Source organism: Thalassophryne amazonica, chromosome 13 (genome assembly GCF_902500255.1).
Source record: "Thalassophryne amazonica chromosome 13, fThaAma1.1, whole genome shotgun sequence".
Taxonomy (NCBI): domain Eukaryota; kingdom Metazoa; phylum Chordata; class Actinopteri; order Batrachoidiformes; family Batrachoididae; genus Thalassophryne; species Thalassophryne amazonica.
Window position 1 is genome coordinate 61334248 of NC_047115.1, and position 144179 is coordinate 61478426.

The following is a 144179-nucleotide window of genomic DNA, read 5'->3' on the forward strand; positions in this document are numbered from 1 at the left end:
AATTATCCAGAAAAGTGTACATAGTATTTAGTAGTCCTGAGCCCAGATCTCTTGGTAGTTAGTTCTGTTGCCTCACAGTGAGAAGGTCCGAGGTTGGCTTCTGTCCTGGTCCTGTTCCGTAGGTGTGCATGCGAGGGTAGATATCACAGGGCCACATATAGACAGAAAAACACAGACTGGTGGTCTATCCAGAGTGCACCCCACCTCTCACCCTGTGACTGCTGGAATGAGCTCCAGCACCCTTGATTGGAGTACGTGGGTATATAGAAAATAAATGAATGAATGTAATATTTACATACTGAGCCATGTCTCTTTGTGGTTCACATTGTTGCCTCATGGAGAGAAGGTCCCAGGTTCATTTCTGACCTGGTCCATTCTGTGTCATGTCTATCTTGGCTTTCAATGCTTACCAGTCCAGTAAGTATCAATGAAATTGTAGAGAGCTGGACATGTCCAAACTTGTCCTCTGACACGCCGAAACAGAGGTGCTCCTTTGTCTCGCTTCCAAAGCGAATCGGTCGTGACGCGCGAAGCCTCCGCGCGGCTTTCCATGACAAAATCTCTTGTTAAAAGTGAAATCTGACAGAAAATGGCTGATGTCCAGCTCTTGTGATAACCAGAGAAAGAGCACACAACGGTCTCGTATCCACAGAGCCATCCGTTTAGAAATGGTCCGGTGGCTTGTGCTGCGTCATCGCAGCTTGGAGCGCTGCGCGCCCAGTGTCCTTAAAGGGGTCCTTAAAGCTGTACTAACAGACATTATTCTCTGTGAAGCCCGTAAAAGTTTGCACCAAAAGCCAGATAAATTTTTCGAATGGTTTCCAGGTGCCAGTCTCTAACAGCTTCTGAAAAAATTCTGATGGAAAAAAGTCCTTTTCATTCAGCCATTTCCAGACAATGAAAATCCGACGAGGGGGCGGGACCACTCCTTCCGAAGGCGTGCTCACAGGCGAATGACGTCACCGACAGGCGTGGAAAAACTCATGCATGCGCACGAGGGTTCAAGCATGTCTGACGTAAAAACATATGAATGAAATCCATATAGTTTTTGAAAAAAATAAAAAGGACCGTTACTTTATTGACAGACCTCGTAGTAGTATGGAATTCAGTCAGTGAGTTCATCAATTTTGTGGAAGAAACAAGTGTGAATCAGGTGTCCCCTATTTAAGGATGAAGCCAGCACCTGAACAGGTAGTTTGATTAAAAACAGAACAGCGTAGTTTGATTAAAAAGTTGATTGGAGAGGGGAAAACTTATACGCAGGTGCAAAAAATTATAGGCTGTTCATCTACAATGATCTCCAATGCTTTGAAATGGACCAAAAAACAGAGACGCGTGGAAGAAAATGGAAACCAACCATCAAAATGGATAGAAGAATAACCAGAATGGCAAAGGCTCACCCACTGATCAGCTCCAGGATGATCAAAGACAGTCTGGAGTTACCTGTAAGTGCTGTGACAGTCAGAAGACGCCTGTGTGAAGCTAATTTATTTGCAAGAATCCCCCGCAAAGTCCCTCTGTTAAATAAAAGACGTGCAGAAGAGGTTACAATTTGCCAAAGAACACATCAACTGGTCTAAAGAGAAATGGAGGAATATTTTGTGGACTGATCAGAGTAAAATTGTTCTTTTTGGGTCCAAGGGCCGCAGACAGTTTGTGAGACGACCCCCAAACTCTGAATTCAAGCCACAGTTCACAGTGAAGACAGTGAAGCATGGTGGTGCAAGAATCATGATATGGGCATGTTTCTCCTACTATGGTGTTGGGCCTATATATCGCATACCACGTATCATGGATCAGTTTGGATATGTCAAAATACTTGAAGAGGTCATGTTGCCTTATGCTGAAGAAGACATTGAAATGGGTGTTTCAACAAGACAATGACCCCAAGCACACTCGTAAACCAGCAAAATCTTGGTTCCAAACCAACAAAATTAATGCCTCGCAGATGTAAAGAAATCATGAAAAACTGTGGTTATACAACTAAATACTAGTTTAGTGATTCACAGGATTGCTAAATAAGCAGTTTGAACATAATAGTTTTGAGTTTGTAGCGTCAACAGCAGATGCTACTATTATTGTGAACACCCCCTTTTCTACTTTTTTTTACTAATAGCCCAATTTCATAGCCTTAAGTGTGCATATCATGAATGCTTGGTCTTGTTGGATTTGTGAGAATCTATTGAATCTACTGGTACCTTGTTTCCCATGTAACAATAAGAAATATACTCAAAACCTGGATTAATCTTTTTAGTCACATAGCACTACTATTATTCTGAACACTACTGTAAATAAATGCACATTATTTTATTACATCCTTGGGGGATGTAAAAATTGAGACAAGACCATTTTAGGGTTAGGACTTGGGTAGTCAATAAATAAATAAATAATGATGATATTTCAAACAGGTGATATTAACAGGTGATCATAATCATGATTTGGTACAAAAGTAATATCCATGAAAGGCTGAGGCTTTGATAACCATCTCCATCCCAATTTTTCAACAAATATAAGAGAAAATTGAAGTTTTAAAACAATGTTCCTCAAAGAAATACTGGAAAGGATTTTCATATGCATAATATCATTCAACATTTCAGAGAATCTGGAGGAATTCCAGTGCATCCAGAGCAAGAGTGCGAGCCTAAGCTGAGCACTCGTGATTTCCGATCCCTCAGACGGCAGTGCATCAAGAACAGTCATTCATTAATATCTGTTATAACCGCATGGGCAAAGGATTACTTTGGAAAACCTTTATCAAACACTACAATACTAATTTACATTCACAAATGCCACTTAAAACTTTACTGTGTATAAAAGAAGCCTTATGTTAACCTTGTTGACTTGTCTGGGTTTGGATGCATCTGGCTTGGACCATCACACAGTTGAAACATGTACTGTTGTCAGATGAATCACTATTCCTTTTGTGAAAGCAATTCAATCCAGTGCTTTATTATGTCCCTGAAGGGCAAATAATGTGCAGTCAGCAGCTAAAATAGACACACCCTCACATCCATCCAGTTTCCTGCTGGAGCTGTTGCCTCCGCGACCTGATCCTACATTAAATCTACTAATTAGAAAAATACAGTTTAAAAGGACTTTGTGAGTAATACATTAATTAATCTTGTGTAAAAGGTCTATTACAGCTGGGATTTAAAAGCTCCTATGCTTATTTGTTCTGCGTCTTGGCATTCTGTATCTCCTGCCCAAAAAAAACACCTAAAATTCTCTGAATAGTGGCTGGCTTGAATCTGCCAACATTTTCCTTGCCAATGGATGCCACATGCTCCAACCCTTAGCAAAAGTAGTATACTTAAAGTTCATTTTATTAAGTATGCTTCAGTATAAGTATAAGTATAGCAAGGATAGTAGTAGTATACTAGAAAGTACACAAATTTAATACTTTTTCGGACTAAATTGGAACATTTCAAGTTTATAAATGTATATTTTAAAGTTCATTTTAAGTTTGCAAAAGTACACTTTAAAGTATACAACAAGTACATTAATCTATATACTATCAATGTACTTGGTATATCCCTCTTGTATGCTTAAAGTATGCCACACGTACACGTATCAGTGTACTTGATATATCCCACTCCTATGCTTAAAGTATACCACAAGTGCACTTATCGATATACTGCCATTGTACTAGTTGTATACTTTGAGTCCCTATTTTTATTTTATTATCATAGACTTAAAGTATACCTTAGTATTTCTGCTGCTTTCCTGTTGCTTAATGCTGAGGAATTAGTTTTTCTGGCCAACTGATTCTGTTTTCTTTTTCTCTTTATCTGAGATGCAGCTGGATCCACGTGCTGGATTGGGTGATTCCTGTGGCGAATGCAGGACGGACTCTGCTGTTGGAACATTTCCAACGAGTGGCATAATGACAGCCCCCCGCCCAAGGTGGACGCCTGCATGGACTTTTGCCCATTTTACCTTTTTGGTAATATGGCCTAAGCAGTGGGTCACCCAGTTGAGTTAGGTCTGCTTGAGGTTTCTTCCTCAGTATCATCAGAGGGAGTTTATCTTACCACTGTCTCTTGGTTTTTCATTTATCTTTGATGTCTTTTTAGTAGAATGCAATGGGCCCCAAACCTGGGGTCTAAAGTTGCACCCTAGGCTCTATAGTTATCCTAACCAGATCTGGCATTGTATCCGAGGGCTCTCTTCAAGATGGTGATTGTTCCCTTAATCGCAGACAACTGCACCTCATGTGCACTTGGGTGACCGGGGATTGCCTCAAGGTATTTCTTCAGGTTCTTCTTCATCAGGCCTGTTGCTCCCACCACAACTGGGATGATATCGATGTCTTTCAATGACCATGTTGTTCGTAGGTCATTTTTCAGGTCTTGGTATTTAGAGATCTTTCCCCTTTCAGCTCGATTCAGGCCGTAGTCATTGGGGACTGTCACATCAATGATTTTGGCTTTTTTCTCTTGCCTGTTCCAGATGACAATATCAGGTTTGATTGCACCTCCTTCAATGTGTCTTCCTGCTGGGATCTCTTTGTCGTAGAAGATCGTTACTTTTCCGTTGGATGAGACTGGTGCTGGCTCGTGCTCCCAGACATGTTCTTTGACTTCCATCTCCAGTTCCTTGCAGATCTTCCAGTGGAGATATTGACAGATCTTGTTGTGTCTGGATGTATAATGCCCATCTGCCATGAGGATCTGGCATGCTGAAGTTAGATGGTTTACACTCTCAACAGCTGTATGACAGAATCGGCATTTATCATTCTGTGAGATCCCTGCCATTTTTTTGAAGCCATTTGTTAGAAGTCCCTGATCTTGTGCTCCAATCAGAATTCTTTCTCCATCAAAACCAAGTTTTCCATTTTTTAGCCACTGCATTGATCCAACTTTGTCGACGTATTCCTTTTCGAGTTCTTCTTGGAAACGTCCGGCTCTTTTGTGCTGTTTCCATCTTTCCACTCGATGTTTTCCTTCTCTTTTGCTGTATTGTTCTCTGGTTTGTCTTGCAAGTTTTGTTGCAGGCATGAGACTGTTGCTTTTTCTCTCTTGTAGAAGTTCTCCGCCAAAGTTTTTTGCCAGTTTAGTGATTGAGGTCCGTTCAGTTATGGCCTTGTGGTGTTGTGTGACCGTTTTTACGATTTCTTCTTCAGAGCTCTTTAAGTACTGTCCAATACTTATTATCGATGCTCTGTAGGCCTGGTTGATTTCAGTGAGACCCATACCGCCTTCTCTGCGAGGGAGATATATTCTGTCCATGCACTGATTTCTGTATGTGATTTTGTGGAGGGTGAGCATTTTCCTGGTTTTTGTGTCCAACGTATTAAGCTTACATTGTGGCCAGTTCACTATGCCAAACCCATAGGTCACCACTGGTATTGCAAACTGGTTTATGGCTGTGATCTTATTTTTTGGTGTCAGCTGTGTTTTGCAGATCTTTTTTAAGCGGTTTAGATATTCTTTTGTTGTTCTTGTTCTCATTTTCTTGTGCTCAATTGTATTACTTTGTTCAATTCCCAAGTATTTGTATGTGGAGTCTGCAGCCAGATCGTCAATGTAGCTCCCTTCATCCAATTGTATGTTTTTGGTTTTTGTCTTTTTTCCTTTTGTCATTGTGCATTTTGAGCATTTATCCAGTCCAAATTCCATGCCAATGTCTTTTGAGAACTTATGGACAGTTTCCACGAGCTGAGTGAGTCCGTTTTTTGTGTTGGCATAGATTTTCAAATCGTCCATGAGCAACAGATGGTTCACAAGTTTTTGGTTTTCCTTTCCTTTGTCTTAAACTTAAGTCATATCCGATGTCTTGCTCCTTCAGGATCTTGCTGAGCGGGTCCATGATTAAACAGAATAAGAGAGGCGAAAGGCTGTCTCTGTGAACTATCCCTCTCTGAACTCGTATGTCTGGGATTGTTATTTGTCCCTCTGTGTGATTGAGGGTGATGGTGGTGTTCCACTTGTTCATTTGTGCTCTCAGGAAAGATCTTATTTCCTCATTGATGTTGTAGAGTTCTAAGCACCTCATGATCCAGGAGTGTGGTACACTGTCAAATTCCTTTTTGTAGTCAATCCAAGCCATGCTGAGGTTCCTCTGCCTTGTTTTACAGTCCTCCAGGATAATTTTGTCAGTAACTGGTCTTTAGCTCCTAATCTTCTTTTGGAACATCCTTTCTGTTCATTTTCCAGGTAGCCACCAGTGTCAAGATGTTCATAAATGGCATCAGTTATGATTCCTGTCAGTCATTTGTACGTTGTTGTTAGGCAGCAGATGGGTCTGTACTTGTTGGGAAGCTGTGTATCCTTGGTCTTTGGAATTAGGCTTGTGTTCCCTGTCGTTAGCCAGTCTGGTGTGTCCTCTTCTCCGTTCAATATTTTTGTGAAAGCCACAGTATAATGTTGGTGTAATGCTGTCAGTCTTTTCAACCAAAAATGTGGGATTTTGTCGATGCCAGGTGCCTTGAAGTTACTGTATTCACTCATTTTCTTTCTGATCTCCTCTTCATTGATTACAGTTGCTTGCATTTGTTGTTTGTCTTTGTTTTTCTGTTGTATTTTTTCAATCCACTCAGCCTCTTGGTGTTGTTTTGCGTCTTCAAAGAGTGGTCTCCAGAATTTTTCAATTTCCTCTCTCTCAGGTGGCTGTTGTACGTCTATTGTGTCATTTGCCAGCTTTCTGTACACTAGTCTGGGATTTTTTTGCAAATAGTTTATCTGTTTTGCTTGTATTTTCTTGTCTTTGTTCCTGATTTGTGCTGCGAAAGCTTTTACTAAGGCTTGATGTTCAGCCAGCCTTCCACCTAGCAGTTTGTCTTCAACATTGTATTTTCTTTTAATGCGATTAATTTTTTTAAGAAGATTCTTTTTGTGGTTCTTGTTTCCCAAAAATGTGGCCATTTGGGAGATCTCTGCTCTTAGGCGGCTGATTTTTTGTTGTAATTTCTTTTTCCATCGTGGCATGGTATTCTTTTTCTTATTTGTGGTGCCGTTTCTCTCCAAATCTTGTGGGGCTAATTTACTTTGTATGTACCATGCCGCTCCATAATTTACAGAGTTTAACTCTGTCAATGTGGCTCCTTTTGGGACCAGTTTGGTCAGTCCTATGTTAACTTTTTGAAGGATATTTTTGAATTTTTTATTCTCCTTTAGTTTAGTCAGCTTTGGGCGCTCTTTCATGTCCATTTTTCTTGTTTCTTCAATCTTATTTGCCAATTCCTCTTCTAGTTCCTGCTGTTCTGGGTCTGTGTGCACCTGTATATTATTTTGTAGATGAGCTGGTGAGTTGCTCGTTTTTCGGGGAGCAGTGAGTTGCTCGTTTTTTCGGGGGACAGTGAGAAAAAACGATCTTTATCTTACCACTGTCTCCTGTGTGTTTGCTCTGGGGATTGGTAAGGTTAGACCTTCCTTGTGTGAAGCGCCAGGAGGCAGCTTTGTTGTGATTTTGCTCTATATAAACTAAATAAATTGAACTGAAATTGAATTCCAGAGATTTTAGAGCAACATGTACTGCCTTCAAGATGCCATCATTTCCAGGTACATCCATGCAATTTTCAATAAAACAATGCAAAACAACATTCTGCACACATTGCAAAGACATGGCTGTGGAGAAGGTTGCTCAAAGATGTGTGGAGAATTTTGAATGCAAGATCCATAACGCCATACTATTGCACACCTTTAAGGCCCCTTCACGCATATTGCAAAATTTGGATGACAGTTGGACAAATACAGTGAAACAGTGCGAAACACTTCAAATTTGCGCACCACGAAGCATCGCGCCGATGGGCAGTCGTGCACAACACCGGCACAATGGTTCGTGCACACGACGGTGTCTGTCGAGCAGTAAACACAGTATGGGCTGCTGCAGCTGCTCGCATTGTGTTCCACATCGAGCTGCTGATTTGGAGGAAAATTAAATAAAAACCACCTGTATAATTAGTGAATATCACTGGGTTGATATAAATAATACATAAAGGGGGACGCAATACAGAACCCCGTGGTTAAACAACCCTGGTTGTTTGGTGAATGGAGGAATAGCAAAGTAAGAATTTCATTGTATAGTGTAACTGCCTGTTTCTGCTGTACATATGACAATAAAACTCTTGAATCTTGAATGTATTTTCTAATAAAAGAAGAAAAGCACTGTGATAACTGCTATGCTCTGGTGTATTTCTGCTGATATGTGACTGAAAGTGGTGTATTTGTCGTACTGTTGCCCTGGTATATGGTCCTGCAGTGCGCAGCTCACTGTCCTGTCAGACAGATGTGACGTTCAGATCGCCTGCTGCATGTCCACATAAACTGACGGTCCGGTCCAGCTGGACCTGTCAGTGTGCATGCTATCCAGACCATCACAAGTGATAGTTTTTATGTTTTCGATATGAGTACAGCAAACGCGCACACACGTTTGTCAAAACGTGGTGTGTGTTCTGCAGCTCTGATGTCCAGGACCACCTATGTCAAACAACTGCCACGCCCCTGTCCATTCAGAGCATAGACCAAAGTGTCACTCTCTGATCAGATGAGATGTGCCTCGCACTGTGGGGGGGGGAATTGAACCACACACATGCCCGTGTTGGAGGAGTGGGGGAGCCCACGACACACACACACACACGTTGTGGGAGAAGCCGACAACACGCCACATTTTGGGAACTCCACAGTCGTGGGGAACTTAGACAAATTTCACAGCGAGTATGAAAGTAGACAATCTGCAGTTTGTTGTCGTGCCAACAGTGCGACTGGCCACACATTTTCTAAGTGCCATGCGAGCGGTGTTAGATGTTCGTGTGTGTCACCTGAAATTTGGCCAACACCTGCCGCGAGAGGGTGTGATACGCATACTGCACATGTGTGTGTGTGTGGTTGTGAGTGAAATGTGTCAGAGAGAGAAATATAAATTCATGTATCAATATGTTAGTTTTTACTGCACATTGTGTGTGTGTGTGTGTGTGTGTGTGTGTGTGTGTGTGTGTGTGTGTGTGTGTGTGTGTGTGTGTGTGTGTGTGTGTGTGTGTGTGTGTGTGTGTGTGTGTGTGTTTATTGTCAATGTCTTATCTATATGTTTAGTTTAACTGCACATTGGAAACGCAATTTCAATCTTCTGTTACATAGATTTTTGACAATAAAGTACACTTTGACTTTGACTTTGATGGGTTCGCGCAGTGCACACTTTGTCTTTCAGGCGCTTGTGTGCACAAATAGTTGTAGCAACAGGTGTACGAGGCGTTGGAGGCAGGAACGACTACACTAAGTGCGCACTTCGCCTAAACTTCACACTATGTGTGAAGGGGCCCTTAGACATGTTTGTAAGAAGAATGGGACAAAATAACACCTGACATGCTTCATCACTTGGTAACCTCGATGCCAAAACATCTTGTTGTGACAAGGAATGGCAACATCACAAAGTGGGAAATGCTTTAGCAAGCCAACAAATGACATGAAGTTAACCACACAAAATGTGAAATATCTTGGGTTCATACTGTCTGCAATGAAACAGATATTGAAGGACAGGTATGGATCACTATTTTGTTTTTGTTTGTTTGTTTAATTTGCATTTTTCATATCATCACAACTTTTTTTTCTGATTTGGGGTTGTAACAATTGCTCCAAACCTCACAGATTAGAATAAGCAAAGATGAGACACAATCATCTCTGGTTGCTGTGTCGCAGAGTTTGTAACAAAGCTTAACTCCTCTTGCTCCAAGTTTTACAACCCCTGGCAAAAATTATGGAATCACCGGCCTCGGAGGATGTTCATTCTGTTGTTTAATTTTGTAGAAAATAAGCAGATCACAGACATAACACAAAACTAAAGTCATTTCAAATGGCAACTTTCTGGCTTTAAGAAACACTATAAGAAATCAAGAAAAAAAGATTGTGACAGTCAGTAACGGTTACTTTTTTAGACCAAGCAGAGGAAAAAAATATGGACTCACTCAATTCTGAGGAATAAATTATGGAATCACCCTGTAAATTTCCATCCCCAAAACTAACACCTGCATCAAATCACATCTGCTCGTTGACATTAACCCTATGTCATGAAATTGACCCTATGTGTCTTTTTGCAAGGAATGTTTTCACAGTTTTTGCTCTATGGCAAGATGCATTATCATCTTGAAAAATGATTTCATCATCCTTAAACATCAGAAAACTGTCCAAAATATCAACGTAAACTTGTGCATTTATTGATGATGTAATGACAGCCATCTCCCCAGTGCCTTTACATGACATGCAGCCCCATATCATCAATGACTGTGGAAATTTACATGTTGTCTTCAGGCAGTCATCTTTATAAATCTCATTGGAACGGCACCAAACAAAGGTTCCAGCATCATCACCTTGCCCAATGCAGATTCGAGATTCATCACTGAATATGACTTTCATCCAGTCATCCACAGTCCACAATTGCTTTTCTTTAGCCCATTGTAACCTTGTTTTTTTCTGTTTAGGTGTTAATGATGGCTTTCGTTTAGCTTTTCTGTATGTAAATCCCATTTCCTTTAGGCGGTTTCTTACAGTTCGGTCACAGACGTTGACTCCAGTTTCCTCCCATTCGTTCCTCATTTGTTTTGTTGTGCATTTTCGATTTTTGAGACATATTGCTTTAAGTTTTCTGTCTTGACGCTTTGATGTCTTCCTTGGTCTACCAGTATGTTTGCCTTTAACAACCTTCCCATGTTGTTTGTATTTGGTCCAGAGTTTAGACACAGCTGACTGTGAACAACCAACATCTTTTGCAACATTGCGTGATGATTTACCCTCTTTTAAGAGTTTGATAATCCTCTCCTTTGTTTCAACTGACATCTCTCGTGTTGGAGCCATGATTCATGTCAGTCCACTTGATGCAACAGCTCTCCAAGGTGTGATCACTCCTTTTTAGATGCAGACTAACAAGCAGATGTGATTTGATGCAGGTGTTAGTTTTGGGGATGAAAATTTACAGGGTGATTCCATAATTTATTCCTCAGAATTGAGTGAGTCCATATTTTTTTCCTCTGCTTGGTCTAAAAAAGTAACCGTTACTGACTGCCACAATCTTTTTTCTTGATTTCTTATAGTGTTTCTTAAAGCCAGAAAGTTGCCATTTGAAATGATTTTAGTTTTGTGTCATGTCTGTGATCTGCTTTTTTTCTACAAAATTAAACAACTGAATGAACATCCTCCGAGGCCGGTGATTCCATAATTTTTGCCAGGGGTTGCATATTTCTCAGTGAACAAACTCTGAGGATCACTTAGGTCTTAAATGTAGTGTAAAATGAAACAAAATGGGTCGTCTGGGACAGAATGAACTGCAAATAAGGGAAGAATGAAAGTGCAGTGACACAGAACAGAGAGGAGCAAACAAGAACCGAATAGTGTGACAGAAATAAGTGGGTTTTTTTGTCATTGTTGATTTCCTCACAATCAGATTTAATCTAATTCCTCCTGATTACACTGGCTGCAGTAAACATGAACTAATCAATATTCTGGATGAATTTACATTTGTCCAACTATGTCTGGTTTGGTGTGCGAACAAAACGCTAGTGTTTCATATCACCATATACACACCACTGCCCGAGGGTCCTGGTTGGCAACCACGCAGACAGATCACTGGTTGACATTGTGGAATTTGCAAATCATGAAAGTGCAACAAAGGTGTCAACTACATGACCTCAAAGACAAAGGCTTAGGCCTATAATGCTCATAAACACCTTCATTGTTATTTTATTGGTTGTATGTAGGTGTTGTTGTGTCTCTGGTGATTATATCTTGCCCAGGTCTCACTTGCAAATGATTCTCAATGTGATTTTAACCTGGTTAAATAAAGAAATCCAAAACATTTCACCATGAAGTTGTTGGAGACAAAGACCTATAAACCGATGACCTTATCACCCTTTTTGCTCAACAGTAAGTAAAAGGGGGTGTTGAGATAAAGCAGAAAGAGACCAAATGCTATGATTAATCAAAATACTCAATCTCCCACAAACCCTTTGCGACAAGGCAAACTCAACAACATACAAAAGTGGACGTTGGACAGACATCAATCACCCTTATCTTATGACCTCACTGTGGGCCGAATAACCGGTCACTGGGAGTCCCTCCTGCTTCAACCTACTGTATGTCTTAGTCATAGCCGCACCCAGACCAAGCCATAACCACAAATGCTCAAAACGTCACTCACTGCCAAGGAGACCAATTGAAGCTATAAGCACTGCGCCATGAGAAAATGGCCAGTCTCACTTTCCAACGCAGCCCAGCACACCGAGGACACACAGCAACCAAACCACATCTCTCTAGTAGAGCAGTGGTTCCCAAACTTTTTAGAACACTCCCTGCTGAGTACATCTGGACTAACTTAGTGCACCCCTTGTTGCCGTTGGACCCCAAAAATAATAACCAGTGTTGTGCAAAACAGCCCGTTTTAAAGGTGTGTTGTACCACAGTCCAGACCAAAGGCCAAAATGTGACCCAACCAAAAGGGGTAGATTCAGTCCAGATCAAAATTAATAGACCATTGTTTCATTCTCAACGTACAACCTCAGTGGTGTGATAATCCTGCACAACAAAGCATGAACTCTCAGCTCCGCTGTCGGCACAGGGGGAACAACGGTAAGTCCAGGTTCATCCAAAACATGTCCAAGGAGCGGCTCTCGGGGACAAACAGGCTAAAAAATACATTTATCAACTGTTTCAGAAGACCATAACAGGTCGGTTTAACATAAAAATATTAAATATTACACAGACATATGCTCTTCAGGGTTTTAGCGGGGACAAATTAGGATAAAGCAACAATGATCCACGAATCGCTCTGCAAATCACTGCTTCGATTGGTTCAAGGTTCAAAGCAAAGCCGCGCTGCAGAAAAGTTGATTACAGACCCGCTGCAGGTCTGTAATCAATGTAGAGAAATGATCATTTTCCTGACAAATGAGTGCACAACTGCAAAAAAAGCCTATCGGACATGCCTCATGACAAATCGGCCTGACTTCGTTGCAGTCAGTAGTAATCAGTGGTGTCTCTGGGTGAAAACACAACTTTTTTCGTGTGTGTGTGTTTTGTAACGAGTAACGGAATGGCGCATAGAAAATGTATCGGAGTAGAAGTATGCAATTAAGGTTGGAAATGTAGTGAAGTAAAAGTGAAAGTAAGCTGAATTTAAAGAACTAAAGTACAACGTCTCCCAAAACATACTTAAGTACAGTAGTGAAGTATTTTTACTTCGTTACTATACAACACTGACCAGATAAGAAAACCCACTGAGATCCAGACCTCTTTCGCAGGGGGGATCTGGCCAAGAAGGCAACATCACACACCAACATTGCAAAGAAATAATAAAACAATAATAAAAGAACACATCCACCATAAAAGACAAATGCAAGCAGCTAACCTATAGACACAAATAAATTCTTTGCTCTAAATTCAAGCTCTAACACAATAAAGCTCATGGTCTAAAACAGGGTTTAAGACAGACACATTGTCCAAAAGATTTCCGTTGTCGGTTTTCTAATAACGATCAGAAAGCTGTCAGTGAAACCAGCCCAGGCAGTTTCAGCTCCATTTGGAGGGCTTTCCAAGAAAAGGGGGAGGCAAAACTAAAAGCTTTCTTTCCCTTTTCCATTTGAACACGGGGAAAAGAAAAACACAAAATGTCATTTGAACGTAAGGCCTACCAGCTTACAGTTCTCAGGAGAAAAGTGGACAGATAGGTAGGAACAGGAAAAGTCATCCAGTGCGTGAGCTGCCTGGATGACTATATCCGAGAGGTGAGGTCAAGTTCAAATGCTTACAGTGCGCCTTTTACTGTTTCTAAACACCTTAAAATATGGAGTTGGTGTTTTCTTTTCATGACGATTGGAGCAGTAGGCTTGAATGTTTTTGATGAAATGGAACATTGTATTTTGCAGCACTCTGCAACCTGCCTGAGAATGCTCCATATTGGGAAAACTCCACTGTTTTTCCATACCTTCCAACACCTTCCCTATGATTTGTGCCAAACATGTTTGAATCAAGACATTAAATGTAGTCTCACACAAGCTATTTTTGTTGTTGTATTTTTGAATGATTTTCATGAATAAAGCTGTGAAAACAAAAAAATTGCACACAGTGCGTACAGTATTACAGCTGCAGGCGCCATTGTTCTCTTCTAAATATTGCTCTACTGTTCCAATTGTCACATCTGGGACATGTGTAAGGGACTCCATACACCCTTCTTTGGACAAGTTACAGATATTTGCCGCAGTGTTATCCATAGATTCAGCCACATCTGTGTAGTTACGTGACATAGGCATTTCTGCATTAAAACAATTTGCTCCCCACAGCGTTCCACATGAGCGACTGGCGGAGTACTCAGTGCCTGTGCCAAAAGTGCTGGGCTTCAGTCCTCTGGTCTGAAGCCCAAAGCTTAACCACTAGACCATCACCTCCACTGGTGATGTGACTTTATGTGGTACCATGACAAATAACTGGAAAAACGTGCAGGATCAAGCCACCTGCAGTCTGTCTATGAGCATGAACACCTAACATCTTACATAAGCTGAAAGTGAACTTGTGGCCTTGGATTCAACGGGCAGACCTCACTCTCTCCGGCATTGCTGCATAAATATAGTATAAATTATACGCCTGACCCAGTGCTCTGGTTGATTTCCTGGTTAAATTAGTGCAGGTGCAACATTTGTTTATGTTGTGTATGTGTCCAAGTTGGAGGATGGGGGGTGTCTATGTTTCTATGTTTTTACAGTGCATCTGGAAAGTATTCACGGTGCTTCACTTTTTCCACATTTTGTTATGTTACAGCCTTATTCCAAAATGGAGTAAACTCATTTTTCCCTCAAAATTCTACTCACAACACCCCTTAATGACAGCATGAATTTCATATATACGAGGTCTATTAGAAAAGTATCCGACCTTATTATTTTTTTCAAAAACCATATGGATTTGAATCACGTGTGATTACATCAGACGTGCTTGAACCCTCGTGGGCATGCGAGAGTTTTTTCACGCCTGTCGGTTACGTCATTCGCCTGTGGGCAGTCTTTGAGTGAGGAGTGGCCCACCCTCTCGTCGATTTTTTCATTGTTTAGGAATGGCTCAGAGACTGCTGCTTTGTTTGATCAAAATTTTTTCAAAACTGTAAGGCACAACTGAGTGGACACCATTCGATAAATTCAGCTGGTTTTCGGTAAAAATTTTAATGGCTGATGAGAGATTTTGGTCTGGTAGTGTCGCCGTAAGGATGGCCCACGGCGCCTGACGGCGATCTGCACTTCGAGGCGGCAGCGTCTCACCGTTTCAAGTTGAAAACTTCCACATTTCAGACTCTGTTGATCCAGTAAGTCATCAGAGAACAGAGAACTTTCAGAAGAAGTCGGCATGAGGAGTTTATTCGGACATTCCATTGTTAACAGACATTTTGTAATGAAAGAACGTGCGGGCAGAGTCGCATGTCGGGCCGGACCCGACCGTGGGGGGTCGCGACAGGAAAAACACCTCCGTTGGAAACCTTAACGGGCAAGTTGGAACATGCCCAAGCTGTTAAACAATTTCTCAGTTACTCACTTGTTGAAAGCCATCAAAAGCCGCCTGAATTTTACAAATGGTTTTCAACACGGAGGTGTTTTTCCTGTCGTGGCGCACACAGAATTTGCGCACACGTCTTTCATTAAAAAATGTCCTTAAACAGTGGAATGTCCGCATAAAGTCCTCATGCCGGCCTCTTCTGAATCTTCTCTGTTCTCTCACGACGTCCTGGGTGAATTAAGTCTTAAATTAGGAAGTTTTCAGGTCGAAACAGGCCGACGACGGCGCCTGGAAGCGCTGCGCGACGTCCCGCTCCGTGGGAAGTCCTTACACCGACAGAAACACCCCATAATCTCTCATCAGCCGTTAAACTTTTCACCGAAAACCAGCTTAATTTCTCGAATAGTGTCCACTCGGATATTCCTCACAGGTCCAGAAAAATTTTTGATAAAGCAACGTGCGCCGTCTCGAGCAGCGTGTGAAACAAAGGAATTCAGCTGAGAGGGCTGGACCACATCTCACTCAAGGCCTGCCCACTGGGAAATGACGTCACTGGCACGCGTGAAAAAACTCACGCATGCGCACGAGGGTTCAAGCATGATTGGTGTAATTGCATGTCATTCAAATCCATATAGTTAAAAAAAATAAATAAAAGTGTCAGTTTCTTATCTAATAGACCTCGTATATATATATATATATATATATATATATATATATATATATATATATATATATATATATGAACTCTTTGTTGATGCATCTTTGGCAGCAATTACAGCCTCAAGTCTTTTTGAATATGATGCCACTATCTTTGGACAGTTTTTCTCATTCTTCTTTGCAGCATCTCTCAGCCTCCATCAGGTTGGATGGGGAGCATCAGTGTACAGCCACTGTCAGCTCTCTCCAGAGATGTTCAATTGGATTCAGGTCTGGGATCTGGCTGGGTCACTCGTGGACATTCACAGAGTTGTCCTGAAGCCACTCCTATCTTATCAGAGGATATCTGATAGTAGGCCACAATACATGGCCATCTAAAGGATTCAAGGATTCAAGGATTCAAAAGAATTTTATTGTCATATGCACATAGGAACATGTTCCCTGCACAATGAAATGTATCTACTGCATTTAACCCATCCTAATTGCCAGTTAGGAACAGAAGTCGCCTTTAGGCGCCCGGGGACCAGCTCCAGATGTACTTCCCTGCCTAGGTCAACAGCAGGGCTGAGCAAACCATGACCGGCTCTTTACAGACAACACACACATAACACACACACCTGGAGGCAGCCTTTAGGCGCCGTCAACGGCCTTGTTCATCCATCTGGAAGGAGGAGGGGCTCAGCCCTGAACAGTTCACTGTCCCCAGTCAACGTCAGAGCAGGAGAAGCTGAGGGAGGGAGAGACCGGGAGCGAGGCATAAGTGTTGTCCTTCCTTCAGGAGGTTTTTATCGCAGCGGCCTTGAAGTGCAGCTGTGTTTTTGGGAAGCCAAATGAATATCCAGATTAGCAGACGCCTGAAAGATTCCACAGTCTGAGAACAGAGTGGCTCTCAATACATCTGAATGTAGAAAGGATGCGGTCTTACTGACATTCAAAGCAGTTTTCCAGCGCCGCTATCCTCCCGGAGATGGTATCCAATGCACGGTTAACACCCGCCGATTGAGCTGACACTGCCCTTCCAATCAAATCAATCATGTGGGGCAGCCTGGACGGGCCAATTATGGATGCTTTCACCTTCTTGAGTTTCCGGTAAACCAGCGCTATGCCCGCTCCACACAGCAGAAAGCCGGTCACGACTGAGCCAAATATATACACATCTTCGACGTCCTCCACAGAAAGCGTGTAAAGGCACATGACCTGCCATCTCCTCCACGAGTCCATCACATAACCCATCACATGCGTCCCGGCAGGACAGGTCGGGTCCTCCGCCCCCGAATGTCTTGTAGAAAAAATAGTGTCAATTGCGTTCAGAGACCACTTTAACAGATCCATTTTTGTCGTTTTCCAGAAGAGCAAAGCTGCAGCCTCACAGACAACACGCCACAGAAGCAGGAAAGATAAGGAGGGAGGGAGAAGAGAAAAATGCGTCCGTCTCGGCCGAGTGCAAGCTGGCAAAAAAAAACCTCTGTTTCGTGCAACACACCGGGGGCTACTTTGTTCTTGAACAGAAATTTTAAAAATATTGTTGTTGTTCAGAAAATGTATATCCCCTATCAAAAAGCTACTCACAAAAGCATAAAAACGAATAATTTCAGCAATTATTTTCACTATAACATCCGCGGCCAAGCCTATCACCCAACCAATCAGCGATATTGTTTGAGACACGATGGCGTAGTAGACCAATCACAATCGTCGTACTATTGCTCTGAGGTCCAAATCTATAAAACATTCTTTTTTAGCGTTTCATGTTCGCCGTTGGAGTACAATAATCTGTTTTTTGTCCATTTGCATTTTACATAAAATTTTAATTAAATTTATAGAATGTCAAAACATTTTGTCTAACATGGAAATCTTTTTTGTCATAAAGGCTAAAATACCTTTGCTCATTGTCCAGGATCATGAGAAACAATGGGCAGGAAACATGCTTGATATCAAATTTTTAAATTAACTTATCTCAAATTTCACCAAACAAGTGTCAGTTGTCAAGTATCTGTACATGTACTTATTATCTGTGCAATATTTATTGTCACTCAGTAAAATATAATACTGCGCAATTGATAATACTTTACAATTGATTATATGGCTTGTGATACAGTGGAAACGTGTTATAATGAAATCTATTACAATAATGAATTGCTCAGAAAATAAAGTAATTTTTACGTGTTGATTTTTTATTCTTTATTGTTCATTATTTTTATCCTGATATTATAAAAATTTGAATATCAAGTAATTTATTTGTCCTATGGATGTTTTGTAATTAGGTTCCATTGTAATGTGGATGTTGTTCGTGGACTTCAGTTCTGCTTTTAACACACTTGTTCCAAGCAGACTGTTGTCCAAACTGTGCAGTCTGGGCACTGGCGAGCACACCTGCAGATGGATCAGAGACTTTCTCACCAACCATCTGCAGTCAGTCAGGATGGGGTCCTACCACTCCTCAGTGCTGACAGTAAGCACTGGGGCCCCTCAGGGCTGTGTGCTCAGCCCCATGCTGTACACTTTGTACACCCATTACTGTACACCAACCCACAGCAGCAACATCTTTGTCAAATTTGCGGATGACACTACTGTGGTTGGGCTGATTCACAACAATGAGACGGCCTACAGAGAGGAGGTCCTGACCCTCACTACTTGGTGCTCCCTAACCTGGCACTTAACTCCTCAAAGACAAAGGAGTTGGTGCTAGATTTTAGGCGGAAGAGGGAGGACCCCCCCACCACCACCTCTTCTCAGTGACTTCAAGTTCCTGGGAACATACATTTCTCAGGACCTTACATGGGGCACCAACACCCATGCCCTTGTGAAAAAGGCACAGCAGCATCTGTACTTTTTAAGGTCACTGAGGAAGGCCATCCTGTCCCAGGAACTTCTGCTGTCCTTCTATAGGTGTTCTGTAGAGAGCGTCCTCACAAACAACATCTTGGTGTGGTACAGGAGCTGCTCTCAGGCTGACAAGAAAGCTCTGGAGAGAGTCAGGAAGTCAGCACAGAACATAATAGGAGCGCAGCTGTCCTCTCTGTCAGACATCTATAACACCATATGTCTGCGCAGGGCCAGAAGCATCAGCTTCGATGGTTCACAGCCCGGGCACAGCCTGTTCTCACTGCTGCCCTCAGGAAAGAGGTACCGGTCCATCAAGGCCCGCACATCCAGACTCAACATGTTCTACCCAAGTGCAATACGGGTACTGAATGCAAATTAGCCTACAGTTGCATTTGTTTTTTCATAAAGGTGAATGCAATGAATAGTACAGACTTCTATTTATATATACGAACCTACTGGATCCTTTGTAAATACATATATATATTCTTATTTGTCTTTTTATATTTACTTTTTACGCCTTTGCACTACAGGAGTTGTCTTTTAATTTCGTTGTACCTTGTGTATAATGACAATAAAAAGCATTCTATTCTATTCTAATGGAATAGATTAAACAGTATAAAATACTGTAGAATTGCACCATTTGGCATATCAGAAAATATTTTTTGCAAAGCTTTTTCTAATTCTTTAATAATTTGGTTTTGTAAAATGTATAATTGATTGTTTTATGAACCATCCATATCCACCAAATTACTGAAGTTGCTTAAAGAATTAGGAAAATATATGATTCAAAAACATGTTTCGATGTGCCAAATGGTTCGAAGCTACGGTACCTCATTGTATATTGATGAAAAAGTGAGAATTAGAAACTATAAAACAATATCACTTGTCTGTGTTGATTATTAGAGTTATATTGTGTTTTTGTTTACATGATGTACAATGCAAATAATAGGACAGATTATACAGTTTCAATCCTTTGCATTTTTATTTTTCAGTAGCAACTGCATAAAAGCAAAGATCTAGTGTGCAGGAAAAATTGGCATTTTGTGTTTATGTGCATTGTAAGATCTTGTTCAATCTAGGGTCTTGTCCATTCCCTTGGGTCCTGGGGTACAGCCCTGGGATCTTGCCCTATCCTTGGGGTCCTTACTCTTGTATCAAAGAGAAGTCAAGTGATAATTTCAAATAGGTAAAACATAGATCAGTCTTGTCAGACATAATACTGCAAAAATTGTGGACTTCATATTTCATACAAAGGAGGTATATGACAATAACTGACTACAAAGCAGCAACATTGTGGCTTTTTTAAAGTAATACCATTGAGGTTTTGTTTTGTTTTGTTTTGTTTTTTTTTAAATATTACTACATCGTAATCTAGAATTATTTTCCAACATGATCTGCTTCACTTTGCCCCTCCAAAAATGTAATATGAGAATCATTAGATTACCTGCTAATAATAATTTTCCATCATATACGTGATTTAAATTTGCCCCCTTTCCCCACCCCACTCCTGCAGATCCAAGAAAAGACCTTGCAGTACTTCACAATCATTTGGATAATGTTCTCAATCAGTTTTAATTATCAATCTGATGATTTGTGGAAAACATATATTTTTACTTTACTTACGAACATTACAACATAATTGTACATACAGTATGTAGTCTGAAATTGTCTTTTTGATTTTTTTATTTGGTTTTGGGTTTTTGTTTGTTTGTTTTGCATTTGTCAGCCGCATTCAAAGGAGCCTTTGAAATGAGACAACCTAGTCATGCAATGATGACACATGTGGTCATTGACCCTGAATTGAGGTTGTGACTTGAGGAGTGGGGAAGTGGTCAGTCTGTGAGCACTACCTATTCTTGTCATCTAAGAGACAGCAAGTAAGAAATAAAACATCATCTGTTACAGTGGTGGTCAGATCTGCCCTTTTTCTTAGCTCAAGAATGGTCTCTTATCAATAATTTTAAAAAATGCCCATGACAATTTTGAGATGATGTCCAAAGAACAACTTTTCACTGCTTACCTTTAGTCATAAGCCAGGATGACTCCTAATGGTTAGATTCAAGATTATTTCAAGATTCAAGTAGTATGATGCCAGTTCATCCATTTATAAGCAACTGTGCAAAGTAACCAACGAATACAAATGGAAATAAAATTAACCTCCTTGGAAATAATTCTCTCTCTCTCTCTCTCTCTCTCTCTCTCTCTCTCTCTCTCTCTCTCTCTCTCTCTCTCTCTCTCTCTCTCTCTCTATATATATATATATATATATATACTCAACAAAAATATAAACGCAACACTTTTGGTTTTGCTCCCATTTCATATGAGATGAACTCAAAGATCTAAAACTTTTTCCACATACATGATATCACCATTTCCCTCAAATATTGTTCACAAACCAGTCTAAATCTGTGATAGTGAGCACTTTTCCTTTGCTGAGATAATCCATCCCACCTCACAGGTGTGCCATATCAAGATGCTGATTAGACACCATGATTAGTGCACAGGTGTGCCTTAGACTGCCCACAATAAAAGGCCACTCTGAAAGGTGCAGTTTTATCACACAGCACAATGCCACAGATGTCGCAAGATTTGAGGGAGCGTGCAATTGGCATGCTGACAGCAGGAATGTCAACCAGAGCTGTTGCTCGTGTATTGAATGTTCATTTCTCTACCATAAGCCGTCTCCAAAGGCGTTTTAGAGAATTTGGCAGTACATCCAACCAGCCTCACAACCGCAGACCACGTGTAACCACACCAGCCCAGGACCTCCACATCCAGCATGTTCACCTCCAAGATCGTCTGAGACCAGCCACTCGGACAGCTGCTGAAACAATCGGTTTGCATAACCAAAGAATTTCTGCACAAACTGTCAGAAACCGTCTCAGGGAAGCTCATCTGCATGCTCGTTGTCCTCATCAGGGTCTCGACTTGACTCCAGTTCATCGTCGTAACCGACTTGAGTGGGCAAATGCTCACATTCGCTGGCGTTTGGCACGTTGGAGACGTGTTCTCTTCACGGATGAATCCCGGTTCACACTGTTCAGGGCAGATGGCAGACAGCGTGTGTGGCGTCATGTGGGTGAGCGGTTTTCTGATGTCAATGTTGTGGATCGAGTGGCCCATGGTGGCGGTGGGGTTATGGTATGGGCAGGCGTCTGTTATGGACGAAGAACACAGGTGCATTTTAGTGATGGCATTTTGAATGCACAGAGATACCGTGACGAGATCCTGAGGCCCATTGTTGTGCCATACATCCAAGAACATCACCTCATGTTGCAGCAGGATAATGCATGGCCCCATGTTGCAAGGATCTGTACACAATTCTTGGAAGCTGAAAATGTCCCAGTTCTTGCATGGCCGGCATACTCACCGGACACATGTCACCCATTGAGCATGTTTGGGGTTCTCTGGACCGGCGTATACGACAGCGTGTACCAGTTCCTGCCAGTATCCAGCAACTTCGCACAGCCAGTGAAGAGGAGTGGACCAACATTCCACAGGGCACAGTTGACAACCTGATCAACTCTATGCGAAGGAGATGTGTTGCACTGCATGAGGCAAATGGTGGTCACACCAGATACTGACTGGTATCCCCCCCCCCCCCCCCAGTAAAACAAAACTGCACCTTTCAGAGAGGCCTTTTATTGTGGGCAGTCTAAGGCACACCTATGCACTAATCATGGTGTCTAATCAGCATCTTGATATGGCACACCTGTGAGGTGAGATGGGTTGTCTCAGCAAAGGAGAAGTGCTCACTATCACAGATTTAGACTGGTTTGTGAACAATATTTGAGGGAGATGGTGATATTGTGTATGTGGAAAAAGTTTTAGATCTTTGAGTTCATCTCATACAAAATGGGAGCAAAACCAAAAGTGTTGCGTTTATATTTTTGTCGAATGTATATATATATATATATATATATATATATATATATATATATATGATTGTAGTCAGTCCAATGGCAACATGCAGAGATCTGTGTGATAACAGAAGGTTGCCGGCCTCACTGCAGCAATTTCTGTTGGGAAGGTGTCGTAGCACGGACCCACAACAGGGGGCGCAAATGAACGGACAATGAATAAGCCAAAAAGGTAACAATTTAATGTTGCGATAATACACAACGAAACGTACTGTAATCTGCACAGTCAATTTAACACCAGGTGACGTGTGGGCAGGCTCGAAGATAGAAGACCCCCGACGAGAGAGAAGCTGCGTCCCACACGGCTTCCACCACCAACGGTCTGAAGAACACCGGAGCCGCCAAGTCCCGAGTCCCCAGGTGGCCTCTGTCTTCGGCTGTCGACCCTGGTACTGCTGGCAGAAAGCAGAAATATGATGAGTGAGTGTGAGTCCGCACACTCAGTAAATCCACAGTTAACGAGGGAGGAAGCGCCTCCACCTCCAAGCACACACTCGTGCAGCTCCTGTTTGAGCACTTATCTGGGTGGGAGGTGTTGCGAAGCCGTCGCTGAACACCTCAAACGCCACCTCCACAGACGAGTCTCACCGACAGGAAAACGGCTGCAAAGAAGAGTTTAGACAGATACACAGTCTTAAGTTCACAGAGAAATTACCTTGGTAATGGTAGTCGATTTCTCAGCGGGGAGGTGGAGTTGCAGTCCGGCTTTTATGGTGGTGATGATGAACGAGTGACAGCTGGTGCAGAGGATGAGTGACAGCTGTCACTTATTCTGGGTCTGGCGCCCTCTCGTGCTTGGAGCCCGCACTCCAAGCAGGGCGCCCTCTGGTGGTGGTGGGCCAGCAGTACCTCCTCTTCAGTGGCCCACACAACAGGACCCCCCCCTCAACGGGCGCCTCCTGGTGTCCGACCAGGCTTGTCCGGATGTCTTGCGTAGAACTCGGCCAGGAGGGCCGGGTCCAGGATGAAGCTCCTCTTCACCCAGGAGCGTTCTTCAGGTCCATACCCCTCCCAGTCCACCAGATATTGGAAACCCCGGCCCTTACGACGGACGTCCAGGAGGGGCGACGGAGTTGGAGGAGATGATGAACCCCAGGAAGGACAAAGAAGTGCGGTGGAACTCGCACTTCTTGCCCTTCACAAACAGCCGGTTCTCCAACAACCGCTGTAGGACCTGACGTACATGCTGGACATGGGTCTCAGGGTCCGGGGAAAAGATGAGTATATCGTCCAGATATACGAAGACGAACCGATGCAGGAAGTCCCGCAAGACGTCATTTACCAAAGCTTGGAACGTCGCGGGGGCGTTAGTGAGGCCGAACGGCATGACCAGGTACTCAAAATGACCTAACGGGGTGTTGAATGCCGTCTTCCATTTGTCTCCCTTCCGGATCCGAACCAGGTGGTACGCGTTTCTAAGATCCAATTTAGTGAAAATTTGGGCTCCATGCAGGGGCGTGAACACTGAATCCAACAGAGGTAACGGGTATCGGTTGCAAACCGTGATCTCGTTCAGCCCTCTGTAATCAATGCATGGACGGAGTCCGCCGTCTTTTTTACCCACAAAAAACAAACCAGCACCCATCGGGGAGGTGGAGTTCCGGATCAGCCCGGCAGCTAAGGAGTCCCGGATGTAGGTCTCCATTGATTCGCGTTCCGGACGTGAGAGGTTGTACAACCTACTGGACGGGTACTCAGCGCCCGGGACCAAATCGATGGCACAATCATACGGTCGGTGCGGGGGAAGAGTGAGCGCCAGATCTTTGCTGAAAACGTCAGCAAGATCATGGTACTCCTTTGGCACCGCCGATAGATTGGGGGGAACTTTGACCTCCTCATTAGCCGTAGTGCCGGGAGGGACCGAGGATCCTAAACACTCCCGGTGGCAGGTTTCGCTCCACTGCGTGACTACCCCGGATGGCCAATCTATCCGGGGATTGTGCTTCACCATCCATGGAAAGCCCAAAATCACTCGGGAGGTAGAAGGTGTTACATGGAACACTATCTCCTCCCTGTGATTTCCAGACACAACCAAAGTCACTGGTTGTGTCTGATGTGTGATTAATGGAAGCAGGGTGCCATCTAGTGCTCACACCCGCAATGGTGTCGGCAGAGCCACCAGAGGGAGCCCTACCTCCTTTACCCATCTGCTGTCCAGCAGATTCCCTTCAGACCCCGTGTCTACCAGTGCTGGGGCGTGAAGGGTTAAATCCCCACAAAGGATTGTTACTGGGATTCGTGCAGATTTGCGGGGTTTTCCTGCGTGCGTGTTATGGCCCACCCTTAGCCCAGTTTCTAAGGACGGGCGTTGTAGTTTGACCGTTTGGGGGCAGTCCCTCTGCATGTGCTCGCAAGAGCCGCAGACAAAACACTCCCCGCGGGCCAGCCTCCTTTGTCTGATGTTTGATCTTAATTTGGCCCTGCTCGTGTCCCTAGTCTCCTCAGCAGGGGGAGCTGTAGCCACACGGAGCTCTCTGGCAGTGAAGCGTGGGGACGACGTCACCTTGTTGGAACCGTAAGGGGGAGGGACGGCTCATGCCCGGTCACGCCCCCCGGCCTGCTCCCGACGATGCTCGTTTAAACGGTTGTCTAAGCGTATAACTAAATCGACAAGCCTGTCAAAATCCCGCGGTTCCTCCCCAGCCAGTAGGTGCTCCTTAAGGACCGGGGACAGTCCATTTACAAAGGCGGCGCGGAGCGCAACGTTATTCCAGCCGGACCTCGCCGCAGCGATGCGGAAGTCGACTGCATACTCGGCTGCGCTACGGCGCCCCTGTCTCATCGACAGCAGCACAGTCGAAGCAGTCTCGTCTCTGTTGGGATGATCAAACACTTGTTTGAACTCCCGTACAAACCCAGTATAAGACGTTAGGAGCCGTGAATTCTGCTCCCAAAGCGCCGTAGCCCATGCGCGTGCCTCTCCTCGAAGCAAATTAATAACATAAGCCACCCGGCTAGCATCTGATGCGTACATGACAGGGCGCTGTGAAAAGACGAGCAAACACTGCATGAGGAAGTCCGCGCACATCTCGACACAGCCCCCGTACGGTTCCGGAGGGCTTATGTATGCTTCAGGGGACGGTGGGGGGGTTCGTTGAACGACCAGTGGAACGTCTGATACAGGCCCAGGACCAGCCAGAGGAGTGGCTGCAGCAGCACCCTGATCGCGCGCTTCCACCCTGGCGGTGAGAGCCTCCACCCTCCGATTAAGGAGGACACTCTGCTCGGTCACTAAATCTAACCGAGCCGTGAAGGCGGTTAAGATATGCTGCAGCTCACTCAACACGCCTCCCGCTGACGCCTGCGCTCCTGGCTCTTCCATTGGCCGTTCAAGCTCGGGTTGACGCCCCTCGGAATCCATGACGATGGCCGAGAAATCCTGTTGGGAAGGTGTCGTAGCACGGACCCACAACAGGGGACGCAAATGAACGGACAATGAATAAGCCAAAAAGGTAACAATTTAATGTTGTGATAATACACAACGAAACGTACTGTAATCTGCACAGTCAATTTAACACCAGGTGACGTGTGGGCAGGCTCGAAGATAGAAGACCCCCGACGAGAGAGAAGCTGCGTCCCACACGGCTTCCACCACCAACGGTCTGAAGAACACCGGAGCCGCCATGTCCCGAGTCCCCAGGTGGCCTCTGTCTTCGGCTGTCGACCCTGGTACTGCTGGCAGAAAGTAGAAATATGATGAGTGAGTGTGAGTCCGCACACTCAGTAAATCCACAGTTAACGAGGGAGGAAGCGCCTCCACCTCCAAGCACACACTCGTGCAGCTCCTGTTTGAGCACTTATCTGGGTGGGAGGTGTTGCGAAGCCGTCGCTGAACACCTCAAACGCCACCTCCACAGACGAGTCTCACCGACAGGAAAACAGCTGCAAAGAAGAGTTTAGACAGATACACAGTCTTAAGTTCACAGAGAAATTACCTTGGTAATGGTAGTCGATTTCTCGGCGGGGAGGTGGAGTTGCAGTCCGGCTTTTATGGTGGTGATGATGAACGAGTGACAGCTGGTGCAGAGGATGAGTGACAGCTGTCACTTCTTCTGGGTCTGGCGCCCTCTCGTGCTTGGAGCCCGCACTCCAAGCAGGGCGCCCTCTGGTGGTGGTGGGCCAGCAGTACCTCCTCTTCAGTGGCCCACACAACAAATTTCTATTTTTTTTCCCAGGATTTCAAAGACATATTGGCTGGCATCAATCATGAAGCTCCTGATATTGTTCCAGAAGAACCGCGTTCTTTTGCTGAATAACAAAACTCATTAAGAACATTTCATATTTTATTTTCAGTCATAAATTATTTTGATATCACTGAGGCATCACACAGTCAATATGATGAAATATACATCATTTATTTCAGTCCACACAAATCAAAGAAAATAGGAGAGGCAACATGAAGGACCTGACACTTGTCTTCAGTTTCTATCAAACTGCCAAAACTGTGGAAAAATCACCAGCAAGGTTTTATGATTTAAATTGACATAAACATTTTGCAGTTTCAGAACTGTGCACATTGCTAGAGAAGCATCCGAGTCGTTGCATCATCAAGACATCCAGGATATCTGGGATCAACCGTGAGGCCCCACAAGCGACATTCTACCAGACGGCAGCTGACAGGATGACGCAGGTGACCGCTGTCACCGGAGGCCACCAGCTGACCATATGACTGGCACTGTGGGTGTTCACCAAACTGTCAGATGCTTAGTCGTGCAGTTCTCATTCTGGTAATGTGGACCGCCTTGTTCCCTCAGATACAATAGTATTTAGAGTAAAACAAAAATCATCAGTATTTACACAATTGATTGAGTTAATTTTGTAAAATCAGTATAATCACAGAAAGGTGAATATATCAATGATACACAGATGAAACAATAAAACAAAAACTTATTTCCATTGTGGTCCATGTGAGGCTGAAACTTGACAAAACTGAGGAGCTTGATTAAAGATGTAAAGATTGCAAAGACATTATAAACTCATCAATTAATGTAAGTGGCAATAAGTATATAGTTTATAAATATATATATATAAATACAATTTACACTGGGATATCAATAAAACAAAAGTATAAATTGAACAGAGAACAAAAAGATCTCAATAAATTAAATAATCTGCAACTGTATCAATGTAGACGTTTCGACAACAACTTAGCACCACAAGACAAGAAAATAATGGACTAGAAGATAAACTGGACCAGAAATCACATTAAAAAAATAAAAAATAAATAAAAAGGTGGCATAATCCTCTTCCCTTAGCTGAGAACCTGTATATGCCATCGATGGGAAATTTCACTTTTTATTTGTGAGCAGTGTTGTGAAAGTAACTTTGACAAGTTACTTTTTTAGTTACTTTATACAGTTACTTTGTGCAGTAACTTCATTACCAGCTTTATGCAATTACTTTATTAGAATCTGCGGAAAACTTGCAACTAATAAGTAATGTAACTAATGAGGTAACTAGTAATCTAACTTGGTTACTTTTAAGATTGAGCAATCAGCAAAGTAACTCATCAGCATAGTAAGTAACAGTTGCTTTTCTGAAAGTACTAAATCTTAAAAATAACCATATTAGTTTGAGTTATTTTATTAATTACATTCAGCAGCTGCCGACAAGTTTTCCGCAGCTATATATAAAATATAACTGTATCAAGTAACTAATGAAGTAACTTTCCAAAGTTACTTTGCCAACACTGTTTGTGAGATACTGACAAGCCAAAATGCGGCGGGTGGTAGGGGGTTAACTGTCTTTTAAAATGTGACTTGTTGCTTATCGACTTCAAGATCTTATATGAGATATATTTTAGCTGAATAATTCCTGACGTGTGGGATATGTGGGTTGTATCTTGAGCTTTGAACCTAAGCAGTTGTTTCCAAATTTCTGCAGCAATAACAACGCGGTACCGATGACACATTTTTATTTTGTTTGCAGAGTGACTTTGTGAGCGATAATTGGGGCAGCTCCAAAATGTCAGGCTCGGTAAATTATTCAGATTAATTGATCAAAACCTTTAACCTTATTTTGTGATGTTTGATATTGTCGATTCCCAGCAGAATATTGGAGTTTATAATACCTGTGAATGAAGCACTGGCTGCAGAGCAAAAGACCGGAAGTGAAGAACCCAAACTTCTCTTGTGCATGCGCGGCACAACCTCAGCCCCCGAGATCAGAAGTTGGTATTCCATCTCTCTACTTCTATGGTGAAAACCAAAGCTGGACTGTGTTGTTTTCACACTATAATAACTCTGTACAACCAGTTCTGTTTGTTAAACTTTTAACCCACATCCAGTGGAGGTGCTTCACTTAGTACTGTGCTCTTGTAAAGCTCGGTTAGGTGGTAAATGGACTGCATTTCTACAGCACTTTTCCATCCGATGGAGATGCGTAAAGCACTTTATACTAATGCCTCACATTCACATGCCTGCTGCCAGTAAAACACAGCCGAGTACACACAGCGAGTAAGTTAGGGATGAGGGAGCTTCCGGCACTAGAAGACCGTGGAACATTAAAAATAAATAAATAAATAAAGGAGTGTGTGTGTGTGTGTGTGTGTGTGTGTGTGTGTGTGTGTGTGTGTGTGTGTGTGTGTGTGTGTGTGTGTGTGTGTGTGTGTGTGTTACATTATCAGTGGTGACCAGAGCCAGCTGGCTCTGGTCACCACTGATCACACACAAGGTCACAAGCTTTTTTATGCGCTCTCCACACTGAATCTGTGATATCATCCGACCTTGAACCTCACGCGTGCTCTTGCTTTGAATGAGTCACAAATGGGTTCAGTATTATCTTGTGCTCTTTATTATTTTCAGTTCTTTTCTTTTATCAGTCACACCACTATTCTTTCAAATGTTACTTCATAGCTTTGTCACGCTTATGTTCATGTTCTAATTCCACAGTTGTCAAAAAAAGGAATAAAAGCTTCATGTTTGGTAAAATACGAGGTCTATTAGATAATAAACTGACCCTTTTATTTTTTTTTAACTATATGGATTTGAATGACGTGCGATTACACCAATCATGCTTGAACCCTCGTGCGCATGCGTGAGTTTTTTCACGCGTGTCGGTGACGTCATTTCCCTGTGGGCAGGCCTTGAGTGAGATGTGGTCCCGCCCTCTCGGCGGCATGCGTTCCTTTATCAACATTTTTTCTGGACCTGTGAGGAATATCCGAGTGGACACTATTCGAGAAATTAAGTTGGTTTTCGGTGAAATGTTTAACGGCTGATGAGAGGTTATGGGGTGTTTCTGTCGGTGTAAGGACTTCCCACAGAGCAGGACGTCGTGCAGCGCTTCCAGGCGCCGTTGTCGGCCTGTTTCGACCTGAAAACATCCTAATTTAAGGCTTAATTCACCCAGGACGTCGTGAGAGAACAGACAAGATTCAGAAGAGGCCGGCATGAGGACTTTATGCGGACATTCCACTGTTTAAGGACATTTTTTAATGAAAGACGTGCGCGCAAATTCGCCGAGTCGTTTCCGTGACGACTCGGCAAATCTGTGTGCACCGCGACAGGAAAAACACCTCCGTGTTGAAAACCATTTGTAAAATTCAGGCGGCTTTTGATGGCTTTCAACAAGTGAGTAACTGAGAAATTGTTTAACAGTTTGGGCATGTTCCAACTTGCCCGTTAAGGTTTCCAACGGAGGTGTTTTTCCTGTCGCGACCCCCCGCGGTCGGGTCCGGCCCGACATGCGACTCTGCTCGCACGTTCTTTCATTACAAAATGTCCGTTAACAATGGAATGTCCGAATAAACTCCTCATGCCAACTTCTTCTGAAAGTTCTCTGTTCTCTGACGACTTCCTGGATCAACAGAGCCTGAAATGTGGAAGTTTTCAACTTGAAACGGTGAGACGCTGCCGCCTCGAAGCGCAGATCGCCGTCAGGCGCCGTGGGCCATCCTTATGGCGACACTACCAGACCAAAATCTCTCATCAGCCGTTAAAATTTTTACCGAAAACCAGCTGAATTTATTGAATGGTGTCCACTCAGTTGTGCCTTACAGTTTTGAAAAATTTTGATCAAACAAAGCAGCAGTCTCTGAGCCATTCCTAAACAATGAAAAAACGACGAGAGGGTGGGCCACTCCTCACTCAAAGACTGCCCAGAGGCGAATGACGTAACCGACAGGCGTGAAAAAACTCTTGCATGCCCACGAGGGTTCAAGCATGTCTGATGTAATCACACATGATTCAAATCCATATGGTTTTTAAAAAAAATTATAAGGTTGGATACTTTTCTAAAAGACCTCATACATGCGTACAAAGCTCTCCCACACACCACCACCACCACCAGAAACATTTTTTAATGGCTTTTCTCTGCCTGTCACTTTTTAATATATTTATTTATCATGTTTCCATCAAAACACAAAACAAAACCCCTGCACATCACTTACAAAAGTGCAAGCATAATTAAAGTCCAATCAAATATGTATATGTGCTGCAACCTGAACCTTCACAAATATCCAACACCAATATACTAACCACAGACCCTCCAAAATAATAATTAAAATAAAATAAATAAATCCATCCATTGTCTAACCCTAACCCTTTTCAAGTTATAAGAAATCTTTCAACCATAGAGAAATGGATGGGGGGGCGTACAGAGTAATTGGTCAGGTTTTCCTCCAGGGGCCAGTTTAGGGGCGAAGCTCCGATGCGCCCTGTCCAATTCCAGCAGTGAAGCAAGTGCCTCTGTTCCAAAAACATAGACGAGGAGTTGGGAAAAAAAAACAGGATACAGAACCTCAATACCTTCAGGTAACCTGAACATTCTGGCGTCTGCTGCGTTCCTCCTGCATTTCTCCCATCTTGGATTTTAACCGCTCTTGCCCTTTTGAAGTGCAGAGTATTCGGTCTTGAGGTGGTCCAAATGTTTATCAAACTGGTGTGCGCAAATTCAAGAGAATTATTGCATAAACTGTGGTTATGCACTGCAGATTGGACACTGTCCATCTTTGACAAGCTTTCAAAAGAAGGCTTAATGTCCACAGACAGTGCAGCTCTGTGGTCTTCCAGCAGAAGGCTAAACTCCACCATAGCTACAGGTGCTGCAAGTGGTGAAGTTTCACGTTCATTCAGACTTATTCTTTGACTTGGACATTTTCCAGGTCTTCAAAAAGCAGTAAATATGAAAAATAAAAATAAAACTAGGAATCTAAACCAAAAAATGCAAGGTTTGCAAGGCAAGAAACTGAATTGTGCAACAGAGTGAGCTGAATGCAGGTCTACTAGTAGACTGGTGTCTCAGTGTCTCTTATTCCATGGATTGCTAAAGCTTTTCTGGAGGAACAAATTGGGTTTGTCTCACTGAGCAAAGTAGGACTCTGGATTTGGCCTTCTTTGACTTATATCTCTGAAGTGGAAAAATGAGCCATTTCATGCTTAAATGTTACTTCTACCAGGGTAGATTCTAAATAAACTCTTCAAAAACAAAGAAATGCTGGGCTGTGAGCACATTTAACATGAAATATCAAATACAGTTAGATATATATACAGTTGCAGACGTAATATCACAAAGAAGCTGTCAAAAAGCTTTCAAATCAGTTTTAAAATACAGTTAAAGAGTTAAGTTTTTTCAGTTGAGCACCACTGGGACATAGGCACTGAAAGCTCAAGTAGAAGAGCGCATGGAAGATGGCAGCTACGTACAATGTTTTGGTAAAACATTTGAAAACAGCACTCAGGATTTTTTCCCCAATCATTTATGACATAGGAAGACATGGTATAACCATTGAAAGTCAGTAAGTCCATTCAGCTTCTCCCTTTTGTCACTTGTGGACGCTACAGCAGATCCAAGATGGATCTGGCACATGTTTTACACCAGATGTCCTTCCTACTGTATGTCCTTCCTGATGTAACTCCACATTACATGGAGAATGGACATGGTAAAAATGGGTATGGTAAACAATATTGGCAATATAGAATTTTGAAAATGGACATAGTAAGTGCATGGGCATGGTAAAAATGCTCACAATATGGGCAATAAAAATGAGAATGGTAAATGTTAAGTGACAGGTATCACTTGCATTGTGAGGGTACATCAGCTATTTTTGGCAGCATTTTTAGCCATGTGGCCCATTTCTCTGTGCATAATCCAGCATGCAGGTACCTGAGTGTTGATGACCCCAAAAGCTGATGAAGGCCAAGGGGACATCTGCATTTAACCTGGCTGCCTGCAGCAGATATAGATGGTTATTTTACATTTATATCATATTATGGTGTACATATTATGGTGTGCCCCTCTATCCACACAATGAAGGGTCATCTGAACTGAGAGAGCGCTAAATGTGTATACAGGACAGATACTACAATCTGTACAAATGATTTTTCGTTATTGCCCATGTTTAATTAGTTCCTGCTCACATGACAAACATCTGTACTGTGTCAAATTGCCAAGTTCACACAAAGAACTGACATACAAAAAACACACTGCATTACAAGTGTCATCATGGCATGTTTATGTGGATAACAACAAACACACAAATACTTTTCTTGAGCACAGGATAGATTTTGATTGGAAATGTCAAGGTGCTGGCTCATGTGACATGTTTCTCTATGACCAAAGGCCCATGTGCTATCAAAATGATTTAAGTACTTACCTCATATTAGATTAGATGAGATAGAAATTTATAGATCCCTTGAGAAGGCTCCCTCAGGGAAATTGAGATTCCAGCAGCATTATAGAGCAGCACACTGGGTAAGAAGCACACAGAGTATCAAATGGGAACATAAAAAAAAGAGTTTGCAAATATGAATAGACAAATATCAATACCAGACATTCTGATCAATACTGGTTTACGTATGTACAAATTAATTAATTAACTAATTCATTAATTATTAAAAATCAGATGGATTGATGGACTTATGGCTTGGCTAACAGCATTTCAGGTCATGGTGATGGAGTGCTTGTTGACCCCCAAAATGTGAATCTGCTGCAAATTGTGAATTTTACACAAACTGTGAATATCTGCAAACAATTAATAATTTTGCTGCAAATCATGAATAAAATATCACACAAAACATGAATGCAGGTCTCGCAAAATGTAAGTCACAAAATGTGAATATTATTCATGATATGTATTTTCTTTCAGTTTAAGTACTTCATGGATTTTAGTTTACAGATAAATTATTTCAAGAAATCTTGACCACAAACCCTATCTCAGCAAAAATATTTTTTAGGTGGTGGTGGGGGGGGGTTACTACACCCGATGAGGTGGGGAGGCGAGCCCCATGAAGGCTCTTGCTTCTGGTGACAAGTGTCCGGCCCTGCAGGGCATAGCCCACTCCAGGGACAGTGGCAGGTGGGGAGTTTGACTGGGGCGGTACACCTCATATGGTAATGCAGGTGTCCGATGGCCCAAATAGCCTGCGAATCAAGAGCACAAAAGGGACGAAGGAGGAACAAAACAAAACCGAAGCTAACGTTGATTTCGACGCTTTAAACGAAACACACCTGGAGCCACTGCTGGGGCAGTGTGTGTCTGCATCTCTGCGTTCCAGGATTCAGTGCTGGGACAGAGCTCAGCTGCAAACAGAAGCACGTAATCCGACCCACTGTGGAGATCTGTGCACATGTCGGTGGATCCACCTGCTCTGGTTCCTCATCCAGAACAAAAGAGGGATCATCTCCTTCATCATCAGAATCCTCACTGTCTAGTTCAGACTCTGACGACACGCTCCGTGCTCTGTCTTGGTCCAATTTAAAAAAACTGAAGCACTTGCTCACACCATCAACACCACCACACTAACCACACACACAAAATGCTCCACCAAAAAAATACACACTGCAAACACACAAAATATTTCTCAAATCTGTCAAATAACAAAACTCTAATCATTGTCTGTACACCCGAAATGCACACGTATGAGCCAGAGAGAGCGAGAGAGATAGCTAGCTAACGCTGTCTCTCTTTGCCTTTTTTTCAAAACCCTGCTGTTTCTCATCACCTCACGCACACACAGGTTCTGTGTACGTGGCTCAGACACACACATGCGCTTCACCTTCACTCCAGCTGATCAGACTGGGTTTTCTGTTTTCATATGTAACACCTCTGTGGATCAAAGTTGTTCACACATGAATGTCCACTGCTGCTGGAACTTTTTCCACACTTGATGCTCAAAGTCACGCTTCTGTAAACTGCTGCCTGCTTTGCACAAACCGAGGCGCAGTTCACTCTGAGAGATCACCACAGATGACACAAATTTTTATTATGTTGTGTCGGCCCTCAGTGCCACAAAAACAAATTAGGCTGATCGCGCTCCTGCAAAGCCCCCCCTGCGCTGTGAACAAATACACAGTGATGAAGGATCACTTCCTCAAAACTTCTGAACTGTCAGACTGAAAGGGCCAGCAGGCTCTTGTCTCTGTACAGGCTGGAGGACAGCAAGCCCTTCAGAGTTCATGGACAGACTGCTGCAGCTCCGGCCGGATGTTTTGTGCAGTTTTGAATTGAGGTTTTTGGTGGCATTTGTTCAAATTTTTCAACAGTTTAAAAATCCTGACGAAGCGCCAGCTGCAGGAACGAAGCTGCACGAAGGTTAAATGATGCCAACGAAAGTCAATGAAAGTCCAGATTTCTTGTTTCATTTGGGCTTTGCTGCTCTTCGGTAAGTGCCGTGTGACCGGGCCTTAAGGCGAGCTCAGGGAGGACAAAAATCTCCCGTGGAGCAGAAGGGCAAAAGCTTGCTTGATCTTGAATTTCAGTATGAATCCAGAAAGTGGCGGCCTCACGATGCTTCTGACTTTTTGGGTTTTAAGCAGGAGGTGTCAGAAAAGTTACCACGGGGATAACTGGCTTGTGGCGGCCAAGCGTTCATAGCGATGTCACTTTTTGATCCTTCAATGTCGGCTCTTCCTATCATCATGAAGCAGAATTCACCAACCGTTGGATTGTTCACCTACTAATAAGGAATGTGAAATAGCCGGCATCTTGACACTTGCACAGATTTGATCCTCACACTCCCGTACAATTCGTCATGCCAGTGTGTCCCTTTTTTCCCATTGGATACCACAGTTTGTCCTGCTTGACGCCACACTATATAAAATAATTATTTCGTAGCCAGTGACACATTTGCTCTCAGAACGTGGCTGATGAAACCATTTTCACATCGCTCCCAGAATTTCGAAAGATATTTTTTCAGTATTCACGTTTTGCAATTCATGGTTTGGGGATAATTCACAATTTGCAGGTGATTCATGTTTTGGGAGTCAACAGTGCTTCTTTAAGAATAAAAGAAGTCACATTTCAATCTGATGCCCTTAAATTCTTCTTTAGTTCCTTAGTTTTGATTCCAAGGTGGTCTCTTAGAATAAAAGTTAGTTAATAACTGGGAGTTCATTTTGGCCTCCTTCCTCAGTGATGTAAAGTTAGCATATTTTTTATGTAACGGAGTATGTATACTCAACAAAAATATAAACGCAACACTTTTGGTTTTGCTCCCATTTTGTATGAGATGAGCTCAAAGATCTAAAACTTTTTCCACATACACAGTATCACCATTTCCCTCAAATATTGTTCACAAACCAGTCTAAATCTGTGATAGTGAGCACTTCTCCTTTGCTGAGATAATCCATCCCACCTCACAGGTGTGCCATATCAAGATGCTGATTAGACACCATGATTAGTGCACAGGTGTGCCTTAGACTGCCCACAATAAAAGGCCACTCTGAAAGGTGCAGTTTTGTTTTATGGGGGGGGATACCAGTCAGTATCTGGTGTGACCACCATTTGCCTCATGCAGTGCAACACATCTCCTTCGCATAGAGTTGATCAGGTTGTCAATTGTGGCCTGTGGAATGTTGGTCCACTCCTCTTCAATGGCTGTGCGAAGTTGCTGGATATTGGCAGGAACTGGTACACACTGTCGTATACGCCGGTCCAGAGCATCCCAAACATGCTCAATGGGTGACATGTCCGGTGAGTATGCCGGCCATGCAAGAACTGGGACATTTTCAGCTTCCAAGAATTGTGTACAGATCCTTGCAACATGGGGCCGTGCATTATCCTGCTGCAACATGAGGTGATGTTCTTGGATGTATGGCACAACAATGGGCCTCAGGATCTCGTCACGGTATCTCTGTGCATTCAAAATGCCATCAATAAAATGACCTGTGTTCTTCGTTGTTTTGTTTTTTAGGTAGGCCCTAAAATAAAGCAAAACTTTCCACAATTGATCTCAAATGATACCAATCAGTCTTTTTATAAAAAATAAAAACGCTTCTTAAACGGCAGGTTTTCAGTTTAACATCACTTGTGTCCCATTATCCATTAACATCTGGAATGATGTCAGGAATACCATCTGATGTAATACCTGTGCTAAATCAACATGTGCATCCATAACGAATCTGCTGTAGTGCCCTGGGCAAAAATAAGAGCAGCCAAAAGAAATTAAATTAAAAGGCTTTCACCAGTACAATAATTCCATCAATTTCTGGAATCTTCCATGATGTTTAATGAGGCAGTCATCTTACCCACTCAAAATCTGACAGTCAATAAAACCTGAACTAACTGTTGTAACTGTTTCTGTATAAATATACAGTACAGTATATTTGTATTTCCATTTTTTGCACTTTAGTGGCAGTTTTTAAATGATAAGTACAAGTGCTGAAGCAAACATTAATAAGCAGTACGGGTTATATTGTAATGCATCCTTTTAATCTTACCTTCTGCTTTTCCACAAAAGCAGAAAACATAACAGACGATGAAATGATACTGTCCAAGATTTTCCTGATATTTTGCAAACTTTGGTAGTGTTTTTAGCTGCTTTCATTGTTTTGTGCACTTCTGAACCTTAAGTTTTTTTGATTAATTTTACTGTCTAAAGCTGTTCTCACTTTGCTGTGGCCCTGATTGCCTTCTCATTTCCAAAAATGAGGACATGGGGCCTTTATGATAGCAGGAGTCACAATTTGTGTGTCATACTAGTGCATGCCAGTGAAAAGTGCAGACTACACCTGAATACGGATACAATCCATGACACAAGTGCTTGTGCACACAAGGAGACACATTTGCATTTGTGCACATTCACTGCCCGCTCTGGTCAGTAAAATTGCTTGCCACTTGCTACAATCTACATTGTGTCATGTTTCGGCCCCGGGGGGGGGGGGGGGCGTCGCTTCTCTTATTGCCCCTCTCCACAGTATGATTTTCTAGTTATTAGTTTTGTTCTGACTTCATCTATTATTTTCTGTTCTGTATTCTGTAATCTCTGGTTTTGTTTTCTGTTTATTTTGTATTTTCTGTTTTTCATATTTAGTCATGTGGTTTGTTCAGTCATGGTTTCTGTCCAGTTATTGTTATTTCCATTTTGTTATGTGAGCTGTTTTTTTTCTACTGATTTTTATAATGTGGTCTTTAGTTGTTTCCAGCCCAGTCTTATGTTGTGTGTTTTTTTTTTTTCGTGCTCCCGTGACGAAATGAGGCAAACTTTCGTGACGGAGCTTTTTTTAACTCACTATTCCTAATCCTACTCCCACCCCCAACCCTAACCTTAACCATAACCTAATCTTACACCTTCCCCCACCCTAACCATAACCACCCCCCCGCTTCACTTTTAATTTCGTGCAGCCATCACGGAATGAATGAGAATGAATTTGTGCTGCCGTGACGAAGATGAGGCACGTTTCGTCACAATATCACAAACCAATACATTAATGTATATTTCGTGCTGCTGAAGCACGACTGGCTGTGAGACCAGGTTGTTGTTTCAGTCCTCTTTTGTTCTTCACTTAGCTTATATGGTTATCTTGTGTTTTGTTTTCTGTTTTACAGTTCAGCTGTATATCTATAGGTTCTTTGCTATGTTCATTATCTTTTAGACTATAGCCATATGTTTAGTTTGTTCCTTTATAGTCACTGATTTTGGTCACCATTTGTATTTCTTTCACTTTCTTGCACCGGTCTGTCTCTTCTTTGTCTCTGTTTCTCCATATGTTCACTTACACAGATGACAAAGATGAAATAGACAAGTGCAAGACACTTGTCTATTTCATCTTTGTCACAGTCTGCCTGAATCACTCCCTCACTCTCTTGCATCTCTTCCCTCCTCTTGGATTCATCTGACCACACCTCCCTTTGACAACATTCTTCCATACGTGCACCTTGTTATAACCTAATTACTCAACCTGTGTATTTAAGCCCTTCATTTTCTCCACTCCCCTGCCAGTTCATCGCGATTTTTGTATCCACGTTCCAGCCTTTGCTTCTGTTTTGTTTTTGCCTCAGTGTGTTACAACTAGGGTTGAGGTAATTTACTATTGTGATCAAAAACTTTGAATTTCAATTCTGAGGCTGTTCTATAAATATTCATTCATAGACCTAAAAATATTCATGTTCTGAGTTCATAAAAACTTGTTCTGTAAATAGTTCTCTTACTTTTGTGATCAAAAACAATTTGAATCTCAATTTTGAGGCTGTTCTGTAAATAGTTTTCAAATAAACATTAAATATAGCAACTTCTGATCAATCCATATCAATTTCAGACTTAAAATAATGTACTGATTAAAGCCCCATCCATTTTGGGTTAAACCACGCCCACTTTCGGTTTAGGCCACGCCCACTACGAGTACAGATACAAATACAGATAATTTAGATGGTTGAACAGATACAGATACAGATAATCCCTATTTACGACCTTGCTTTGTTTACTGGACCTAGTTTTTGCCTCTGCCTATGACAGAGTATCTCACAGTGTTTTGAACCCAACCTGTCTCTCGACCACGTTTTTGCCTAGCACTTATCTGTACCTCTGTCACTGCCTGCCTTCCTCGACTCGGCATTTTGTGCCTTCCCATATTCTGTGCCATGCATCCTCGAGCCCTGACACATTGTATTTTAATTTTAGCTTTTAATTGCAGCCTGGCATTAATATTACTGGGCAGTCAAATCCATATTCAACCAGCAATGATTTATTTCAAGATGCACAAAAAAGAAGCTCCAAAGCCATCTGTAAAATTTAAAAAGATACTACTCCACATCTGCACTAATTACATCAGATTATTCATACTTTGTGGATAACTATTCATCCCGATGTCACAAACTTTTTGAACATGTTCAAAATATTCCAGATTGGTCACAACATTCTACAACACTATTACCATATATTACACACATTTCTATGCCCTCACTGAGTAGCTGATCATTTTTTGTGCCAAAAAAGTGCACAATGGGCTGCAGTGGAAGACCGGTTTTACTGATCATCTTCACATGCAGGCCATCCACTGAGCCTTAAAGTAGCACTAATATTTTTCTTTGTTAAATCTGAGCAAATGGAAATTAGAAATGTGTGCATTATGAATATTAAGTAGTATTTGGCAGAGCCTTTGAGCAACATGCACATTACTTCACAAGCTGTATAAATACATACATTTTCAGAATATTAATAAAATATCCTGATGTGTCAGTTAATTGCTTCATTAACCAGCTGTTTGAGCTTAATGATCACATTAGAAAATGCCCTTTTTGCCTCTAAATTAACATTTGTGAAGGCTTCCACAGTTTTGTGTGTGATGCTGTCCATTTCTGCGACTTAAGAGGTGTTGTTGTTATTGTTACTGTTGCTTACTGTGAATTTACTTTGGGTTTTGTACAATATTTCAGTGATATTTTCAACAAAATTAAGACAGCCACTCAGTACTTGATGCGATTTATATGTGCATTTTTTCTATGTTGTCCAGAACAACCCCATTATGAATGTGTGCCTTTTTGAAATGAGACATGACTGCAGCAATTTGAGCATGGTCAAACTGCGATGGACCTGGTGCCATATTTCTATAATTATAACTATAATTATAACTCAAAACTGTTAAAACATTTAGTCCATAAAGGTACTGTACAAAATATTACTACAATCTTTGGGGTTGGTCTTTATCTTGACCTGTATTGATCTTGAATCCCTCCATCAGAAGAAGGAAAGGGGTGGAGACTACCTCTGGCATCAGACAGAGACCAACTAGTGGCAGCGAGGTGGAGGAGGCAGAGTCTCAGTCAGCAACTACAAGCAGCAGAAAGTTGAGTTAGAACACACATTTTATGACTAAAATGTGGACTAGCTGCTTCTTATTAGAGATCAAGCTGTTACTGAGTAGGGAAATCTGATTGAAACCTTGAAAACCTCTTGGTAGAATTTACCCTGTGCTACATAACCCATATTAAACATGCATGGGTGGTCTTACACAGATATAATTACAAGCAATGGTAGCCAAGTGGTTACATGTGCTTGTTTCCAGTGAGGAAGGGTCCCGGTTGAAGACCACCCCTGTCCATTCTCCATGTAACGTGGAGTTGCATCAGAAACGGAATCCGGTGTAAAACATGTGCCAAATCAACATGCAGATTAATATGTGATCTGCTGTGGTGAGCCCAATAGTCCATGGGCCAAGCAGGTTTTCGGTACCACTTAAGGGGAATAAACAACACTTAGAATCCAGCCTCAGTGTATCATGGCCTACACAAGAATGTATGATAGCAATCCCAGGGTGGTGGCTGTAGCCAGGTAGGGGTCAATGAAGAATTACACAGAGGTCAAACTTTAAAAATGCTCCAATCATGTTGAAAACTATATCACATTACTTGTCTGGTCATAATTTCAGTACAAAAATGATGCAAATTATTGGTTGAAATAAAAGGATTAATAAATGGAATAGTTTTGACTGTGTTGAATGTTTGGTCTCCAAGGCAAAGGTCAAACAAGGTCAACATCTATTGGATTCTATGACATGTGACATAGGTTAACCTGTAACATGATAACTAAGCATGACAGATGGTACAAACTATTCCTTATTAGAACCCTATTAACCCAAACAATAATTTGTATTATTTTTTTACTGAATTTTAGCAACTTTAACTTTTGAACCCTGTACAAACTGAAATTGACCTTTGTCACCATTTTTGCTGTTTTTACCCCATAACTCCAGAACATTCCATCACAGGTAGTCCAAACCATACCTTTTTGGAATCATTATGATCAGACAAGTAATGTCATATATTTTTCAGCATGATTAGAGCATTTTTAAAGTTTGACCTCTGTGTAATTCTTCATTGACCTGGCTACAGCTCCCACCCTGGGATGGCTATCATACATTTTTGTGTAGGCCATGATACACTGAGGCTGGATTCTAAGTGTTGTTTATTCCCCTTAAGTGGTACCAATTTGGTCAAAATTGATGAGTGGCTCATGGACTAGTGAAACAAGGGAGAAGCCAAAGGGATTTACTTACAAACACAGCGACGCAGAGAGGACCACACAGGTGTGCGCATGCACACGCATACGCACGCACACACACATACACTCACACAGACACACATACACACAGGGAGATGCATTTGCACTTGTAAAACAGGAGCAGCCAAAAGTAAAAATATGATGACATACTTACCTGGGGTCAAAATCTAACAGACTTTTAATACAGACTTTGTGTCAGGAGGAGATGCAAGTTTCTGTTGTTGAGACCTTAAATAAGAACATTAAATGAATGTTTCCAAAACAGAAAAAAGGACTTAACTTCCAAGGTATGCATAGTGTGCATGTAGTGGAGCATCAATAGAAATGACAAAATAGGGGGAAAAAAAAGGATTGTGCCTGAAATTTTATTGTATGCATGGACAATTAATTTCCACAGTTTGATTAATTTGTTTGAATGAGATAAATACTTGAATAATTTTGGCAGTGCATGTGGCTTTTGGAAAAGGTGAGGTGCTACATGTGATGTGCCTTTCTCTCTGATCATTTTCAGAGAGAAAGATCTATTTTGTGCTCAGGAAATGTATTTAGGTGTTTGGTTTTATCCACATGATCACCCAGTAATCATGTCTGTAATGCAGGGTGTTACTTTTTACCTTCATTTGACACAGTGCAGGCACTTACCACGTGCACATGAACGCATCAAACGTAGGAAATAATTGTACCTTTTATGCACACAGGACAATTTTTTATTTCCCTCACAATGGAGTTCTGCTTCTTTCACTGGTGGGACAAGTACAGATAGAGGCACAGCCTCTACAAAGACAAACAGGATCTTAAAAACAACATTTTTAAAAAATGCCCAAAAAACAAAATATATATATATTAGTGGTGGGCATAGATTAATTTTTTTAATCTAGATTAATCTTAATGAAATCTTGAAATTAATCTAGATTAATCTAGATTAAAATGGCTCATTCAGAATATGCGTGCTACCTAAGTAATGACTAAAAGTAAGTCTTTGAGATCGGGTTTCTTAATACAGAGAGCGCATTAGACCAGGGGCTCATCTCCTGTTTCCAAAATGCATCACTGACTGCTTGAGAAAGCTGTTCTACTTTGATACTTGGTAAAGAAAAAAAACATGTTAAATAAAATGTACTTGTGTTAAATGGTTTATTCAGTTAAACATGAAAATTTGAACTGTAAGCCGACATACATTAAGTGGGCGTGATACCCTGCATATTCAGTTTAACATGAATTTATAATTGTAAGCTTACATACATTAAGAGTGGTTGATAACCTGTTTATTTAGCTAACCATGAAATTTGAACTGTAAGCCTACATTTAGTAAGAGGGCTTGATGAACTGTTTACATCAGTAGCTTTGTGTTAATCAGTCCAAGCGCTACTTTTCCTTCTTCCACCAGTCACTTAGCCAGACCAGCTTGTTCACATTTTCTGGTGACAAACTAGATCTCCTCTTCTGCACAATATGGCCTGCTAAAGAAAAAAGTCTCTCGCATGGGACAGTTGTGGCAGGAGTCCCCAAGTATTTACGGGCAATGTGGGCCATCTTACCATAGACAGCAGTGTGCTCCGACCACCACTTCAGTGGACACTGATCTAGACTGGCACTGGGCTCTACCTTGTACCTCTCCATAGTATTGTCTGCTGGTGTTTCTTCATCTGATTCGGAGTCTGATTCCATCACTAGCAGGGCTGGTTTCTCTTTAGGTGGCGCAGGGTTCTCCTCCCTGAGTGGCTGCACAGCAGATTCTTCTCCTGTCACCAACTCGCGTAGCTTTGCCCACACTGCCTCCCTGTCTACTTTGGCCAAGCACTTGAGGTCCTTAAACCATGGATCTAGAGCAGTCGCCACCTTTGATGAATAAAAAATAAAAATAAAAATAAAAATTATTGATTGATGAAAATTTCACTTTCCAAATCCAACCTCCATATTTCTTCATGAGTTATTCATCTATTCATTGATTGATCTACTGGCTTAACAGTCTAATGGTCAAACAATGCAGTTATCTGCTGGTCAGTCTGCCATACCTTAAGCCACTCCAGGTTTAAATTCTCCCTCCGCTGACTGAGGTCCTTGGTGAAGGCAGCCTTGAATCGCACAATATAGGCCAGATCATCATCTGAGATCTTCATCTCGTGGTGGAGGTGACACAGGGCGAGTAGAACCACAGAGCAGGATACATACTTATCCCCACCAAGGAGCTCAGTGATGTACCTACACACAGACAGACAGACACACAGAGAGATAGAGAGAGAGCAATAAATAATTAATGACTGGTTCATTTAACACAAATTAGACCATTTTAAAGTTCTTTTAATCAGATGATATTTAAGGGCATGTGTTTCTTAAATACAAAGTGACATTTAAAAAAAAACTTTTATGACAATTCATGAACATGCTATCTTTGTAGACAATACATGCATGGCTCCAGCAGTTTCTCTAGCTTCACCAACTTCTCATATTCAGCACTTGTTGGGAGGGCCAGATGGTGCTGCTGTTGAGATAGCGTTGTGTGCAGTGCGTCTCTGTTGCGCCTCACTCGCCTAATCATCTCGAGGGTGGAATTCCACCGTGTTGGAACATCTTGCACGAGTGGCTCCTGAACTTGCCCAAGGGAGGCTTGGTGGACTTTCAGCTCGTCTGCGTTGGCCGGACTGTGTTTGAAATGTCCCACCATGTTACGACACTTGGCACGTGCACCATCAAAACCCCCTTCTCGAAGTGACATTACAACCGCTCTCTGTACAACATGGGCAACACACGGCAGATGCTCGAATGGCAGTATCCTCCCTGCGGCCACCATATTAGGAGCGCTGCCTGTTCCAATAGTGCAGATTTTTTCATCTATTCCCCACTGATTAGCAACCTCGAGAAACTGCCTAGTAGTAAACAAATAGCAATCATCAAGAAGCAAACATAACGTGTTCATAATTCGTGATGTCGTGGCAATTATAGGCTTAAGGGGCTTTCACAGAGGCGTATTTGTAGAGCTGCTCATTACAGCGTATTGTCTACGCTGTAATGAGCAGCTCTCGGCCCACTTCACGAGGAGTTTTTTCTCAATATGTAGCAGTATGTTGAGGGCTACGTGCGTAGGATGGAAGAAATTAAACCTGTTTAATTTTCTTCGGCGTACAGCACAGCATGGAGCCTTCACGCGAGTCCACGCAGCGCAGTGCTACTGTCCGCTATTGTGAGCCCGCCCACGCTTCAACACGTCATTTCACATCTCCCTGTTGTTCTTCTGGAGCTATAAATACTGCAAGATCGTTGCTTCACTTTATCATACTGGACTCATTATATATGAGGACTGTTTCACTGTGTTGCATCGTTTCATAAAAGCGCTCTCTCTCTCTCTCTCTGTGTGTGTGTCTAATCAGAGCTGTGGCTCTTTAAAATAAACGCGCACTCGCTGCATGTCGGTGCGCGCATCAAACGCCCTGATCAATCAGTTTGATCAAAGCTGAAAAGAGCTGTGACTCTAAAATAAACACGCACTCACTGCATAAAAAAATAATAAATAATATTAATAATAATGTTAAATGACTGTTTTTGAGGCGCACCACACCATGCAGTAGAGAACAGAGCCCACTTCCACAGAGGCAGAAAACAGCAATGAAACTGGTGCGGCATGGCACATGCGACTGTGTGCACATATTAAAACGCGAACACACGCAGCTGCAAGTATGAACGAACACTGTTAAAGGCTGAGTACGCGCGTATTTCGGCCGTATTTAAATGAAACACAACGCTGCAATGAGCAGCTCTACGAATACGCCACTGTGAAAGCCCCTAGTAATTTTTAATTATGTAATTAAAAATGACATAAAGTAGCATACCTAAAGCGAAGGAGTGAAGTTCCCAGCTAGCATCGATGAGGTGCACAGTAACGCCGAGGTAGTTATTATTGTTGACAGATGTCCAATGGTCCCCGGTCAATGCTACACACCTCGCCTCAACCATCTTCTCATCCTTTGTGGCTTTCTCTGCGGCGTACTGGTCATGTATTCTCCTAACAATAGTTCGCCTCACAGGTAGTTTGTAAGATGGGTCACCCGTGGCCGCCTGAAGAACAAGCTCAAGCCCATCATCCTCAACCATGCTAATGGGCCAGCAGCAAGTGGCAATCCACTGAGCGAGAAGATTGGTTAGCTTGTCTGATAGAGCTGCGCTGACAGGCTTGCCTCGGTTGCACTCAAACAAAGTAGTTTGGCGGCAACTCTTCCCCGGTGCTATATCAGTGCTTGACCCAGCATCGGCAGCATTAGCAAAGGGGTGCTTTGCGTTTAGGTGGTACTTGAGACTGGTAGAACTCCTACTAATTCCGCATTGCATAAGGTGCAAACAACTTTAGTCTTGTCCATGTCTCTATTGGGAAGCTTCTTAAAATGAATTTTCCCTGAAGCAAACCCGGCGGCTTTGTAGCTGCATCCATGTTAGCACGTGTGAGTTTGATGTGGTAGTCTGGGTAATTCACAGGTTTGAAAACTCGTTCACGCCCCCTACTTCACAATTCGGTTAGGTATACATCTGTGCTAAAATATCAATGTGAAAGTCATCATAGTTTGCTTACCTATTGACCCAGCTCCCAACCCAACTTTGAGAATAGATTAACGGCAATATTTTTTATATCGCCCGATAAGAGTCTCACATTATCGCAGCACGTTAATGCCGATAACGGCCCCCCACCAATATATACGAGGTCTATTAGAAAAGTATCCAACCTTATTATTTTTTTCAAAAACCATATGGATTTGAATCATGTGTGATTGCGTCAGCCAAGCTTGAACCTTTGTGCGCATGCATGAGTTTTTTCACGCCTGTCGGTTGCGTCATTCGCCTGTGAGCAGGCTTTGAGTGAGGAGTGGTCCACCCCCTCATCGTTTTTTTCATTGTTTAGGAATGGCTCAGAGACTGCCGCTTTGCTTGATCAAGGTTTTTTCAGAAACTGTGAGGGACATCAAAGTGGACACCATTCGAGAAATTCAGATGGTTTTTGGTGAAAATTTTATGGGCTTCAAAGAGATTACGGAGTGTTACTGTCGCTTTAAGGGTGGCCCAGAGTGACTGGTGGTGCACCGCGTTCCGAAGCCGCCATCGACAGGTTGAGCAAACATTTCATTTCTAAACGGATGGCTGTATGGATCCGTGACCATCGTGTGCAATTTCTCTGGTTATCACAAGAGCTGGACATCAACCATTTGTGTGTGTGTGTGTGTGTGTCTAAATCAGTACTTGAATTAGTGCGTTATAGCTAAAATTTGTGATACTTTTATGTCATAATGTTAGTGTGTGAATAAGAATTTTAGTTAACAGTTCTGCTTTTATTTGTCTTCATCCAGTGCTTTCACTGTCCATGTTATTCTGTTATTTAATACCAGATGGTCTTGAAACAGGTATAACAAATAATTAAATAAAATTTAATGCTGCCCATGATGTTTATAATGACAACCTTTAGATGTTCATCAAGTATGAGCAATAAGAGTAATGCAAACTGTCACTTAAGTTGTTACGTGGGAGTGGGTTTTTTAGTGTGATCTTCCCTTGGGTGTGATAATAACAGATCCAGAACTGTTTTTCAGATACATAGTTGATAGTCAGTATAATGTTTGTTGATTTGCATTTTTGATGACTGGTTCAGTGGAGCTGCACAAAAGCACAGTGGTAAAAAAAAATCTCTTTTTTTAAAGCAGCGCAACATGCTGTTATTACGGCAGCTAATATTTTATTTGATGAAAGGGTTAGGCATCAGTATTGTTTGTGACAAAAGAAAAAAACGGGTTTCACAGCCAGATAAACTTACTGATGAAATAAATGGTGATAACAGAGAGAATGATTGTACTGAAGCATTTGTGTCAGGCAGTCCAAAAATATGAGGCTCGTCATATCCTACATCAGTGGTGTCCAAAGATATTCTAGAAAGGGCCAAGAGGGTGCACAGCTTTCCTTCGCAGCAACTGACTCCAGCAGGTGAGTTCACTGATGAACATCAGTTTGTGCAGATGGAATGAGATGGTCAGTGAAATCACCTGCTGGTGTCAGTGTTGCAAAGAAAAGCTACACCCTCTTGGCCCTTTCTGGAATATCTTTAGACACCACTGTCCTACATATTAACCCTCTGGAGTCCAAGGGCATTTTTTGGACAGTTCACTTGCCTAGCATAAATGTTTTATTATTGCTGTTAACAGCTCTCCCTGCATCCCACAATCAAGTTTTATGTCTCTTTTTTTCAGGACAACTGGTGCTTTCATAATATATATATATATATATATATATATATATATATATATATATATATATATATATATATATATATATATATATATATATATATGTGTGTGTGTGTGTGTGTGTGTGTGTGTGTGTGTGTGTGTGTGTGTGTGTGTGTGTGTGTGTTTTGTTGTATTTTATAAGTGTAATAAAAGGTTTACAATCAAAAATAGGCAAGGAAAAAAATAAAGCGAAAAATAATTTTCCACACACATTTATTCAAAACACACAGCAAACTATAATAAACAACTGTTTTGACACTTTATAAAGGTAATCTGAGGTCTTGTGTGAAAGACTGTACAACAAAAAGGTTCAAACAATAAACACAAATGCTCATTTTGAACAATATATACAAAATGGTCTATGCATTTTGTAGTCCATTGATATGGTAAACAGTGCTTTACGCAGAGAAAGCAACAGAATTATCCAGTAACATTCACATGCAAACTAGTGGAGCAATCCTGATAGTTACACACTCTTTGTTTGAGCACGTGAGATTGTCATCAGAGGCTCTCCAGCTGCTCCTGCTTTCACTGATCACTGTGCGTAATGGCGCAGGCCACACTGAGTATGTACTAATATTATGTACTCATTGGAGCACCCAGGGGGCTATTCAAAGGGGGTAACTAGTAACATATCACTCCTGAAAACGATCTTTCGCTTTTCACGTGATGTAAATCTGCCCTACGATTGGATTTTGGAAAACCATGTGACAGTGAACCAATTCCGATTGGACACTCACATTGCGCACGTCATCACACAGCTTCTGTGAGGAGTACAAAGATGGCCAATGGCTGGCTCGAAAGTCTGCGGAGTTAACTTTTCAGCAAAAAAAGTACGTTTCTATCTCATATCATTAAAAAGTTACTTATAATTTAGTAAACCTTGGTCTTAGCTGTCGTAGTTTTCCAAAAAATGAACTGAGATGTTACTGAAAAAGTACCAATCCAATCGTATTTCAAGCTTACAGTGCCGTAGGTTTGTTTTATTTTGCAGTTTCAACCAAATAATTAAAGAAATAACAAATATATTTCTCATTTTCTTCATATCTCAGCCACAAATGGCAGAGAGATCAGCAGTCAGCTGCTTTCAGCACTTAAAACAGATCAGAGCAGATTGCTTTAAATGGAAAAAAAACTCCATTAAAATGTTTAATTAAAATAATCCAGAGTGTCAGTGTTCGCAGATGCTGATATATTCAGAAGTTTACAGTTTATTTTACAATTTAAAGGCTCCCCTTTCCAAAAAGCTTGGAGAGAGAGATGGCAGGAGGAGGGGGAGGAGAGGAGTCTCATTCAGCTCTTGTTCAAACAACAATTAGTGGTTATATTGCTTTTGTTGTTGTTGTTTTTTAAAGTAATGCAATCCCACTCAAACATGTTGGAAAAAAACTGTCATGACAGGAAAAACTCTGCCTGCTTCACTGGATTAAAGAAGAAGAATAGAGCAAATGCTATATGCCCATCAAATATTAACGTGTGTTTAATCTTTTCAGCATTATTTATTTTATTAACTTAGACTTTGACAGAAACATTTTAAAAAGAACTTTGGTATTACAACATATTAGATATTAGATATTACAACATAAATGCCATTTTTTGTCAATTATTCTTGCTTTCAGTGCATATAAAACCACTCAAAATTGGTTAAAATAGGGTTGAATAACATTTTAGAGGTATAAAACCCTGTAGCTTCAGGGGGCTTTGTCTCCTTGACCCCTACTGGCGGCCTCTGCACCCCCAGCCATGAGCCGCGATTGTGTAATTTACCCGGCAATAAAATGGTTATAGTTAGAACCCTGATTGTTACACTCCTAGAAATTGACATGACGATCTGAGGACTCAAGGTAGGCCAGTTTGCACTTTATTGTACTTACTGTCCTTTTCTCAGCATTATTTTCAAATTAAAAACATTTTCTTAAAAAAAACAGATTTGGTCTTCCAAAAGTATTTGAAGGTTATACTCAGTCCAGTGCTGTAATAGACTATATTTCATCATGCAACCCCCCCAAAAAAAACCTAAACCTCTCTGGTGTCCATGGTAGAACAAGGTGAGAAGGATGGGAAAATGGGACACGGTAGAAGTAATGACGTGATGACTGACAATAAAAGATAAAAGAGTTACACTTCCAACATAATGGTGATGAACAGTCGTTGGAAGGGCCCACTGTGAATGGTTGCCTATAGGGCCTCAACAGGCTAGAATCACTAATAGGTGGATCTGTAGTGTGACAGATGAGGACACTGGCACATGTTCCAAGACTTGACGCCATTAATAGAAAACTGTAAAAATATTAATTTATTCATTTTCTGAACCTGCATAGTCCTGTTAAAGGTCACTGAGGTGCTAGAGCCAATCCCAGTGAGACAGAGACAGGGAACACCCTGGACAGTCCCATCAGTCTATCACAGGGCTTCCCCATGTAGACAGGCAAATTCAATCACACTCTCACACACACCTACGGTAAGTAAACCCCTTCGGCTGCTCCCTTGTTTGCACTCGGGGTCGCCACAGCAAATCCAAGGTGGATCTGCATGTTGAATTGGCACAAGTTTTATGCCGGATGCCCTTCCTGACGCAACTCCACATTACATGGAGAAATGTGGCAGGGGTGGGATTTGAACCCGGAACCTTCTGAACTGAAACCAAGCGCATTAACCACTTGGCCAGGGCGCAATTTAGAACTAGAAATTGGGGGGGACAAAGTGCAAGGCCCGCAGGGCTGAAGTCCATAGGCTGGGGGTCTGGGGGCCACTTTAGGCCCCCAGAAGCCAGTGGTTTCTAGATAAGCTCAGATGCATTCTAAGCATCCAGAACAGGAATTTTAATGTTTTGAGAAGACCATAAAGTGGACACCATTTGACTTGTACAATTTGAAACTGTGGGTATAAGTACTTTATTCTGAGAATAGCCAGCATCAATTTTATTAACATCCTGGTGTAAATAAGGTATCACCACATGTGTAGAACTCAAAAAGAATGATAGGTTGAGTTTTCATTAAAAAACAACTGCAATGTGGTAAAATGTATTCATAAATATGAAAGAACAGGCTCTTAATAATTATTAACTATCGCATACTGTATTTTTTTCTCAATATTTGTTTTTGCATAACTTTGAAAAAACAACAGATCATAAGTTTAGGATAAATTACTTATCATGAATTTAATTTTTGAAGTGGCACTAATGACAACACTCATACTGAACATAATTTCGCTTGCATAGACTGATTTTGGAGATCAAGCAATAATTGCAGATGGGCTTTCTGAGGTCCCAGATAGCTTTTCTGATTTCCTTTTCTAACTTTCAGAATTTAGTAAATTAGCATATGGTCCGTTGATACTTATGTGTAGACACTAGTCCCTAGAGGCAACTATTTTTGGTTTCAAATCTGGGCAAATGCAGTCCCAGAAAATTCTGAATGTGACAAACAAGAAACAGGTGTTGTAAACAAGTCAATGCTGCTAAAAATACAAACTTGCAGAAACAAAGATACTATTCTGACATGGTTTTTCACATAAGACTGACATGGTTTGCACATAAGACTGGCATAGCATGTTTCAAGTACACACATATATGTCAGAAGGTGGGGGGGACATACCATATTCTGTCCCCCCTGGTTGAAAAGGTGGGGGGGACAAGTCCCCCCTATCCCCCACCAAATTGCGCCCATGCCTACGGTTAATTTAAAATTTACAATTTACCTAATCTGCGTGTCTTCGCATGTCATAAATAAGATCAAGTGATTTTCAGGCCTGAGCCCTTCTCACTGCAAGTTAATTATTTAATGCAATATTTTGCATAAATAGCACAAATATTCCTAATGGATATCCGTGAGTTGTTTCTAAAGCCAGTATGCCAGAGCAGCTATGACAGAACACATCTGCTTTCTGGCCTGCCTGTTGTATACAGTATGTGACAAATCTCAAATGGCCATGTCAGAATTCATAAGGAGAAAGCCTCTTCACTTACAGCTCTTATATAAAACACCTGCTGCTCTGAAAAGGTCTATAATTCACTCTGCTTCCACAGACTTTATTATGACATTGCAGGAAATAGCATTCAAGGTTAAAAGGGGAAGGTAGCTGTGACAAAGGCATAGTATCAAGAGTTGAACAAGAAAGGTTTGATTTAAGTGCATGTCTCAAAGATGAAGAATGATCAACCAAACTGGATGATTTTCTATCACTTCAGTTCAAAAAGCCAAATCAGAACATATATCTCCTCAAAGTGGGATACACAAGTTAGGTCAAGACCTTACCAACCCCTTACGTAAGAACCCAGATTGTTGTATCATCACATCATTGTGCCAACATGGATGACAACACTGCTATATCTAGTGTCATGTTCATCTGTCTGCTGTCACATGCAATACCACCACCCTAAGATCAGAAGCTATTGTACTACATCTATGAATCAATTATCCAATAGCTACCATTCTACTTTTGTTCTGCTTTAAAAATGTTTCTCAACTATAGCTGATTCCATTGTTTAACATGACGCACACACCATTTGGAAGAGATGGTCCTCAAAGCACAGCACTTAGGATGCTGCCTGGGGCTGCTTGACTTAATAAAAACTGAACAATGCCTGGAAATTTCTGTCTCATGAAAGTCAAAGCTGTATTTAAATCACAGTCACAGAGTCTATGTGAATGTCAGCCTTTCACACTGGCGTATTCATACAGCTGCTCATTGTGGCGTATCGTCTACGCTAGTTGAGCAGCGCTATGCCCACTTTTATCAGCTCTACGTCGAGGTTTTTCTCTCTACGCAGCAGTATGTTGAGGGCTACATGCATAGGATGGAACAAATTAAACATGTTTAATTTTCTTCAGCGTAGAGCGCTGAACACAGTTTTAAGCAGGTCTGCGCAGCAGTGTTACTGCATGCAAGTCACTGCGCTTCAGTACACCACCAAAAACTGAGCGCTGCATCCAGAGGAATCAGCTAAGAACATGAGCACGCAGCCCACAGCACCTGTGGGTTCAGAACAGGGAATCAAACCTCAATTCAGAAATCCAGAAACACAACAGAAACAGCAGGTTGCTCACTCTCCCTCTCTCTCTCTGTGTGTCTGATCAAACCTGTGACTTTAAAATAAAAGTGCACTCGCTGCATGTCATGCGCTCATCAAACGCCCTGATTGTGGCAGTAATGCAACTGTAAAAAACCTCATAATACAGTCCACTGTTAAGTGCAGTAATGTGTTCTGCACAGCCAGCAGGAGTGAACTGGTTTTAAATAGTGGCAAGGTACACGCGACTGTGTGCACACATTTAAAAAGCGAACACATGCAGCTGCAAGTATGAAACGAACATGGAAAAAGGCTGAGTACGCGCACATTTGGGCGTATTTAAATGAAACACAACACTGCAATACGCAGCTCACTGAATATACCAATGTGAAAGGGGCTTTAGTCATCATCCCCAAATATCTGAAGTACTGCTATTTGAAAGTGTTGAACTTGTAGAGACATACTGTACACTTAGTAAAAATTGGTAAAAACCTTGTAACTGTTAGAATAGCCTAAGCAGTGGGTCACCCCTTTGAGTCTGGTCTGCTTGGGGTTTCTTCCTCAATATCATCAGATGGAGTATTTTAAAATCAAAACGTTATTGGGAAGAGTTAACGGAGTCAAGAGGTTGCTGGACAGAGGTGTTTGGTGTTTGAAGATTTTGATACTTTTGCAAGAGAATGAAGAGCTAAGTGTCCTGGTGCTACCTGTGTGGTTACAAGACTTGGAGACTAACCAGTGACTAACCAGTGACCTCAGGCAACAGCTGGATGTCTTTGATATTAGGTCTCTTTGGAGGATCCTTGGGTAACTTTAGATTGACTTTGTGACTCAGATGAACCACACCACTTTTATTTTGGTTAGGTGACACGCTTCTCTGTGTCCAGTATTGAGGATCCCCACAGCTGGGGGACTAAAACAAGATAACATTGATGTTTCACTTTACCACTGTTGATAGACAATGACTTTGGGGAGGTAGGGATGAATCAGTTGTCTCCCTGGGTAGTTGCCATCCACGTCCCAAAGTGGTTACATAGTGCGTTGGATGCTGAGGTGCACAGCAGTAGCACAGGCTCCCAAACCTGGTCTTTATGTCAGCATTCTAAAAAGTCTTTGTCAAGTTCTCACTGCTCTGTAGATATTCTGAGCAACTCAACTCATTTGCAATTTTGTTTCATCTCAGACTATGTCATAGAACCATGAAGACAATAAAGGCTACGGCAATCTGACATATGACCCCAGTGACCTTGGCCTTCACCCACATGACAGAACTTACCAGGGCAATTCTGGAACCAATCTAAGCGTGTGTTACATTTAGTTCAAATCAGGTTGAAAACTCAAATTCCGTGACCTTGACCTTTGCTAAAATGAATTCTTTTAGGGTATTTTCCAGGTGAACCTTCACTGGCATACCAAGTTTGTTAGAAATTTGCAAATGGACCTGGGAGGCGTAGGCCAACAGACAGACATGACTTTGGACTCAATGATTCACTCTGTCAAATGTGACCTTGCTTGACATTTTTAGAACTCACCCCAATATGGGTGCTAAGTTTGTTGCAAATCAGAGTGAAAAATGTAAATATTGACTTTTGACCCCACTGACCCTGACAACACCTTTGCTTTATTTGATCGTGCCTGGGCAATCCAGGAACCACCTGCCTATGTCTATCAGGTTTGATGGACATCAAAGTGAAAATGGATCCACATGTGGGCCAAGTGTGTTCAAAACCTAAATTCTGACCTTTGACACAATGATTGACCTTTGGTAAATTTGATCTCACCTGGCAGCTCCAAAAGCTAACTGCATATGTGTGTCAAGTTTGTTAGACATCAAACTGAAAATCTGAAATTTGACATTTGTCAAAACAAGCCCTTTTAGTGCAAATCTGGGGTCAACCTTCATCTGCCTGGCAAGTGTGGAGGAAACTGGAGGATCAGTGCAACAAACAGACAAACATTGCTGAAATTAGTGTGATTTACTTAGATGTGTACAAAAAGTGCTTTGAAAAGCATCTTAAAATGGATTATGTTTGTAACCAACACTGGAGCTTTATCATGTTCAGAAGAACCTGAGGATCAGTCAGACACAAATTAATCTTTGTACCGCTTCTCTTTTGTCGATGAAACCGCTGCCACCTAAGTGTCCTGTGAGTAATAAATAATCCGCTAACATGCTGCTGAGAACCTCAGTGAGAGAATGTCAAGGTGTGAAGATCAGCAGTCAGTGCTGCAGAGAGAGAGAGGGACCATCAGTTGTCGGAAACATTTTCCACACACTTCTGAGGGCTTCATTTAGTTTCCCTTATTGACTCATTACCTTCAGCATTTGTGTATATTATGTGTGCTTCATTAACATAATTCAGATCACCATTCACAATGATCATGAAAATTTCAAATAGAGTGCCATAAGAAAGCTTTTGACATCACTAACGTCTCACAGGGCTGCAGACGGAGCAGCAAGCCAGTGAAACCACATGGCTGTGCCAAATGACATATATGCCCCATATAAAGCTTATTTACTGACAACAATGTTAATGAAAACTGAGTGCAAATTCATCCTGCATGACGATTCCATTGTAATAACTAGAACGAGCTCAAAGGATAACAATTGATCGTCAAGGCCCTCGTTTGAGCTTTTTAATCTGTAAGCGGAAGCCATCTGGGAGTCATAATAACCACAGAACAAAACAAATCCACATGTGAGTGCCTCTTGAGGGTTTCCATCAACAGTGCAATTAGATGACGGACAAACTGAATAAACATCTGCCACATTTTAATATAACTCCATAATCTGTGATATGAACCTGGAACAATTTCCTGAAAGCTTTAATATTCATTATAATTTTACAGTGTCATTTAAAAAAAACCCTTTTGTTGCGAAACCCATCTGGCAAAGGGAAATGTTTGAACATTGGCAGCTTTATGAAAGGTAGAAGGCACTGGGTGATCCGATACACTGAACTGGTATAAAACTGGACCACCAAAATGTGAACAATCACATTTCTCACTTACAACACCAACCAGGATGAGTAACCCATTAAAGAAAAATGAACAGAATGGAGAAATGTTCAACAGCACATACTGCCTCCAACATTCAAGCACAGATTTGTGCACATGTGCAGATTGTGAATGAGGCCCAGTGTGATCACCCTCACCTGTTTGTTTACCTTATTGTTTACATTATTTCCAAAAGGTAGATGACATACTTCCACATAATCTTAAGGGTGATGGTCCACGGGTCAGAGTTCATTGCATCTTTATCTTGAGCTGGCTCTGCCTCCATTTATTTATTTTTTCATTTCATCTTTCTTCAACATTGAAAGCTGGATTTAACTTTTAACATTATTGACAGGGGAGGAAAAACACTGGAGTTATGACATCACAAGGACAAATCTTCATACATACAGTCAGTGGTGGGCACAGTTCCACTAACCGCTAATTATCGAAGATAATGTTTTCATTATCGGATTAGCTTTTCAGATAACTATGAAAACGATTATCGGACTAATTATCTTACGATAAGTTTTGGTCCAATCATTTTTAGACCACTGCCGTATTTTTGCAGATCTGTTAAACAAAGCTGAATAGTTACAAGCATTTATAAAATCTGAAATCAGTTGAGTACCTACCTGTTAGCTGGTTCTAGAAGAAACTGCTCTATCCTCTGTAAACAGAGGAGAGCTGGTTGTAGAATAAACTGCTCTATCCTCTGCAAGCAAAGAAGAACTGGTCACAGAAAAGAAAAATGCTAATTTCTTTTGACCCCATACTAATACACTGGCAATATCACCCAAGGCATCCAGAGACATACAGTTTTAACTTATCGTTAAATTTTTAACCAAACTCATTTCAGACAAGTTATTTAAATTAACGTCACGTCTGAAGTTTTATAAAGTGAAAGTTTTAAAGTAATGCACTAATTTTGAAGGTTTTAGTGTGGACATGTTGTCTCCAGGAGCATTATGGGTAATGTCAGTACATTCACAACAGAAGAAATGCATTTGAGACGCTCTGATCAGGCTCCACACGGACAACGGCATTAAACTCTTTGTATATTGTGCCTAAAACTCTCGTGAATATATTCTCTGGGTTTATAGATGTTGTTGTTGTGTTTGTTTTATGTAAAAATGCCAGACGAAGCTCAGGCTGCTTCCCAATTATTTTCAAATGGAATCATTCCAATCAATTCCGGTTTGCTATTTAGAGTCCTGCTTATGCCAAACACTGTCTGTCGTCTTTGTTCCACAGTAACATATATAAGATGTCTGAAATTCAGTTTGCGTTTATTAAATTCCACGCAGCTTAAACGTAGCAGACACGGATTATCTGGAATTTTGTTTTGGCAAGTTTTCACAGTCTCTACTGCCATCTACTGGCCAGTAGTGTTCATGGTAGTATTCGCCCTAAAGCTGGGCAGACACTGTACAATATTTTCAATTGGCTCCAGCTCAAACTATATGACAAAACTGCACGGTGTCAAAGTTCAGAGCACATGATGCGATCTGACTACTCACATTGTACATTCAAAAACCACACTCTTCCAGAAGCAAAACGTAAACAGAAGTTTTTTTTTTCAAACTTTATTTACATTTCTTATTTTTACAAAAACTCTTGATGGGGGACATCAAAGTTTTAACAAAAAAAAAAAACAAAAAAAAAAACAAAACAAAAACTAGTGAGACAGGATTGTCTACAGGCACAACTCTGGGGAAGGGTACAGAAATATTTCTGCAGCTTTGAAGCACAGTGGTCTCCATCATCTGTAAATGGAAGAAGTTCAGATCCACCAGGACTCTTCTTAGAGCTGGCCGCCCGTCTAAACTGAACGATTGGAGGAGAAGGGCCTTAGTCAGGGAGGTGACCAAGAATCTGATGGCCACTCTGTCAGAGATCCAGCATTCCTCTGTGGAGTGAAGAGAACCTTCCAGAAGCACAACCATCTCTCCAGCAATACACCAATCAGGCCTGTGTGGTAGAATGGCCAGACAGAAGGCATTCCTTAGTAAAAGGCACATGACAGCCTGCCTGGAGTTTGCCAAAAGGCACCTGAAGGACTCTCAGACCATAAGAAACAAAATTCTTTGGTCTGATGAGACAAAGATTGAACTCTGGCATGAATGCCTGGCATCATGTTTGGAGGAAACCAGGCACCATCCCTACAGTGAAGCATGGTAATGACAGCATCATGCTGTGAGGATGTTTTTCAGTGGCAGAAACTGGTAGACTAGTCAGGATTGAGGGAAAGATGAATTCAGCAATGCACAGAGACATCCTGGATGAAAACCTGCTCCAGAGCTCTCCTGACCTCTGACTGAGGCAGCGGCTCATCATTCAGCAGGAAAAGGACCCCAATAACAAAGGAGTGGTTTCAGGACAACTCTGTGAATGTCCGTGAGTGACCCAGTCAGAACCCAGACCTTAGAATCTGATTGAGCATCTCTGGAGAGATCTGAAAATGCACCTGGACCCATGACACTGAGTAAATCTGGCCAAAATCGAACCACTTTATTCATGATTGGCACACTTCCCTTCCACCATGTTAATCTGTATTGGCTCCAGTGTGTTTGAGTCAAAAGCCAGTCTGTGGTCAAAAGTCAGGTGACCAATGGAAAGATGATGTATGACTTTATATGATTGTTCAAAATAAACTGTAGGTGTATCTTTAACCAGTCCCTCCAAACAACCAGTTTAAATTACCTCAATCTTTTAAGGTTATCCAAGGTCAAAGGTCATGTGACCATGTGACCATGTGTTATATGACTTCACCACCTGTAAGTATGCGTACAATAACACAAACCCAGACATTTGAACTGAAAATGTCCTTTATTAAATATTTACCAAATCCAAAATGAATGTGCCTTGAAATATTGTCGGCACTTTCACAGGCAGTGCACCTTAAAATGACCGTTTAAGGTGTCAAAAAATTAGTTTAAGGCATGCATTCCCACGATGAGGTACAATTCCCTTCACTGTTAATACTATCCTCATTGTCACATAATTGGAGAGGTCGTAATATAGAAAGACAATCATTTGTGTGTGTTTCTTATGTCTGTGGCTGCTGTCAGCGTTCCTGCATGGATGTGCACAGAGGCTGCGCTGGAAAGATAGAATTCTATGACATAGAAAGCCATGATGAATGTCACATTTAATTTCATTAAGGGAGTCAATGTTTTGTTTGGTTAAAAATAGGCAAGTTAAGCCAAATCTGGCAGTGTGCTTTGCCACATTCACAACACCACGGAACTGCCCTGGGTTCTAGGTGGCAACCACTCAGGCAGACAACAGGGTCCATTCCCACACCTCCAAAAAAACATCTATCTGCCACAGTCAGGTGAAACGTGGAAGTCCCCTTTGCCTTCCCAGCTACAGGGGTCCTCAACAGACACCTGCGTCTTAGATCATGCACAGAGAAATGCACCACATGGCCAAAATGTCAAAACTGATGCTCCTTGACAATGCAATGGGATACTCCTCATCTTAGTCTCTGCTTGTTTGATACAAGGTAATTCCAACGCTACCCAAGGATTCTTCAAAGACAAAGACTTAGTACCAAAGACATGCAGTCTTTAGGCCAGTATAAGTTAATGTTGAAACTATAAGCCAAGATAATGATGAATGGTGGTTTTTCCTCTGTTAAAGAAGATTACTGAGTGAAAAAAAATTCACACCCAAACAGCTGATGGAGAATGAGATTTTTACATGTCTGTATTGATCGCGCAGCATGGTGTAAAGTTTCAAATGTGCTAAATTACACTCAACAAAAATATAAACGCAACACTTTTGGTTTTGCTCCCATTTTGTATGAGATGAACTCAAAGATCTAAAACTTTTTCCACATACACAATATCACCATTTCCCTCAAATATTGTTCACAAACCAGTCTAAATCTGTGATAGTGAGCACTTCTCCTTTGCTGAGATAATCCATCCCACCTCACAGGTGTGCCATATCAAGATGCTGATTAGACACCATGATTAGTGCACAGGTGTGCCTTAGACTGCCCACAATAAAAGGCCACTCTGAAAGGTGCAGTTTTATCGCACAGCACAATGCCACAGATGTTGCAAGATTTGAGGGAGCATGCAATTGGCATGCTGACAGCAGGAATGTCAACCAGAGCTGTTGCTCGTGTATTGAATGTTCATTTCTCTACCATAAGCCGTCTCCAAAGGCGTTTCAGAGAATTTGGCAGTACATCCAACCAGCCTCACAACCGCAGACCACGTGACCAGCCACTCGGACAGCTGCTGAAACAATCGGTTTGCATAACCAAAGAATTTCTGCACAAACTGTCAGAAACCATCTCAGGGAAGCTCATCTGCATGCTCATCGTCCTCATCGGGGTCTTGACCTGACTCCAGTTCGTCGTCGCAACCGACTTGAGTGGGTAAATACTCACATTCGCTGGCGTTTGGCACGTTGGAGAGGTGTTCTCTTCACGGAGGAATCCCGGTTCAAGCTGTCCAGGGCAGATGGCAGACAGCGTGTGTGGCGTCGTGTGGGTGAGCGGTTTTCTGATGTCAGTGTTGTGGATCGAGTGACCAATGGTGGCGGTGGGGTTATGGTATGGGCAGGCGTCTGTTATGGACGAAGAACACAGGTGCATTTTATTGATGGCATTTTGAATGCACAGAGATACCGTGATGAGATCCTGAGGCCCATTGTTGTGCCATACATCCAAGAACATCACCTCATGTTGCAGCAGGATAATGCACGGCCCCATGTTGCAAGGATCTGTACACAATTCTTGGAAGCTGAAAATGTCCCAGTTCTTGCATGGCCGGCATACTCACCGGACATGTCACCCATTGAGCATGTTTGGGATGCTCTGGACCGGCGTATACGACAGCATGTACCAGTTCCTGCCAATATCCAGCAACTTCGCACAGCCATTGAAGAGGAGTGGACCAACATTCCACAGGCCACAATTGACAACCTGATCAACTCTATGCGAAGGAGATGTGTTGCACTGCATGAGGCAAATGGTGGTCACACCAGATACTGACTGGTATCCCCCCCAATAAAACAAAACTGCATCTTTCAGAGTGGCCTTTTATTGTGGGCAGTCTAAGTCACACCTGTGCACTAATCATGGTGTCTAATCAGCATCTTGATATGGCACACCTGTGAGGTGGGATGGATTATCTCAGCAAAGGAAAAGTGCTCACTATCACAGATTTAGACTGGTTTGTGAACAATATTTGAGGGAAATGATGATATTGTGTATGTGGAAAAAGTTTTAGATCTTTGAGTTCATCTCATACAAAATGGGAGCAAAACCAAAAGTGTTGCGTTTATATTTTTTGTTGAGTGTACATATGTGACCTTCATCCTGGAATTACTTTTAGCCTTGAAGAATTGGGTTGCAAGTTCAAACCTCACCTACTATATTCATGCTTAACACCCAATTTTTTCTCAAAAATGGCTATTAAGGAACGAAACAAAATGACACAAAACAGACTGGCTGAACACAAATATGCAGTCCACATGGGTAATACAAAGTGCCCCATGGCAAAACAGTACGTGGACCATCACAGCAGTGATCCATCCACCTTACAGACCTGTGGAATTGATCACATCCCAGTATCCTCAAGAAAAGGTGACAAAGACAATTAAATCAATGGGAAACTTTTTAGTTTTATAAATTGCAGGCTACAAAATATCCAGGCTTAAATGAGGACCTAGATTTAAGTGTTTTATAAATTTCTGATTTGGGGTTTACACACTGTTCTTTTAATTTGGTTGTGATTGCATGCTGTACTAAGTTTATGTCGAGTGGTTAGATTGACATCTGCTGGATTTTATGCTGAATGTATTTATATTTGAAACCAGAATACCACAGTTGCCAGGTGGAGGACTCTGATTGGTGGACTACTGTCAAAAGAACCTCCCCTTCCCTGTAAGAATTGTCACCCTGCTGAGAGTGTCGCTCTCATTGGACCGATATCTCTGCCATTTTGGAATTGTGGGATAGCTCGCCCACAGATTGAGCTCGCCGGACTACTTTCGCAAAACTGCTCAGCGTGCCGCTCTTGTTGGAGCGACAACACACAGAATATCTCTCTTCCCAGATAGCTTTCTTCCAGTGCAGCTTCTTGTTCTGACTTGAACACAAAGTTAACACCCAAGTCTTTCATCGCCAACTGTAAATGGTAATCACAACATTCCATTTGTATCTTTCTGAACTCTTCCGCATCAAACTCCATCGTGTCAATGTTTACAATGTGCTTGAGCAATAACAGGTGAAGTTGCTCATAAACTTTTAAATTTCTTAAATATTTATTATGGCCACTCTTAAAACTTCATTTCTCTTTATAATTTTATTACTGGTAAATTTTAGAATTGATTTAGATGAGATATACTCATTATCTCACAGGATTACACAATTATCTGGGAACTACTTTTTATGCAGGAATTCATCAAGCACATCGGCCGCAGGCGCGTACTAACACAGAATCCCCAGAAACTGTGGAAACTTGTTCGTCCACTTTTAGCTTGTCATAAGCTAAGCTAGTGGCACTCATGAGAGTGTGAAGAATTGTTTGACTTTCTGACACCAAAACACGTAGGACTTTTTCTTTTAAAAGTTCATGATGACTTAGCTATAATAATAAACTTTTTTCAACTTTTTTGTTATGAGTGTGTCTTGGAGTTATTTTTTGTTGTTTGTACCAATTATCTTTCTTTCTTTCTTTCTTTCTTTATTTCCTTATTTATTTCATTCTTTCTTTTTTCTGTCTATCATTGTCATTTTATTCACGACAAAATTTATTTTAGTTTAACCTAATTCGTTTTTGGACTGTCAGTTGTTCTGTTGTTGACTTTTTTCCAATTGAATGGGCAGTCTTTTTTTTTTTTTTTTTTGTGAACGCGGATGAAAACTTTGAAGATCAGATTAAAACTCAGCCCCAGCTCACATGATTTCAAAAAGTTTAGAACTTCCATATACTCTAAATATACTCTACAGTTGCCATCCACTAACCAGGAAATAGACTATTTTATTTTTTCTGTATTTTTATGTGGGAATGCCCTTGTGCCCTCTCGTGACTAGCCGCCCCTGGCATGAGGAACAATTTTGGTCCAATGCCTTCAGCAGAAAGACAGTTGGACTTTAGCTAGAAGAGAATTGGGACATCTGAATTTTATATGATCACAAATCAGCCTGTTTGTTTTATTATACACTGAAAAAAATGATACTTTGGATCAACTTAAAAAATTGGTGTAATTTGTTACAGCTAATTTTTTGAGTTTCTCACAATGTATATTTATGAATATTGTAAAGTGATTCCAGCAGATTTAAACTGGAAATCAGTTCATCTCATACAAAATGGGAGCAAAACCAAAAGTGTTGCGTTTATATTTTTGTTGAGTGTAAATAAGTACTTTGAATGAAGTGCACTGTGTTTCACTTTTTTCAGTGTATGTATTTGAGAAGTGTAGCATGAATATCACAAATGCATGTGAGTCGGCTTGTGCGTTCAGAGATACATCTCAGCCATCACTCTGAAGTATTTAATTTTTGGGATCATTTGAGGACTGAATCCTGGTCCATTATTGATCCTGTCAAAACTTGGCAAGATGCCACCCTACCACTATTCTGGCCCTAAAGATGAACGTTTTAGCTGGTCAGGAAAGAACCAACCATCAGATGGTATTTTATATGTCAGCATCTGTTCCTGCTCCGAGGTGCAGCAACTCTGACAACTGTTTTCTATATTCTATCAAGATCCAACACAGATTAGCCTGATATATGTCTGACCAGAAAATTAACACTTTATAGTGCAGTTATTTTTTATCTTTTCTATTTTTGCAGTCAGTCAAACCAGACAACCTGGAGAATTACTGTGACTTTCTCCAAAAGGAGGTGTCTAATTTAAAAAAATCTGCTGGACACCGAACTAACTCCCATCCAAGAAGCTGTCATGCAAGAGCTGAATTGTATGAGGGAGCTGGTGAACAAGGACCTGGCTGCCATCAAGGATGACTTCAAGAAGGAGGTGGTAACAGCTCGAGGTCAGCTCCAGGAGGATCTGTCTGGTCTGATGGATTCCTTTAAAACCGACATGAAAGCAGAAACGACCCACTGTAAAAACATTCTTACTGCCAAAATGGATAGTTTATCAAAGAAAAAAGAAAGTGAGCAACCACCAAGAAACAACCTGACAGAAGAAAGTCAGGTATTGCAGAATGAGCTCAAGAAGCAGCTATATGAAATGACGGAGATCTTAAAAAATGAACTGGCAGCTGAGAAGGAGTCACTGAGGAAGCATCAGGATGATATAAAGCACACCTTCCAAAAAGAACTGGAAGATGAAATGGCCAGCTTGAAACAGGAGCTTGCCACCATCAAGCAAAGTTCCTCAAAGCAGATGGAAGATGAGCAGCCACAGACCACCAACCTGTTCCAGAAGCAGCTGGCTGACATCAAGGAGGACTTACAAAAGCAGATGGACACCAAAGAAAAGGCTTTAAAAGATGAAATTGCTACAATGGCAACTGCTTTCCAGGAACAGCTGTCCTCTAAGCAAGCGATTGAAGACCAGCTCCTGAAAGAAATTGAGGACCTCAGGCATGAGAATCAGCAGATGCAGGTAAGATGCTTTAGTGGATGATTGTACTTGGGAATAATGGCTCATTGAATTGTTGTGTTTCTTACTGCCTCAGAACTAGACTTTGAATGAACATGCAATTTTCTTTGTTTTTCAGGAACTCATGTTGAAGAAACCAGAAAAGAAAAGCTTCAGGAGCTGGTGCTATGAAAAAGTTAAACAGGCAGCATCAGTGATGGCCTGGATTACAACCGCTACATTCCACTGGTTATAAAGGTTTCATGTCACAGAGGCCCACACCCCAGAAACAAGAATGAAGAGTAGAGGGGGCCCCAGCTTCAAGGTCCTTGGGTACCCATCTTTCTGAAGACCTCACTTGGACAATCAATACAACACACCTGCCATCCTATAACTGATTTTATGATGTCTTATGCTCTTGTTTGAACAGTTCTTACTTTCATTTAAAATATAAATATATATAAAATTTATTTCTTTGTGAAATGTTTTTTTTTTTTGTTTATTTTTTGAGCCTGATGACTCAGTGTCTGTGAGCATGCTTATCCTGACATATATCAGAGTTCTTCAAGTTCCACATGACAGTCATTAAACATCAGATTTCCATCATCACCTTTGCATCTTTTGATTCTTTCATTTGTCCAGCCACAGTCAGTAAGCTGGTAAACACAGACGTCACTAACAGCTAGCAGTGTTAACTGTTTCAAAGTCCTTATATGTGGGAGGGAGAATTAATGCTGTGTTCAAAACCCTCTGAATTTCAGACATTCTGACTTGTAGCTTGGGGAAAAAATGCTTTGAAGGCTCCATCAGGCAGAAATTTTTGCTTGGAAACTCATGAGAAAATTGAACAACTCAAGCTATCTGAGTTGACGTCACGGCCATGGCAGCTGCACTTGTAACAAGTGAGAAACAGTGGTACTAATGTTGGAAATGCTTCTTTGAAATGAGTTTTTAACTAGAAGCACTCAGAGAGTGCAAACCTCCGCCAAGGTCATGGGGTCACTGATGCCATAACATCTACACGCCGTGGAATCATTGAACCTAAAAAAGTCTAACGATGTTTGCTCAGTAGTAAAAAAGTTTCATCTGCTGTGATTGGATAGCATGTATCCTTAGCGCTTGGCATCACAGTTTATTGCAACTTGCACCTTTCCCAGAAGCTACTGTCATCTGAGCACTGATATTGATATTACATGTGTTTATAGACAAAAACAAATAGATAAAATTCAAGTTATTATTCAACTAAATTGCAAATATATGAATTTTTTAACATTTATGAAACACTTCTCTAAACAAGGCCATAGGGTCACTGACCCTAAAGAGATTCCCTCCTTGGCACAGTGATCTATTCAACAATTCAGTGTTACAACCAAAACTATGATACATACATTTTTCTTTCCTTTATATTTGACATCCTTGACCATGAAAACATACCACTAGAACTTGGAATCACTTTTATGTCTTTATTAGTTCAAAAGTTATTGTATAAAAACTATTTTTCAGTAATGGCGGTTTTCTTCTGGCTCTAGCTCCATAACATTTGAAGCTACATCAAATCTGATGACACCTTACTGAATCAGTACAGATTCAGCTACAATTTGGTGTTAGTTGTGTATCTCTAGCTTCATTTGTCACCTCACACTGACACATTTTCTATTTTCCCTATATTTTTGCGTATTCCGGATCACCAGATCCGGAATCCGGATCCGATCATCACCAGACTTTGTTGTTTGATAGAACATTTGACTATGTTACACCCTAATTTTTTTGAAGCCTTTCTGCCTTGTTTTTGTGGAGTTAGAAACTAGAATGTCAAAATTCCCCCTATCCCGCAATGGTGAAGAATCCTTTAAAAAATTCCTGGATCCGGATCGTGATCCGGATCACCACTAAAATTTAATAAATTGCTCCGCTTGTCATTTCCAACCACTCCACAAAATTTCATCAAAATCTGTTCAAAACTTTTTGAGTTATCCTGCTGACAGTCAGACAAACAAACAAACGCGACCAAAAACATAACCTCCTTGGCGGAGGTAACAAGACGTAACTGCTATGTGTAATACAAGCGATGTGACGGCGCCGAAGGCACCGGCGCAAGCTCACTTATGGTACAGGGAGGCAAACTGGAAATGCCAAATTTTGAGTCCACAGTGAAACAGAAAATGTCATATGTTGAACACTTCCTGGATCGACAATAAAGATCTCGTGGGAATTCAATGGAAAGTTGACATGTTTCATTATGTTGTTTTAGCTGTGGTATGTTCATCCTGTGGAAGGCTTTTGTGTTACTTTTTGTCTCAATAAAATAATAAAATACTAAAATAATATAAAATATAAGACAAAGAGGAGATTTTGTGTGAATACAGGAGATTCCAGCCTTCCATAGACTTTCATATGACCGGCGACCAGGAAGTGGGCTTTACTCTGACGAACCAAAATTTAATGAACTTAAATGAAAACACTGAAATGAAGTGTTGGAACACAATTAAATGCATAATGACACTGACAGGCACTTGCACACTCTGACTCAGTGTGAACTATGCTTATTTCTTAGTTATTAATTATGTTGTAGTATATATATTTTCTCAATATTTTGAGGGGGCGGTGCCCTCGTATCCTCCGTTGTCCTGTTGGCTCGTATAACAACATGACTACAAATGCTAACCACCGTTAGCATTTGTAATGACTTCATATGCTAATCTGTTCGCCTTAAGACAGACTGTCACAATTCAAACACACCATGTCAATGCAACAATATGTGTCATAAACAGCAGTTCACTAAAATCCATTAACTATCAGAAAAATGTCACCACAATAATGATGTATTTTTAACTCTTTAACTTCTATTACCTGTGACATCAAACATCAATCAAAACCACAGACAGGGCAGAGCTCACCCTAAACAACAGAATAATGGCACTGCACTATCTTTTTACAATATCAGCGCCATCATGCCAATTTTCAAATTTAGGTTGTTCCCTCTGTGTTTTCCCAGGTAATTACCTCCGCCAAGGAGGTTATGTTTTCGGTCGGGTTCCCAGACAGCAAATAGATCTGGGCCAGATGTAGGCCAACATCTGGTACCAATCCTGAAACAGATCCGGTCCAGACAGTTCTTTGCACCCTGGCCCACATCCGGCACGGCTCCGCTTTACAGTTCTGGAACAGATCCGGACCAGATCTGAACTGGATCCGCAAAACACCAACGGTTTACAGACAATATCTGGCACGGATCTGGGGCAGATGTGGTCCGCATCACAGCACCGTGGCAGGAACATGGGGCATAACGATAAGCAATTTTATCTGCACTCGGTAGACACTATCCATTAGCGGTTGTAAACTCTACTCTGTAATCGTGATCGTCACTGTGGCTTTTTTAAATGCTTATTGCAAAGCGGTTTGTTTCTTTACGACAAGTAAAGTCCAGGGACACTGATCTGTGTGTTATAGATACAAATCAGTTTCCTCGGATCCACGGAACTTACCCCTGTAAAACTTGTTCCTGCCACGGTGCTGTGATACGGTTTTAAACCCACTTGGTCCCACTTTATAGCTTTATAGCTATAACAATAGCGTTCATGATGGTCGTGTACAACTTGTAATGCATGAATGTAAACAGAGCAGCACACTGAAAAAAAAAACAGAAATTAATCTGTAATATATTGAATCTTTTACATTTTGGCGATATATTCAATATGCAGCTTTTAGTCATTTTATGCTGATTTATGCAACAGTGAATTGCAAAGTTTTGCATGTACCAATTACCTTTTAGGCATTACATTGTTGTAACTCACTGCATACTGTTTAATTTATACTGCACATAGTTAGGTACTCCAGTTCAAAGTTGTCCAAGGGCATTCTGTCAATAAATTCTCAATTCAAGGCAAGAAAATATAATTTTTTACAAATGCTTTTTCATTATTTTGACTGGTTTACATTGTTCACAAGCACTCCTAGCCCCATTCAGTGATGGTGGGCAGCTTCCCATGGTGACACACTTAGATACATACACAGTATTGGGAATTTGCCATCTCGTTTTTCACTTTGGCTCTACTGTCAAAATACCCTATTTGTAGAGATCTTAAATTGTATTTCTTACTCATCATACTGCAATTACAGATATCCTGAATTATCTTTCTTTGTAATTACAACAGTATAACAGGTTTTTTGAACGATGCCTATGCAAGTAAAACTTTCATTACAGATCATTAATTGAAACACTTGGTATATTACATCATCAAGTATTACATCACGTGTGCAGTGCAGTTTTTACTCGAGGCCATCAAAATATGGCCATTGGGTATTGTGAAGGCTTTGCGTGTGTCTGTCCGCCTGTCCATCTGCCCATCTGTCTGTCTGTCTGTCTGTCTGTGCTTAGCGTAAGTCCAGTCCTTTTATTGCCAGGGTCTTCAGATTCACAGGAAACATCCTTGGGACACAGACCTTGGACAAGTTCAAAGATGGCTAACCTGTTTCCTATTTTTATTCCATGAATAATGCAAATGTTTTTGTTTGTTTGTTTTTGATGGACCATGACACCACTGGCTGGTCTCTCTCTCTCTGGCACTCCAAAACCGCTTCATTTTGTGCAAATATAAAATATTAGCATGTTTTTCATACAGTATATAATGTAAAAGCTAGTGATAAATAAAGACTTCTAAAACTGAAAACGCTGTTTTTTAATATGATAACACCTCTGGAATGATTTACAAGACATCTCACAGATGTTAGCATGGTGATGTCACTGGCTAGTCTCACTAGCTGCTAACTCTGCATTGTTTCTGAATAAATCTACCATCTTTCTCATATATTATGTAAAACCTAGCAACAAATAAACACTTATAAAACTGAAAATGCTGCTTTTGTAACCTGATAACACCTCTGGAGTGATTTACAAGACATCTTGCGGATGTTAGTGTGGTGATGCCACTGGCTGGTCTTCCTAGCTGCTAACTCCGCTTAATTTCTGTGTAAATATAACATCTTTCTCATATATTATTTTTTATTTTATTATTAAACCTTTATTTAACCAGGAACAGAGTCGCATTGAGATTAAAAACTCTTTTGCAAGGGCGTCCTGGCCAAGACATTATTAGAGACATTATAGATTATGTAAAGGCTCGCAACAAATAAACACTTCTGAAACTGAAAATGCTATTTTTGTAATGTGGTAACACTTCTGGAGTGATTTACAAGACATCTCAGGGACATCAGTGTGCACGCGCATCACATGCAGTCAAAGCTAACTTCCACTCTTTTCAAGCGCTCACGTACAACCCCTGGCAAAAATTATGGAATCACCGGCCTCGGAGGATGTTCATTCAGTTGTTTAATTTTGTAGAAAATAAGCAGATCACAGACATGACACAAAACTAAAGTCATTTCAAATGGCAACTTTCTGGCTTTAAGAAGCACTATAAGAAATCAGGAAAAAAAAACTGTGGCAGTCAGTAACGGTTACTTTTTTAGACCAAGCAGAGGGAAAAAAAAATATGGAATCACTCAATTCTGAGGAAAAAATTATGGAATCATGAAAAACAAAAGAACACTCCAACACATCACTAGTATTTTGTTGCACCACCTCTGGCTTTTATAACAGCTTGCAGTCTCTGAGGCATGGACTTAATGAGTGACAAACAGTACTCTTCATTAATCTGGCTCCAACTTTCTCTGATTGCTGTTGCCAGATCAGTTTTGCAGGTTGGAGCCTTGTCATGGACCATTTTCTTCAACTTCCACCAAAGATTTTCAATTGGATTGAGATCCGGACTATTTGCAGGCCATGACATTGACCCTATGTGTCTTTTTGCAAGGAATGTTTTCACAGTTTTTGCTCTATGGCAAGATGCATGTTGTGTGGGCCGCTGAAGAGGAGGTACTGCTGGCCCACCACCAGAGGGCGTCCTGCCTGAATGGCGGACTTCAGGCATGAGAGGGCGCAGCCGGAAATGACAGCTGCCACTCATTACCACCTCGCAGCTGTCACTCATCACCACTTCATCACCACATCCCATATAAGCCGGGCAGCAACTCCACCTCCCTGCCGAGAAATCGTCAAACCATTCAGGTAAAACGACTCAGCCGTCTGCTGCAGTTCGCACATATTTAGTTTGCAGCAAGTTTAGTTGTAACATTCTTTGCATCTAGGCTTGGAGAGCTGTTAAACTGTCTGAGTTTGCAGACGTAACCCGTTACACTTGCAGCTTGAAGCTGAGGTTGTAGAAGTTGGGAGGAGTTGGCGTTCCTGCTCCTCACTCCTGCAGTGGTTGAGTGTAATTTGGGATCTGCACGAACTTTGGACATAGTGAAATCAGGAGGTGGAAGTGTTCTTCCCACTAAAAAGGAACTGCTTGCTGACAGTTTTGCTAGGTGTGTGCACACACACCCACCATTAACTGTTTCTGCTTCCTGCCAGCAGTACCTGGTCTGACAGCTGGAGACGGTGGCCACCTGGGGATTCAGGACTTGGCGGCTCCGGTGTGTTCCAGATCCGTTGGCAGTGGAAATCGTGTGGGACCCGGCTCTTCTCTGGACAGACGTCTTCTATCCTTGAGCCTGCCCACACGTCACCTTTGTACATTGACTGTCTTCAAAATCTGTGATTGTTTGTATGTCGTTGTGTACATTCACAACAGTAAATTGTTGTTTTTGGCTTATCCATTGTCCGTTCATTTACGCCCCCTGTTGTGGGTCCATGTCACTACACTTTCCCAACAGGATTTCTCGGCCATCGTCATGGATCCCGAGGGGCATCAACCATCGAGTGAACCAACAATGGAAACGCAGGGTGCACAGGCGCCGGCAGGAGGCGCATTAGGTGAGCTGCAGCAAATCTTAACCGCTTTCACTGCTGGGTTGGACTTGGTGACCGAGCAGAATGTTATTCTCAATCGGAGGATGGAGGCTCAGGTGGAAGCGCGCACACAGGGCGCTGCTGTAGCACCTCCTCCTGCTGTTCAGGCACTGAATACAGATATTCCACTGGTCGTTCAACGAACCCCCCCACCGTCCCCTGAAGCATACATAAGCCCTCCGTAGCCGCACGGAGGTTGTGTAGAGACATGCGCAGACTTCCTGATGCAGTGTTCGCTCGTCTTTGCACAGCGTCCCATTATGTACGCGTCAGACTCCAGCCAGGTGGCTTATGTTATTAATCTGCTTCGAGGTGAGGCACGCGCCTGGGCTATGGCGCTCTGGGAGCAGAATGCACGGCTCCTAACGATATATACTGAGTTTGTGAGGGAGTTCAGACTGGTGTTCGATCACCCACATAGAGGCGAGACCGCTTCGAGTGTGCTGCTGTCTATGAGACAGGGGCGTCGGAGTGCAGCCGAGTATGCAGTCGCCTTCGGCATTGCGGCAGCGAGGGCCGGCTGGAATACTGTTGCACTCCGCGCCACCTTTGTAAACGGACTGTCTCTGGTCCTTAAGGAGCACCTGGTGGCTAAGGACGAACCGCAGGATTTAGACGGGCTTATCGACCTGGTAGTACGGTTAGACAACCAATTAGCAGAACGTCGACCGGAGCGTGGCGAAGGGCGTGGTCAGGCACGAGCCGTCCCTCTTCCTTCCAGGTCCGAAAGGGAGCCGTCTTCCCCACGCTCCACAGCCAGAGGGCTCCGTGTGGCAACAGCTCCCCCTGCTGACGTTGTTGGGAAAACGAGCAGGGCCAAAATTAGATCAGATGACAGATTGAGGAGGCTGGCCCGCGGGGTGTGTTTTCTCTGCAGCTCAAAAGAGCATATACAGAAAAACTGCCCCAAACGGCCAAAACGACAACACTCGCCCTTAGAGACTGGGCTAAGGGTGGGTCATAACATGCACGAGGGGTGCGCACGTAAATCTGCACGACTCCCAGTTACGATCCTGAGTGGGGATCTAACCCTTCACGCCCCAGCACTGGTGGACACGGGGTCTGGACAGGGAATCTGTTGGACAGCAGATGGGCAAAGGAAGTGGGGCTCCCTCTAGTGGCCCTTCCTTCACCATTGAAGGTACGGGCACTAGATGGCACCCTTCTCCCTTTAATCTCACACAAGACACAGCCCGTAATATTGCTTGTGTCTGGGAATCATCGGGAGGAGATTGTGTTTTTGGTAACACCTTCTACCTCCCGCGTTATTTTGGGCTTCCCATGGATGATAAAACAAAATCCCCGGATTGATTGGCCGTCTGGGGTTGTGGCTCAGTGGAGTGAAACCTGCCACCGGGAGTGTTTAGGATCCTCGGTTCCCCCCGGTATGACCGCTAACGACGAGGTTAAAGTCCCCCCCAATCTGACGGCGGTGCCTGAGGGGTACCATGATCTTGCTGATGTCTTCAGCAAAGATCTGGCACTCACTCTTCAACCACACCGTCCGTATGATTGCGCCATTGATTTGATCCCGGGCGTCGAGTACCCGTCCAGCAGGCTGTACAACCTCTCACATCCAGAGCGCGAATCAATGGAGACCTACATCCAGGATTCGTTAGCTGCCGGGCTGATCCGGAACTCCACCTCCCCGATGGGTGCTGGTTTCTTTTTTGTGGGCAAGAAAGACGGCGGACTGCGTCCATGCATTGATTACAGGGGGCTGAACGAGATTACGCTTCGTAACAGATACCCGTTGCCCCTGTTGGATTCAGTGTTCACACCCCAACATGGAGCCAAATATTTACAAAACTTGATCTTCGTAATGCGTACCACCTGGTTCGGCTCCGGAAGGGAGACGAATGGAAGACGGCATTCAACACCCCGTTAGGTCATTTTGAGTACCTGGTCATGCCGTTCGGCCTCACAAACGCCCCCGCGATGTTCCAAGCATTGGTAAATGACATCTTGCGGGACTTCCTGCATCAGTTCCTCTTCGTATATCTAGACAATATTCTCATCTTCTCCCCGGATCCTGAGACTCATGTCAAGCATGTACGTCAGGTCCTGCAGCGGTTGTTGGAGAACCGGCTGTTCGTGAAGGGCGAGAAGTGCGAGTTCCACCGCACTTCTTTGTCCTTCCTGGGGTTTATAATCTCCTCCAACTCCGTCGCCCCTGATCCGGCCAAGGTTGCAGCGGTGAGAGATTGGCCCCAACCGACAAGCCGTAGGAAACTGCAACAGTTCCTCGGCTTTGCAAATTTCTACAGGAGGTTCGTTAAGGGTTACAGTCAGGTTGTTGGTCCCCTGACCGCCCTGACCTCCTCAAAAGTCCCCTTCACCTGGTCGGATCGGTGCGAAGTCGCGTTTAGGGAGTTGAAACCCCTGTTTTCGACTGCACCAATTCTGGTGCAGCCCGATCCTAGCCGCCAGTTTGTCGTTGAAGTGGATGCCTCTGACTCAGGAATAGGAGCCGTGCTGTCCCAGAGCAGGGAGTCCGATAAGGTCCTCCACCCTTGTGCCTATTTTTCCCGCAGGTTGACCCCGGCAGAAAGGAACTATGACGTCGGCAATCGGGAACTCCTAGCGGTGAAAGAGGCTCTTGAGGAGTGGAGACACCTGTTGGAGGGAGCCGCGGTACCATTTACGGTTTTCACAGACCATCGGAACCTGGAGTACATCCGGACCGCCAAGCGTCTGAACCCCAGGCAAGCCCGCTGGTCACTGTTCTTCGGGCGTTTTGACTTCCGGATCACCTACCGCCCTGGGACCAAGAACCAAAGAGCCGACGCCTTGTCCCGGGTACACAAAGAGGAAGTCAAAACCGAGCTGTCAGATCCAACAGAAACCATCATCCCCGAGTCCACTATCGTGGCCACCCTCACCTGGGACGCGGAGAAGACTGTCCGGGAGGCCCTGGCACAGAACCCGGACCCGGGGACTGGCCCGAGGAACAAACTCTACGTCCCACCAGAGGCCAGAGCTGCAGTCCTGGACTTCTGTCATGGTTCTAAGCTCTCCTGCCACCCAGGGGTGCAAAGAACCATGGCAGTGGTCCGGCAGCGCTTCTGGTGGGGATCCATGGAAGCCAACGTCCGGGAGTATGTCCAGGCCTGTACCACCTGCGCCAGGGGCAAGGCTGACCATCAACGAGCACAGGGACTCCTCCAGCCGTTACCTGTGCCTCATTGCCCCTGGTCCCACATCGGCCTGGACTTCATCACGGGCCTCCCGCCGTCCCAGGGCATGACAACCATCCTCACGATAGTGGACCGGTTCTCTAAGGTGGCCCACTTCGTGGCCCTCCCAAAGCTCCCGACGGCCCAGGAGACAGCAGACCTCCTGGTCCACCATGTCGTACGCCTACATCGGATTCCATCTGACATTGTCTCTGACCGTGGTCCCCAGTTCTCCTCGCAAGTCTGGAGGAGTTTCTGTAGGGAACTGGGGGCCACCGTAAGCCTCTTGTCTGGGTACCATCCCCAGACGAACTGACAGGCAGAGCGGGTGAACCAAGATTTGGAGCAGGCCCTCCACTGCGTGACCTCCGTGCACCCGACGGCCTGGAGCAGCCATCTGACCTGGATCGAGTATGCTCACAACAGCCAAGTCTCATCTGCCACCGGCCTCTCCCCGTTTGAGGTATGTTTGGGGTATCAGCCCCCATTGTTTCTGCTCGTTGAGGGAGAGGTCGGCGTGCCCTCGGTCCAGGCCCACCTAAGAAGGTGCTGTCGGGTGTGGCGTACTGCCCGCTCTGCCCTGCTTAAAGCCCGGACAAGGGCCAAGGCCCATGCAGACCGCCGGCATTCCCCAGCCCCTGCATACCAGCCCGGGCAGGAGGTTTGGCTGTCAACAAAGGACATCCCACTCAATGTTGAATCCCAAAAGCTGAAAGACCGTTTCATTGGACCATATTCCATCCTGAAAGTCCTCAGTCCGGCCGGAGTGAAGCTGAAGCTACCAGCTTCACTGCGGATTCATCCCATAGTTCACGTGTCATGCATCAAACCCTGCCACCCATCACCACTCTGCACCCCCCGGACCGGCGCCGCCTCCTGCCCGGACCATCGACGGGGAGCCGGCATGGACGGTTCGCAGGCTCCTGAATGTCCATCGAAAGGGCCGGGGGTTCCAGTATCTGGTGGACTGGGAGGGTTATGGACCGGAAGAGCGCTCCTGGGTGAAGAGGAGATTCATCCTGGACCCGGTCCTCCTGGCCAACTTCTACACACGACATCCTAACAAGCCTGGTCGGGCACGGGGCTTCAGGTACGAGAGGGCGCAGCCGGGAATGACAGCTGCCACTCATTACCACCTGACAGCTGTCACTCATCACCACTTCATCACCACATCCCATATAAGCCGGGCAGCAACTCCACCTCCCTGCCGAGAAATCGTCAAACCTTTCAGGTAAAACGACTCAGCCGTCTGGTGCAGTTCGCACATATTTAGTTTGCAGCAAGTTTAGTTGTAACGTTCTTTGCATCTAGGCTTGGAGAGCTGTTAAACTGTCAATTCTGAGTTTGCAGACGTAACCCGTTACACTTGCAGCTTGAAGTTGAGGTTGTAGAAGTTGGGAGGAGTTGGCGTTCCCGCTCTTCACTCCTGCAGTGGTTGAGTGTAATTTGGGATCTGCACGAACTTTGGACATAGTGAAATCAGGAGGTGGAAGTGTTCTTCCCACTAAAAAGGAACTGCTTGCTGACTGTTTTGCTGGGTGTGTGCACACACACCCACCATTAACTGTTTCTCCTTCCTGCCAGCAGTACCAGGTCTGACAGCTGGAGACGGTAGCTACCTGGGGATTCAGGACTTGGCAGCTCCAGTGTGTTCCAGATCCGTTGGCAGGGGAAATCGTGTGGGACCTGGCTCTTCTCTGGACAGACGTCTTCTATCCTCGAGCCTGCCCACACGTCACCTTTGTACATTGACTGTCTTCAAAATCTATGATTGTTTGTATGTCGTTGTGCACATTCACAACAGTAAATTATTGTTTTTGGCTTATCCATTGTCCGTTCATTTACGCCCCCTGTTGGGGGGTTGTGGGTCCGTGTCACTACACTTTCCCAACAATGCATGATCATCTTGAAAAAATGATTTCATCATCCCCAGACATCCTTTCAATTGATGGGATAAGAAAAGTGTCCAAAATATCAACATAAACTTGTGCATTTATTGATGATGTAATGACAGCCATCTCCCCAGTGCCTTTACCTGACATGCAGCCCCATATCATCAATGATTGTGGAAATTTACATGTTCTCTTCAGGCAGTCATCTTTATAAATCTCATTGGAACGGCACCAAACAAAAGTTCTAGCATCATCACCTTGCCCAATGCAGATTCGAGATTCATCACTGAATATGACTTTCATCCAGTCATCCGCAGTCCACGATTGCTTTTCCTTAGCCCATTGTAACCTTGTTTTTTTTTCTGTTTAGTTGTTAATGATGGCTTTCGTTTAGCTTTTCTGTATGTAAATCCCATTTCCTTTAGGCGGTTTCTTACAGTTCGGTCACAGACGTTGACTCCAGTTTCCTCCCATTCATTCCTCATTTGTTTTGTTGTGCATTTTCGATTTTTGAGACATATTGCTTTAAGTTTTCTGTCTTAACGCTTTGATGTCTTCCTTGGTCTACCAGTATGTTTGCCTTTAACAACCTTCCCATGTTGTTTGTATTTGGTCCAGAGTTTAGACACAGCTGACTGTGAACAACCAACATCTTTTGCAACATTGCGTGATGATTTACCCTCTTTTAAGAATTTGATAATCCTCTCCTTTGTTTCAATTGACATCTCTCGTGTTGGAGCCATGATTCATGTCAGTCCACTTGGTGCAACAGCTCTCCAAGGTGTGATCACTCCTTTTTAGATGCAGACTAACGAGCAGATCTGATTTGATGCAGGTGTTAGTTTTGGGGATGAAAATTTACAGGGTGATTCCATAATTTATTCTTCAGAATTGAGTGATTCCATATTTTTTTCCCCTCTGCTTGGTCTAAAAAAGTAACCGTTACTGACTGCCAAAAGACACATAGGGTCAATGTCATGGCCTACAAATAGTCCGGATCTTAATCCAATTGAAAATCTTTGGTGGAAGTTGAAGAAAATGGTCCATGACAAGGCTCCAACCTGCAAAACTGATCTGACAACAGCAATTAGAGAAAGTTGGAGCCAGATTGATGAAGAGTACTGTTTGTCACTCATTAAGTCCATGTCTCAGAGACTGCAAACTGTTATTAAAGCCAGAGGTGGTGCAACAAAATACTAGTGATGTGTTGGAGCGTTCTTTTGTTTTTCATGATTCCATAATTTTTCCTCAGAATTGAGTGATTCGATATTTTTTTCCTTCTGCTTGGTCTAAAAAAGTAACCGTTACTGACTGCCACAGTTTTTTTTCCTGATTTCTTACAGTGTTTCTTAAAGCCAGAAAGTTACCATTTGAAATGACTTTAGTTTTGTGTCATGTCTGTGATCTGCTTTTTTCTACAAAATTAAACAACTGAATGAACATCCTCCGAGGCCGGTGATTCCATAATTAATGCCAGGGGTTGTATGCACACACGCACACCATCCTGCAGACGCCATTAAAATGTAAATAAAATATTGTTTATGATTGATTGGTTGATTGCTGATCAGGCTGAATGCGTAAACCCACAAACAGCAGTTCTGCGAAAAAAACTTTGCGCGCATAACTCCCCCCACCTCTGTCCGGTTGAACTTATGTTTTTTCTTTTGTTCAATTAAAAAAAAAGAAAAAAAGATTGGGTTGAACTTTGACCGCGTCAACCTGCTGACAAGCGGCAATGCGGGCTCCTGTCAGAAGCGTCACGTCAAAAGCCGAGGTAAAGCGATGCGTCTCACGCCTCTGACGCTTCCAACGCGTGAAAGGCCCATTAATCTGCAATAATGAGCGTGAAATAGCGCTGATCAAAATAATGAGGATAAAATCTATATCATGTTCCTGATCGGGATGCAACGTCCGATTTCAATCAAGTCTGAAACCACGTGATTGGGCCCAATTTCCGATCACGTGATCAGATCGGGACATCCCTAGTGCTAACTGTTTCAAAGTCCTTATACATTCAACAAAAATATAAACGCAACACTTTTGGTTTTGCTCCCATTTTGTATGAGATGAACTCAAAGATCTAAAACTTTTTTCACATACACAATATCACCATTTCCCTCAAATATTGTTCACAAACCAGGCTAAATTCTTTGGTTATGCAAACCGATTGTTTCAGCAGCTGTCCGAGTGGCTGGTCTCAGATGATCTTGGAGGTGAACATGCTGGATGTGGAGGTCCTGGGCTGGTGTGGTTACACGTGGTCTGCGGTTGTGAGGCTGGTTGGATGTACTGCCAAATTCTCTGAAACGCCTTTGGAGACAGCTTATGGTAGAGAAATGAACATTCAATACACGAGCAACAGCTCTGGTTGACATTCCTGCTGTCAGCATGCCAATTGCACGCTCCCTCAAATCTTGCAACATCTGTGGCATTGTGCTGTGTGATAAAACTGCACCTTTCAGAGTGGCCTTTTATTGTGGGCAGTCTAAGGCACACCTGTGCACTAATCATGGTGTCTAATCAGCATCTTGATATGGCACACCTGTGAGGTGGGATGGATTATCTCAGCAAAGGAGAAGTGCTCACTATCACAGATTTAGACTGGTTTGTGAACAATATTTGAGGGAAATGGTGATATTGTGTATGTGGAAAAAGTTTTAGATCTTTGAGTTCATCTCATACAAAATGGGAGCAAAACCAAAAGTGTTGCGTTTATATTTTTGTTGAGTGTATGTGGGAGGGAGAATTAATGCTGCATTCAAAACCCTCTGAATCTCAGACATTCTGACCTGTAGCTTGGGGAAAAATGCTTTGAAGGCTCCATCAGGCAGGAATTTTTGCTTGGAAACTCATGAGAAAATTGAACAACTCAAGCTGAGTTGACGTCACAGCCATGGCAGCTGCACTTGCAACGAGTGAGAAACAGTGGTACTAATGTTGGAAATGCTTCTTTGAAATGAGTTTTTAACAAGACACTGCTATGTGTTAAAACAAACAAATTGACGGCGCCGAAGGCACTGGCGCAAGCTCACTTATGGTACAGGGAGGCAAACTGGAAATGCCAAATGTTGAGTTCACAGTTAAACAGAAAATGTCATATGTTGAACACTTCCTGGATCAACAATGAAGGAGATCTCATGGGAATTCAATGGAAAGTTGACACAGAAACCGAAAATGGGAAATTTTGAGACCACAGTGTACTAGGAAATGTCAAAAGTTGAACACTCCCCCCCCCAAAAAAAAACAGTACAGCAGATTAACATGTTTTTCAGTATGTTGTTTTTGCTGTGGTATGTTCATCCTCTGGAAGGTTGTTGTGTTACTTTTTGTTTGTCTCAAAAACAAAATTAAATGAAAGACAAAAAGTTGATCTGCTGTGAATTGTTAATTTAATCTTTATTTAACCAGTCAATGTCCCATTGACATTGAGATCTCTTTTGTAAGCGAGACCTGGGCAATTATAAAGTTTCCAATTCACCTAAAGCTGCATGTCTTCAAAAGTGAGAGGAAACCGGAGCAAATCCACGCAAAAAGGCCACAGGTGGGGATCGATTGTCATAACAACCTCCCCTTCCGTGTAAGAATTGTTTGACTTTCTGATGATGTGACACTGAAACGCATTGGAGGTTTTCTTTTAAAAGTTCATAATGACTTAGCTACAATAATAAAATCTTTTCAACTTTTTTGTTATGAGTGTGTCTTGGAGTTATTTTTTGGTTGTTTGTACCTATTATTTTCTTTCTTTCTTTCTTTTTCTGTCTTTCTGTTTACTGTTGTCATAGAGACAATTTGACAAGCATGACTCCCCCCCCCCCCCCCCCCCCCCACACACAAGAATTACAAAATTAGAATTCCCCTTATGAACATTAAAGTACATGAACATATTAGAAAAAAATAAGTGATGTTTCTGAAGATAAAAGTAAATTCGAATTTAATTTACTGTACTTTTATGTCTATAAATCTTTAATGTTTCAAAAGATTAAAGAAGGAATCACGTGTCTTGTTCAGGCGTGTTTTGTCAGAAGTCGGAGCTTCAAGACAGCGCAAACTCAAGACGTGAAAAAAACATCTCTGATCAACACTATTTATACTGACGTTATAATTCAAGATGTCACATAGAAAGAGAGCACCAAGGGTAATTTTTTTTATTTCAACATTTGATTCTTCAACATGTTTATTCTAGAGTTTTTAGTTCTTTATTTTATACATGACAAAATTAAGTTTAGTTTATCCTAATTAGTTTTCGTACTGTCAGTTGTTCTGTTGTTGACTTTTTTCCAGTTGAATGGACAGTCTTTGTTTTCTATGTATATTCAGTCAAGATCCAACACAGATTAGCCTGATATATGTCTGACCAGAAAATTAACAATTTATAATGCAATTATTTTTTATCTTTTCTATTTTTGCAGTCAGTCAAACCAGACAACCTGGAGAATTACTGTGACTTTCTCCAAAAGGAGGTGTCTAATTTAAAAAATCTGCTGGACAACGAACTAACTCCCATCCAAGAAGCTGTCATGCAAGAGCTGAATTGTATGAGGGAGCTGGTGAACAAGGACCTGGCTGCCATCAAGGATGACTTCAAGAAGGAGGTGGTAACAGCTCGAGGTCAGCTCCAGGAGGATCTGTCTGGTCTGATGGATTCCTTTAAAACCGACATGAAAGCAGAAACGACCCCACTGTAAAAACATTCTTACTGCCAAAATGGATAGTTTATCAAAGAAAAAAGAAAGTGAGCAACCACCAAGAAACAACCTGACAGAAGAAAGTCAGGTATTGCAGAATGAGCTCAAGAAGCAGCTATATGAAATGATGGAGATCTTAAAAAATGAACTGGCAGCTGAGAAGGAGTCACTGAGGAAGCATCAGGATGATATAAAGCACACCTTCCAAAAGAACTGGAAGATGAAATGGCCAGCTTGAAACAGGAGCTTGCCACCATCAAGCAAAGTTCCTCAAAGCAGATGGAAGATGAGCAGCCACAGACCACCAACCTGTTCCAGAAGCAGCTGGCTGACATCAAGGAGGACTTACAAAAGCAGATGGACACCAAAGAAAAGGCTTTAAAAGATGAAATTGCTACAATGGCAACTGCTTTCCAGGAACAGCTGTCCTCTAAGCAAGCGATTGAAGACCAGCTCCTGAAAGAAATTGAGGACCTCAGGCATGAGAATCAGCAGATGCAGGTAAGATGCTTTAGTGGATGATTGTACTTGGGAATAATGGCTCATTGAATTGTTGTGTTTCTTACTGCCTCAGAACTAGACTTTGAATGAACATGCAATTTTCTTTGTTTTTCAGGAACTCATGTTGAAGAAACCAGAAAAGAAAAGCTTCAGGAGCTGGTGCTATGAAAAAGTTAAACAGGCAGCATCAGTGATGGCCTGGATTACAACCGCTACATTCCACTGGTTATAAAGGTTTCATGTCACAGAGGCCCACACCCCAGAAACAAGAATGAAGAGTAGAGGGGGCCCCAGCTTCAAGGTCCTTGGGTACCCATCTTTCTGAAGACCTCACTTGGACAATCAATACAACACACCTGCCATCCTATAACTGATTTTATGATGTCTTATGCTCTTGTTTGAACAGTTCTTACTTTCATTTAAAATATAAATATATATAAAATTTATTTCTTTGTGAAATGTTTTTTTTTTTTTGTTGTTTTTTTGAGCCAGATGACTCAGTGTCTGTGAGCATGCTTATCCTGACATATATCAGAGTTCTTCAAGTTCCACATGACAGTCATTAAACATCAGATTTCCATCATCACCTTTGCATCTTTTGATTCTTTCATTTGTCCAGCCACAGTCAGTAAGCTGGTAAACACAGACGTCACTAACAGCTAGCAGTGTTAACTGTTTCAAAGTCCTTATATGTGGGAGGGAGAATTAATGCTGTGTTCAAAACCCTCTGAATTTCAGACATTCTGACTTGTAGCTTGGGGAAAAAATGCTTTGAAGGCTCCATCAGGCAGAAATTTTTGCTTGGAAACTCATGAGAAAATTGAACAACTCAAGCTATCTGAGTTGACGTCACGGCCATGGCAGCTGCACTTGTAACAAGTGAGAAACAGTGGTACTAATGTTGGAAATGCTTCTTTGAAATGAGTTTTTAACTAGAAGCACTCAGAGAGTGCAAACCTCCGCCAAGGTCATGGGGTCACTGATGCCATAACATCTACACGCCGTGGAATCATTGAACCTAAAAAAGTCTAACGATGTTTGCTCAGTAGTAAAAAAGTTTCATCTGCTGTGATTGGATAGCATGTATCCTTAGCGCTTGGCATCACAGTTTATTGCAACTTGCACCTTTCCCAGAAGCTACTGTCATCTGAGCACTGATATTGATATTACATGTGTTTATAGACAAAAACAAATAGATAAAATTCAAGTTATTATTCAACTAAATTGCAAATATATGAATTTTTTAACATTTATGAAACACTTCTCTAAACAAGGCCATAGGGTCACTGACCCTAAAGAGATTCCCTCCTTGGCACAGTGATCTATTCAACAATTCAGTGTTACAACCAAAACTATGATACATACATTTTTCTTTCCTTTATATTTGACATCCTTGACCATGAAAACATACCACTAGAACTTGGAATCACTTTTATGTCTTTATTAGTTCAAAAGTTATTGTATAAAAACTATTTTTCAGTAATGGGGGTTTTCTTCTGGCTCTAGCTCCATAACATTTGAAGCTACATCAAATCTGATGACACCTTACTGAATCAGTACAGATTCAGCTACAATTTGGTGTTAGTTGTGTATCTCTAGCTTCATTTGTCACCTCACACTGACACATTTTCTATTTTCCCTATATTTTTGCGTATTCCGGATCACCAGATCCGGAATCCGGATCCGATCATCACCAGACTTTGTTGTTTGATAGAACATTTGACTATGTTACACCCTAATTTTTTTGAAGCCTTTCTGCCTTGTTTTGTGGAGTTAGAAACTAGAATGTCAAAATTCCCCCTATCCCGCAATGGTGAAGAATCCTTTAAAAAATTCCTGGATCCGGATCGTGATCCGGATCACCACTAAAATTTAATAAATTGCTCCGCTTGTCATTTCCAACCACTCCACAAAATTTCATCAAAATCTGTTCAAAACTTTTTGAGTTATCCTGCTGACAGTCAGACAAACAAACAAACGCGACCAAAAACATAACCTCCTTGGCGGAGGTAACAAGACGTAACTGCTATGTGTAATACAAGCGATGTGACGGCGCCGAAGGCACCGGCGCAAGCTCACTTATGGTACAGGGAGGCAAACTGGAAATGCCAAATTTTGAGTCCACAGTGAAACAGAAAATGTCATATGTTGAACACTTCCTGGATCGACAATAAAGATCTCGTGGGAATTCAATGGAAAGTTGACATGTTTCATTATGTTGTTTTAGCTGTGGTATGTTCATCCTGTGGAAGGCTTTTGTGTTACTTTTTGTCTCAATAAAATAATAAAATACTAAAATAATATAAAATATAAGACAAAGAGGAGATTTTGTGTGAATACAGGAGATTCCAGCCTTCCATAGACTTTCATATGACCGGCGACCAGGAAGTGGGCTTTACTCTGACGAACCAAAATTTAATGAACTTAAATGAAAACACTGAAATGAAGTGTTGGAACACAATTAAATGCATAATGACACTGACAGGCACTTGCACACTCTGACTCAGTGTGAACTATGCTTATTTCTTAGTTATTAATTATGTTGTAGTATATATATTTTCTCAATATTTTGAGGGGGCGGTGCCCTCGTATCCTCCGTTGTCCTGTTGGCTCGTATAACAACATGACTACAAATGCTAACCACCGTTAGCATTTGTAATGACTTCATATGCTAATCTGTTCGCCTTAAGACAGACTGTCACAATTCAAACACACCATGTCAATGCAACAATATGTGTCATAAACAGCAGTTCACTAAAATCCATTAACTATCAGAAAAATGTCACCACAATAATGATGTATTTTTAACTCTTTAACTTCTATTACCTGTGACATCAAACATCAATCAAAACCACAGACAGGGCAGAGCTCACCCTAAACAACAGAATAATGGCACTGCACTATCTTTTTACAATATCAGCGCCATCATGCCAATTTTCAAATTTAGGTTGTTCCCTCTGTGTTTTCCCAGGTAATTACCTCCGCCAAGGAGGTTATGTTTTCGGTCGGGTTCCCAGACAGCAAATAGATCTGGGCCAGATGTAGTCCAACATCTGGTACCAATCCTGAAACAGATCCGGTCCAGACAGTTCTTTGCACCCTGGCCGACATCCGGCACGGCTCCGCTTTACAGTTCTGGAACAGATCCGGACCAGATCTGAACTGGATCCGCAAAACACCAACGGTTTACAGACAATATCTGGCACGGATCTGGGGCAGATGTGGTCCGCATCACAGCACCGTGGCAGGAACATGGGGCATAACGATAAGCAATTTTATCTGCACTCGGTAGACACTATCCATTAGCGGTTGTAAACTCTGCTCTGTAATCGTGATCGTCACTGTGGCTTTTTTAAATGCTTATTGCAAAGCGGTTTGTTTCTTTACGACAAGTAAAGTCCAGGGACACTGATCTGTGTGTTATAGATACAAATCAGTTTCCTCGGATCCACGGAACTTACCCCTGTAAAACTTGTTCCTGCCACGGTGCTGTGATACGGTTTTAAACCCACTTGGTCCCACTTTATAGCTTTATAGCTATAACAATAGCGTTCATGATGGTCGTGTACAACTTGTAATGCATGAATGTAAACAGAGCAGCACACTGAAAAAAAAAACAGAAATTAATCTGTAATATATTGAATCTTTTACATTTTGGTGATATATTCAATATGCAGCTTTTAGTCATTTTATGCTGATTTATGCAACAGTGAATTGCAAAGTTTTGCATGTACCAATTACTTTTTAGGCATTACATTGTTGTAACTCACTGCATACTGTTTAATTTATACTGCACATAGTTAGGTACTCCAGTTCAAAGTTGTCCAAGGGCATTCTGTCAATAAATTCTCAATTCAAGGCAAGAAAATATAATTTTTTACAAATGCTTTTTCATTATTTTGACTGGTTTACATTGTTCACAAGCACTCCTAGCCCCATTCAGTGATGGTGGGCAGCTTCCCATGGTGACACACTTAGATACATACACAGTATTGGGAATTTGCCATCTCGTTTTTCACTTTGGCTCTACTGTCAAAATACCCTATTTGTAGAGATCTTAAATTGTATTTCTTACTCATCATACTGCAATTACAGATATCCTGAATTATCTTTCTTTGTAATTACAACAGTATAACAGGTTTTTTGAACGATGCCTATGCAAGTAAAACTTTCATTACAGATCATTAATTGAAACACTTGGTATATTACATCATCAAGTATTACATCACGTGTGCAGTGCAGTTTTTACTCGAGGCCATCAAAATATGGCCATTGGGTATTGTGAAGGCTTTGCGTGTGTCTGTCCGCCTGTCCATCTGCCCATCTGTCTGTCTGTCTGTCTGTCTGTGCTTAGCGTAAGTCCAGTCCTTTTATTGCCAGGGTCTTCAGATTCACAGGAAACATCCTTGGGACACAGACCTTGGACAAGTTCAAAGATGGCTAACCTGTTTCCTATTTTTATTCCATGAATAATGCAAATGTTTTTGTTTGTTTGTTTTTGATGGACCATGACACCACTGGCTGGTCTCTCTCTCTCTGGCACTCCAAAACCGCTTCATTTTGTGCAAATATAAAATATTAGCATGTTTTTCATACAGTATATAATGTAAAAGCTAGTGATAAATAAAGACTTCTAAAACTGAAAACGCTGTTTTTTAATATGATAACACCTCTGGAATGATTTACAAGACATCTCACAGATGTTAGCATGGTGATGTCACTGGCTAGTCTCACTAGCTGCTAACTCTGCATTGTTTCTGAATAAATCTACCATCTTTCTCATATATTATGTAAAACCTAGCAACAAATAAACACTTATAAAACTGAAAATGCTGCTTTTGTAACCTGATAACACCTCTGGAGTGATTTACAAGACATCTTGCGGATGTTAGTGTGGTGATGCCACTGGCTGGTCTTCCTAGCTGCTAACTCCGCTTAATTTCTGTGTAAATATAACATCTTTCTCATATATTATTTTTTATTTTATTATTAAACCTTTATTTAACCAGGAACAGAGTCGCATTGAGATTAAAAACTCTTTTGCAAGGGCGTCCTGGCCAAGACATTATTAGAGACATTATAGATTATGTAAAGGCTCGCAACAAATAAACACTTCTGAAACTGAAAATGCTATTTTTGTAATGTGGTAACACTTCTGGAGTGATTTACAAGACATCTCAGGGACATCAGTGTGCACGCGCATCACATGCAGTCAAAGCTAACTTCCACTCTTTTCAAGCGCTCACGTACAACCCCTGGCAAAAATTATGGAATCACCGGCCTCGGAGGATGTTCATTCAGTTGTTTAATTTTGTAGAAAATAAGCAGATCACAGACATGACACAAAACTAAAGTCATTTCAAATGGCAACTTTCTGGCTTTAAGAAGCACTATAAGAAATCAGGAAAAAAAACTGTGGCAGTCAGTAACGGTTACTTTTTTAGACCAAGCAGAGGGAAAAAAAAATATGGAATCACTCAATTCTGAGGAAAAAATTATGGAATCATGAAAAACAAAAGAACACTCCAACACATCACTAGTATTTTGTTGCACCACCTCTGGCTTTTATAACAGCTTGCAGTCTCTGAGGCATGGACTTAATGAGTGACAAACAGTACTCTTCATTAATCTGGCTCCAACTTTCTCTGATTGCTGTTGCCAGATCAGTTTTGCAGGTTGGAGCCTTGTCATGGACCATTTTCTTCAACTTCCACCAAAGATTTTCAATTGGATTGAGATCCGGACTATTTGCAGGCCATGACATTGACCCTATGTGTCTTTTTGCAAGGAATGTTTTCACAGTTTTTGCTCTATGGCAAGATGCATGTTGTGTGGGCCGCTGAAGAGGAGGTACTGCTGGCCCACCACCAGAGGGCGTCCTGCCTGAATGGCGGACTTCAGGCATGAGAGGGCGCAGCCAGAAATGACAGCTGCCACTCATTACCACCTCGCAGCTGTCACTCATCACCACTTCATCACCACATCCCATATAAGCCGGGCAGCAACTCCACCTCCCTGCCGAGAAATCGTCAAACCATTCAGGTAAAACGACTCAGCCGTCTGCTGCAGTTCGCACATATTTAGTTTGCAGCAAGTTTAGTTGTAACATTCTTTGCATCTAGGCTTGGAGAGCTGTTAAACTGTCTGAGTTTGCAGACGTAACCCGTTACACTTGCAGCTTGAAGCTGAGGTTGTAGAAGTTGGGAGGAGTTGGCGTTCCTGCTCCTCACTCCTGCAGTGGTTGAGTGTAATTTGGGATCTGCACGAACTTTGGACATAGTGAAATCAGGAGGTGGAAGTGTTCTTCCCACTAAAAAGGAACTGCTTGCTGACAGTTTTGCTAGGTGTGTGCACACACACCCACCATTAACTGTTTCTGCTTCCTGCCAGCAGTACCTGGTCTGACAGCTGGAGACGGTGGCCACCTGGGGATTCAGGACTTGGCGGCTCCGGTGTGTTCCAGATCCGTTGGCAGTGGAAATCGTGTGGGACCCGGCTCTTCTCTGGACAGACGTCTTCTATCCTTGAGCCTGCCCACACGTCACCTTTGTACATTGACTGTCTTCAAAATCTGTGATTGTTTGTATGTCGTTGTGTACATTCACAACAGTAAATTGTTGTTTTTGGCTTATCCATTGTCCGTTCATTTACGCCCCCTGTTGTGGGTCCATGTCACTACACTTTCCCAACAGGATTTCTCGGCCATCGTCATGGATCCCGAGGCGCATGAACCATCGAGTGAACCAACAATGGAAACGCAGGGTGCACAGGCGCCGGCAGGAGGCGCATTAGGTGAGCTGCAGCAAATCTTAACCGCTTTCACTGCTGGGTTGGACTTGGTGACCGAGCAGAATGTTATTCTCAATCGGAGGATGGAGGCTCAGGTGGAAGCGCGCACACAGGGCGCTGCTGTAGCACCTCCTCCTGCTGTTCAGGCACTGAATACAGATATTCCACTGGTCGTTCAACGAACCCCCCCACCGTCCCCTGAAGCATACATAAGCCCTCCGTAGCCGCACGGAGGTTGTGTAGAGACATGCGCAGACTTCCTGATGCAGTGTTCGCTCGTCTTTGCACAGCGTCCCATTATGTACGCGTCAGACTCCAGCCAGGTGGCTTATGTTATTAATCTGCTTCGAGGTGAGGCACGCGCCTGGGCTATGGCGCTCTGGGAGCAGAATGCACGGCTCCTAACGATATATACTGAGTTTGTGAGGGAGTTCAGACTGGTGTTCGATCACCCACATAGAGGCGAGACCGCTTCGAGTGTGCTGCTGTCTATGAGACAGGGGCGTCGGAGTGCAGCCGAGTATGCAGTCGCCTTCGGCATTGCGGCAGCGAGGGCCGGCTGGAATACTGTTGCACTCCGCGCCACCTTTGTAAACGGACTGTCTCTGGTCCTTAAGGAGCACCTGGTGGCTAAGGACGAACCGCAGGATTTAGACGGGCTTATCGACCTGGTAGTACGGTTAGACAACCAATTAACAGAACGTCGACCGGAGCGTGGCGAAGGGCGTGGTCAGGCACGAGCCGTCCCTCTTCCTTCCAGGTCCGAAAGGGAGCCGTCTTCCCCACGCTCCACAGCCAGAGGGCTCCGTGTGGCAACAGCTCCCCCTGCTGACGTTGTTGGGAAAACGAGCAGGGCCAAAATTAGATCAGATGACAGATTGAGGAGGCTGGCCCGCGGGAAGTGTTTTCTCTGCAGCTCAAAAGAGCATATACAGAAAAACTGCCCCAAACGGCCAAAACGACAACACTCGCCCTTAGAGACTGGGCTAAGGGTGGGTCATAACATGCACGAGGGGTGCGCACGTAAATCTGCACGACTCCCAGTTACGATCCTGAGTGGGGATCTAACCCTTCACGCCCCAGCACTGGTGGACACGGGGTCTGGACAGGGAATCTGTTGGACAGCAGATGGGCAAAGGAAGTGGGGCTCCCTCTAGTGGCCCTTCCTTCACCATTGAAGGTACGGGCACTAGATGGCACCCTTCTCCCTTTAATCACACACAAGACACAGCCCGTAATATTGCTTGTGTCTGGGAATCATCGGGAGGAGATTGTGTTTTTGGTAACACCTTCTACCTCCCGCGTTATTTTGGGCTTCCCATGGATGATAAAACAAAATCCCCGGATTGATTGGCCGTCTGGGGTTGTGGCTCAGTGGAGTGAAACCTGCCACCGGGAGTGTTTAGGATCCTCGGTTCCCCCCGGTATGACCGCTAACGACGAGGTTAAAGTCCCCCCCAATCTGACGGCGGTGCCTGAGGGGTACCATGATCTTGCTGATGTCTTCAGCAAAGATCTGGCACTCACTCTTCAACCACACCGTCCGTATGATTGCGCCATTGATTTGATCCCGGGCGTCGAGTACCCGTCCAGCAGGCTGTACAACCTCTCACATCCAGAGCGCGAATCAATGGAGACCTACATCCAGGATTCGTTAGCTGCCGGGCTGATCCGGAACTCCACCTCCCCGATGGGTGCTGGTTTCTTTTTTGTGGGCAAGAAAGACGGCGGACTGCGTCCATGCATTGATTACAGGGGGCTGAACGAGATTACGCTTCGTAACAGATACCCGTTGCCCCTGTTGGATTCAGTGTTCACACCCCAACATGGAGCCAAAATATTTACAAAACTTGATCTTCGTAATGCGTACCACCTGGTTCGGCTCCGGAAGGGAGACGAATGGAAGACGGCATTCAACACCCCGTTAGGTCATTTTGAGTACCTGGTCATGCCGTTCGGCCTCACAAACGCCCCCGCGATGTTCCAAGCATTGGTAAATGACATCTTGCGGGACTTCCTGCATCAGTTCCTGTTCGTATATCTAGACAATATTCTCATCTTCTCCCCGGATCCTGAGACTCATGTCAAGCATGTACGTCAGGTCCTGCAGCGGTTGTTGGAGAACCGGCTGTTCGTGAAGGGCGAGAAGTGCGAGTTCCACCGCACTTCTTTGTCCTTCCTGGGGTTTATAATCTCCTCCAACTCCGTCGCCCCTGATCCGGCCAAGGTTGCGGCGGTGAGAGATTGGCCCCAACCGACAAGCCGTAGGAAACTGCAACAGTTCCTCGGCTTTGCAAATTTCTACAGGAGGTTCGTTAAGGGTTACAGTCAGGTTGTTGGTCCCCTGACCGCCCTGACCTCCTCAAAAGTCCCCTTCACCTGGTCGGATCGGTGCGAAGTCGCGTTTAGGGAGTTGAAACCCCTGTTTTCGACTGCACCAATTCTGGTGCAGCCCGATCCTAGCCGCCAGTTTGTCGTTGAAGTGGATGCCTCTGACTCAGGAATAGGAGCCGTGCTGTCCCAGAGCAGGGAGTCCGATAAGGTCCTCCACCCTTGTGCCTATTTTTCCCGCAGGTTGACCCCGGCAGAAAGGAACTATGACGTCGGCAATCGGGAACTCCTAGCGGTGAAAGAGGCTCTTGAGGAGTGGAGACACCTGTTGGAGGGAGCCGCGGTACCATTTACGGTTTTCACAGACCATCGGAACCTGGAGTACATCCGGACCGCCAAGCGTCTGAACCCCAGGCAAGCCCGCTGGTCACTGTTCTTCGGGCGTTTTGACTTCCGGATCACCTACCGCCCTGGGACCAAGAACCAAAGAGCCGACGCCTTGTCCCGGGTACACAAAGAGGAAGTCAAAACCGAGCTGTCAGATCCAACAGAAACCATCATCCCCGAGTCCACTATCGTGGCCACCCTCACCTGGGACGCGGAGAAGACTGTCCGGGAGGCCCTGGCACAGAACCCGGACCCGGGGACTGGCCCGAGGAACAAACTCTACGTCCCACCAGAGGCCAGAGCTGCAGTCCTGGACTTCTGTCATGGTTCTAAGCTCTCCTGCCACCCAGGGGTGCAAAGAACCATGGCAGTGGTCCGGCAGCGCTTCTGGTGGGGATCCATGGAAGCCAATGTCCGGGAGTATGTCCAGGCCTGTACCACCTGCGCCAGGGGCAAGGCTGACCATCAACGAGCACAGGGACTCCTCCAGCCGTTACCTGTGCCTCATTGCCCCTGGTCCCACATCGGCCTGGACTTCATCACGGGCCTCCCGCCGTCCCAGGGCATGACAACCATCCTCACGATAGTGGACCGGTTCTCTAAGGTGGCCCACTTCGTGGCCCTCCCAAAGCTCCCGACGGCCCAGGAGACAGCAGACCTCCTGGTCCACCATGTCGTACGCCTACATCGAATTCCATCTGACATTGTCTCTGACCGTGGTCCCCAGTTCTCCTCGCAAGTCTGGAGGAGTTTCTGTAGGGAACTGGGGGCCACCGTAAGCCTCTTGTCTGGGTACCATCCCCAGACGAACTGACAGGCAGAGCGGGTGAACCAAGATTTGGAGCAGGCCCTCCGCTGCGTGACCTCCGTGCACCCGACGGCCTGGAGCAGCCATCTGACCTGGATCGAGTATGCTCACAACAGCCAAGTCTCATCTGCCACCGGCCTCTCCCCGTTTGAGGTATGTTTGGGGTATCAGCCCCCATTGTTTCTGCTCGTTGAGGGAGAGGTCGGCGTGCCCTCGGTCCAGGCCCACCTAAGAAGGTGCTGTCGGGTGTGGCGTACTGCCCGCTCTGCCCTGCTTAAAGCCCGGACAAGGGCCAAGGCCCATGCAGACCGCCGGCATTCCCCAGCCCCTGCATACCAGCCCGGGCAGGAGGTTTGGCTGTCAACAAAGGACATCCCACTCAATGTTGAATCCCAAAAGCTGAAAGACCGTTTCATTGGACCATATTCCATCCTGAAAGTCCTCAGTCCGGCCGGAGTGAAGCTGAAGCTACCAGCTTCACTGCGGATTCATCCCATATTTCACGTGTCATGCATCAAACCCTGCCACCCATCACCACTCTGCACCCCCCGGACCGGCGCCGCCTCCTGCCCGGACCATCGACGGGGAGCCGGCATGGACGGTTCGCAGGCTCCTGAATGTCCATCGAAAGGGCCGGGGGTTCCAGTATCTGGTGGACTGGGAGGGTTATGGACCGGAAGAGCGCTCCTGGGTGAAGAGGAGATTCATCCTGGACCCGGTCCTCCTGGCCAACTTCTACACACGACATCCTAACAAGCCTGGTCGGGCACGGGGCTTCAGGTACGAGAGGGCGCAGCCGGGAATGACAGCTGCCACTCATTACCACCTGACAGCTGTCACTCATCACCACTTCATCACCACATCCCATATAAGCCGGGCAGCAACTCCACCTCCCTGCCGAGAAATCGTCAAACCTTTCAGGTAAAACGACTCAGCCGTCTGGTGCAGTTCGCACATATTTAGTTTGCAGCAAGTTTAGTTGTAACGTTCTTTGCATCTAGGCTTGGAGAGCTGTTAAACTGTCAATTCTGAGTTTGCAGACGTAACCCGTTACACTTGCAGCTTGAAGTTGAGGTTGTAGAAGTTGGGAGGAGTTGGCGTTCCCGCTCTTCACTCCTGCAGTGGTTGAGTGTAATTTGGGATCTGCACGAACTTTGGACATAGTGAAATCAGGAGGTGGAAGTGTTCTTCCCACTAAAAAGGAACTGCTTGCTGACTGTTTTGCTGGGTGTGTGCACACACACCCACCATTAACTGTTTCTCCTTCCTGCCAGCAGTACCAGGTCTGACAGCTGGAGACGGTAGCTACCTGGGGATTCAGGACTTGGCAGCTCCAGTGTGTTCCAGATCCGTTGGCAGGGGAAATCGTGTGGGACCTGGCTCTTCTCTGGACAGACGTCTTCTATCCTCGAGCCTGCCCACACGTCACCTTTGTACATTGACTGTCTTCAAAATCTATGATTGTTTGTATGTCGTTGTGCACATTCACAACAGTAAATTATTGTTTTTGGCTTATCCATTGTCCGTTCATTTACGCCCCCTGTTGGGGGGTTGTGGGTCCGTGTCACTACACTTTCCCAACAATGCATGATCATCTTGAAAAAATGATTTCATCATCCCCAGACATCCTTTCAATTGATGGGATAAGAAAAGTGTCCAAAATATCAACATAAACTTGTGCATTTATTGATGATGTAATGACAGCCATCTCCCCAGTGCCTTTACCTGACATGCAGCCCCATATCATCAATGATTGTGGAAATTTACATGTTCTCTTCAGGCAGTCATCTTTATAAATCTCATTGGAACGGCACCAAACAAAAGTTCTAGCATCATCACCTTGCCCAATGCAGATTCGAGATTCATCACTGAATATGACTTTCATCCAGTCATCCGCAGTCCACGATTGCTTTTTCTTAGCCCATTGTAACCTTGTTTTTTTTTCTGTTTAGTTGTTAATGATGGCTTTCGTTTAGCTTTTCTGTATGTAAATCCCATTTCCTTTAGGCGGTTTCTTACAGTTCGGTCACAGACGTTGACTCCAGTTTCCTCCCATTCATTCCTCATTTGTTTTGTTGTGCATTTTCGATTTTTGAGACATATTGCTTTAAGTTTTCTGTCTTAACGCTTTGATGTCTTCCTTGGTCTACCAGTATGTTTGCCTTTAACAACCTTCCCATGTTGTTTGTATTTGGTCCAGAGTTTAGACACAGCTGACTGTGAACAACCAACATCTTTTGCAACATTGCGTGATGATTTACCCTCTTTTAAGAATTTGATAACCCTCTCCTTTGTTTCAATTGACATCTCTCGTGTTGGAGCCATGATTCATGTCAGTCCACTTGGTGCAACAGCTCTCCAAGGTGTGATCACTCCTTTTTAGATGCAGACTAACGAGCAGATCTGATTTGATGCAGGTGTTAGTTTTGGGGATGAAAATTTACAGGGTGATTCCATAATTTATTCTTCAGAATTGAGTGATTCCATATTTTTTTCCCCTCTGCTTGGTCTAAAAAAGTAACCGTTACTGACTGCCAAAAGACACATAGGGTCAATGTCATGGCCTACAAATAGTCCGGATCTTAATCCAATTGAAAATCTTTGGTGGAAGTTGAAGAAAATGGTCCATGACAAGGCTCCAACCTGCAAAACTGATCTGACAACAGCAATTAGAGAAAGTTGGAGCCAGATTGATGAAGAGTACTGTTTGTCACTCATTAAGTCCATGTCTCAGAGACTGCAAGCTGTTATAAAAGCCAGAGGTGGTGCAACAAAATACTAGTGATGTGTTGGAGCGTTCTTTTGTTTTTCATGATTCCATAATTTTTCCTCAGAATTGAGTGATTCGATATTTTTTTCCTTCTGCTTGGTCTAAAAAAGTAACCGTTACTGACTGCCACAGTTTTTTTTCCTGATTTCTTACAGTGTTTCTTAAAGCCAGAAAGTTGCCATTTGAAATGACTTTAGTTTTGTGTCATGTCTGTGATCTGCTTTTTTCTACAAAATTAAACAACTGAATGAACATCCTCCGAGGCCGGTGATTCCATAATTAATGCCAGGGGTTGTATGCACACACGCACACCATCCTGCAGACGCCATTAAAATGTAAATAAAATATTGTTTATGATTGATTGGTTGATTGCTGATCAGGCTGAATGCGTAAACCCACAAACAGTAGTTCTGCGAAAAAAAAACTTTGCGCGCATAACTCCCCCCACCTCTGTCCGGTTGAACTTATGTTTTTTCTTTTGTTCAATTAAAAAAAAAAAAAAAGATTGGGTTGAACTTTGACCGCGTCAACCTGCTGACAAGCGGCAATGCGGGCTCCTGTCAGAAGCGTCACGTCAAAAGCCGAGGTAAAGCGATGCGTCTCACGCCTCTGACGCTTCCAACGCGTGAAAGGCCCATTAATCTGCAATAATGAGCGTGAAATAGCGCTGATCAAAATAATGAGGATAAAATCTATATCATGTTCCTGATCGGGATGCAACGTCCGATTTCAATCAAGTCTGAAACCACGTGATTGGGCCCAATTTCCGATCACGTGATCAGATCGGGACATCCCTAGTGCTAACTGTTTCAAAGTCCTTATACATTCAACAAAAATATAAACGCAACACTTTTGGTTTTGCTCCCATTTTGTATGAGATGAACTCAAAGATCTAAAACTTTTTTCACATACACAATATCACCATTTCCCTCAAATATTGTTCACAAACCAGGCTAAATTCTTTGGTTATGCAAACCGATTGTTTCAGCAGCTGTCCGAGTGGCTGGTCTCAGATGATCTTGGAGGTGAACATGCTGGATGTGGAGGTCCTGGGCTGGTGTGGTTACACGTGGTCTGCGGTTGTGAGGCTGGTTGGATGTACTGCCAAATTCTCTGAAACGCCTTTGGAGACGGCTTATGGTAGAGAAATGAACATTCAATACACGAGCAACAGCTCTGGTTGACATTCCTGCTGTCAGCATGCCAATTGCACGCTCCCTCAAATCTTGCAACATCTGTGGCATTGTGCTGTGTGATAAAACTGCACCTTTCAGAGTGGCCTTTTATTGTGGGCAGTCTAAGGCACACCTGTGCACTAATCATGGTGTCTAATCAGCATCTTGATATGGCACACCTGTGAGGTGGGATGGATTATCTCAGCAAAGGAGAAGTGCTCACTATCACAGATTTAGACTGGTTTGTGAACAATATTTGAGGGAAATGGTGATATTGTGTATGTGGAAAAAGTTTTAGATCTTTGAGTTCATCTCATACAAAATGGGAGCAAAACCAAAAGTGTTGCGTTTATATTTTTGTTGAGTGTATGTGGGAGGGAGAATTAATGCTGCATTCAAAACCCTCTGAATCTCAGACATTCTGACCTGTAGCTTGGGGAAAAATGCTTTGAAGGCTCCATCAGGCAGGAATTTTTGCTTGGAAACTCATGAGAAAATTGAACAACTCAAGCTGAGTTGACGTCACAGCCATGGCAGCTGCACTTGCAACGAGTGAGAAACAGTGGTACTAATGTTGGAAATGCTTCTTTGAAATGAGTTTTTAACAAGACACTGCTATGTGTTAAAACAAACAAATTGACGGCGCCGAAGGCACTGGCGCAAGCTCACTTATGGTACAGGGAGGCAAACTGGAAATGTCAAATGTTGAGTTCACAGTGAAACAGAAAATGTCATATGTTGAACACTTCCTGGATCAACAATGAAGGAGATCTCATGGGAATTCAATGGAAAGTTGACACAGAAACCGAAAATGGGAAATTTTGAGACCACAGTGTACTAGGAAATGTCAAAAGTTGAACACTCCCCCCCCCCCCCCCCCCAAAAAAAAACAGTACAGCAGATTAACATGTTTTTCAGTATGTTGTTTTTGCTGTGGTATGTTCATCCTCTGGAAGGTTGTTGTGTTACTTTTTGTTTGTCTCAAAAAAAAAATTAAATGAAAGACAAAAAGTTGATCTGCTGTGAATTGTTAATTTAATCTTTATTTAACCAGTCAATGTCCCATTGACATTGAGATCTCTTTTGTAAGCGAGACCTGGGCAATTATAAAGTTTCCAATTCACCTAAAGCTGCATGTCTTCAAAAGTGAGAGGAAACCGGAGCAAATCCACGCAAAAAGGCCACAGGTGGGGATCGATTGTCATAACAACCTCCCCTTCCGTGTAAGAATTGTTTGACTTTCTGATGATGTGACACTGAAACGCATTGGAGGTTTTCTTTTAAAAGTTCATGATGACTTAGCTATAATAATAAAATCTTTTCAACTTTTTTGTTATGAGTGTGTCTTGGAGTTATTTTTTGGTTGTTTGTACCTATTATTTTCTTTCGTTCTTTCTTTTTCTGTCTTTCTGTTTACTGTTGTCATAGAGACAATTTGACAAGCATGACTTCCCCCCCCCCCCCCTCCACACACAAGAATTACAAAATTAGAATTCCCCTTATGAACATTAAAGTACATGAACATATTAGAAAAAAATAAGTGATGTTTCTGAAGATAAAAGTAAATTAGAATTTAATTTACTGTACTTTTATGTCTATAAATCTTTAATGTTTCAAAAGATTAAAGAAGGAATCACGTGTCTTGTTCAGGCGTGTTTTGTCAGAAGTCGGAGCTTCAGGACAGCGCAAACTCAAGACGTGAAAAAAAACATCTCTGATCAACACTATTTATACTGACGTTATAATTCAAGATGTCACATAGAAAGAGAGCACCAAGGGTAATTTTTTTTATTTCAACATTTGATTCTTCAACATGTTTATTCTAGAGTTTTTAGTTCTTTATTTTATACATGACAAAATTAAGTTTAGTTTATCCTAATTAGTTTTCGTACTGTCAGTTGTTCTGTTGACTTTTTTCCAGTTGAATGGACAGTCTTTGTTTTCTATGTATATTCAGTCAAGATCCAACACAGATTAGCCTGATATATGTCTGACCAGAAAATTAACACTTTATAATGCAATTATTTTTTATCTTTTCTATTTTTGCAGTCAGTCAAACCAGACAACCTGGAGAATTACTGTGACTTTCTCCAAAAGGAGGTGTCTAATTTAAAAAATCTGCTGGACAACGAACTAACTCCCATCCAAGAAGTTGTCATGCAAGAGCTGAATTGTATGAGGGAGCTGGTGAACAAGGACCTGGCTGCCATCAAGGATGACTTCAAGAAGGAGGTGGTAACAGCTCGAGGTCAGCTCCAGGAGGATCTGTCTGGTCTGATGGATTCCTTTAAAACCGACATGAAAGCAGAAACGACCCACTGTAAAAACATTCTTACTGCCAAAATGGATAGTTTATCAAAGAAAAAAGAAAGTGAGCAACCACCAAGAAACAACCTGACAGAAGAAAGTCAGGTATTGCAGAATGAGCTCAAGAAGCAGCTATATGAAATGATGGAGATCTTAAAAAATGAACTGGCAGCTGAGAAGGAGTCACTGAGGAAGCATCAGGATGATATAAAGCACACCTTCCAAAAAGAACTGGAAGATGAAATGGCCAGCTTGAAACAGGAGCTTGCCACCATCAAGCAAAGTTCCTCAAAGCAGATGGAAGATGAGCAGCCACAGACCACCAACCTGTTCCAGAAGCAGCTGGCTGACATCAAGGAGGACTTACAAAAGCAGATGGACACCAAAGAAAAGGCTTTAAAAGATGAAATTGCTACAATGGCAACTGCTTTCCAGGAACAGCTGTCCTCTAAGCAAGCGATTGAAGACCAGCTCCTGAAAGAAATTGAGGACCTCAGGCATGAGAATCAGCAGATGCAGGTAAGATGCTTTAGTGGATGATTGTACTTGGGAATAATGGCTCATTGAATTGTTGTGTTTCTTACTGCCTCAGAACTAGACTTTGAATGAACATGCAATTTTCTTTGTTTTTCAGGAACTCATGTTGAAGAAACCAGAAAAGAAAAGCTTCAGGAGCTGGTGCTATGAAAAAGTTAAACAGGCAGCATCAGTGATGGCCTGGATTACAACCGCTACATTCCACTGGTTATAAAGGTTTCATGTCACAGAGGCCCACACCCCAGAAACAAGAATGAAGAGTAGAGGGGGCCCCAGCTTCAAGGTCCTTGGGTACCCATCTTTCTGAAGACCTCACTTGGACAATCAATACAACACACCTGCCATCCTATAACTGATTTTATGATGTCTTATGCTCTTGTTTGAACAGTTCTTACTTTCATTTAAAATATAAATATATATAAAATTTATTTCTTTGTGAAATGTTTTTTTTTTTGTTTTTTTTTTGAGCCAGATGACTCAGTGTCTGTGAGCATGCTTATCCTGACATATATCAGAGTTCTTCAAGTTCCACATGACAGTCATTAAACATCAGATTTCCATCATCACCTTTGCATCTTTTGATTCTTTCATTTGTCCAGCCACAGTCAGTAAGCTGGTAAACACAGACGTCACTAACAGCTAGCAGTGTTAACTGTTTCAAAGTCCTTATATGTGGGAGGGAGAATTAATGCTGTGTTCAAAACCCTCTGAATTTCAGACATTCTGACCTGTAGCTTGGGGAAAAAATGCTTTGAAGGCTCCATCAGGCAGAAATTTTTGCTTGGAAACTCATGAGAAAATTGAACAACTCAAGCTATCTGAGTTGACGTCACGGCCATGGCAGCTGCACTTGTAACGAGTGAGAAACAGTGGTACTAATGTTGGAAATGCTTCTTTGAAATGAGTTTTTAACTAGAAGCACTCAGAGAGTGCAAACCTCCGCCAAGGTCATGGGGTCACTGATGCCATAACATCTACACGCCGTGGAATCACTGAACCTAAAAAAGTCTAACAATGATGTTTGCTCAGTAGTAAAAAAAAGTTATAAATATAAATATATATAAAATTTATTTCTTTGTGAAATGTTTTTTTGTTTATTTTTTGAGCCTGATGACTCAGTGTCTGTGGCCTTAAGGACAAGTTGGAACATGTCCTGCTGTTAAACAATTTCTCATATACTCACTCCACTGAAAGCCATCAAAAGCCACCTGGATTTTACAAATGGTTATCAACACGGAGGTGTTTTTCCTGTGCCGCCGCACCGCGTCGGCTTCGTCCCGACGCGCGGACCCGTCCGCACGTCTTTCATTAAAAAAATCTCCTTTAACAGTGGAATATCCGGATAAAATGCTGAAACCGACTTCTTCTGAAACTTCTCTGTTCTCTCACGACGTCCTGGATCAATAGAGCCTGAAATGTGGAGGTTTTCAGCTTGAACAGGCTGACGACGGCGGCTGAGAACGCTGAGCGACATCTCGCACCGTGAAAAGTCCTTAAAGCGAACCGTGTCCACTTCGATGTGTCTCACAGGTTTAGAAAACATTTTGATCAAACAACGCGCCAGTCTCTCAGCAACTTCTCAGACAAAAGAATTCCGACGAGGGGCTGGACGACTCCTCCCACAAGGAGTGCTCACAGGCGAATGACGTCACCGACAGGCGTGGAAAAACTCACGCATGTGCACGAGGGTTCAAGCATGTCTGACGTAAAAACATATGAATGAAATCCATATAGTTTTTGAAAAAAATAAAAAGGACCGTTACTTTATTGACAGCCCTCGTATGATACATACATTTTTCTTTCCTTTATATTTGACATCCTTGACCATGAAAACATACCACTAGAACTTGGAATCACTTTTATGTCTTTATTAGTTAAAAAGTTATTGTATAAAAACTATTTTTCGGTAATGGCGGTTTTCTTCTGGATCTAGCTCCATAACATTTGAAGCTACATCAAATCTGATGACACCTTCCTGAATCAGTACAGATTCAGCTACAATTTGGTGTTAGTTGTGTATCTCTAGCTTCATTTGTCACCTCACACTGACACATTTTCTATTTTCCCCTTATTTTTGCATATTCTGGATCAGCAGATCCAGAATCCAGATCCGATCATCACCAGAACATTGACTATGTTACACCCTAATTTTTTTCAAGCCTTTCTGCCTTGTTTTTGTGGAGTTAGAAACTAGAATGTCAAAATTCCCCCTATCCCGCAATGGTGAAGAATCCTTTAAAAAATTCCTGGATCAGGATCGTGATCCAGATCACCACTAAATTTTAATCACTTGCTCGTCTTGTCATTTCCAACCACTCCTCAAAATTTCATCAAAATCTGTTCAAAACCTTTTGAGTTATCCTGCTGACAAACAGACAAACAAACAAACGCGACCGAAAACATAACCTCCTTGGCGGAGGTAACAAGACGTTTGTCTGTGAGGGAGTTCAGAACAGTGTTTGATCACCCTAACAGAGGAGAGACCGCTTCAACAGTGCTGCTGTCAATGCGACAGGGGCGCCGGCGCGCAGCCGAATATGCAGTCGACTTCCGCATCGCGGCTGCAAAGTCCGGCTGGAATAACGTTGCAGTCCGCGCCGCCTTCGTAAACGGACTGTCATCGGTCCTGAAGGAGCACCTGGTAGCTAAGGAAGAACCGCGGGATTTAGATGGGCTTATCGATCTCGTTATACGGTTAGACAATCGGTTGGAGGAACGCCGTCGGGAGCGAGGCGAAGGACGTGGCCGGGCACGCGCCGTCCCTCTCCCTTCCGGGTTCAAAAAGGTTCCGCCCTCCCCACGCTCCACAGCCGCAGCGCTCCATGGGGCAACAGCTCCCCCTGCTGACGTTGCTAGGGAAATGCACAGGGCCAAAATGAGAACAGCTGACAGAATGAGGAGGCTGGTCCACGGGGAGTGTTTTCTCTGCAGCTCAAAAGAGCACATACAGAAAAACTGCCCCAAATGGCCAAAACGACAACACCCGCCCTTAGAGACTGGGCTAAGGGGGGGTCATAACATTCACGTGGGACACACACATATCGCCACACGACTCCCAGTCACAATCCTGAGCGGGGATTTAACCCTTCAAGCCCCAGCACTGGTGGACACGGGGTCCGAAGGGAATCAGCTAGACAGCAGATGGGCAAGGGAGGTAGGGCTCCCTCTAGTGGCGCTTCCTTCGCCATTGCAGGTGCGGGCACTAGATGGCACCCTTCTCCCTTTAATCATGCACAAGACACCACCTGTAACTCTGGTGGTGTCTGGGAATCATCGGGAGGAGATCGAGTTTTTTGTGACTCCTTCTACCTCCCGCGTGATTTTGGGCTTCCCGTGGATGCTAAAACACAATCCCCAGATTGATTGGCCATCCGGGGTGGTGGTACAGTGGAGCGAGACCTGCCATCGGGTGTGTTTAGGATCCTCGGTCCCCCCCGGTTCCCAGGCTAAGGAGCAGGTCAAAGTCCCTCCCAATCTGTCGGTGGTGCCGGTTGAGTACCACGATCTTGCTGACGTTTTCAGCAAGGATCGGGCACTCACCCTTCCCCCGCACCGTCCGTACGATTGCGCCATCGATTTGATTCCAGGCGTGGAGTTCCCGTCCAGCAGGCTGTACAACCTCTCACGACCTGAGCGCGAATCGATGGAGACCTACATCCGGGACTCCTTAGCTGCCGGGCTGATCCGGAACTCCACCTCCCCGATGGGAGCAGGTTTCTTTTTTGTGGGCAAGAAAGATGGCGGTCTTCGTCCATGCATTGATTATCGGGGGCTGAACGAGATCACGGTTCGTAACCGATACCCGTTGCCTTTGTTGGATTCGGTGTTCACCCCCCTGCATGGAGCCAAAATATTCACAAAGCTGGATCTTAGGGGTATAGTCAGGTAGTTAGCCCCCTGACAGCCCTGACCTCACCAAATGTTCCCTTCACCTGGTCGGATCGGTGCGATGCCGCGTTCAGGGAGTTGAAACAGCGCTTCTCGACTGCACCCGTCTTGGTGCAGCCCGATCCCAGTCGCCAGTTTGTGGTTGAAGTGGATGCCTCTGACTCAGGGATAGGAGCCGTGCTATCCCAGAGCGGAGAGACCGATAAGGTTCTTCACCCGTGTGCCTATTTCTCCCGCAGGTTGACCCCAGCAGAGCGGAACTATGACGTGGGCAATCGAGAACTCCTAGCAGTGAAAGAGGCTCTTGAGGAGTGGAGCCACCTGCTGGAGGGAGCGTCAGTGCCTTTCACGGTTTTTACTGACCACCGGAATCTGGAGTATATCAGGACCGCCATGCGACTGAACCCCAGGCAAGCCCGCTGGTCACTGTTCTTCAGCCGTTTTGACTTCCGGATCACCTACCGCCCTGGGACCAAAAACCAGAGGTCGGATGCCTTGTCCCGGGTGCATGAACACGAAGTCAAGACTGAGCTGTCGGATCCACCGTAACCCATCGTACCGGAGTCCACTATCGTGGCCACCCTTACCTGGGACGTGGAGAAGACCGTCCGGGAGGCCCTGGCACGGAGCCCGGATCCCGGAACAGGGCCGAAGAATAGACTATACATCCCACCAGAAGCCAGGGCTGCCGTCCTGGACTTCTGTCACGGGTCCAAGCTCTCCTGCCACCCAGGGGTGCGTAGGACCGTGGCAGTGGTCCGGCAGCGCTTCTGGTGGGCGTCCCTGGAGGCTGACGTCCGGGCTTACATCCAGGCCTGCACCACCTGCGCCAGGGGCAAGGCGGACCACCAAAAGGCACAGGGACTCCTTCAGCGGCTTCCTGTGCCTCATCGCCCCTGGTCCCACATCGGTCTGGATTTCGTCACGGGTCTCCCGCCGTCCCGGGGGCACACCACCTTCCTCACGATAGTGGACCGGTTCTCCAAGGCGGCCCACTTCGTGGCCCTCCCGAAGCTCCCGTCGGCCCAGGAGACAGCGGATCTCATGGTCCACCATGTCGTACGTCTGCATGGGATACCAACAGACATCGTCTCAGATCGTGGTCCCCCAGTTTTCCTCGCAGGTTTGGAGTTTCTGCCAGGAGTTGGGGGCCACCGTAAGCCTCTCGTCTGGGTATCACCCTCAGACCAACGGACAGGCTGAACGGGCTAATCAAGAGCTGGAGCAAGCCCTGCGATGTATTACATCCGCACACCCGACGGCTTGGAGTGAACACCTGGCCTGGATCGAGTATGCGCATAACAGCCAAGTGTCCTCTGCCACCGACTTCTCCCCATTCGAGGTGTGTCTGGGGTACCAGCCCCCTTTGTTTCCTGTGGTGGAGGGAGAGGTCGGTGTACCCTCGGTCCAGGCCCACCTGCGGAGATGCCGTCGGGTGTGGCGCACCGCCCGTTCAGCCTTGTTGAGGGCCCGGATGAGGGCAAAGTCCCATGCAGACCGTCGACGGTCCCCGGCTCCCGCATATCAGCCCGAGCAGGAGGTATGGCTATCCACACGGGACATACCTCTCCAGGTGGCTTCCCCCAAACTAAAGGACCAATACACAGGGCCCTTCCGGATCCTCAAGGTCCTCAGTCCCGCCGCAGTGAGGCTCCAACTCCCGGCCTCACTGCGGATCCATCCAGTCTTTCACGTGTCAAGGTTGAAACCATATCACACCTCACCCCTCTGTACACCCGGTCCGGCGCCGCCTCCTGCCCGTATCATCGACAGGGAGCCAGCTTGGACAGTACGCTGGCTCCTGGATGTCCGTCGAATGAGCCGGGGTTTCCAATATTTGGTGGACTGGGAGGGGTATGGACCCGAAGAACGCTCCTGGGTGAAGAGGAGCTTCATCCTGGACCCGGCCCTCCTGGCCGATTTCTACCGTCGCCACCTGGACAAGCTTGGTCGGGCGCCAGGAGGCGCCCGTTGAGGGGGGGGTCCTGTTGTGTGGGCCGCCAGAAGAGGAGGTACTGCTGGCCCACCACCAGAGGGCGCCCTGCCTGAAGTGCGGGCTTCAGGCACGAGGGGGCGCTGCCGCCTTACAGGAACAGCCGAGGTGACAGCTGTCACTCATCAACTATGACAGCTGTCACCAATCATCTGCACTTCACCCCGGATAAAAGCAGGATGACACCTCCACCACATCGCCAAGATATCGTACTTCTTGGAGGTAACTTTCTCTGCCTGCGTATTGTACTAATTGATTTCAAGAGCTACTTTGTTGCAGCTGTCTACCCAGAGGACCGGCGTGGGCCGTGACTGTTTCATTCTACATCCCACCAGATAAGTGGTACTCAGACGCTGCACAAGTGTGTGTTAGAGGTGGAGGTGGAATTCCCACCGTTGTTGTTACGGGGTGTACACACACCCACACTAGACTGTCTTTGCTCTTCGCCAGCAGTACCAGATCCGACACGCTGAGACAGTGGCCACCTGGGGAATTCGGGACCTGGCGGCTCCAGTATTCTTCGGGTTCGGTGGCGGTGGAAATCGTGTGGTTCCGGTTCATCTCCAGACGGACGTCTCCTATCGTCGAGCCTGCCCACACGACACCTTTATCCATTGACTTGTATTTATTCTATAATCTGCTGTGTGTGGTTGTGACATTCACAACAGTAAAGTGTTCAAATTTAACTCCCTCTATTGTCCGTTCATTTGCGCCCCCTGTTGTGGGTCCGTGTCACTACACTTTCCCAACAACGTTACTGCTATGTGTAATACAAGCGATGTGACGGCGCCGAAGGCACCGGCGCAAGCTCACTTATGGTATAGGGAGGCAAACTGGAAATGCCAAATTTTGAGTCCACGGTGAAACAGAAAATGTCATATGTTGAACACTGGATCGACAATAAAGATCTTGTGGGAATTCAATGGAAAGTTGACATGTTTCATTATGTTGTTTTAGCTGTGGTATGTTCATCCTGTGGAAGGCTTTTGTGTTACTTTTTGTCTCAATAAAATAATAAAATACTAAAATAATATAAAATATAAGACAAAGAGGAGATCTTGTGTGAATACAGGAGATTCCAGCCTTCCATAGACTTTCATATGACTGGCGACCAGGAAGTGGGCTTTACTCTGACGAACCAAAATTTAATGAACTTAAATGAAAACACTGAAATGAAGTGTTGGAACACAATTAAATGCATAATGACACTGACAGGCACTTGCACACTCTGACTCAGTGTGAACTATGCTTATTTCTTAGTTATTAATTATGTTGTAGTATATATATTTTCTCAATATTTTGAGGGGGCGGTGCCCTCGTATCCTCCGTTGTCCTGTTGGCTCGTATAACAACATGACTACAAATGCTAACCACCGTTAGCATTTGTAATGACTTCATATGCTAATCTGTTCGCTTTAAGACAGACTGTCACAATTCAAACACACCATGTCAATGCAACAATATGTGTCATAAACAGCAGTTCACTAAAATCCATTAACTATCAGAAAAATGTCACCACAATAATGATGCATTTTTAACTCTAACTTCTATTACCTGACATCAAACATCAATCAAAACCACAGACAGGGCAGAGCTCACCCTAAACAACAGAATAATGGCACTGCACTATCTTTTTACAATATCAGCGCCATCATGCCAATTTTCAAATTTAGGTTGTTCCCTCTGTGTTTTCCCAGGTAATTACCTCCGCCAAGGAGGTTATGTTTTCGGTCGGGTTCCCAGACAGCAAATAGATCTGGGCCAGATGTAGTCCAACATCTGGTACCAATCCTGAAAAAGATCCGGTCCAGACAGTTCTTTGCACCCTGGCCCAGATCAATCAATCAATCAATTTTTTTTATATAGCGCCAAATCACAACAAACAGTTGCCCCAAGGCGCTTTATATTGTAAGGCAAGGCCATACAATAATTATGTAAAACCCCAACGTTCAAAACGACCCCCTGTGAGCAAGCACTTGGCTACAGAGGGAAGGAAAAACTCCCTTTTAACAGGAAGAAACCTCCAGCAGAACCAGGCTCAGGGAGGGGCAGTCTTCTGCTGGGACTGGTTGGGGCTGAGGGAGAGAACCAGGAAAAAGACATGCTGTGGAGGGGAGCAGAGATCGATCACTAATGATTAAATGCAGAGTGGTGCATACAGAGCAAAAAGAGAAAGAAACAGATCCGGCACGGCTCCGCTTTACAGTTCTGGAACAGATCCGGACCAGATCTGAACTGGATCTGCAAAACACCAACCGTTTACAGACAATATCTGGCATGGATCTGGGGCAGATGTGGTCCGCATCACAGCACCGTGGCAGGAACATGGGGCATAACGATAAGCAATTTTATCTGCACTTGGTAGAAACTATCCATTAGCGGTTGTAAACTCTACTCTGTAATCGTGATCGTCACTGTGGCTTTTTTAAATGCTTATTGCAAAGCGGTTTGTTTCTTTAAGACAATCAAGTTTTATAAGTCCAGGGACACTGATCTGTGTGTTATAGATACAAATCAGTTTCCTCAGATCCACGGAACTTACCCCTGTAAAACTTGTTCCTGCCACGGTGCTGTGATACGGTTTTAAACCCACTTGGTCCCACTTTAAAGGGACCACGTGTGGGAGGGCTGGAGGTTTGGACCAAGCCCATGCCTAAACGTGCACCAACGTCGCATTACATGGTGCTACATGGATCATATGTGGCTTGACGTGGATCACATACGGTGACATGAGCCATTCGACGCTGGACGGGGCTCAAATGACAGGTCGGTCGCGGCTCACTAGAGGCTGATACGTGGCACATGTGAGGTACAGAGAGGCACATAGAGGCGCCTTAGTCGCGGATACGTGATATCTTAAAACGTGGATCATTCTTTGAATAATCGTTGACACACCCATGCGTGGCTCATTATTCATGGCTTATTATTCGGTGGGACCGAAGCTTTATAGCTATAACAATAGCGTTCATGATGGTCGTGTACAACTTGTAATGCATGAATTTAAACACAGCAGCACACTGAAAAAAAACAAACAAATTAATCTGTAATATATTGAATCTTTTACATTTTGGCGATATATTCAATATGCAGCTTTTTAGTCATTTTATGCTGATTTATGCAACAGTGAATTGCAAAGTTTTGCATGTACCAATTACCTTTTAGGCATTACATTGTTGTAACTCACTGCATACTGTTTAATTTATACTGCACATAGTTAGGTACTCCAGTTCAAAGTTGTCCAAGGGCATTCTGTCAATAAATTCTCAATTCAAGGCAAGAAAATATAATTTTTTACAAATGCTTTTTCATTATTTTGACTGGTTTACATTGTTCACAAGCACTCCTAGCCCCATTCAGTGATGGTGGGCAGCTTCCCATGGTGACACACTTAGATACATACACAGGATTGGGAGTTTGCCATCTCGTTTTTCACTTTGGCTCTACTGTCAAAATACCCTATTTGTAGAGATCTTAAATTGTATTTCTTACTCATCATACAATTACAGATATCCTGCAATTACAGATATCCTGAATTATCTTTCTTTGTAATTACAACAGTATAACAGGTTTTTTGAACGATGCCTATGCAAGTAAAACTTTCATTACAGATCATTAATTGAAACACTTGGTATATTACATCATCAAGTATTACATCACGTGTGCAGTGCAGTTTTTACTCGAGGCCATCAAAATATGGCCATTGGGTATTGTGAAGGCTTTGCGTGTGTCTGTCCACCTGTCCATCTGCCCATCTGTCTGTCTGTCTGTCTGTGCTTAGCGTAAGTCCAGTCCTTTTATTGCCAGGGTCTTCAGATTCACAGGAAACATCCTTGGGACACAGACCTTGGACAAGTTCAAAGATGGCTAACCTGTTTCCTATTTTTATCCCATGAATAATGCAAATGTTTTTGTTTGTTTGTTTTTGATGGGGGAGGGTGACAGCCTCTCAGAGTAGAGCAGCACCATGACACCACTGGCTGGTCTCTCTCTCTCTGGCACTCCAAAACCGCTTCATTTTGTGTAAATATAAAATATTAGCATGTTTTTCATATAGTATATTATGTAAAAGCTAGTGATAAACACTTCCAAAACTGAAAACGCTGTTTTTGTAATATGATAACACCTCTGGAGTGATTTACAAGACATCTCACAGATGTTAGCATGGTGATGTCACTGGCTGGTCTCACTAGCTGCTAACTCTGCATTGTTTCTGAGTAAATCTACCATCTTTCTCATATATTATGTAAAACCTAGCAACAAAGAAACACTTATAAAACTGAAAATGCTGCTTTTGTAACCTGATAACACCTCTGGAGTGATTTACAAGACATCTTGCGGATGTTAGTGTGGTGATGCCACTGGCTGGTCTTCCTAGCTGCTAACTCTGCTTAATTTCTGTGTAAATATAACATCTTTCTCATATATTATTTTTTATTTTATTATTAAACCTTTATTTAACAAGGAAAAGAGTCACATTGAGATTAAAAACTCTTTTGCAAGGGCGTCCTGGCCAAGACATTATTAGAGACATTATAGATTATGTAAATGCTCGCAACAAATAAACACTTCTGAAACTGAAAATGCTGTTTTTGTAATGTGGTAACACTTCTGGAGTGATTTACAAGACATCTCATGGACATCAGTGTGCACGCGCATCACATGCAGTCAAAGCTAACTTCCACTCTTTTCAAGCGCTCATGTATGCACACACGCACACCCTCCTGCAGACACCATTATAATGTAAATAAAATATTGTTTATGATTGATTGGTTGATTGATTGTGTTTATACTGCAACATCTATATAAACATACAGAGGTGAATGTATCAATGATTTTGCACTGGGATACCAATTAAAACTACTGCAAATTGTGAAGAAGACAATGCTCATACGAGGGTAGTTTAGCATTGTGTTATATTTAACTCTATCCAGACAGATAGAGCATGAACAGCTTTGTTACAGTGACTCATAACTGAAAAGAACATGACTACACAAACCCACTAATATCTGACTGAAAAACCTAATGCTTTCAGAATGAGGACCTAACGTATTATTTAAGAATAAAATCACAGAGCAGAGTTACAAGATGATGGTTTTCGGCTTACATACTGTAAGTGATGACGGTTTAATGTGAAGATAACATTTGAGAAATAACACTTACTTTAAAGGTTAACATTTTTCTTCTTGTAGTTTATTTAAATGAAAAAACATCTCTCAATGGAAAAATGCCAAATCCTACAATTATGATGTTAGAGTAGCTCAACTACTTTAAGGAACTTGTTTTCCCGGGTATCCATTTAATTTCTCTTTCAACTTGTCTTTTTCTTCATACATGATAATCTGCCTCCCTCTTGAAGTCACCTGGCTTTGTTTTTTTCAACCAGTCAATCCCGAATGAAATCCACAGTTTTATAAGCTGTGTTGAATGTTAATGAAATGTTCACCTTTTTATGCAAGCGCCAAATTATGGCACCTTGTAAAACAATCCATTACAAGGATAGCTTTTTTAAGGAAAAAAAGAAATATTAAAATATTTCATTAAAACTAATTATGTTACCTTGAAAATGGCAAAATTTCTATGCTTTTGAGCTACCTCTAAAAATTAATTTATTTAAAAACAAAAATTTACACAGCATGTTTCAGGGGTCAGGGGATTAAATTTCAAAACTTTGCAAAATAAGGACCACCCTATTGTACATTCTTGGCCATTAATGACACTGAAAAAAAGCCAACAGGTGAACTGCGTATTTGCCGTGGTGGGGCCTGATTCTTATAAGCTGTTGAAAACCCTATCTCCTACTGACAATCCTAATTCTCAATCATATGTGTTACTGAGGGTGGCACGGTGGCTTCGTGGTTAGCACTGTTGCCTCGCAGTAAGAAGGTTCTGGGACTGCGTCCCACCTGGTCATTTGTGTATGGCGTTTGCATGTTTTCTCTGTGTTCTGGACTGCAAGCCCCACAGAGGACAAGTCCAGTGCCAAGTTCACAGTATGTTTGACGCACTTGGCTTCTACATGCTCATTTGGATCCTTTCTGCTCTTTGGGACTGGTGAGTCTCTGGGCTCCATTCTAAGATGAGCACAACACAACACTAGTTGTTGTCTGTCTGTGATTTGGACTTTCAGAGATCTGGAAGACCACTTGGGAACACCAGAAGCTGCTCACCTGTTTCACCACGTAGAACTAGAGTTGTATCAAGAAAGGCATAAAACTTGTCAAATCCCAGAACAGATCTGTACCAGATCTGCTGTGGCGGCCTCAAGCAACTGGGGAAGCTAAATTCCAAAAATCATTTTTATTTATTCAGGCTTATTCTGTTTTATTTTCCTGTGTGTCATTGTTGTCCATGCAAACAAAAAAAATTGGGGTGAGGGGTACACAGGAGGCACCTAGGATGTCCATGAGTTTCACTCCTCCTAAACCAGATTTCAGTGAACCGTTACACAATGATGCCACCAACCCAGTCTCACTTTTTTTTCATGCTCCCATCACGAAATGATTCAAATTTTCATGATGTTTTTTTTTTAACTCACTGTTACTAACCTTACTCCTACTCCCAACCCTAACCTTAACCATAACCTAACCCTTACGCCTTACCGCAACCCCAACTATACCCCCCCCCCCCCCAACTGCTTCACTTTTAATTTCTTGCAGCCATCACAGAATGAATTAGAATGAACTTGTGTTCCCATTACGAAAATGTGGCACTTTTCGTGACAAAGTCACAAACCTATGATTAATGTATATTTCGAGCTGCTGAATCATGACATGTTGTGAGATATGGTAGGATACAGCACCATATAAAGATGTGCATGATGGACAATAATTTTGGTCCAAATTCTTGAAGGAGAGATAACTGGACTTTTGTGTTTAATTAATGCCTGATGCTGCATAGACTTTGTAAGCACAAGTCCTCCTAAACCACTTTATGGATCTCAGTAAAATTTCACATAGTTTAATCACACCATGTGGCAACATGCATGAAGGAAAAAAAAATCATTTTTGCAAGCTTGTTCAATCATCTTTTAATTTTCTTACCTACCGGTTTGTTGTGGTTTCTTGGGAGGGGGAGGGGGGTCCCTTTATTTCATGCTTTATCAATTCTTGAGTTCTGCTTTAGTTTTTAGCTATTGTTCCTTTGTGTTTGTACTTCAGTCAGTCTTGAATTCCTCTTTAGTGTCTCTACAGGTGTTTTAACTTTGGTATTTATTTATGGGTTGTTGTAGGTGCTACTCACCTCGGGTTCTTGGTGGTTTGATGTGTCACTCTATCAGTCAGTCCCTGTATGCATTTGTAGGTGTGGTCCTGTCACTCAATGATCTTCACAGCTGTTTCTTATTCCAATCACCCCACTTGTCATCTTGTTACATGTCACTGTTTAGGTTTTTCACTGTTCTGCTTTTTGTTTGCTGGGTTATTCTGGTTTGTTTGGTCATGTTCTCTCTGTTAGTTCCATGTTTGATCATCTCCCCGTTTCTCTGTGCTGCTGCAGATTTAATCATTTGAACTGTTCCCCAGTTGTGGACTCACCCTGTGCATGCCCGTATATAGAGGGAGTTCAGAAGCCCCCCCCCCCCCCCCCCCCCCCAAGAATTCTGCTGATTTTTTTCTGATCTGGATATCAACGTTATGTATTTTCTCTTCATTGATCATAAGCAACAAGCACTAACTGTTACGCAGCTATTATCACACACCCTCAAGTTTCAATTTCCTCTGCCAGAGTAATCCCTTAAGTGATGAAAGGGGAAACTGCTAGAGAAACTTTTCCCATGGGGGTTGAGAATTTTTGCTCCCTGGTCCCTGTCCTCCTCTGATATCAAACAGATTAGTAGGCTTGTAAATACCCATGTAGACAGACAATTACACTTGTCTGGTTTGTAAAAACATGTTTGTATGTATAAGCTGAGAAATAAAGGGAGATTCTCCTTCCTGTTGCAAATACTGTAAAGGTGCAAATATTCGTGTGGGATTTATTATGCAAATTTCGCGAGTTAAACAAGGTCGCCAAATTAAATACCGCTATTTTAATACACAACGTACATATATGTACATATTCATAATGTAAACGCGAATATTAATACCGCTAAATACAAGGTCTGTTAGAAAACTATCCGACCTTTTTATTTTTTGCAAAAACTATATGGATTTGAATCATGTGCGCTTGCATCAGCCAAGCTTGAACCTTCATGCGCATGCGTGAGTTTTTTCACGCCTGTCGGTTGCGTCATTCAACCGACATTTTTTCACATTTTTTGGGTTTGCTTCCTCCAAAATCATAACACTGGTATCTGTTTCTGATTTGACACCTAGTACCTAGTCCTAAAACTCATTAATGTTTTACTAATATTACTTGAACTACCTTTCGTTGAAAATGATGAGATCAACAGCGATGCCATCATCTTGACTAAGATGTCTGTGCTCTCTGGTAAGTCCATTCTTTATTTTTTTTTCTTCCATGTCAGCTTTGAGGTATGTAAATTCTCTGTGTGCTAATGTCTGGTTCAACAATCTGCATCCAATCTGCAAATGAAATTTTAGTTTTAGGTCTGCAGAGCCCACAGCAGTGTTGCTGGTTTAAAAAAGAAAGAAAAAAATGTATGAGCATTGGCCATGCTGACGTGCCTCCTTTAAACAAAATGGTCTGCTTGAGGTAGACATTCCACAGAAACACTTTGTAAAGACATTTAATGGGCAGTATGTTCCAAATGTCTGACTGAAGGCAATGATTTATTGAAAGGTGCACAGTGAGTATGAGCATTAACTGACTTTATAGCAGTGCAAGGTCTGTGACATCAAAACTATTTCAACACTTCCACAAAATTAGCCTGAGAAATACTGTTTCACCAAATCTCTGTTTAATAAAATACTAAATCCTTTCCTCAGCCCTTTATATCATTTTTTTAGAGTTCATTACAGTGCTCTCTGAGCTCCTCATATGTCAAAACTACCTCAGTTAATTCTGTTTGTCAGCCTGCCACCCCGCTAATGAAACCTTAGGATGACCTTCAGCCATCAGAACAAATTACTGGCTGCTACTCCCCCCCCACAAAAAAAAAAAAAAAAAAAATTAAGGCCTGCTAGCGGGATCTGTGATTCTCTCTCACAGATTCACACTTTGCTTTTTAGAAAATGACAAATAGCACTAAGGTGGCAATTTACTCTACGGCATATAACCACATACTGGCTGTAACTGACACACTTAAAAATTATGGCTCCAGTCATAAAAAGCTGATAGAACTCAAGGTCAGGGTTTATCACAGAGGACTGTTACAGAAGCAGTTACACAATAAACTACAGGAGCACTCATCTATCTATCCAACTAAAGATGAGAACAAAAGTATTAGCACCCTCCCTCCCCCATGAAATTTATCATTTTCTTCAAAATTTTTCCAAGTGCTCTTCTTAATACAGCAAAGAATATTCAACACAGCATTTCTAAACATCCTAGTTTTAGTTTGGATGCTTACCTTATTGTATTGTAACGTTAAACAGACCTTTGTGGAACCCATTGTTTCATAGGAACAAGATGTGAAGTGATGTTATTCTACAGGACGGAACTGAAAGTAAGATGTCAACCGCACAGACATTGCCAGCAATCCAAAAGTGGTTCTCAAGCATATCCAGTAGTATACACATAATGAAAGTTTATGAGACCCACACACTTTCAGAGCCATCACAGGTGATGGGAAGCCCTCTGAACTCGATGTGTAAGAATCATGAGAGAACTTGTAAGAGGTTGACACCAGATGAAACTACTTTGTGAGTGATTGGAGACAAAAATGGCAAGCTGGCATTCCCTGCGGGAGACATGCTGGGAGCACTCCAAACTAGCCGAGATGATCGCAGAGAGACATCGCTTCTGGAAGCAACTGAGGGAGTCCAGCGTTTTTAAGGAAGAAACCTCAAGCAGACCAGACTCTGAGGGGTGACCCACTGCTTGGGCCATTCTAACAGTTATAAAGTGTTTACAAAAAAATTAAGAAAAACCAGGAGGAGTCAGTTATTAAATTGCATATAGTCCATCTCAGAGTAGAGTCTCTAGTTTTATTTCTTGATTTCTTCTGACTGGACAGATGTCACATGCAGGTAAGTCCATGACGAATTCTTCAGTATGCAGCATCAGCCTCTTAAATCTCTGGTCTCCACATCCAGCAGCAGCCCCTCAGGCAGAGAGAAAGAGAGCAGACAATTGGCAAGAAATAACAGCACATAAGGCATTAGATCAACAGAGAAGCACAGAGGTTACTGAAGGAGTCGCCGGCAGCTAGCCCCGTGCTTCACTAACAGACCCGTAATTTTGATATAGTGAGGCTGAGATCTGTTCCATTGTTAATAATACGATTTAAAAGGAGATGAAGCATAATTTTGACACAGGTATGCTAACTATACGAGAGGGAGAACAAATGAGTCTGTAAAGGACTTGTTGCATGTTTTTAACGTGCCGTTCAACAACACATCAAAGTATTTGTGAATCTAAATCTATCTGTGCAGATGTTGACCTGATTAGTATACAAATAATGAATGTTTATGAGTTCACTGGTACGAATATTTCATGAGGTGAAATGGTTCGCCTCATTGAATGGTACGTTCCATCTTTCACCTCATGAAATATTCATTCCATTGAAAGAATGAAAAAGCATTCATTATCTGTTTTATATGACAGTGAAAATAGATCCTTGTTATGTGATATTTTATTAATTTATAGACAACAAAAAAGGGACTTATATTTTGGTGTTTGTTTGGTGTTTTGACATCAACAGTCCAACACGAACTTTAAATAGGAGTCCAAAATTGTTCTCAGTCAACTTGGAAAAACAATTCTGATGATGCAGTGACGACGGACACGCCACCATCGCCCGGTGTGTTGCTCTGCTTTTGCTGTGAAAATTCGCCCCAGTGCGTCATCAAATAGGAGGAGCTTCCATTCCGCTCGCCGCCTCCGGTTGTCAGTCATGTTAACATGACAGACCTTGATCACGGAGCGAGCTGTTATGGAAAGCTGACAAACGTCATGAGACATTCCCAATTCCTGGAGTATCATTATTTGCTGCAGGAGCTGCGTCTGGATGACAGCCGCTTTCAGCGGTCCTTCCGCCTCTGCAGGACCCAGTTTGAGGACCTCCTGTCCCGTTCACGCGTGCACATGTAAACAATTAAAAAAAAAAAAAAAAACTCTGCTGCTTGCTGTGGGGCTGCTCCTCGCTCTTCCCCAAAAAACTCTGTCATAATTGTGTTTAGAAACCGGTCACCATTTGTTTTGTTATACATCTGTGTAGTTAATAAGTAAAATAATCTTCATGGATGATTCGCTTGTGTGCGCACATAAAAAAAAAGAAAGAAACTCCACTGCTTGCTGTAGGGCTGCTGCTCACTCTTCCCCCAAAAACTCTGTCATAATTATGTTTAGAAACCGGTCACCATTTGTTTTGTTATACATCTGTGTAGTTAATAAGTAAAATAATCTTCATGGATGATTCGCTTGCTCGCGCACATAAAAAAAAAGAAAGAAACTCCACTGCTTGCTGTAGAGCTGCTGCTCGCTCTTCCCCCAAAAACTCTGTCATAATTATGTTTAGAAACCAGTCACCATTTGTTTTATTATACATCTGTGTAGTTAATAAGTAAAATAATCTTCACGGACAAGTCGCTCGCGCGCACACGTATGAAGAAAAAAACTCAGCTCCCGCTGCTGCGGGGCTGCTGCTCGCTCCAAAAACTGTGTCATAATTGTGAAATAAAGGACAAAAGAGACATAAGTCCTGCTCACAGGCTGCTACCAGATACAGGACATGTTCACATCCAACTCAGTCACACTCCAGACATCTCCACGTCACTACATATTCAGTCCCTGATTGGTCATCGCGGCGTAACAAGACGAAAAAGTTCAGATTTTTCAACTTGGGGAGGAGCGCAACGCGACGTGACGCGATGCAATATCGCGCCACAAACAGGCCAATTGCTCAAAATCACTTCACTCGCATCGCTTCATTCACGTCCATCGCGTCGCGCTGCGTGGCTTGGCGCCAAAACGCGTCCTTCCATAGGGATTACATGGCAACCTGTCGCTGCTGTCGCTCGCGTCGTGCCCGGTGTGAACTCGGCATAACAGCTCTTCATGCCTCCAGACGGCTTTATGGCACAGGGGATTCGTTTTTTGTGTGTTAGAAGAATTAGCAGCATCAATTAGCAACTTCACATCGTCGTCCGTCAGCAAAACAAACTGTGCCATGCTTACCTTTTTGTCTTATACGGAAGGATCGACATTTTTTTAAAACTTCATATTGTCTTGCGGTACGTTTGGTGAGTATACATTTATTTTTATTTTTGCCTGAAAATTATTTTGGGGGACTTTTTCATACGCCCGTTTGATTGTGTGGTGTCGCAATGAAAATCTACTGTCTTTCGCCTCCGGTACCATCGCGGGATATGGAGGCGAGACCCGCAAAGAATCCCAGTCATTAAAAATATATAAACCTCTCTCAGCGTCCATGGAGCTCTGGGGCTCCGATTGCAGCAACAGGTGTACTGGCCGCTTCGCATTAAAACAGCGAGCGTAATCTCAGGACTTGTGCCAAGTGTGCTGCAGCTCCATTCAGTAGACAGAGAGGTGATGCCAGTGTTGTGCGCTGAATCTGGCACAACACCGGCTGCAAAGCAGACACGGGCGGTGTGAGTGGCCCGCGTTGGCGGTTAATGAGCTCGTTAACGAGCCCGCAGACTTAATAAGCGCAGCGGAGGCAGAGAGCGGGAGAGGAAGAACGGCGCCCGCTGTCGATGTCATTGCTGATCTGAGCACACAGATCTGTATCTCACATTCATTGCAGCTTACTTTTGGATGTTGAAACCTGGACGTGTATAAGTAACATTACTAACAGATAAAATCAATTTCAATGCAAGATCGGACTGAAGGTGGGAGCGCGTCGTCTTGTCCCTGACGTCATGGAAATGATACGGCTGTACAAACTGTTTTCACAGAGGGCTAAATTTTAGCTGCAAATTTGTCATTTTTAAATGAAGATTTCTCCGCTGAATTACAAATTTAGGCTTACAGATTTACTTTACTGCATTCACAAGGGTCTTATAAATACATATCAGCTATTTCTTTCTGAAATCTGACCACATTTATTTCATTGCAGGTCTACTTTAACATTAGCAGCAGTTTGTCTACATTTCATTCAACAGCATGCTGGGATGTTTGAACTGAGTGACGTAATGCTGACGGAAACACTTGGAAAAACAAATACCCATGAGTACTTTGTTTTTGGCAGGCTCTGTAGCTGTTTGGTTTAACTGGCATATGCTTACAGACTGTTCACAGCAGTGCACAAATTAATACACATATATAATCACATGATCTGTAATAGCCAAAATCTGAGTTGTTAGGAATTTTGTGCAACATGTCCTTTAATCTGGACTTAAATGACTCCACAGAATCTGACTGTTTTACCTCCATAGGCAGATTGTTCCACAGGACAGATGTACAATAAGAGAATGCTACGGTCTTGGAAATAATTAACCTGTCACTAAACTCTGGATCTGTTCCTAAATGTTTCAGATCTGCTGTGATTAAACCATTACTTAAGAAATCTAATCTTGACCCTGGTGTATTGAAAAACTACAGGTCGATATCAAAACTATCCTTTTGTTCTCAAATACTGGAAAAAGTGGTTTCACCGCAGCTCATGGACCACCTTACTGAGAATAATCTCTTTGAGCCACTGCAGTCTGCATTTAGAACATGTCATTCCACAAAGACAGCTATCACTAAAGTGGTGAATGATCTTCTGCTTGCAATGGATTCAGACACCACTACAGTTCTGGTGCTGTTAGATCTCAGTGCTGCGATTGATACGGTGGAACATAGGCTGAAGAATCATTTTGGGTCAGCTAGGTCAGGAGGTGCTAGACCATGAATGATTTTGTAAGTTTGTAACAAAACCTTAAAATCAGACCTCGCAGGGACAGGAAGCCAGAGAAGGGAGGCCAAAATCAGGGTACTGTAGTCAAACCTTCTACTTCTTGTCAAAGATCTGGCAGCAGTATTTTAAAGTAGTTGTAGACCTCTAATGCTGGACTGTGGTAAGCCTGAGAATAAAACACTGCAATAATCCAGTGAAGAACAGACAAAGACATGAATCACAGTCAATGTGTCAGCCCTAGACAGGATGGGACCGATCCTCATTCTGTTACGAAGATAGAAAAATGGAAGTCATAGTTATTTGTCTAATGTGTAGTTCAAAGGACGGTGTGGGATCTAAAATCACCCCAAGGGTCTTCATTCTACCACTGCGGTACATAACACATGAGTCTAGGTTAAGCGTTAGTTGTTCAAACTGGTCTCTATGTTTCCAGTTTATACACCATCTTTGAAGTGAAGGTCAACATTTTCTGACTTTTTCCTTTATTATTCTTGAAGGTCTTGCATCTTAAGTTTAAAAGCTCTTTTTCTGTTTCTCAGAAGACTCACAAGCAGATGAACACATTTTGAAGAGCAATAACTACAATTATTGCTGTCCCAGAGCACTAAATGTCCATCACATAGCAGCAGACAAGGTGACAGTATTGTAGATCAATACCGATGAGACGACATACTGATATTACTCACTGTCCAACCTGTGTGCTCCAGTTTAGAACATAATCACATTTTTAGCTTTTCTGTGATGGAAATGTCTGTCTGTAGGACAAAAAGAACAAACATTAGAGACACAAAACCTTTTGAGAGCATTACAGATTACACTCCAAAATATTTAGGCCTACTATTAAAACTTATGGATGTTAACCCTCTGGGGTCCGAGGGTATTTTTTGGGCAGTTCACTCGCCTGGCATAAATGTTTTATTATTGCTGTTAACAGCTCTCCCTGCATCCCACAATCAAGTTTTATGTCTCTTTTTTTCAGGACAACCTGTGCTTTCAGAATATATATGCTTTTGTTGTGTTTTATAAGTGTAATAAAGGTTTACAAACAAAAATAAGAAAGAAAAAAGTAAAGCGGAAAATAATTTTCCACACACATTTATTCAAAACACACAGCAAACTATAATAAACAACTGTTTTGACACTTTATAAAGGTAATTTGAGGTCTTGTGTGAAAAACTGTATGAAAAAAAAGGTTCAAACAATAAACACAAATGCACATTTTGAACAATATATCCAAAATAGTCTATGCTTTTTGTTGTCTTCATCTCAAAACAATTTCTGTCTATTACACAAAGGTTACAACACAAACTTCTACTGTGTTTTGGAGTGTTCTGTGCTGCTCATAAAGCAGCATTCATTCACACTTTGGCTCCTTGCAGTCTGAGGAGTGGCTCTCCCCCTCACTCCGTTGATATGGTAAACAGTGCTTTACGCCGAGAAAGCAACAGAGTTATCAAGTAACATTCACATGCAAACTAGTGGAGCAATCCTGATAGTTACACACTCTTTATTTGAGCATGTGAGGTCATCAGAGGCTCTCCGTCTGCTCCATCTGCTTTCATTGATTGCTGTGCGTAATGGCGCAGGGCACACTGAGTATGTACTAATAGTATGTACTCACTGGAGCACCCAGGGGGCTATTCAAACGGGCCAACTAGTAACATATCACTCCTGAAAACGATCTTTGGCTTTTCACGTGAGGTAAATCTGCCCTACGACTGGATTTTGTAAAACCGTGTGACGGTGAACCAATCCCGATTGGACACTTACATTGCGCACATCATCACACAGCTTCTATGAGGAGTACAAAGATGGACGATGGCTGGCTCGAAAGTCCGTGGAGTTAACTTTTCAGCAAAAAAAAAGTAAGTTCATATCATATCATTAAAAAGTTATTTATAATTTAGTAAAGCTTGGTCTTCGCCATTGTATACGACGGCTCGGCCTCAGAGGGTTAATTGCATGTAAATTTTCCATCACTTTAGATTATAGTTTTATCATAACATATCAGTTAATCTGGTTCTTATTCATTTGGAACCATTCATTCATTCATTACATTTTCTGCTGGTCAGGATCACAGTAGCTGCAAACTGGGCAGTTCAACCCAGACTTCCCTATTCTCAACTATGCTTTCTAATTCTTCCTGTGGGATCATGACATATTCACAAGCCAGCTAAGAGATGTCATCATTTCAGCATGTCCTGGGTCTTAACTAATGCTTCTTACTAGTTGGATGTGCGTGGAAGACCTCCATAACAAGACAACCAGGGGGCATCCTCACTGGATCCCCAAACCACCAGAGCTGGATTCATTTCATGCAAAGGATCAGCGGCTCTACTCGCAGTCTTGAATGGATGTTTGCAATTGTGCCTAAGTGTAAGCCCAGATACCCTACAGGGGTATCTGTGCTGGTATCCGTAATCTTGTTCTTTTGTACTCTACCCAAAGACCACAGGTGACAACAGGAACATAAATTAATTTGTACCTCAAGAGTTTCACCTTCTGTCTCAGTTCTTTCTTTACCATGAACATCTGACACAGTGGTCCATAAAACATCAGCCACTGCACCAGTCCATCTATCAATCTCACCCTCCTTCATACCCCACTTGTGAACACACCCAAAGATACTTGCACTCCTCCGCTTGGGGCAATAGCTCTTCCCTAATCAACAGAGGACAATCCATACTCTTTTGACAGAAGACCATGCTACCAGATTTGAAGGTGCTGATTGCAGTCACTTCAGCTTTCGTCTCCAACCTGCCCAGTGCACATCAGAGATCACTGTCCGATAAAGCCAAAAGACCAAGATCATCTACAAAAAGCAAAGATGCAATTCTAATATCACCAGTGGACACCCTCCAACCCCTGACTGCATCTTTAAAACCTGTCCCTTAAAATCACAAACATGGTTGGACACAATGGGCAGCCCTGGCAGAGTCCAACATCTACCAGAAACTGGTTTGATGAAATGCCAAGCATATGGGCACAGCTTGTGATTAGTCATATACAAGAGACATTGCAGCAGACTTTGCACCCCATACTCTTGCAGTACCAGCCATAATTCACCCTTGGGGAAATGGTAGACATTTTCAACAAAACACATTGAGACTGGTTTGGCATACTCCCAAGCCCCAAAAAACATGTCTGTGAGGTTAAAAGGTATGTTACCTGCTCCCCAACTAGAACAGAACCCACAATATTCCTCCTGAAGGTGAGGTTTGACTCGGTACAAATCTATCTAGTACCATGACATAGTATTTGGCACAGGAAGCTGAGTAGTGTAGAAGTTAGTAAGTCCTACATATCCAATGAGCCTCTTGGTGGTAGTTCTTACCTTCACATCCCGTAGCATGAAGCAGACAAAAGTCTGTGACTCCTCTGGGATGCTTGAATGACAGAGGTTACTCTTCCAGCCAAGGCCAGTACATATTTACATGTAGGTGGACTGAAACAAACCAGATTAAGTGTCTTTTTCAGGATTTGGGCAGGATGTATATTGTGATTTGGTGCTATATAAATAAACTGAGTTGAACTAAAATGACACATACAGTGGATCAAATAAGTATTTGATCCACTGTCGATTTTGCAAGTTTTCTGACCTACAAAGAATGGAGAGGTCTGTCATTTTTATCATAGGTACACTTCAACTGTGAGAGACAGAATCTATGAAAAAAAAATCTGAAAATCACATTGTATGATTTTAAAATATTTAATTTGCATTTTATCGCATGAAATAAGTATTTGAGACAATAGAAAAACAGACCTTAATATTTGGCACAAAGTCCTTTGTTTGCAATTACAGAGGTCAAACGTTTTCTGTACTTCTACACCACGTTTGCACACTGCAAACGGGATTTTGGTCCACTTCTCCATACAGATCTTCTCCTGGGACCTCATGTACAAAGCGTGCGTATGCACAAAACCAGGCATACGGCCATCTCCATGCCCACGTTCAGATGTATCAAAAGTGAAATGACCATGGAAATGTGCAGTGCATTTCCCAAAAATCCTGGCTGGTGCATGCACATTTCTACAGCTATTGTGCCATCTCCGACACAGGGAGGTGATGCTGGAAACGGCTGTCTTTGTCTTCAATTCAAACCCTCAGGCTTCTGGTTGAGAAAACAATGTATTTATTTAATTGCGGCGAAGCGAGGCCATGCTGGCTACAACGTAGTGTGTTACTAATGTAATCTTTGTGACTGTGGTCCCAGCTCTCTTCAGGTCATTGACCCGGTCCTCCCATGTAGTTCTGGGCTTTCTCAGAATCATCCTTACCCCACGAGGTGAGATCTTGCATGGAGCCCCAAACCAAGGAAGGCTGACAGTTATCTTGTGTTTCTTCCATTTTCTAATAATCACGCCAACAGTTGTTACCTTCTCACCAAGCTGCTTGCCTGTTGTCCTGTAGCCCATCCCAGTCTTGTGCAGGTCTACAGTTTTTGTCCCTGGTGTCCTTAGACAGCTCTTTGGTCTTTGTGGATAGGTTGGAGTGTGATTGATTATGTGTAAATCTGGCGCCAGGCCATACCCATATCTGCAGCAGATCTCCAAGGTGAACAGCCTCTGGCATGTTGGAATAAGGCGGGTCAGGGTAGTGAGCGAGTCAGATCTGTAACTTCAGACAAGGATGGGCTTTAAGGGCTGGGTCAGTTGGGTTGGGGTGCGAAGTGAGGCTGGGCTCGTGCGGTGGCTGGGGGAGAGCAGTTGTCCCCGTTGCCCTCCCCTCCTCCCATCCACTGGAAGGCACGGGCCCCACCGGCCTGCCTCCCAGGCAGCTTCTCCCGCCACCGAGCAGTGGCAGGCTCTTCATGGGGCGGTGCCCGGTGCCGCGTCGAAGGTTGGGGCTCCGGTGGCGGGGGAACGGGTGCGGCAACCAGAGGTGGCAATTCTGGACACATGCTGGGCCCTTCTCATGGATCTCCCCAGCTGCCATGCCCACCGGGACACACCCCCCACCAGCATTCGTGCAGTGGGTGAGCCCTCCCAGTGGGTCGCATAGGCTAGCGCCTAGTAGCTGACTTAGACCTGGGCCGGTCCGAGGACCTCACTAAACCATTCAATCGGTAGTAGCGACTGGCGGTGTGTACAAAGGGCTGGGACTTATGACCCACACTTACTGGGAATTCCTTGTTCATGGAAAATGATTACAATCCCCATCACGAGTGGGGTTCATCGGGTGACTCGGCGAATGGTAAGCACACACCGATCCAATCAGTGTGGCGCGCGTGCAGCCCTGGACATCTAAGGGCATCACAGAACTGTTATTGCTCAATCTCATGTGGCAATGGGCAGTACGGGCCATTGGGCAGCATGGTGGCTTAGTGGTTGGCACTGAGATTCAGTGGGCAAAAAAATGAAATTCTGCAATTAATGTCCACATATGGATCAACCTAAAAAAAAAAAATCTACTTGATACCCCAGGACAAAACCAACCTGTACAGATAATATTGTAAAAAAATCCACCTATAACTTTGCAAGTTATCAGAAATAGAGAAAGCTGATGTGAATGCAAACCTATAAATGCACATCAGTTAAACTCGGTTTGGTGCCCACAATGCTTGACTTTAGATCTTCAACATTAAAGTAACATCAGATCGAACCAAACTTAAATGATCACTTATCTCTTTTACAAACTTGCAGCACAGTGTATCCATTTGATTTCACATTGTGATTAACTCTAAAAAAATCAGTGAAATTATTGAGTGGCTACGACACTGTTTGAAATCCACCGTCAGCTCTCTCTGATAACATGACAACTGATTATAAATGTAATCGTGCTGTGCACGTCTTTAATGGGTTTTTATCATGGTTTCATTTCCTCTGTCTTTTGCTTCTGGCAAATTCTTTGATAGTTTAAAACATTTCATTTTCATAGCAATCATACTGTTCCATAATTTAATAAATAAGTAATAATATTGATTATTTAAAAAAGTAAGTCCCTTTCGGCTCTGCACGCTAATTAAGCACAAGCATGGCCTTGAATCACTTGAAAATGCTCTGGGAAAAAGTGCACTTAACCGCATGCCCACCACCGCAATAATTATTTTTTCTTTATTATTATTATTATTATAACTGCCAAATGATTCAGCTGCATAGATGAGAAAATTACTTGCAGTGCTGATTCTTCTGTCTCATCTCACCCAAACAACACGTCAGATAAGATCAGAAATTTGGTTTAACTTATAACCCCCAAAATCACAAAGTGTCTCAGTGGCCAACAACATGTTACCCTTCCCATCCTTGGAATGAATAAACTCCATGGCATGGACAGACAAACATTGCAGCAGCCATAGAAAAATATATCTAAATCATGAAATAAATAATATTATTATACGTATGGTATGGGATTTTGCCAACTTCTGATTGGCCCATTCGCCACTTTCTGAGCTGTACCACATGCCGAGTTGACAGCTGGTGGAGCCGAGTAGACCACGCGTGCGAAACGAGTACACCTTGTGTGCAGCGTAGCGCTAGCTAATCGAGCGACGTCTTCTATCGATAACGACCAATCAGATAATGCAATACAACACCTATTTTGGCTGTGAGTTTGTTGACAAGATGGCAGAAGACAGGTTTGCATCTGTTAGCGACGCTGACTTAAAACGAATTTTACACGAAAAAGATGCGAAGAACATCCGCAGAAATACACAGTCAGCAACCAACCTGTTTCGCAAGTACGTCACTGAAAAGGGACATGCGCCAAACTTTGAAACTTATGACAGACGGATGCTTGACGGAGTACTCGGTCGATTTTACGCGGAAGCTAGACAGGCGAATGGCAAACTTTATAAGAAAACAAGCCTGATGACTCTTCGTCACGGACTTAGGCATCTCCAGTCGATCGATGGGATGTCAGTTGGTGCAGTATGACAGTAATAATAAAGAGTTGAAACTTGAGATTGATTTTTCAGTTTTAGTATGTTTGACAAACTCCCAATTTTCTTGTTTACCATATAATAAAGCAGTTATAGACGTTTGATTTCGGTGAACCCGTGATACCCCATCCTGACCGGGTACACCTCATCAAAACTCTATAATTGTAGAAAGCAACACATTAGAGTAGACTGACTCCAGATGTGTCCATCTCCAATGAGACAGACCTGGGCAGAAAACCATGAGTCCCTTCAGCTGCTCTCTTATTTCGGGCATGTTGATTTGGTACATGTTTTACACTGGATACCCTTCTTGACACAACTCCACATTACATGGAGAATGAGCAGGGGTGGGTTTTGAAGCACAAACCTTCCACACTGGATGCAAGAGTGCTCAACTGCTCAGCCACCACCCCTAGCGTACTCAAGTGAAGGTTAAGAGACAGACAGATGAGGACAGAGAGGAAACACTGTGACAAAAGAGATTAAAAAAGTACAAAAATTGCTAATGCATAAAACATTCCAACTATTTTAACATTCTCATCCTATGCTTTATTATTGCACTCTCAAGTTTGAGTACTTTAACAATGGAACTGTAATCGACAATGGATAATCACACACACACACACATGCTTCTCGAATTATGGTACTATTACCATTATTATAACTGCATCTTTGGCATCTGCCCTGTTGGCTTTTCATGTAAAATATCTTATTACCACAGATTTATGAGGTACAAGAAATTATATCTATAATTATCCATTTAAGATGAGACAAACAGTATAAACACTATAAAATAAAAAATAAAAAACCTAAATTGACATTTAAGATGAAAAAGCTCTATTATTGGCAATCTACGTGATTCGGTGAACTTTTGTTCATCAGCTGTAAATGTCATTATGATGGATGATGTGAAGATTATCTTATGGAGATAAAGCAGAGCCCTTAAGCTTTTACTAACAGGCCTCCTGCTGCTTTATTGCAGCACATCAATAATCCTGCGGCGATCTATACTCATACAGTTGTTGTGCTTGTCCCCTTTCTTTCATCCATCAGACAGGGGCTTCCCAGGGCTCCCCTGGTGAACAGGTTACATGGCCCTGTGAGCATTTATCAGTCAAAGATGTCATCTTCCAGCTTTCTTATGATGAATGGATGCAAAAAAAAAAAAAAAAAAAAAAACACCTCAGAAAAGTGCAGTTTGTTGGTGTTTATCGTGAATGTGTTGCTCAGTACATTGTCACACACGTCTGCAGGGGAACACAGAATCACAAACAGTCAGTGATGTTGTTTGTCATTCTGAACATTTAGAGTCTGGATCAGCCCAGTGCAGGTTATGGGTTTCTCTTTGAGACAATGACACCTCATTTGTTTTGTTGATTGATGGCAAAAAACAAAGCCATCTTTGTCAACCCTTGTGTGTACTAGAAGCTTTTATCAAGTGAGCAACAGCATACTGGGTTTTGATGAATATTAAATAATAAATGGGCAGCTTTGTATTATTGTCAGAGGTGTCAAAATCAATCGTCAGGAGCCTGGATGTGACCCAAATAAGTTGAGATCTAGCCAGCGGGCCAAATTATATTTTTAATTTAATGTGACCCATAAATTACATTTTATATTTGTATTTCTCTCAGTAGCATGTGATCAAAGTTGCAACTATGTCCCCCTGCTGTTTGATTTATGTTTTGGAAATTTGGAGTCCTGATGCTCCTTTGAGTAAAATAGATGGAGTCCCCTTGTCATTTGATGGAGTCGCCATTCAACAAATTAATTTTGATGTTCAAATGCAATTTACAATTGGATACAACTCATTTACCTTTCCTGTATTGTATGCACAGCTTATTATTATTATTAATATGCATATGTCGCGGACATGAATGAGCAAAGTTCGTCAGCATCTCACCATGTCATTTAGGTCCTTCAGATTTTATTTTGAGTAAATGCTTTAGGGGAGCATTAGCATGGCAAAAACCTTTCAGCTTCTTTGCCTCTCACATGCCTGGAAAAGCTCCTCGCCGTCTAACCATGTCCTTTTGGTCCTTCAGGCTTTTTTCAGTAAAATTGTTCTTGGGAGCATGAGCATGACTAAAACCTTTCAGCTATCCTCCTTTTTAAGCAATTTCCTTATTTTGCCTTTCAGCTTCTGGAGGGGCTCTGCCCCCTATACTCCCCAACTTTTTAAACATTTTTCTTTTTTTGCTTTTCAGCTGGCCCCCAATTACAGCCCTCTTAACCCCTGCCACTTTAAGCATTTTTTAAATGTAGATGTAAATTAATATTCAAAGTTTTCAGCTAGTTAACAGTAAGGCTGTACAATATGGCCAAATTATATCTCAATATTGTAAAATAAATTGTCATGTACAACCCCAATTCCAATGAAGTTGGGACGTTGTGTAAAATGTAAATAAAAACAGAATAGAATGATTTGCAAATCCTCTTCAACCTACATTCAATTGAATACACCACAAAGACAAGATATTTAATGTTCAAACTGATAAATTTTATTGTTTTTGTGCAGATATTTGCTCATTTTGAAATGGATGTCTGCAACATGTTTCAAAAAAGCTGGGATAGTGGTATGTTTACCACTATGTTACATCACTTTTCCTTCTAACAACACTCAGTAAGTGTTTGGGAACTGAGGACACTAATTGTTGAAGCTTTGTAGGTGGAATTCTTTCCCATTCTTACTTAAAGTACGACTTCAGTTGTTCAACAGTCCGGGGTCATATTTTGCTCTTCATAATGCGCCACACTTTTTCAATGGGCAACAGGTCTGGACTGCAGGCAGGCCATTCTAGTACCCGCACTCTTTTACTACGAAGCCACACTGTTATAACACGTGCAGAATGTGGCTTGGCATTGTCTTCCTGAAATAAGCAGGGACGTCCCAGAAAAAGACGTTGCTTGGATGGCAGCATGTGTTGCTCCAAAACCTGGATGTACCTTTCAGCATTGATGGTGCCATCACAGATGTGTAAGTTGCCCATGCCATGGGCGCTAACACACCCCCATACCATCACAGATGCTGGCTTTTGAACTTTGGGCTGGTAACAATCTGGATGGCCTTTTTCCTCTTTTGTCCAGAGGACACTTTTCCACTTTGCGTCTGTCCATTTCAAATGAGCTCAAGCCCAGAGGAGGCGGCGGTGCTTCTGGATGTTGTTGATGTATGGCTTTCGCTTTGCATGGTAGAGTTTTAACTTGCACTTATAGATGTAGTTATAAACTGTGTTAACTGACAATGGTTTTCTGAAGTGTTCCTGAGTCCACACGGTAAGATCCTTTACACAATGATGTCGGTTTTTAATGCAGTGCCGTCTGAGGGATCGAACGTCATGGGCATTCAATGTTGGTTTTTGGCCTTGCAGCTTACGTGTAGAAAGTTCTCCGGATTCTCTGAATCTTCTGATTATATTAGGGACTGTAGATGATGGAATCCCTAAATTCCTTGCAATTCAACATTTATAAACATTGTTCTTAAACTGTTGGACTATTTTTTCATGCAGTTGTTCACAAAGTGGTGATCCTCGCCCCATCTTTGCTTGTGAATGGCAGAGACTTTTGGGGATGCTCCTTTTACACCCAATCATGACACACACAATTAGTGTCCTCAGTTCCCAAACACTTATTGAGTGTTGTTAGAAGGAAAGGTGATGTAACCAGTGGTAAACATACCACTGTCCCTGCTTTTTTGAAACGTGTTGCAGGCATCCATTTCAAAATGAGCAAATATTTGCACAAAAACAATAAATTTAATCAGTTTGATCATTAAATATCTTGTCTTTGTGGTGTATTCGACTGAATATACCGTAGGTTGAAGAGGATTTGCAAATCATTGTGTTGTGTTTTTATTTACATTTTACACAATGTCCCAACTTCATTGGAGTTGGGGTTGTAAATGTCACTTATGCACATGCTGTCCATATTGTTGAGCTGCTTAGGTGGGTAGGGAGAGTTCCCATGGGATAAAAAAGCTTTTCAACCTACCATCCCTGGTTCTGAAGACCAGGCACCTAAGGGGCTCTACTCTTTTTTTTTTTTTTTTTTTTAAGATATTTAGGTGGACCTTAGTAAACACTAGCAGAGTTCCACCTTAGATTTGAAAAGTATAATAGAAGATATACCTTACTGAATTTTCATATCAATATGACATACAATATCACTATGATTTGACACAAAGTGCAGCAACAGTGAAAATTAAAGTTTCTTAAACAAAACAGTAATAATACCACTCATTTTACACTCATCATAAGGTTAGGATACTGTGCCCTCAAATAATAATGATAATTTTAGAAAAAAAATGTATGGTATTTGAAATGGAATAAACAAATTAAAATGTGTGAAATACCAAGTGTTGCAATACTTCTGAGGGCAACTGAGAGTGGAATCCTGCAAATGGTGATACAAGCATCACATTCGGCACAAATAATCCATAGACATGAACTCTTTAAAAAAAAAAAAAAAAAAAAAAAAAAAACTCATTGGCCACTTGAATTTTCAATAGGCAGCCAGGTGGGGGTCAATTGAAGAATTACATGGGGGTCAAAATTAAAAGATGCTCCAATCATATAGAAAACTACACCACATTATTTGCCTGATCATAAAGATACCAAAAAAGGTATAATTTGGACAATTTGTGTCTGAATGTTATGGAGTTATGAGGTAAAAGCAGCAAAAATGGTGACAAAGGTCAGTTTCAGTTTGTACACGGGTCAAAAGTTGCTCCATTAATTTTGCTCCAGCTGTATTTGTGCTGAATTTGATGCTTGTATCACCATTTGAAGGATTGTTTCAGTTGTCTGCTGCACTAATAAAGCAACAGAGCAGCTGCTGTCTTGTTGTGAAAGTGTAGGAACACGGACCCACAACAGGGGGCGCAAATGAACGGACAATGGAGGAAGTCAAATAGCACTTTTACTGTTGTGAAATAAGCACAACAAACACGACAGATTACAATAGTAGACAATGAAGTCAAATCACAAAAGGTGTCATGTGGGCATCCTCGAAGATAGAAGACGTCTGTCCAAAGCAGAACCGGAACCACACGATTTCCTCCGCCACCGAACCCCGGGAATACTGGAGCCGCCAAGTCCCGAACTCCCAGGTGGCCACTGCCTCCGCTTGTCGGATCTGGTACTGCTGGCGAGGAACAAAAACAGTCAGATGTGGGTGCGCCTGCACCCAGCAACACGTATGGTGGAAAAACCACCTCCACCTCTCGTCAGGAAAATACTGGTAAGTGCAGGAATGTGAGTACTTATCCAAAAAGTCCAATACAGTCTCCAGCTGTACTACTCACTATCTGCACACAAGCAACAAAGTATTACTGTCAAGAAGACAACACAATTGGCTGAGTACGTTACCTCCTCGGTAGAGCGATATCTCAGCAAAGTGGTGGAGATGACGTCTTGCTGATATACCTATACGGACCAGATGATTGGTGACAGCTGTCGTAGATGACAGCTGTCACCCCGGCTGCTCCTGTGAGGTGGCAGCGCCCTCTGGTGCCTGGAGCCCGCACTCCAGGCAGGGTGCCCTCTGGTGGTGGTGGGCCAGCAGTACCTCCTCTTCAGCGGCCCACACAACATGTCTGTTAGCTTAAACGTGTATATAAGGCAACCTGAAATAAAGGAGAAATGCCGCTTTTAACAACCTGGACCTCACTTCTGGCATAAAATACAGTCGTTTACTCACCAATGTAAGTTTGGTGTGATTAGAAGTCCATAGTTCAAATGACATGTTCAGTTCAAATCTGAGGAAAACATTTTTTTCTTCTATTAAGGTGGATTAGAACTTTTTGTGGTACACAGCACAAACTGGACAGGAGGAATCCAGCAGTCAGTGTGGCTCACTGATTTGAAAATGCAGGTCTTTCAACCAGACATGTGGTGCTGTGACATGTCAATCATCTGTGTCCAATGAGATTTCATGGAACCCCGGCCTTCACTCTTGCTCCACCCATGCCAGGAAGGGTTCAACATTTCCTGTTTTACTGTGACTGATAAATTGGCACTTCCTGTTTGAGTGTGAGCTTGCCACTGAGTTACCGCGAGATTCTATGGGATCTCGCCTGTCAATCCAGGAAGTGTTTGACATTTGTTACAATACCTCACTGCGGTATTGTATCACTTCCTGTTCCGGAGCACTGCGGTGTTTTGCTGTATCTGTTAGCTGTTTAATCTGCGCAGTTAGATTGATCTAGTTACCTAGATAACGATTTGTTTCACAGTGTTATCTTCACGTGCCTTAACTAAAGCACTCCCTCTGCTGAGTCACCTCTAAATTATTTACACGTTATTCACTTTGCGTGTTTTTAGGAATCCGCTAGCTTAGCTCAGCTACTAGCTCTTAGCCGGTTTAGCATGGCGGCTTCTCCTGTCTCTCCCGCACTTTTCTGCTCTGGGTGTGAAATGTTTAGTTATTCCTCGGCCTCCTTTAGCAGTAATGGTACTTGTAATAAGTGTAGCTTATTCGTAGCTTTGGAGGCCAGGCTGGGCGAATTGGAGACTCGGCTCCGCACCGTGGAAAATTCTATAGCTAGCCAGGCCCCTGTAGTCGGTGCGGACCAAGGTAGCTTAGCCGCCGTTAGTTTCCCTCTGGCAGATCCCGAGCAGCCGGGAAAGCAGGCCGACTGGGTGACTGTGAGGAGGAAGCGTAGCCCTAAACAGAAGTCCCGTGTACACCGCCAACCCGTTCACATTTCTAACCGTTTTTCCCCACTCGGCGACACACCCACCGAGGAACAAACTCTGGTTATTGGCGACTGTTTTGAGAAATGTGAAGTTAGCGACACCAGCAACCATAGTTAATTGTCTTCCGGGGGCCACAGCAGGCGACATTGAAGGAAATTTGAAACTTCTGGCTAAGGCTAAGCGTAAATTTGGTAAGACTGTAATTCACGTCGGCAGTAATGACACCCGGTTACGCCAATCGGAGGTCACTAAAATTAACATTGAATCGGTGTGTAACTTAGCAAAAACAATGTCGGACTCTGTAGTTTTTTCTGGGCCCCTCCCCAATCAGACCGGGAGTGACATGTTTAGCCGCATGTTCTCCTTGAATTGCTGGCTGTCTGAGTGGTGTCCAAAAAATGAGGTGGGCTTCATAGATAATTGGCAAAGCTTCTGGGGAAAACCTGGTCTTGTTAGGAGAGACGGCATCCATCCCACTTTGGATGGAGCAGCTCTCATTTCTAGAAATCTGGCCAATTTTCTTAAATCCACCAAACCGTGACTATCCAGGGTTGGGACCAGGAAGCAGAGTTGTAGTCTTACACACCTCTCTGCAGCTTCTCTCCCCCTGCCATCCCCTCATTACCTCATCCCCGTAGAGACGGTGCCTGCTCCCAGACTACCAATAACCAGCAAAAATCTATTTAAGCATAAAAATTCAAAAAGAAAAAAATAATATAGCACCTTCAACTGCACCACAGACTAAAACAGTTAAATGTGGTCTATTAAATATTAGGTCTCTCTCTTCTAAGTCTCTGTTAGTAAATGATATAATAATTGATCAACATATTGATTTATTCTGCCTTACAGAAACCTGGTTACAGCAGGATGATTATGTTAGTTTAAATGAGTCAACACCCCCGAGTCACACTAACTGCCAGAACGCTCGTAGCACGGGCCGAGGCGGAGGATTAGCAGCAATCTTCCATTCCAGCTTATTAATTAATAAAAAACCCAGACAGAGCTTTAATTCATTTGAAAGCTTGACTCTTAGTCTTGTCCATCCAAACTGGAAGTCCCAAAAACCAGTTTTATTTGTTGTTATCTATCGTCCTCCTGGTCGTTACTGTGAGTTTCTCTGTGAATTTTCAGAACTTTTGTCTGACTTAGTGCTTAGCTCAGATAAGATAATTATAGTGGGTGATTTTAACATCCACACAGATGCTGAGAATGACAGCCTCAACACTGCATTTAATCTATTATTAGACTCAATTGGCTTTGCTCAAAATGTAAATGAGTCCACCCACCACTTTAATCATATCTTAGATCTTGTTCTGACTTATGGTATGGAAATTGAAGACTTAACAGTATTCCCTGAAAACTCCATTCTGTCTGATCATTTCTTAATAACATTTACATTTACTCTGATGGACTACCCAGCAGTGGGGAATAAGTTTCATTACACTAGAAGTCTTTCAGAAAGCGCTGTAACTAGGTTTAAGGATATGTTTCCTTCTTTATGTTCCCTAATGCCATATACCAACACAGTGCAGAGTAGCTACCTAAACTCTGTAAGTGAGATAGAGTATCTCGTCAATAGTTTTACATCCTCATTGAAGACAACTTTGGATGCTGTAGCTCCTCTGAAAAAGAGAGCTTTAAATCAGAAGTGCCTGACTCCGTGGTATAACTCACAAACTCGCAGCTTAAAGCAGATAACCCGTAAGTTGGAGAGGAAATGGCGTCTCACTAATTTAGAAGATCTTCACTTAGCCTGGAAAAAGAGTCTGTTGCTCTATAAAAAAGCCTTCCGTAAAGCTAGGACATCTTACTACTCATCACTAACTGAAGAAAATAAGAACAACCCCAGGTTTCTTTTCAGCACTGTAGCCAGGCTGACAAAGAGTCAGAGCTCTATTGAGCCAAGTATTCCTTTAACTTTAACTAGTAATGACTTCATGACTTTCTTTGCTAATAAAATTTTAACTATTAGAGAAAAAATTACTCATAACCATCCCAAAGACGTATCGTTATCTTTGGCTGCTTTCAGTGATGCCGGTATTTGGTTAGACTCTTTCTCTCAGATTGTTCTGTCTCAGTTATTTTCATTAGTTACTTCATCCAAACCATCAACATGTCTATTAGACCCCATTCCTACCAGGCTGCTCAAGGAAGCCCTACCATTATTTAATGCTTCGATCTTAAATATGATCAATCTATCTTTATTAGTTGGCTATGTACCACAGGCTTTTAAGGTGGCAGTAATTAAACCATTACTTAAAAAGCCATCACTTGACCCAGCTATCTTAGCTAATTATAGGCCAATCTCCAACCTTCCTTTTCTCTCAAAAATTCTTGAAAGGGTAGTTGTTAAACAGCTAACTGATCATCTGCAGAGGAATGGTCTATTCGAAGAGTTTCAGTCAGGTTTTAGAATTCATCATAGTACAGAAACAGCATTAGTGAAGGTTACAAATGATCTTCTTATGGCCTCAGACAGTGGACTCATCTCTGTGCTTGTTCTGTTAGACCTCAGTGCTGCTTTTGATACTGTTGACCATAAAATTTTATTACAGAGATTAGAGCATGCCATAGGTATTAAAGGCACTGCGCTGCGGTGGTTTGAATCATATTTATCTAATAGATTACAATTTGTTCATGTAAATGGGGAATCTTCTTCACAGACTAAGGTTAATTATGGAGTTCCACAAGGTTCTGTGCTAGGACCTATTTTATTCACTTTATACATGCTTCCCTTAGGCAGTATTATTAGACGGCATTGCTTAAATTTTCATTGTTACGCAGATGATACCCAGCTTTATCTATCCATGAAGCCAGAGGACACACACCAATTAGCTAAACTGCAGGATTGTCTTACAGACATAAGGACATGGATGACCTCTAATTTCCTGCTTTTAAACTCAGATAAAACTGAAGTTATTGTACTTGGCCCCACAAATCTTAGAAACATGGTGTCTAACCAGATCCTTACTCTGGATGGCATTACCCTGACCTCTAGTAATACTGTGAGACATCTTGGAGTCATTTTTGATCAGGATATGTCATTTAAAGCGCATATTAAACAAATATGTAAGACTGCTTTTTTGCATTTACGCAATATCTCTAAAATTAGAAAGGTCTTGTCTCAGAGTGATGCTGAAAAACTAATTCATGCATTTATTTCCTCTAGGCTGGACTATTGTAATTCATTATTATCAGGTTGTCCTAAAAGTTCCCTGAAAAGCCTTCAGTTAATTCAAAATGCTGCATCTAGAGTACTGACGGGGACTACAAGGAGAGAGCATATCTCACCCATATTGGCCTCTCTTCATTGGCTTCCTGTTAATTCTAGAATAGAATTTAAAATTCTTCTTCTTACTTATAAGGTTTTGAATAGTCAGGTCCCTTCTTATCTTAGGGGCCTCATAGTACCATATCACCCCAATAGAGCGCTTCGCTCTCAGACTGCAGGCTTACTTGTAGTTCCTAGGGTTTGTAAGAGTAGAATGGGAGGCAGAGCCTTCAGCTTTCAGGCTCCTCTCCTGTGGAACCAGCTCCCAATTCGGATCAGGGAGACAGACACCCTCTCTACTTTTAAGATTAGGCTTAAAACTTTCCTTTTTGCTAAAGCTTATAGTTAGGGCTGGATCAGGTGACCCTGAACCATCCCTTAGTTATGCTGCTATAGACTTAGACTGCTGGGGGGTTCCCATAATGCATTGAGTGTTTCTCTCTCTTTCTGCTCTGTATGCACCACTCTGCATTTAATCATTAGTGATTGATCTCTGCTCCCCTCCACAGCATGTCTTTTTCCCGATTCTCTCCCTCAGCCCCAACCAGTCCCAGCAGAAGACTGCCCCTCCCTGAGCCTGGTTCTGCTGGAGGTTTCTTCCTATTAAAAGGGAGTTTTTCCTTCCCACTGTTGCCAAGTGCTTGCTCACAGGGGGTCGTTTTGACCGTTGGGGTTTTTCCGTAATTATTGTATGGCTTTGCCTTACAATATAAAGCGCCTTGGGGCAACTGTTTGTTGTGATTTGGCGCTATATAAATAAAATTGATTTGATTTGATTTGAACATTTCCTGTTTTACTGTGGATTTGATTTTTGGCACTTCCTGTTTAGGATGCCCTGTACCATGAGTGAGCTTCACGCTGCTGCGCGACGCTTTGCTCATATTATTACTATTATTCTTCTTCTTATATTATTATTAACTTCTATTTGTTTTAACAAACTGCTGCAATGAGTTGATATGGTATGACGTTGTGGTAGCTTTCCTAATACCCCCATCACACGAATGAGGCAGAATCCTGGCCGAATGACCATTCCAGCCACACTGAGCAAATGTCAAGGTGCATTCAGAAACATCAGACAGCATTCGCCTAGCAGTCGAGCAGAGTCATGCAGCTGCCCCAAATTTTGAAATCCCCATCACACTAGAGGCCGAATTAGCCCTAATGCTGACCAAATGAAAATTAGACAGCCATTCGTCCAAAGTCGTGGCGCAATCGAACACCTCAAACAGCCATCTGAGTGCAATCCAAACAGTCGGGCGCATTCGCCTGGCCAGGCCTACATGCTGTCCACTGTAGAGGTGCGTTTGAAGTGGGGAAAACTCGAACGGCGGTTGCGTTCGAGGGTAATTCTCCATGGTCAGGAATGGCAAATCCTACTGGGATACCCCGATTGTGGCATGGATGAGCTGTATGTGCACCTCTACTGGATCCTGTTCAGGGAGCACAAAGGAAATACTGTTATGTGTAATGGCTGTGGCACACATTCATCTTATGAACCAGATGTGAACATTGCACTATCAAACCTAAAGCACAGTGTGTCACTGCGGATCAATGCATCTCAGAGCTGCAGCACAGTACGCACATCTGAATGAGCAGTTATACCCATAAAAACCTTATATTACAGATACACTGTCATTCCCTCCCATGGGTTAGATAATCTATGTGAAATAATATGATGATCATAGCTGTAACACGACATGCAGTTGCTCCACACCGCACTGCTGTCCCACAGTGGGTCAATGTCTGTCACATTTTCAGTGTGGCACATCACCACACAGCTAAATGGGATGTGACAGCTGTAATACACCTATCATGACATGAAGACCATGTACCTCTGTAGGAGGTATGACGGGGCAACTAGGTCGCCAGGCCTTCACAACATAAATAAAAATAAAAACTCACTTTCGGAAAGGCTCTGTACGAGGTCTGTTAAAAAAGTAACGGACCTTTTTATTTTTTGCAAAAACTATATGGAGTGTGAGCATGGCCATGCGCCTCCGTCCTGACGCGCGAATTCCTCCACACGTCTTTTCATGACAAAAAAACTCCTGTAACAGTGGAATGTGCCGTTCATTTCCAAAGTAAACACTTTGTTGATCCGGGACGTCGTCTGACAACCACAGAAATGGCAGAAGAGTTTGACATCAGCACTTTTTCGGCATGAAAAGACGTGCGGAGAAATTCGCGCGTCAGGACGGAGGCGCAGGGCACAGAACAAAAAGCAACGCCGTGATGAAGCCTCATGTTAAAGATTTTATATATATGTTATCACTGTTAAACATTTGTACCTTTTGTCTTCTTTCTGATGAGAACGGTGTTGTGCTGTTTGCACCTGACCCCGAGAATGTACGTGTTATTCAACCTTGTTTTAGCATGCTGGGGTCAATCTGAACTGGGAATGAGGAGCTGGATGTACTTATTATTATTATTATACAACTTGTTTTTGTAGCCGCTAACGACTGGGAGTGAAGCATGACGGGGTCAGTCATGAACTGGGAGTAATAGACCTGAAGGTTGTTTTGACTGTTGTGATGTGATGCTTAGCGTGAAGACCAGGACACTCCAGGCAGATGCACAACAGCTGATAACTGCAACAGACGAACGAGATGTGCTGACCTCCGACGATAAGAGTAAAAGAAAGAAACTGTTTTTCCTTACAGCTGCGCTTATTGACGTATGTGTTTATGTTACGGGAAGAAACTTGTCTCGCGTTGTCCCCCCCCCTTAGGACAAGTTTTATGATGTAATGAGGGCATCTCTAATAAAAAGAGCGGGAGCACAGGCCAGACTTTAGTGTAGCCTTGGTGTACAGCCTGGCCGCACTCCGCGCGTGATTAATTTGACTTTCTGTCTCACTGGTGTTTCTTGACTCTGTTTGTCTTATCAAAGGTTTTAAGAATGTTTGGAGGAGAAAATACCCAACACCTCACAGGACATGTTGTGGCATGTCCAGCTCGTCCACAATTTCTCGGATAGTCACACGACTGAAAAGCCACCGAAAGCCGTCTGAATTTTCCGAATGGTGGAAGAGCTGGGCATGTTAGGGCTTGTCCTGTGAGACCAACACGGAGGTGCTTTTGTCCCGCACCATGAGCGGCTCCGTGGCGAATTTCTCCGCTCCTCTTTCCATGACAAAACTCCTGTAACAGTGGAATGTGCCGAAAAAGTGCTATGTCCAGCTGTCTTGCCATTTCTCTGGTAGTCAGGCGACGTCCCGGATCAACAAAGCGTTCACTTTGGAAATGATCTGATCGTGTGAGCCTGTCGATTGCCGCTCGGTGCGCCATCCGCCGCTGTGGGCCGTCTTTAATCCAGTTGTAATTGTCCTTAATCTGTGTGATCCCCATAAGATCTTCACCGAAAGCCATCTGAATTTTCCAAATGGTTTCCACCTGGCTGTCTCTCACACTTTCTGAAAAAATTTTGATGAACCAAAGCGGCAGTCGATCAGCCAATTTCCTGACAATGAAAATCCGCCGAGGGGGCTGGACCACTCCTCCCACAAGGCGTGCTCACAGGCGAATGAGAGGCGTGAAAAAACTCACGCATGCGCACGAAGGTTCAAGCTTGGCTGATGCAATCACACATGATTCAAATCCATATAGTTTTTGCAAAAAATAAAAAGGACCATTACTTTTCTAACAGACCTCGTATTACAAGTGTACAGCTACGAAATTATAGGACACAGGCTTTATTTTATATAACGTGCCGTCAAGCGGGACAAAGTGGGACGCATTGACATGACAAATGATCAAACTTGTGCAAGTGTCAAGGTGGCTTTCGGCATACCCAAAAGGGAGAGAGACATTTTAACCATGTGTCACATTTCTCTATGTATGATTCGGCACACAGGTTCTTCATTGTTGAGGACTCCAGCACTGTTGAAGGCCAAGTGCTGCACACATTTCTCCTGGCAGCTGCACATACAGTGAGGAAAATAAGTATTTGAACACCCTGTGATTTTGCAAGTTCTCCCACTTAGAAATCATGGAGGGGTCTGAAATTTTCATTTAGGTGCATGTCCACTGTGAGAGACCTGTAGCTCTACTGGTCTTTAATAGTTATGTAAATTATATAAGCCTAAAACTTCTTAGAGTTCATCCTCAATGCGTTTTTGTTTATACAGTTAGAATTGTGGTCTTTTTCTAAACAAAATTAAACAAATTTTTTTTTTAAATCTCAGTGCAGTTTCTCTGTTACGATTGGGGACCGGGTTGCGTGTTGGACCCAAATGCAGGAGCAGTAAGACAAAGACTGGAGGAACAACCAAACGTTTATTTAATCAAACAGGGGAGACTGCACAGTAGACAGGGCAACTGGACCTGGACCAGGAACTGACTGGACTGGGACCAACCAGAGACTCGGACTCGAACCAGGGACCAACAGGACTGGGACCAGGAGGACAACAGGACCAACCAGGGATGGACGGGAGTGGGACCCGGGACTGACTGGACAGGGACCAGGTGAAGTGAGCCTGTGGAGCTACTGGGGCTGGATGAACTGCAAGGGAGATGAGAGGGCTGATGAATATGTGCAAGTGCACCATGAGACATGAAACTCAGTGTTAACTCAAATCGTTCCTTCAGCTGCAGCTCAGGGACAGAGTTCCAAAAGATGATATAGAGTTCAAATCCAAAGTTCAGTTCAAAGTCAAAGTTCAAATGATGAAAATATAGTTCAAAACCAAAGTTCAGTTCAGGATCCAGTCTCTGTGTTTAGGTTTTCTGTTCTGCACTCCAATAACCAATTACATTAGTCTCAGGACCTTAGCTGTTGAGGTGTTCGGTAAGTGGATTTGTTCACAGAAGGCACCAAATGGTTAAACAGTTCAGTCAGTAGAAAAAACTACTTCTCAGTGCTCACTGTTCCAGAACCGGCGCTGATGGGATTAACTGTGATTATAGAATATCTGATGATCACTTAGCGACGTGGAATAGATCAGTGGCTGATTAATGTGAGACGCAGAGGGCAGAAGAACACAGGAGAAATTCAACAGAAACATCTAAGTTTAAACACTTACGGCAGATGGAACATGACCTTGGAATTAACCTGAATGATCCACATTAAACACAGAAGTTACATATCGAGCTAGAACTTACACAGTAAAAGAATACTGATTGATAACTTAAACATTACTATCCAGATGCTCAAAGAAATACCCAGACAGTTAAATTTGGACCAAAAAACTCACGGAAGAAATAAAGACTACATTAAGTCTGAATGCTTAACTGAGAAAACAATTAATTTAGTCCAGAGACCTGGAAGCTCCACTCTAGTGCTCTTAAAGCCTGGAATACCACGGGAGGAAAAACACGAGACATATACTGCGCCTGGAAGCGGCAGTGAAAAAACACGACTAATTACATCTTGTGCCTGGAAGCAGCAGGTGGAACAAACACGAGGAATTACATTCTGCGCCTGGAAGCGGGGAGCGCGGAGACTCCAGTCTGGAAAAATGAAGAGCTTGAAGGTTCAGCGGAAAAAACCCAGCGCTTCAGTAGTGGCGACGGAACGCGAAACAAAACAGGAGAAAAAGGTTACCGGCTGAGAGCAATGGTGTGGCACAGCTGGCACCCGTGGCAACCCAGTTCCAACCAGGAGGAACGCGGAGGTTCTTCTGGAGATGGTGAGGTAGGTGAGGAAAGAATCTGGCCCCAAACCGGATGGAGCACCAAGGTTAAATGCAGAACAGTGATGAGCTGCCATCAGATTCAGCTGCGAAGCGCCACTCAGCAGAATGAAAGTCAGCTGTGAGACGTCGCTCTGTCACTCCATGCACTGACTTGACAAATGGGGCGGGGCCCATGAGTAACATGACAGGTAGGAGCAGAGTCCTGATGTTATCAATCCATCCAGGGGCAAACCACAACATTCTCAATAGAATACAAATTTTGTGTACCAAACTCAACAGGTGTTCAAACAATGTTAATAATTACCTTACCTACAAGGACACCCCAAAAAAAGGGGTATGGGGGCACAAGAACAGCAAGCATAGTCTCATAAAGTCAGAGGATGATGGAAACAGTGGGTGAAAATGTTTCAGTGTGAGATACTGTACCACACAGAGACTTAGTCCACTGGAATGAGGAAGCCATAAGCCTTGTGCACACGGATGAAAGAAAAGTCATCAGCCACACTGCATACAAAATCTTCCAAAAGCTCAAAAATGCAATGAAGTGAATATTAACGGTCGGTTTAAAGTCGACAGTCGTCCCGCTGTCAAACATCGACGATGCCTGTGGTTCTCACACTTTATGCTTTCAGGACATGCCTGCAGCTTTGTGCATCAAAAGGTTGGTAGAACTGCAAAAATATGCTAAAACTCGTCCTGCATGATTTATATTGTATTTTGTCCTGTGAGATAAACTACCACTTTATGGAACGTTTGAGAACAATGTTTTATTTTCATTTATTCTCTCACTTGCACATGTAAGGGATGTGAAGTCAGTCATTGCAAGGTGGTGGTCAAGACTCAAAATCCCAGCAGGCATTGCAACACTTGAGTAGTGTAGGATTTGCATCAACAGTATAGGTCAAGGAATTTAGACTCATGGGACTGAATGAATTTTGATGCGAAACAGAAGTTCGCATTCAAACGTGTTTCTAATGTGCTGTATGTAAGGGCCCCTTCACACATAGTGCAAATCTGGTCGATTTGCGCATAAAGTGCGTATCAAGTAGGAATTGTGTGCAAAACGTGTAAAATCGCAGCTGCTTCCAACGCCTCGTACACCTGTTGCTACAACTATTTGCACCCACCAGCGGCTGAAAGACAGTGTGCGAGCAATTGTAAGGCCTGAAAGAAGTTTCTGTAGGAAGTATTTTAGCCATAAGGTCAAGTGAGAGGGGGAAGTGTTGGCTTTTTAAATACAGATGCAGCAGGTGGCAGCAATGAGGCCAGCTGCCGTTATACACCATAAAAGAAGTTTGCTTTGTTTTTCTCCACACGGTTATGTTTTCAGAAAAAGCTTGTTTCGTGTCATAGAATACATATATTTTTTTAAGTTAGTGGTTTTATATGACAAAATAAATGGAACATGGAAACAAATTTTGATGAAAATCGGTATACACATGCTGGTTTTGCAGTGCTGAATTTCGCTTCAGTACATGCACAGTATAAATAACTGAGCCACACTTAAAATTTTCAGTGATTGTAAATATATTTTAATTGCATGAATAGAATTTTTGGGCATGCACCTGAGCACTGGATGTCACTGTCGTACCAGTGCTGTGGGCTTTGGGGCTCACTGTGTCTCTTCCGCGCTCTGGACCTTGGCAGATTAGTCCGTTTAATATTAACTTTGGTGACATGTTTCATCATCTTGCAGTGTTCTTCCAAGGTTTTGTTGATGAAATCTGAACATAGCATGCAGAAGGCTTTAAAGGGAAGCTCAATCTTGCGGACAAATTCACTGAGTCTTGTTTTCGTCCCGTTCACGTCCACCTCCCGCTCCAAACATGTCCACTTAAACCAATTTTTTCCACCACTATCGATGTCTTTAACCAACCTGGTCTCACAGCAAGTCGTGCTTCAGCAGCACGAAATATACATTAATCTATTGGTTTGTGATATTGTGAAGAAAAGCGCCTCATTTTCGTGACGAAAAGCGCCTCATTTTCGTCATGGCAGCACAAATTCAGTCTCATTCATTCTGTGATGGCTGCATGAAATTAAAAGTGAAGCGGGGTGCGGAGTGGTTATGATTAGGGTGGGGGGAAGGAGTAAAATTAGGTTATGCTTAAGGTAAGGGTTGGGGGTGGCAACAGGGTTAGGAATAATGAGTTAAAAAAAAGCTCCGTCATGAAAATTTGACTCATTTCGTCACAGTAGCATGAAAAAAAAAGTGAGACTGGGCTGCTTTAACGTGGTCTTCGTCCTCTCTCTCTGTAATTTTGACCATGTTACAGGCACAGCTCGACAGAGCAAACTTGCAGAAACTCAAAATGTCCATGTTCGGGTACTTTCAATGACTTTAGATATTACAGAGATTCTGATTGGCTGAAAGTTCGCTGTTGTCGAAAAAGCAACCAATGACATTGCACATTTTAGCTTGCAGTTTCAGCGATGCGGTTCCCGTGCATGAGGAAAGGTTTAACAAGCACGGCTGGCCCCACTGTACCTCCCTCTAATTTTTCTCAAAGGATTTACGCTGATCTCAGAAATGGCCCAGAAATCCAGAAAAAGTTAAAAATCTGTGGAACCGCGGAGAATTCTCATCCCTGGTCTCCTCCTCCTCCTCCTTATCGTCCTCCACCTGGCCTCCACAAGCTGGTCCAGCAGCTGTTGCTGGAATACAGCTATTTGGAGCAGTGCTACACGCTCCATAGGGTCCATACTTGCATTCTGGAGCTGCTGCACACGGAATGTGCCCCGAAGCCGCCTCAAATGATTCGCACACATTCCTCGGT

The 144179-nt window shown here is 42.9% G+C and overlaps 2 protein-coding genes and 3 long non-coding RNA genes across 5 annotated transcripts; all 5 read left to right on the forward strand.

The window, feature by feature from the left end:
• Positions 1–7460: 7460 nt before the first annotated feature.
• LOC117523549 lies at positions 7461–31492 on the forward strand. The gene is made up of 3 exons (XR_004564536.1): positions 7461–7576; positions 30082–30093; positions 31483–31492. It is a non-coding gene; the product is annotated as an uncharacterized LOC117523549 (long non-coding RNA).
• A 32755-nt stretch (positions 31493–64247) lies between these two features.
• Positions 64248–65284, forward strand: LOC117523579 (spindle pole body component 110-like). Its single transcript, XM_034185140.1, has 2 exons — positions 64248–64937; positions 65053–65284. The coding sequence occupies exons 1-2, from the start codon at positions 64269–64271 to the stop codon at positions 65167–65169; spliced, it is 786 nt and encodes a 261-aa protein (XP_034041031.1). The 5' UTR covers positions 64248–64268; the 3' UTR covers positions 65170–65284.
• A 167-nt stretch (positions 65285–65451) lies between these two features.
• LOC117522774 lies at positions 65452–78841 on the forward strand. The gene is made up of 3 exons (XR_004564328.1): positions 65452–65603; positions 71136–71137; positions 78821–78841. It is a non-coding gene; the product is annotated as an uncharacterized LOC117522774 (long non-coding RNA).
• Positions 78842–82558: 3717 nt separating this feature from the next.
• LOC117522905 lies at positions 82559–95924 on the forward strand. The gene is made up of 3 exons (XR_004564366.1): positions 82559–82687; positions 88218–88219; positions 95904–95924. It is a non-coding gene; the product is annotated as an uncharacterized LOC117522905 (long non-coding RNA).
• A 2357-nt stretch (positions 95925–98281) lies between these two features.
• Positions 98282–99453, forward strand: LOC117523543 (spindle pole body component 110-like). The gene is made up of 2 exons (XM_034185108.1): positions 98282–99106; positions 99222–99453. The coding sequence occupies exons 1-2, from the start codon at positions 98438–98440 to the stop codon at positions 99336–99338; spliced, it is 786 nt and encodes a 261-aa protein (XP_034040999.1). The 5' UTR covers positions 98282–98437; the 3' UTR covers positions 99339–99453.
• The last annotated feature ends 44726 nt before the right edge of the window (positions 99454–144179 follow it).

Excerpts from the sequence above, each read along its gene's own strand:
- LOC117523579 (XM_034185140.1), top strand. The coding sequence starts at position 64,269 with ATGCAAGAGCTGAATTGTATGAGGGAGCTGGTGAACAAGGACCTGGCT. Across the intron at positions 64,938-65,052 it reads ATGAGAATCAGCAGATGCAG|GAACTCATGTTGAAGAAACC; the intron begins GTAAGATGCTTT and ends TTTGTTTTTCAG.
- LOC117523543 (XM_034185108.1), top strand. The coding sequence starts at position 98,438 with ATGCAAGAGCTGAATTGTATGAGGGAGCTGGTGAACAAGGACCTGGCT. Across the intron at positions 99,107-99,221 it reads ATGAGAATCAGCAGATGCAG|GAACTCATGTTGAAGAAACC; the intron begins GTAAGATGCTTT and ends TTTGTTTTTCAG.